The sequence below is a fragment of the Triturus cristatus genome, chromosome 3_2 (assembly GCF_964204655.1).
Source record: "Triturus cristatus chromosome 3_2, aTriCri1.1, whole genome shotgun sequence".
In the NCBI taxonomy this organism is placed as follows: Eukaryota; Metazoa; Chordata; class Amphibia; order Caudata; family Salamandridae; genus Triturus; species Triturus cristatus.
Window position 1 is genome coordinate 182,509,546 of NC_140584.1, and position 144,179 is coordinate 182,653,724.

General features: G+C 45.6%; 1 protein-coding gene across 1 annotated transcript; it reads left to right on the forward strand.

Moving 5' to 3' along the window:
- The first annotated feature begins 3,121 nt into the window (after positions 1-3,121).
- DDX18 (DEAD-box helicase 18) lies at positions 3,122-92,188 on the forward strand. Its single transcript, XM_085647460.1, has 14 exons — positions 3,122-3,282; positions 18,232-18,426; positions 22,225-22,359; positions 23,054-23,189; positions 25,260-25,360; positions 27,148-27,347; positions 27,444-27,558; positions 29,019-29,158; positions 32,032-32,193; positions 39,671-39,823; positions 40,128-40,241; positions 40,425-40,481; positions 80,470-80,647; positions 91,473-92,188. The coding sequence occupies exons 1-14, from the start codon at positions 3,180-3,182 to the stop codon at positions 91,616-91,618; spliced, it is 1,935 nt and encodes a 644-aa protein (XP_085503586.1). The 5' UTR covers positions 3,122-3,179; the 3' UTR covers positions 91,619-92,188.
- The last annotated feature ends 51,991 nt before the right edge of the window (positions 92,189-144,179 follow it).

Below are 144,179 nucleotides of genomic sequence, written 5' to 3' on the forward strand. Positions count from 1 at the left end.
GGAGGAAAGCGTCTAAACAGGACACTTTAGTCCCAGTCTTTGCAGGTTTACCTTAGATAGAGCCAGGGTGCTCCCAGTGAAATATATGAAGCGGACTCCACCACTGCTCCTGATGCACTCCCCAGTTTGTACTGTTTGAAGGACTCCAACACCATATGAGCAGGCAGGATTAAACAACACCGTATAGATGGACCAGGCACGCAACACCCATTGGCCTGAAAGGGCTTCAGCCCCCCCCCCCCCATCGTTTGTGGCAGCACGAGCTGAGACAGCTTCCAGGGCACACACACAGCCGCACCAGAGTACTTCACAGGTCTTTAAAAGATCATTTACTTGCTAACGAGGCTTTGTTGTGTTTTCACCCCTTCTTTGTGCCCCTGCATCTTCACAAAGACTATCGTTGGAAGAATTTGCACCCCCCCCCTGCTGGAGCAGGTAAAATAAAAATATTTTGGTATACCCAATCCATTTACATAAGTTTTATTAAACCGACTAAGAAACTAATTCTAATGAATAATAATGTATGGTAACTGAACTAATCAACCTTATTAACCAAGAGAATACACGTGGGAATGCATTTGCATGGCTAAAATAATAAGTGAACTAAGTTTGTACGCATATTAAAATTATATGTTTAGTTTAAGCAATGTTAATGTGTTTTGCGCTTAAATAAATCAGCATTAACGGCTTTAAATGTCGCATATGGCTAGATAAATGCATACACATAAGGGTATTAGCAAGGGAATAACATTGTTTATTCATTTCCATGTATTAATTACGTTTTGTGTTTCTTTACCTTAAATTGTCTATTTCGGCCTGCTAAAAGATGGCCGCCAACTGAATCCACACTAAAGTACATGACTTCATGCAATTGACAGCAGAGGAAGGCGTCTGCACTGACTACGTAGCAACCTCTCCTTGAACCCCTGAACCAGGTCCATGAAGACTACTCTGGGCGAGATGCCAATTTCCCTGAACACGGATGAAAATGCTGCGAAGTGGGAACCAAAAGCCACCTTTCCACAATAGACTGATACTTTCCTGACCTGGGAACGATTTTCCCATACGCCTAGTTTAATACATCATCCGTATGTGAACTATTAAATTGTTGCTTAAAATCTTGGGACGGGGCTGAATTCAGCCAATGAAAAACCTCGAAATTATGAAATGTTTCTATTATATGTAAAATTTCAGTATAAATATTAGTATTCCAGAGAGGGAAAATTAGGTTACCACCCAACGAGCTTGAGACGCACCCTGATTGATGCTATTCACTACGCTGACAGCAGAGGACGGGACGCTAGACTCTTTGATGATTTCTGTGGACCAGATACTGACTTAGAAAACGACAATTAGCCGGAATAGGTAATTATGACACAAGATTCTATTGCATTTGTTAGGATTTTAACCTGCAATTTAATTAGATAAAGAAAATGTATTGTTTGAAGAACTGTGTCGGGTGGTTATTTCTTGAAATGTTTATTTAGTTGAAGTGTTTTGTCATCAAATCTCTAGTTCAACTAAATGATCCAATTGACCTCCGGATGGAGGAATTGTTAAGGTAAATTAAATAGATGTGGTTTCCTCCATCCAAAGGAAATAAAGCTGCAGTTCGGAAGATAAATAGAAGCTCTCTCCTCTGTAGGCACGGATAGATTGATGAGAATGAATGTAGGTGTTATGGGCCCCACCAGTGTATGATGTATGTATGTGCTTGTGACTGTGGAATCATTCCGTCCGTGGAAGCAAGAGGAGATTTTGCGTTCTGAACTGCATCAGTCCCCCCCACCCCCCCCCCGAAATGTGTCTCTAGTTGCGCCTCTGATATGGACTGTAAGCCCATGGACATGTGGTTGAGCGATCCAGACTCCATCCTCATCTCATTCGTGCCCAGAGTCATCTGGTGAAACTACGTATGCTTACCAGGATGCCGGGTGCACCCAGATTTATTTGTTTGCCGATCCTGTAGAGTTCTGTGGACAGCCTAGAGACTCAGTGGTGTTTTTTTGTAATTTACTCCCACAAATCGAACTTGTTTGTTTATTTTCCAATAAAATTTGGGAGGGGTGCAGTGTCCTGCTGGACACATTCTAGAGTTCCAAAAATACAGTGTCCTTACTTCCTGAGGGCTGGCTTCTACGCTCGCCCCACACCCATCCATTACAGGCATCACAGGTCAGGTGACCCTGCAAATAAAAGGGGGCTGGTGCGCAATTGCTAAGTACCCCAACTATGTGTCCGTGTCATCTTTATGGCAGGATATGGGCCTAAGACCCTACACATATCATCCTACTATCTGCCTCCCATTCTCTTATTTTTACTACGCCTCATGGGAACTGTAGTTTTTTTCAATGTCTCTTGACTGCTAGTTTGTCGTACACGCAAAATGAGAGAAGCATAATAGGAGCCCCCGGTCTTGCCAAAAAATTAGATCACTGACCTGCTTTTCACACTGTCTGTGAGCTGACTGTGGCAGCAAGCGGTGGGTCTTCCCGGGTATACTGCACAAACATTAAAACGTATATACACGCTAGATAATCAGTGAATATAACGCTCCAAAATTCATAACATCTAACACAATGGTCGTAATCGGATGACGATACTCTCTCCATACGCCTACATCATCTAGCATTGGTACTTAAATTCTGGGCAACTATCGAAACTGACGTTTTCGGATGGACGGTAAAACTAAAACAGGGAAAAAGAACTGACCTACAATAATCTAGCACTGAACAGGGAAGGGTGCCTGCAAATCTTGAAATACTGTCACATTTTTCAATTTCTAGCGGAAACTCAACTAAAGTACACCTAAAAAATATTTATTTTTTAAATATAGACGGGTGAAGCTACTAAACATTAACATCGAAAATTTAATTTTCTTCTACCAAAATTAAAATTTAAATAATCTAGTAGTTTAAATAGTGAGTACAGAGTCTGCGCAAGTAAATATTTTTTACAAACTCATCGAGGACTTAGTAGAATAAGTTTGGCTACAGCTGTATAGACTATAGAGGAACATTTCTACATAGTTTCAAGATGGCGGACATACAGTTGCGGTTGCAGCCCACGTGATCTGTTCGATTTTCCTCTATTTTTATAGCTCAATGGTGTCAAGCCAATCAGGGCACTAAGATTCACTTCCGGTTCACCCACATGTGCACAACTCCGGTCGAGAAAGGATGGCGGACCTTCAGATGAAGTTACTCCGTAGGAGGATCACAAAGCGGAGTGAGAAGCTGAAGCAGAGAAATTTAGCTTTGCGAAGGAAGCAGGAAGTTGAGGGTAAGGAAAAGCTTTTAAGTTAAACGGCGGCGTGATTTGGGAGATAGGTGCGTATGATGAGACGTGGCCATAAGTGGGAGACTATATAGGGTGATCGGATGCATCAGAGATGGACAATAAGAAGAGTGTCATGAGCATGAACTTTTGAGAGGCAGTAAATGTGATAGGCCGAAGAAGAGTGAGGCGTATTTGTAGGTGGCTTAAATAGAGATGACAACTAGAGATGTAAGAGCCGAAGCAGGAGCAGATCAATAACAAAAATAAACTCAGAAAAGTATTTGTGTTTCTTGCTGTGTTTCTTGCTGTGACCTATCTCACTCTAATCACTTTTGGAACCACGTCGTCGCCCACCATGCTCTCTTCGATACACCCAGCAGTGCCAAGAAGCCCAGGCATTGGCTATGTGCGCTATTCAGAAAACTGTGATGTAACTCGATCTGTACAGTGTTTCGTGTAAATGCAACAGTTTCTAGTAGTCTCCGACAACAGTATAGAGTTAACACCCAGGGTATTTGTTTACAACCCATCAGGGACTCGGTCACATATTGTGATCATGGTAGCATAGTTCAAAATGTTAATGCATCTTTTGCAGAGAATTGTGTGTCCTAAATCTAAACACAGTAAAATAGATAATGCAGGCACTGTATCTCCCGCAGAAATCATTGTTGACACTGCAAGTCACTGACTTGTAGTGTGCAGCCCCAATCAGTCTGTAGTGTTTGGCCTCCGGCCCACATTACGTGAATGGTAGACACCAGGCTAGATAGTTAGATAACTGGCCACGTGCACCTGGGCCCCTTTATTAGCGGGGCCACGTCACTCGTGACACCTGTGATGGATGGGTGTGGGGGTGCATGTGTGTCCAGCCACTCAGGGGAGTGGCTGGAAGTACAGCTTCCTGCGGGGCACTAGAATGTGTCCCGCAGGACACTACATTCCTCCCCTATTTTATTGAGGAACAAACAAAACGTTAGTCCAACCTGTGGGGACAAAAACAAACAGTTAACTGAATACCACAGGGTCCATCAGTCTTCTGAGTCAGGTGTCAGGACGACGTCAGACAGGAGCTGGTGACTTTGACTTTCTCGGCGGGCACCCGTAGTTTAAACTGAGGGGTTCAGGACACGATCGCTGGCTTGGAGATGCCCGCTGCATAACGTCAGTTCACTGGTGACATAACTTGCGTGGCTCTCATCTCGCTGTCGGTGATGGTCTGTGGTGAGTGCGAACAGTTCTTTGTAGTGGGTTGCATCATGAATATGAATGGAGTCCCAGGTGGGAGTTCTTGGAAGCGTTGTCTGATCATTTGTCTCTGTGGAACCTTTTGGCTACAGCCAATGACCTGTTGGTGGGGCACAGTCTCCCTTCAATCTTCCGCCTGGGTAGGCCTGTTGTCGGGGTTGCTGCAGGACTGCAGAGGGCTGCAATGGTCGCACGCACAACCCTCTAGGGCGTATGAGTCTTGGTCGAGACTTGCTCTCGCTGCCGCGGTTCAGGTGTAGGCCAGGTTCACAGGTAGCTTCTGGTTCTTTTGTCGGCTGGTGTGGCGACGGTGCAGGACTCCAGTCCACCGATATTCTGGGAGTGGTGTTGCTTGACGCCGGTGCTGATGGCTGGCATGATGGCGGTTGCAGCCATGTGGTGACTCTGGATGACAGGTGGGAGAGTTGGATGTCAGGAGGGACTTGGCAACCATGTGCCTCCGCCTTGCTGAGGTGGAGTGTCTGTGGCGGCTTGACATGTAGGGGGTCCTCTCTTGCCTGGCTTGGGTTCACTTGAGGCGATGTGAGGATAGACACTCGGTGCAGATCTTCACCCGTGGCATCTGCGGACAGGAGCAGGGATGCCGCTTGACTTAGACTGCAGACGCTCGGGGATGGATGGTCGCCTGGGGGAGCGTTAGGATGAGGCGCGGTTGGAGCTTGCTGCGGCTTATGTTCGGTTCACCCATGAGGCTGTTTCCAGGAACGTAGGTCCGCCTTGGTGGCTGTCTGGTGTGTCAGGGTGTGCTCTTGGCTTGCTGTGAGTCCTCGGTCTTCTCCCTTTATTGGTCTATTCAGCCCACCTGTGTTCCTCCTGTTTTCAGGGTGACAGGGCTGTCACTCTCTTCTTTCTTCGAGGGCATTGCGCTTGGACCTCGAGGCGGCGCTGTTGTGGCGCCGGCTTCTGCCTTCGCTCCGGAGCGCTCCTTGCTTACTGGGCAACATAGCGTTTGGTTGCGTGTCGCTGGTTGTTCGAGCGCATGTTGCTGTGGCGGTCTGCCACGTGGAGTGTGCGACGTGTCTCTTGCCTGTCGTGGGTCACTGCCGACTCCATCTGGAGGCAGTCTGAGGGAGGACACTCTGTGTTGTCTTCTGCCTACTGCGGGGCTTCGCTGGGGCGGTGGAGACATGGGTGCTCTCCTACCTGCGTTCAGCCATGCTTCTTTTTGCAGGTGTCTCGTTCTTGGACGCTTTCTTCTGGCACTTGGGGTGTGGTTGGTGGTTGTGCCTGTTCACCAGTAGGGGCGGGTGATGCAACCTCTTCACTGGCAGTGGCGTTGGGCAGCCATGTGTGGTGCGTGCTCTACACCAGTCTTTCTTGCGCTGTTGCTGGGGGCAGCTTTCCTTGAGACGTCGCTGTCTTAGCTAATAGTCCATTCTTGCTAGTGGTGGCTGTCCGTGTGTAGCTCTGAGTTTCTTGCAGCTCCTTGCGGGGTTTTTCAGTCTCTCCCTGTATTTTGCAGAGGTGGCAGGCAGTGCTCTTGCCTGTAGGGTGCTGGTTTGCGCGAGCGCAGCTTGGGGCACCTTAGGGACTCTTGAGTGTGGCAGCTGCCTGGGGGCTTTGCTGTCTTCACAGGCGTCCTGGCTGTCCTCACCTGCGGTGTGCAGAGGGCCACTCTGTGATCATTCTTCTCTAATGGCGCATCTTGCCATGCCTGGGGCAGTCCGTCACAGCCACTGGGCGTGAGCAGGCCGTCTTCCACGTGGTGGCGGTGTGTCCTCTTGAATCTGTTGGCTGCCGTTGCTGGTTGTGCACTGCTGGTCTGTAGGGTGCCGTGCAGCTACGCTTGTCGCAGTTCTGCAGCAATCGGTCGCGGTGGGCAGTTCGTGTTGGATCGCTCTTGGGATGCGCCCATGTGGATCCTCTTGCTAGGCTCCCTTCGCAAACTCCTTTTGCTGGTCCTGCTGCTTCTGGCAGGGTGGTGGGGTGTCAGGGCCTCTCCTCTGGTCGATAGTGCTGCTTGGGCTGACGGTCGCGACTTACAGCTGGCTGCCTGCTCTGGCCAGGCAGTACGTCTTTTCTACAACGCGTTACTTCTGGGGAGCCGCCAGGTGGCGCTGTTGTCGTTTTCTGGGATTCCCATGTACAGCTGCAACGCCCAGTTCGCAGGCACCATAGAGGGTAGAGGTCTTGGTGTGCTGTGTGTGGCTACTAGATGGCACAGGTCCTGTTCACTGGGGCACTGACAGCCTTTCTCCTGTTGCACGCTGAGTTCACTCCAGGTGCTTATGGATGTGGGTGTGGCGGTAGTTCCTGTGGTGACCTGCCAGTGGCGAGGTAGGGGCTCTCTTTCTTTTCTCCAGGTAGGTGGGGGGGCAGCCTGCTGAAAGGATTCTGACAGCGCGGGACAGCCGTTTATTTTCTTTATTTTGCGTGCAGAACCTCTCACTGGCCAGCAGGTGGCACTGTAGCAATCTCCTTGTGGAAAGTTCTATGCTTGAGCTGGAGGATCTTGCAGCGCTAATTGTGATCCTCCTGGGCTTGACCTGTGCATGAGGGGGGGGCATCCCTCTAGTGGTGCTGCAGGTGCCGAGGCGGTCAGTCATGGGGTTGCCTTTGCTGGGGATTGTCTCTTCCTTGCCTCTTATGGAGCATGTCAGACTGGGCAAGGTGCGGTGGGCGAACTTGCTTGCTTCTCTGAGCCGGCATTGGGGTTTTCCCAGGAGCGGTTGACTTAGGGTGGCGGTGCGGCTCCGTTGGTCATACTGGCCGGCAGAGCAGCTTGCTGCTGTTTGTGCTTTTGCTTATGGATGAGCTCACGGTGTAGCGCAGGCAGATGGCTGCTAGATGGCGTTACCTGCAGGTTCTCCCCTTTGCAAGCTGCTGCGACCTCCTCCTTACTCACGGTCGTTGAAGCGCGGCAGAAGCATACGGCGCTGGGCCTTCCGCTACATTGATGCCTTTTCCGTCTGTGGCACCTTCACGCTGGGAAGCCGTCGGTGTGCACGGTCCAGTGCCTCCGGCTGCACCGTAGGCTAGAGCAGGGTGGAGTTTTGAGCGCTGCCCGTTTAGGGGCTCACAGGACTGCATGACTGTGGAGGAGGCCGGACTGTGGAGGCGTCTGCCTGGGTGCAGATACGGGCCTGTTTCCAGTGTTGCAGGGGGTTTGGCACTCGCTTGGGACTCAGGCGGTTGCTGGCAGCAGTCCCTGCACTGTTTACTCTCCGTGCGGACACGGCGGGCGAGACAGCCTGCGGGCGTTTCGGTGCGTACAGAGAGTTCAACTGACCTCATCTGTTGGGCAGTCCGGCACCGGGGCTGTAGCGTCAGCAGTGTGTGGGTGTCTCCGGGCGCCTCCCTTGACTTCCTCGTGATTCCGATCCAAGCATACAGTGTTTTCCTCCCTCAGCAGCGGGGCTGCTGCTGGCATGTTGGCAATGGGCACGTGTGTCTCACTATGCAGGCGACGCCGATCCTCTTGGGGCTTCCTGGGTGACATGAGGGGCACATTCCTTGCTTCAGTCAAGGGTGGCATGAAAGAGCGCGCCAGGGGTGCCGCTTGCTAGGCACCTCTCCTCCCTCCCGCACGCGAATCGATGAAGGGCAGGCCATTAGGCATGCAGGGTCAGCGACCCGCCTCGTCGCCAGTGTAGTGTTGAACATCTGGCCCACATTACGTGAATGGTAGACACAGACACCAGGCGAGATAGTTAGATAACTGGCCACGAGAACGTGAACCCGGGCCCTTTTATTAGCGGGGTCACGTCACTCGTGACACCCGTGATGGATAGGTGTGGGGGCGTATGTGTTGCCAGCCCTCAGTGGAGTGGCTGGAAGTACAGCTTCCTGTGGGGCACTAGAACGTGTCCCGCAGGACACTACACAGTCCACCCACCCCACGTGTTGTGATGTATCGGATATAGCGCTGACCCAACTCGCAGGAGCAGCAGAATTCTTTTTAGATATCATTTTATTACAGGAGGAGCATTTCAGATAGAAGAAGTTCGCTGATGTGCTAGCTTCTTGGAAGCTTGATAGTCTTTCCTACAGACAATCCACCAAATACTCTATCTTTGAGATACAGGCCCTTTCGCTCAGAACTGGAAAGTAAAGACAAACATAATGTGGAAATCTCTCCTTGGACTCAAAAAGAAAGTTCTTTCAGTGGTTCAGGGACAGTGTAGTCCTTTACTCATGGAACATACAGCAGGGAGAGGGGCACACCCTTAGACAAAGCCTCAACACTTTTCAAGAGTCCTAAACCTGAGTTGTATGTGGGCATACAGAAGGACATGGGTTAGTGCCAATCATCCTTCATGTGGAGGTCTGCAAAGACCACAGACAGGTGAACAGTCTCGTGCCTTCAGGGAAAGTTGGAAGTGTACATACTTTGGTTCAGTTCCTTGTGCTAGCACTTCCTCAAGGGTGAAGTCTGCAAGGTAACTGAAGACGAGCAGGGCTATTGCCACTCTCTCCTCGAGACTGAGACCTTGTGGGCATAATCAGGGTGATGGTCCCATGACTGAGTGTCCTCGAGTGCAATGCCTGGTGAGGTGAGAGAGGCGAGTATGCAGCCAGCGACAAGGGGCCTAGCTTCAGCGTCTCCTCTCAAAGGGGCAGTTCCAGTAATAATCCACCTACGAGCACTGTCAGTACAATGGGCATTCACAACTGTGACACAACAGCGAATGGGCCTAAGTTACGCCCATTATCTGTTGTCAGGCACAGCTGCAAATACCCATTATATCATCATTAGGTCGGCCTTCTGTAGGCTGTTAATTTACCTTTCGATAGACACCTTTCAAAACGATGGGAACCAGGATGTATGTGCCCATTACAACTGTTTTAGTGTGTGCACAGATGGTCAGTCTCTTGGAACCATCCTCTCGCCCATATAGGGGGTAATGAAAAAATGCAAACATTTATTTGCCCTGACCAGCACTTCCTTTGCTACGGAGAGTCATGGTTGGATGACTGGAGAACAATGTGAGAATTGGGGTGCCAAGCTGAGCAGATGCCACTCAAAAAGTTCAGCTCAATTTTTGCTTCAACAGTCTTGAGAACCCGATTTCAGGCCAGAGCAGTGGTACACCCACCTCCTAGGTTGGAAGTGTTTCCACGAGGGAGTATGTAAGTACAAGGAAAGGCAGAACCAGTTAAGGAAAGCTGGAGGGCACGGAGAGCATTTTAAAGTTGGAAGATGGTGTTGGGAAAATAAGGTAAGAGGTAGGAGAGAAAATGGGGATACCCTACAAGGGGAGATCTAGAGGAGTTATAATAGAGGAAATATGGTGGGCAGGTTTTAAGTGCTAAGAGTCAGGAAAATTGGTCTGACAAGGGGAGTAGAGAAATGAGGATCGAGAGGCGGGAAGGAGTGACAGGAGGATAGCATTACAAACAAGACCTGCTCACCCAAAACGTTTCTGTGACGGGCTTACCCTCCATGTCCAGGAAATATTTTGAAAAATTGGTGACATTAAAAATCATTCAAAAACGTAGATTTCACAAGCCTCTCTGAATGGTAGCATGTGAATTTTAATATTCAAGAAGCATTTTTTCTTTTGCATCAGCAAGTTATATTGTACACAGTGCACCCAGTAGAAACTGAAAATACACAGGAAATAATTGATCAACATGACTGAAGCAGTGACTTTTAACTTGGGCCACTTACTGAAAACAAATATCATTTGTAATGCATTTCACAGCAGAAGTGACAGTTTCAAGTACTGTGAAAATAGATAGAATGCGAATTGTTGTAATTGTGCTACTTAATCAACTACGTGGATCAGTGTGCCAGAAAATATATTATGATTAAAATTGCACTTTTATTATATGGTGCAGTTTGTCTGTATATTTTAGGGTGTTTCCATTATATAACAGAGAGCCGCAAAATGTTGTGCTTCTGTCGGTAATATCAGGGTGGTACTCACATGGTTCATGCTGCTGCTAACTGAAAGATACTTTATGTACAAGCTTAATATCAATCCTTAATAAATACAGTGTAGTCTGGTTTGTTAGTTTCTACATGCTAATGTTGCATTGTCACCACTAGGTACTTAATTAAATGCCAGTATCACAATGCTCCACTTTAGTAAACATTGGCATGCAAGCTTCACAATTGCAACTGTTGGACGGAATTAGCCATGGCACTATCTTTATGCCAATGCGAGTCACACTGCTTCATTCCATGGTTAAAATATCTAGATGTTCCTTGTGCCACGCACTATGCACTAGCTATGTACTCCTTTTTAAGATTGTTTGTTTTTGGCATTTAGTCAGGCTCCTTGTCAGCAGGAGATACTGGGTGCATGAGAAATGTATTGGTTATTGTGCCAAACTTTATAGTATTTTTTAGGGTCGTGATAAACCAGCTAGGGGTTAGTTACAGTAATCACATTTGCTTCTATTTTGGTTGAACGTCTTTCCTGGTGTGAAACCGAGGTGATATGGATTTTTCTTGTGATTTGCGTATGGGACCTAGCCACAGTAGGTGTGGTAAACATGAATGACTAACTGCAAGTTACGATTGAAATTTGTGGTGGGTTAGGTTTCCAGCTGAGGGGGGGATTGCAGACTTTTGGTCGGTGGGGTTGCTGGGAGGTAGAAACCAATGGTAATGGACAGTGGAGCTAGAAAAATTAACTATTTACATTTTTAGAGTTCAGCGTGAGAAAGCTGTGAGTGATCCAGTGTTAGATTGACTTTGGACAGTCAGAAATTCGTGATTGGAAGTGCTAAGCGAGAGATGAAATTGTGTACACCACCCACTTAAAAATGGTAACTAGCAGAACGAGCACAGTGTTTTTATGTGTCATTCATTGTAAAGGGGTCATAGGCAGGTTGTAACTGAAAACATAGTAGCAATGGTTACAATGATAGGGTATGTAGAGTGATAATGTGAAACGGTCATCTTCTGCAGGTGTTCTTGCCCTTTTGACTGCCTTGGACCCCCACTGAATCTTAACTGGAATCAGGGCACTCTCACGGAGTAATTTTTAAAAGCAGACCCCATAGCATAAGAAATGTCTAATTTGACTCTCAAATAATGCTCAAAAATAAAGAATACTCTAAATAAATAAATATATTTAAATATTTTGTTTAATTCACAACCAAATATCAACTTTTCAATGTTGCTTCTTTATTTGTATATACTTTATTATTTGTAATTTATTAATTTTAAATGTATTTAATTTTGGTAGTCGCAGACCCCCTGGGGTCCTCAGCCCACAGGTTAAGATTCACAGATCTACAGTATAGCAAGTGATATGAACAGTTTTGGATCGCTGGTGTCAAATGCTGCATAGAGGTAGATGAGGATGGGTGGTTATGACTTTTGACGTGACATAAGTGAGAGTGCAATTTCTGTGCATCAGTGTTCTGTGAAACCTGATTGGAAAGGGTTCATTTTTGGAGGAGAGACAGTATGTGTGCAGATTTAACACAAAGAATTAGTGTTTTTTTTAAGAAAACAAGGGATGGAAGAATCAGCTTAGTTGTACACAGCAGTTTTCTGAGGAGTAGTAAGTGGTGAGGTCAAATGGGAGAGACTGGCAAGATTGATTTATGAATGATTATGCAGATAAGGAGAAAAGGGGTTAATTGAGAACAGGAAGGTGATGAGATCCTTGATGTCTGCCAATCTTGTGGCCTCTGGAGCTGTATTTGGTGTATTAATGGTCTGTCCTCTCCAAATCAGTCCTCGCCTCCTATTTCCAGGATTAACAAATGCAGCATTTTCATACAAAAATGAATGCTGGTGATACATAATTGTACACACAATAGAAGCTACACTGTAATATTGGTCACTTTATATAATGTCACCGTATCCCTACAAAGCACTAAGATAGAGTGCTGGGCATCTCAAAAAAGTTAAGGACTGTCCTCACACACCACCAGGTGTCATTCTTCATCATAGGCAGTCCTTGCTCTCTAAAACCCAGGTTTGGTAGAGAGCGGGCTCACACCTGGAGACAGGGAGGCACTTCTAATAATCTTAAGTGGGGGCCCGTGCAATAGTTATCTAAAAACCAATATGTTACCCCAAATTACGTTTAATTGCAGGGTATCACTTGGTGTTGAAAACCAGAATGTGGGGATTAGGAGAACTATTATCCCATCACCATCCGTGTCATCAACATGTTTTCTGCCGATGGCCCAGGTGGGTCCGCGGCATTCATCAGGATGGAATTCAGGCTCCTATATTACCCATTGGTGCCAGATATTACCACTGTTAGGGTGACCTGTGCCATCCTCTAACTAAAACTGGTGTTCTTTTATACCTGTAAAATAAACATACGTTTTTCTTGTTAAAATAGATGCAGTTTTTTAGATAAGGGATAGGAAACATCATGCATATGCAAAATTGCATGTGAGTGTGAATTCACGTGACGCTGCAAATGTGGAGCATAAATATCAAAAGAATTAGTTATTCATGAGTTGTGAGACCAGCTCACAATCTTACCCCAATATAGGGTCCTAATTGCCCTATGGGAGAAGGGTAAAGGGACCCATGTAGTCGCACTCTAACGAAGCTAGATTATTAAAACTAGAGGTAATAACCTTTTTTTTTTAATGAAAAAATGTGCATTCCGTGTTAGATATGCCATTTTCTTCATCCACACTCCCACTCATACTATTACTGCGTCAAGGTGTGTCCCTCGCTGTCCACCTAAAGAGGTCTACTCCTCTTCCCTGATGATATCAGAGTGGAGGAAACCTTGCGTTTATATAGGCATGCTCCAATCGCCAATTTAACAAAACTGTGTCATCTGTGTGTCTAATTACAGCTGGCTGCAAGCAATCAAAGGCCAGATCCAGCGCCCACGCTATCTCCTGCCTGGAGAGCGAGTCATGAATTAATCGATCACCTGCGGTTAATAACTGCTGACACAGTGATTGCCGTGCTAGTTCCGGTGTCCTGCTCGCTGTGACTGGGGGCCGTCTGATGACGCAACACCCCAAGTGGATTGCGGCCGTAGCAGAGAATGACCTGGCTGGCCCAGAAAAGATTCAAACAAAAGACAATAACATAAATTCTCTGGTCTTTCACTATAACATGCACGGTCTATTTAATTCCTAGTTATAGTGAGCCTAGACATGAGACTTTCACGTAGACGCTTCTACCCTGTGGATACATGTGTGTGTAATTACATCAAATAGGGTCTTCCTCAGGACAAAAAAGCCTATTGACCACCCTAGTAGTTCAATAAGCGAGAGAGAACAACGTACTCCACCAAGCCCTGAAGAAGTGTGACCAAGGGCGAAGAGCTTACTCTTATGCATCCTCGTCAGACATAAAATTAATCAGCATGTCAACATCCAATAACTTATGCGGGCAATAATTAGGGATGCCTGAGAATTTGCACCAACCGCTTTACAAAATAACAAAGGCGTCCCCAACTGGTCTTAATAATTGACCTCTGGGGGCAGGGATGAGAAATCCAAATATGACTCCTGCCAAATCCTATTCCTATGCTTGGTCACCCATTCAACTTAAATGACAGCTGCCCGTACATCTGTGATTTCTGAAATGACGAGCCCCGGGCAGCTGTAACCCCAGATATTAAGCCTTTGCAGAGCCAATGGTTCTGGTCTTTGGGAGCTATTGGCTTAGCAATGTTTTTAGCCATGCTGTACAACCGTGGGGATGCTCTGGAATGTGGCTAAATTAATTTTAGAAAGTACTACGTTTCAGCCAGAGCTAATGCATCAGCGCTGAATGCATCATGGTCCCATTTATTTATTTTTAATTATTTTTAGCTATGCTGCAGAGCAGCCATGCTGCTATACAACTTTGCTAGATATCCCTGGCAATACATGCCAACCATTGCTTACTGTTGGCTTTGTAACTTGCTTTCTCTCTATTTGTTGGCTCTATTTGTTTTAGGCTGTCCAGCTTGTGTTCATCCTTTCCCTTGCCCAAACTCTATTTACTGTATTCTTCCACCATTCCTGGAGTTCTGTAAATAGGTTTTAAATCTTGCTATTGTCTTGTCACATTTGCGGTGCATTCAAAGACAGAGGCTCAATGCCAGGCTCTGTCTTTCTTGAAGCTTGGTGTTTACCTTTCTTCCTCTGACTTCAAGTGAGAGGATTTATTTGACATTCATGCTGGTTGCAGGGGCGGGAGGGAGGGCTTGAGGAAGGCCGTACAATGTTGTTTTCTTTTCTAGCACACAACAAAATGTAAATGTATCCATCTAAACTGTGCAAATATTTCATTCAGACTGTCCGATTTAGAAAAGTACAAATGGAGCAAATTCTTTGGTAATTCTGAAGTGTGATGGAAACAAATATTTTAATACGATCAAAACAAATCAGTACACTAGGTGATTACATTTATACACTTTGTTTGTGTGCTGTATACATTTATCAGTAAAACTGTATGGTTGTGTAAATGTAATGGTCATTTCAATTGATGTGTTGTCTGTAATGGCAGTGGGCTACCACATCATGCATATTCCATTCTACACCACTCCACACTATGCCACTGCACTCTACTATATGCCACTGCACTCTGCCCCACACTGCTCTACTACGCACCACTGCACACTACATCACTTTATTCTGTGCTACTGCATTCTACATCACTCTATTCTATGCCAATGCACTAAACGCCACTGTACTGAAAGCCATGGGACAGTAAACGCCACAACACTATGCCAACTAATCTTCTCCACAACACTACACCAACGAATCTTCTCCACAACACTACACCACTCTGTCATTCCACTCTCCTCCACTGCTGCACTCTATGCCAATCTACACCCCTTAACACAACACCTTCTATGCCACTCCACACTGCTCTTCACCACTCCACTCTTCTCTACACCACGACACACTATGCCAGTGGACTCTACTCTAAGCCTTCCACTGTACAGCACTCTGCTCATTTCATGCCACTCAAAAAAACTCCACTCCATGCCACTCTCCTTTGCCCACTAAAATTTAACCATACTGAACAGCAGCAATGCTAGTGGCTGAAACTTATTGGCATGGCCAATACCAATTCCTTAGGCAAGACCTATTGGCTTTGACAGTGGTTGTTTACTTATGCCTATGCTTGGTAGCACATTTCATGACCTGTACCAAAATGTTATCTGGTTCCATGACCAAAAGCCAATCGTGTTTACTAAGTTCTTCATGAACTAAATTGAAGGCATCATTACCCAACGCAATACCATAATTCTCAATCCTAGTTTATTTCCAACATATACCCTAACATGCAATGTTTATACTTAATCAGTCCAATAATTGTCTGCCCAAAATAAATTAAATAGAAACATTTTTAAATTTTGAAATGTTTCACGCCACACATTCATCCAAGCGCATCACTTTCATTTGTGTATTACCAATCCTTCGATGCCTGCAAAACCCTTGAAGCAAATGCAGCTCTACCTTCTTTGCTCTTTCCATTCTGCACCTTGTGAGTAAAAACTGCACAAAGCCTGCCACCACTGTTATTAACCTTGACAATAGATGCATTGAGTTATTTCCCATTTAACATTCAAAAGCCATGTTTAGATTCTGAGTCTACATATACCAGTCATTATTATAGTGTTTTTGTATTTTATTTTTATTAAATTATACTCTCCGACTTGTGTGTATAATAATCAGATACTGAGGAATGATGACAACTTCTCTATTGTTTGACGTATGTAACTTTTTGAATGGTAACTTTTTGAATGGTGTAAGGTCCAGGACCCAGATTTATAAAAAAAGGTCACAAAGACATGGTTAACGGATTTGTATACAAAAAGAACAAATTCCGTGATAAAGGACAAAAATCGTGCCCTTCGTTCTTCCATTGCTTACGTTCAGGTACCGCCAATACCAGGAGAAGGTTTTCATTATTGATCATGCATTACTAACGCGCAGCATAGATTTATTTTATTGTGCTTCTGACTGAATATGATACCATTACTCCTGGGTTACCCACAAAACACATACTGACTATCAGATCTCGCTCCCTGCCCCTGTAATAATTATGCTGCACAGACGGACTTGCACGTCTTTTTATTCTGTAAAAATTACTTTGAGGAAAGAAATATTTATACTTCCAATTTTGAGGCGCCAAAATTTTAGGCAATTCCGGGTCGCCATGTATTTCCTTAAGGCATTATCGGACCCTTTTGTTTGCTTCTGTGTTGCCTCATTTTTATGGACCTGTTCTAAGATGAGGAAAAAGGAGGGTCTACACCCGAGTAGCACTGTGTAGTTCTACTTATTAAATGTTTTTAATGATTTATTTGGTCCACAGCAAATTTGTTTAATGCTTATTTTAACTTCATATATATTTATTGGTGCGGAAATTTTATATGTACTGCTGTGCTTTTATGGTCTGTTTATAAAGATCGAATAAAGCTGTCTGAACTGATTAGTGTAAGCTAATGATATTTGAGTTTAATTTCCAACCTCTTTATATTTCTCCCTGTTATTCAATCTCCTCACAAACATTTGCACTTGCCCATTTGGAGGGTCCTAACAACATAAGACCTTAGTAAGCCCAGTAATGTTCTTCCAAGGTGTTTGCAAAACAAGTATGCCTTCTTGGAAAATGTTAACTCTTCTGTGTATAAAAGGAGTATCCATAACCCTCTGAATCTCATAGGCAGCTGCCGCCACACAAAAAGACGCGCAAATAGTTCCTTCCTGAGTAATTCGGTCAGAAGGCAACGATTTGTCAGTTTTGTCTGATACTCAGCTTGGGAATTCAGCATAGAGAATATTTTAGCATCTCCTATTACTACAAACAATTAGAATTTTTGTCAAAGGATGACAGTCAAACAAAAAAGGTTTATAAAGGCATCTCAGTTCTGCACACAACTTTAACTTGCCAGAGTTTCTTCACATAGTAATAAGAGAGAATCTTATTCGGATCATTGAACTGCCTCTGTTACGACTTTGCAGTGCGTTTTAGCTTACTAGTTACTTATTTGTGGACACTCAACAGTACATTCTCAAGTTTGTGCTTTACTTAATGGTAGACTCTTCAATTTGGGTTCATGTAAGAATCCTTTCAAAATGTGCAACTTCTTTCTGAAAACACTTTTGTATTTTTCAAGAACATGCATCCTCCGCTGTTAATACCAGGTACATCAGGAATGGGACACTTGGATCCTGCTTACAGTGTCATACCGAAGTTAAGCTAATGACCTCGCTCAAAAGAGATGTCCTTTTTGACCATACAGCTTACTGGTTTAGGTTGTGCCGATTGAGTATGGAGCGAAAACAATACATGCACATTAAATGCACATATTTTACTACCCACCTTGGCAGAGGGAGTTTTCTCCAGTAGAAGATTGTGCAACGACATTGAATGTCCAATTTTAAGTACATAATATTATTCAATTAATATTTTGGTATAATTATTTGTAAGGTAATTTGAAACAACTGAGAAAATTATGAAATTGTTTGAGTACATGCCTTGATTGGCACGTGTTCTCTCCCTGTGTCTAGGCGATGGCTATTCTGTTCCGGTTTAGTGCTCTTTTGCCCATTGTTGGCAATGAACCAACCTTATAAGTATTCCTCACTGCAATCTCAACAAGCAGAAGTAAATATTTTCTGTGTGCAGGCAAGAGGGTGGAGTCACTTTGTCTATAGTAGTAATTGTATAGATGTGGGTGCATTAATATGGAATTGCCTTGCTTTGTTTGTACCGAAGACTGCATGCTCATTTTATGTTTGGATGAACTGTTTGCGTTGAATTGATCACTGTGTTCTGCCACATCTATTGTATTTTAGAGAATACCATAACTAATGGCGCAGCAGAAGATGAAGTTAAATCTGATGAAGAAACTGAGAATACATCACAAAATGGCAAAGAAGTGGAGGCTGGTGTGCCGGTAAACAATATGGAGGACATAGATCTTTCCAAAGAAAGCCAGCCAAAGAAAAAAAAGAAAAAGAGAAAAGATTCATCTAATGTTGATGAAAATGGTATGCTCTTGAATTTTGGTCAGTTATTGTACCATTGCAATATATCAGCCCTAAATATGCTTTTTATCTTTCAGATAAATGTTGCTTAGAAGTGAGTTTTCCTTAGTTTGTGTGCTTGGGCACGACTTAGACATGTTGCTAATGGTACATGCAAGACTGCACATCCTGCTTTATGTAAAATGAAACAAAAAACTGAAGAAAAAAAAGATGCAGTTATCCCTTCATTTTGTGTGTGTGTGTGTCGTGTCGTCCCATCAGTAGTTCTAGTTAGGATCATGTCTCCATAGGATGAGCATTTTTTTTGGTTTCCTTATAATTTTGGCGTCTTTTGGGGTCTTGACAAATCTTCACTGAACTTTCCCAAAAAAAAGTCTTGTGCTGCATGGCTTCTTCCTGGAAATTTTCATGGTAATAGTCAAAGGGGGGGGGGGGGGGGGGGGTTCCTAAAACGTCTGGGCATGTTCCCCAGTCACAGATCTGAGTTGAATCCATCGTTCTTTAGCTCACCACACCACCCTAGTTTAGAACCAGCCATGTGCAAATCCGTCTTGACCCTGTTCCTCATTTTTTTTTTTTTGTCAAACCATTTTTATTGCAGGACCAAGTACAACGTACAGTAATCGGGATGCATGTGAGTAATGCAGGTTTCCCGTCCTCCCCTTAGCCGTTAATCTGTGCAGCATACACAGCCGTACTGCCCACATCCCGGAGGCCGGGCGGCGTCACATAGACATATGGCACATTGATACAACACTGTCAGGAACCAACTTCCGATGGGGAGACCCGCTGCCCGCTTTTGATCACTGTCCCCCTGCTCCCTCAGATACGCACAGACCTTACAATCTACTTCCAGAAAACCTTAAACTGGTAAACTCTCCCTCAGCCCACCCCTCCCTAGTGCCCCCCCCCCATTGCGCCTAGTCAGGAACAAATAGCTTGTGTGGTGGGTAGCAGGAAAAATCCGGTAATCCCTAATCGTGTGTGTTTGGCAGGGGAGCCAGTGGCACGACTACGTCTGCTGCGTCTTCGGAGTTCTCATCTTCCTCCTCGCTGACTAGGCTATCCCGCAGGGCCTGTACCAACACCTCCCATTCCATTGCCGCCGCCTGAGCCCGGTCGTCCGGTTTTCGGTGAGCTAGTTGGTATCTGAGTGTGCTCTCACTAGCCGCCCATTTGAGGAATTCATTCAGCCATCTCCGGTGTGTAGGACCCGCCTTGGACTTCCACCCTTTCGTCACCGCTCTCTTCGCTAGGAGAAGGCCCATGTCTATGAACTTGCTGGACATTTTATTCTTGGGCGTATGCGGGAACCAGTGGAGTATACAAACGGCCACGTCGTTTTGTAGGTCTCTATCTGCCACGTCATTCAGCGTGCCGCCGACCCCCTCCCAGTATTCCCGCAGATTTGGGCAGGCCCACAGCATGTGGACCAGGTCCGCTCCCACTCTGTTACACCTAGGGCACGCAGCCTCCGCAGCTCCAAAGTATTTCCTAATTTTGTCTGGGGTGAGGTATGCCCTGTGGAGCACATAAAAATGAATCAATTGGAACCGCGCATTTCTCGTGCTTTTTCTGGCTCTGCGCACCAGCTGCGCCCAAGTGGTGTCAGGGATGTCCGCCTGCAGGTCCAGGTCCCACTTGTTTTTTAACGCGGTCAGGGGCTGGAGGGGTCTCCTTTACCATCCGTGAGTAAAGACACGTCACTGCCTTGAAGGTGCCAGCCGACATCATCGTGTATTGGCACGCCTGCGTCGTGGCGTGCTCAACTAGGCCCTCACCCCAGTGCGCCTGTATGGCTCTCACTACCGCCGCGTGCAAGAGGTAATCCCGTCTCGGGAGGTCGTAGCGATCCTGCAGAGTCTGGAACGGGGACAGCCCGCCGTCGTCGTACAGGTCCCCCAACACCTGCAGACCCGCCTCCTCCCACAACTGCAGCCGCGACCAATCACCCCCATGAGGGAGTGCTGTCACCATGCCCAGTGGTATTTCGGGCGCATATGGGTGTCTGACTCCTGCTCGTCTCTGCGAACTGTTCCAGCATAGGCGGAACGTACGCTCCTCCTGGGTCAGATCCCCAAGTGCCAGCCTCTGCTGGAGGGCGATGTAAGCTAATACGTGGCGAGGAGTGCCAGCGTCCCTCTCTCTCTCCGGACCACGGTATACTCTCGCTATTTCCTGCGTAAAGGACTGCAGCTGTGCAGCTAAGTAATAGAGCTCGAAGTTTGGGACCGCTAGACCCCCCTTCGTCTTCCGGGCGGGTCAACGTCGTGAGCGCTATTCTGCGTCTGCCCGAGCCCCACAAGAAGGATGTTATCAAAGACTTAAGATGCTTAAAGCTCGCTCCAGGCACCCACACTGGGAGGGTCCTGAAGAAATATAATAAGCGGGGCAAGGCGATCATCTTCAGTAGGGTTGACCCTGTTCCTCATGGGAACAATACAGCCTGAACTGCCAAGCCAGGTCTTTCCTAGACTAGGACCAAGAATCCTGGGACTGGTTTTGCTCTGCCACTGGATTCAAGCTAGCCTGGCTGATTAGGGGTGTTAAAGTGAGCAGGGGACCCACGTCTGGGCATAACCTGCCAACTGAGGGCAAACAAAGAGCAAACGCCAGGAGATGATGGAAGGAGTGCAGAAACATTTCAGACACTCATTCCCCCCTCCCCCCAGATCTGGGATGAATCCATCATCGTTCTTTAGCTCACTTCGCCTCCACACATCCTTGTAATACATTGCACGAGTGCGGACAATGCATTTATTCTTTTTGATCCTCACCAATTTATTTGCGGCTTTTGATTTCTTGTGTGATGTTTCTGTCCTTTCCCCTCAGGGCAGTCTTGCAAGATAGTATTTAATCTCAGGTGTGTGATAGTATGGAAAAAATGGGTTCTTTACCTGGATAAATGGTTTTCAAAGGCCTTTAGACCATCAGGTTTGTAGACCTGTTGTTTTTGTGCACTAGATTGAATTTGACTACTGTGTGCGTGTGGTTACAGCTGCATGGGTATGAGTTTTCAAATTCCACTTTTAATAAACTTGTGCACTAACCTTATATATAGGTACAAAAGGGGGTGGTGATGGACGGAGCATCAGAACCAATCAAACACTCACACCCAGTCAAAAGATCTGGGTTTGATCCATCACCGTTCTTTAGCCCACTCTGCCACCCCAGTTCAGACACGGCCATATGCAAATCAGCCTCCACACATCCTTGTAATACATTGCACGAGTGCAGACATTGCATTTATTCTTTTTGATCCTCACCAATTTATTTGCGGCTTTTGATTTCTTGTGTGATGTTTCTGTCCTTCCCCCCTCAGGGCAGTCGTGCAAGATAGTATTTAATCTCAGGTGTGTGATAGTATGGAAAAAATGGGTTCTTTACCTGGATAAATGGTTTTCAAAGGCCTTTAGACCATCAGGTTTGTAGACCTGTTGTTTTTGTGCACTAGATTGAATTTGACTACTGTGTGCGGGTGGTTACAGCTGCATGGGTAGGAGTTTTCACATTCCACTTTTTATAAACTTGTGCACTAACCTTATATATAGCGTTGAAGTTGGATGCATAGTTTGGTATCCTCGCCCCTTCCTCACCAAGAGCAGACCTAAGCTTGACAGTGTTGAGCTTGCTTCCGGGATCGATAAGTTATAATTATTATTATTGCATACGTTTTGCATTGCCTTCATCTGGACCTATCCTGTGATGTTCCCTTTATTTGCCTTTTGCAGGTGTATATGCTTTTGCAGACAACTTGATGCTTTAACTGATCCACTGCTGCATCTTATTTGTCATTTGCAGGAGCTAAGAGAGTAAAAATTAGCAAACCAGATTCTGCAGTTGAAGAGCATAATGCTGAAGAGGAGAATGCTGATTCTCAAGATGACCATGAAGAGCAAGATGATGAAAATCCGAAGTTGCCCTTGGGGTTGACGGGTAAGGGCTATTCAATAAAATGTATTTTTTGAGTGGTTTATGATCGAAGGATTAGAACATGTTTTGGGTTCCTTGAAGCTTGGTTAGAATCTCTTTGGTCTAATAATTCAAAAGCCTCCGCTTCTTTAAGACTGCATACTACAATCTTGCCATGGGAGTAGCTCAGTGATATTGATCTCTATCTCCTGGAGGGTGTTTTTGCCCTATGGTAGTCAGCGGGCCTCTTGATTTAAATTGGTTAGCCAGAGTGAACTCAAGAGGTCACTTTCTTCATGGGAACTGTTGCCTGCAGTAGTACTGCATCGGTTTCGTAGAAATTTTCAAATTTTTGTCAATGGGATGAGTGAAGAGTTGACCTTGTTTTCCTCTTTGTGAAGCAGTTGATAAGAGTCTGTTTTTAACATAATTGTTGGGCTAGAAGCCTACCAGTTCTCCTCATGTTCTTAATGTTATAACTTTTATTAAAGCAGGACCCTCTTTGAAGATTCCAACTGTTAGATGAGGGAAGTGAGCTTTGCATTATAGTAGGCAGTCAGAACTCCAGTTCTGCCAATCTTTTCTGCAAATTTAAATACGATTTTGTTAATTGCAAGCATTGTGGGATTTCTTTTTCTTCATGAAATTGTGCATGAACAAGGATATGTTTACGTAGCTCTTAAACAACTATGCCTCTCCAATAATATTTTATGTTTAGGGGCCTTCGAAGATACTGCATTTGCTTCTCTTGCTAATCAAGTCAGCGAGAACACCCTGAAAGGTATAACTGAAATGGGTTTTGTGCACATGACAGAAATCCAACACAAAAGCATTCGGCCACTTCTGGAGGGCAGGTACGTTTTTAAAAGCATAATTAAAAAAAAAAAATGAAAATATGCACAACCTTTGTTTTCGGTATCCAGCATTTCTGTCAAACACAGCAGTACAAAAAAAGTGGATTCACCTGAGGAACTGTGAATGAGAACAGTAGGATAAGTCTTCTATTTTGTCATTGTATTAGGCTGTTTTTTTTTTTTTTTTTTTTATACAAGCGCATACCAGGAGCTGTGCATTTGGTCCCTCTGCTGTGTACAGTGCAGCTGGTTTATAAATGGCACGTAAATTAGTTATTCATTTTGGTAGTTTAACCAGTTAAAATGCCTTTAGTAAACTTGAAGTTAAGCCGCACAAACATTTTGGGCTAATCCCATGACCGTTTTGTCTAGAATATAATAAGCTTAATATAAGGATATAAAATGTTGGTATTGTGTGTTTTTCTCCTTTAAAAAAATGCAGTAAAAAGAATTGAAACCTAGAACGTAATTAGCTAGAAGTGCCTGGTACTTTTTAAATTGAATGTCAACTCTTTGTGTGCCACTCTCAATTCTTGGCTTCCCTCCTTTTCTGTTATTCTTAGTTTGATCTTTGATTCTGCCTTTATTCCTGTTCTTTTTTTCTCTTGGCCTTCTATTGTTCTTCTTCCTTCCTGTTAAAATCCTCTATACCGGTTTGCCCTTCTCATTTGTCTTCGGGTGACGTAGTCCTGGTCTGCCCCTTAATCCATACTTGACCCATACTGGACTAAGGACACCGATACCTAAAAAAACCTAGAAACAAGGTAAAGGTATGGGAATGCTAGACCAAAGCAAAGGTACTGCAGTAGCCATTAATTCTGAAAACCACATTGACTGGAAGAGCCATTGTAGGATGTCATGTGTATACCTACAAGTATAATTGCATCAGAACCATGGGGAGAGAGTGGAGTCTTGTATCTTCTAACTGGTGAGCTAGTCAGGAGATTTAGCTCAGTCATATGGCCACCGGCTTGTGAAATTAAGATGACATACTCTGTAAAGGTGATGAGAAACGAAAGGTCTTTCTCTAGGTGAAAGGCCAAGTCATTAGAGGAAATAAACCAACATTTTAGGGAAAGTAGTCATGGCGATGGAGGGGGCATTTCGCCCCCCACTGAAGAAAGTGCCCTGTGAAAAGTCTTGGTAATTGTTTAATTGCGAGAACAACCATAATTGGCTGATCAGCATGAACTGGCAAGATTGTTTGTGAAGTATAGGATGTGATTATTTGCTACGAACTGGATGAGAAGCCTTCACTTCAGTCGGAGGACTTGAATCTAAAATTGTTACCTAAGACAGATTTCTCCACCCCTCACACTCCCAAAAATGTTTTGAAAAACCAACTCCTAAACGTTTGAGGTACTTTGAACGTATACCAAACAGTTATACCTTGATCATATTCAGAATTTTGGACTGATCAAATAATTAGGAATAATTTGAACTCTAAATAGTGACCGTGCGTATTTAGGTAATGTTAAAATAAGTTTTAGACAAATACTCACTTTATTTATTTCACAGACTTCTAGTGCGCGCAGCTACCCCAAGAGGTTTCCTGGCGCAGGATGGAGGCAGATAACAGGGACACCAACAGACAGTCTTCATATTTTTACGAAAAGCAAGTAAGGATTTGCAGTTCCTTACAGTGGCTGGGAGAAATTCCACAAATTAGGACTTAGGTAGTCAAAATAGCGTCCTTCATGTCACTAGTTGAAACCTGTGCGTAGCAAACATCGAGAGGCCAGAGTAGCTCAGAAGACGAGTAGGCATATAAGGAGTCTTGAGTCCCTGGATGTATAAGGGTGCAAGGCTATATTTGGCCTTTAATCTATAGCTCAATGCCTTAAATTTGATGCTTTTCGATCTTAAACCTGTGCACTTCTCAGTGAAGACTGTTGCTTCTTAATGTATTGTTTCTCCTGAATGGAAGCTTTGTGGATGTCTCTAGTTCAACGAAGGGAGGAGTACAAATGTCATCCAATGTGTAAAGGTTGTCATGGTGCACAATATTAAAGCTTTTATTTTCTTTTTCTTCTGTTAAAAATGTAAATGTTCTCTTTCTTTAATTCGTAGGGATGTTCTAGCAGCTGCACGTACCGGAAGTGGTAAAACACTGGCTTTCTTGATACCTGCAATTGAACTTGTCTACAAGCTAAAATTCATGCCAAGAAATGGTACTTTTGAATTATAGTTCACTTCCATTTGTGTCCCCATAACTGGTAATGTTTTAAACTAGATTTAATAAGTATTTAAAAGGCCATAAATATCCCCACTCTGCTATTGTTCTAATATTTAGTAATACTTTTTTGACTTTTTCAATCCATATTTTGTCTTCTGCAGCTGGCCTAATTTCTGTATTCCAATGACCAGCTAATTCAAGTTTTCTCTGTTAATGCTAGTACCATATTGTTCTGGCTGCTATCATTCTGCATTCCAGTCCCAGTCATATTAAATCTCCGAAGTGTTCACTCGCACAGCGTCACCTGACCCCCCTACTGTAGACCAGTAACCATTGTCTTCAGTAGCTCTGCCTGTATCCATTGGTGTAGGCACTATTCTTTTTTGAATTTTCCACTTCTCATTGCCTGCAAATCTCAACCCCCGTTACAGTGAACACCCACCGATATTGGAGCACCATATTCTCGTTCTGAGCTATACACATCTACAACGCAACAGCACCTTCCTGTTAATCCCCCATCTTAAAACCTGGCTTTTCACACACTCAATGTCAGATTATCACATATTTTGAAATTTGGTTTGTAATTGGTCACTTTAAAGTCAAATTTGCAGTCATGACAAATACCAGTCATTGTCTTACTGTATATCTCTGTATGGTTCTTGATGCCATCATTATACACTATCAGACATCGTTGCTGCCCTGCTTTCAAGATTAACTTTCACAAATATAATGTTTTGCATCATTCAGTTGGTGAGTGACAATTGTCTTACAGAGTTACTGACTACATATGTAGTGCACACTACTGACTTGGTCTCTTGGTGCTGAAGTGAAAGGGACTCTTTTTCGGTTCCATACAACATTTTCAGCCACTCTTAAAGCCATTATTTACATTAATTAATATCAACATATCTTAAAATCTCACGTTTACGTTTGGGGTACATACACCTTGCTAGTTTAATAACATGAAGAATATGCCGTCTTGTTAACTGCTTGAATAGCCGCATATGATGTCACAAGAATGTTTGCCTAAGGACAAATTATACATACCTTTGTTACATACTGTTAATAAAGTTAAAGATGCTACAAGTTCAGGGGATGGAAATTCACTTAACTTGTTTTTGTGGAATTACATGAGATTACTTACACCTGTTATTCCTAATGGAGAGCCATTCCTTGGTGCTATATTGTAGTGCAAAATGGATCCTAATGTCTATTTTGAACACAGTGATGCATTATTAACTGAAAAAAGAAAACCTGCAAAAAAGTGTCCCAAGCATTACCCACTCTCATTCTGCCTTCAACGGCACATAACGACGTGGCATAATAGCCTAAAGTTTGGGAAGTTTGCGTAACAAGCATACCACAAAATTGAAAACCTTTACATGTGGTTCTGCCAGGCCTAATGCAGTCATAGCTGTAACAAGATCAAGGTTGATCCCGTCCAGACCTAGTAAGTGTGTGTGTGGATGAGAACATGCCCTTGCGGGTGAGAATCCTTTGAAACCCCTACTGGTTGCCCTTCTAGGAGAAGGGGAGATGGGTTGGTCATTGGTCTTGGGGAACACGCTATCTGCTGATCAATTGAGGTTATGAGTTTTGGAAGTGGAGGTGACTCACTTTTTAAATTCTTCTCGGTCCCTCTTTGTGATTCTGACTAATGCAGCCATTTTCAGCGTATGTCAGCAAATCCTGTTTTGTCGCAGTTGTATCTTTTTCAAGTATTGTGAAATTAGCATATTTGAATGGTTGTCTTCACCTCCTAAGTTCTTACCCTCTTCACAGGTACCGGGGTCCTCATTCTCTCTCCCACTCGAGAGCTTGCTATGCAGACCTATGGTGTTTTGAAAGAATTGATGACCCATCATGTACACACTTATGGTTTGATAATGGGCGGAAGTAACAGATCTGCGGAAGCACAAAAACTTGCAAATGGAGTAAATATAGTTGTGGCAACACCTGGCAGATTGTTGGATCACTTACAGGTACACCTTGTACAACTTAATGTCATGTAAAGTTTTTGGCAGACCAAAGAGACACATTTTCGTAAATAATATTCTCTTATTTACTCAATCTTGTAGAACACTCCAGGTTTTATGTACAAAAACCTTCAATGCTTGGTGATTGATGAAGCAGATCGAATCTTGGAGGTTGGGTTTGAAGAAGAAATGAAACAGATAATAAAACTTCTGCCAAGTAAGTGTCCATCTAACCTCCGTTTACCATTTTTTCTGGAATCTGTTTATTTTTTGTATTGTTGAATATTTGTATATTCTATCTTGCTAAATATTGTAAAATATCTTTAAATTTTTTTTATTTTATTGCCACATTTCGGGAAGTTAACAGTACTTTGGGCATTGCCAGCCTCGCACCTCGTGCCATTGTAAATCTGTTCATAAGGTTATGTGACACCTCTTTAAAGGGGTTTTATGTTTTTAACACCATTTTGCAAGAAGAAACGTTTGCTAGTAGAACCATTCTCTGCCTAATTTCTTTTTTTTCCCCATGGTGAAATGTAGTTTACAGTTTACTAAATTCAGTAGTTAATTTACACAGGTTTTTCCTGACCTTTTGATGAAAATGTCACTAAGTTGATGCTTTACACTGAATGGCGCAAGCTGTCTGTCCCAGTGAAATATAACCTATATACATAATTTGGGGAAATATTCATTTTAGAGTTCAGTACATTATTGGTCATGGCTTAATTTTTTTAAATTTTCTATCTGGCTCTTGCACTTGCTAATTAAGGTAGTTTATTTTACCATACCTCTTCATTTATCGGAAGCCATTTTTAAAGGATATGCTGAGCTGTTCAATTCCAGCTTTAAAAGTTGCTACAATCAGAACAGTTTTTGAGAGTCACAGTGTGTTTGATCGTAGTCAAATATCAGTTTTTAAATACTTTAACAGTTTAACGCTCCATGCTCACAGTTAGCTCGTTGTTGTGAGAGTTTGTGTCTTAAAAATATTATCATGAAATAAGCAGCCTTGTTGCCTAATAAGAGAAACGGATGATGTGGATAGAATGAAAGTGTAGTTTTCGGCATTGTATCTTGTACAGATTGTCAATTTATCCAATATTTTCTAGTATATTCTTTTCTTATTGGCTACAATAGTGACTGATTCCTGTATGTGATATAGGCTGTGAACGTATTCTGATGTGTGGGAAAACAGAAGAATGACCGCTCCAATTTACTCTGGAATGCGTTGAGAAGTTTTTTTGGGTTTTTTTATATCCTGCGAAGAGTTTGAAACATTTGGAATTAAACTGAGGTCCTGCCTATCTTTACTTAATTATATCCCCCCAAATCAGTTTACCTTAAGATTGCTTCATTAGTGCTATTAACTCCCTGTCCCGCAACAACCAGTGTCCTGGCCAGAAGATTCCTTGTACCACAGCCCGTGTTAACTTAGTAACAAGGGCACAAAGCCATCTGTGCCTACACAGTACATTCTGCATCAGTTCTCGCTCCACTTTTGTAATCTTATTTTTGTAACAGCTTACCTCTATAATGGGTGTGTGTACAGTGCTTGCATAGTTTTAACGATAATGGCTATGTTTAGGTGATTACAGGGCCTTGTTGAGTGATTACTGTTACGCTAGCTTGCTCGTAAACTGCTTATTTTCAATGGTTTTTTTTTTTCCATTTCTTCAGAACGAAGACAGACGATGCTCTTTTCTGCTACACAAACACGTAAGGTAGAAGACTTGGCTAAAATTTCACTTAAAAAGGAGCCTTTGTATGTTGGTGTTGATGATAACAAGGAAACTGCTACAGTGGATGGTCTTGAGCAGGTAATTTCTTGGATAGCAAAGCAATTTTTAGTGTATTGAATGCAGATTAACTTGCTATTAGTTGCACACCCTATTGCTGCTTGTTCAAGGTGTGGCGCATTGTGTAGGTGACCACATACATTTTTCCTGCCTTATAGTCTTATTCCCTTTAATGATTCTATCTATGCTACAATTTTATATCTTGTATGGTGTAGCGAGGTCTTTAATTTGCACTTCCTACTTTTTTTCTGATTAGATGATAAAATTCTACCATGGAAATCCCTCATATAATACCCATTTCCTAGAAATGGATCTGCCTCGCTATTTCTATAATTTCTTACTTGTATTTTTACATTAACAGATATGTTCCTCAATGTGATCCTTTCTACACTGTGCTCGTTCACAGTTTTTAGTGTCTTCTATTATCATGCTAATGCAAAATACTACTGAAAGGAAGTAGCAATTGTCATTTACAGACAGCACATTTTCCTTTGATATGGCCATTAAAGTTGCACAGACTTGCAGTTTTGCTGATAAAAATATTGCTCTCAACTGATGTGTGAAGATCTGGTTTCTATGCATATTTATTACTTGTGTATCAACAAGTAAAGTGTGTGTGTGTATTTTGATCCTATTATAATCTGTTTCCAGCACACTTCAAAATCACAAAACAAATGTGCTTAATTTTTGCTTTCTTTACTGATGAATACATACATTTTACAGGTATTTACATTTTGTTGTGTGTGTAAAAAAACGATACCATACGGCAAGATTTCCACATAGTTCACTTAAAAAAACACCTCTCATTCTGCAGTCAGAGAAAGAGAAGTAAGCCCCAATCATGTTAAGAGTAAGCAGCACTTAGTCAGAAAATAATGCCTGACAATTTACCTCTGTCATGGAAGTACCAGCAAAGAAACACCGAATTTAAAGTAATCTTCATTTATTGCGTGGACTTTGACGACCCACCAGCTCTCAACCCACAGTTTGGGAAACACTGGCCTAGCATCTAAATTTCTGTGCTTTGCTTGAATTTCAGGCTGCCGGTGATACTGCTGCGCATCTTGTGTGGGTACCTATAATGCTGCAGTGGATGCATCTATTAGGCATAGCTAGTAGAGATTGTGTTAGCAGTCATTCAAAAGTTTCATTTTCTTACCTTGACTGACAGTATCTAATTTTAAGTGGCCTTCCATTCTGAAAATGGCAACTGTCGATCAGTACTGCCCATGTTTATGCCAATTCCAATCTTTTATGCCCACAAGTTATGATAAACTCTTTAAAGCCACTTCCTTTATTGAAGTTCATAAGAGAAAGAATGTTTTCTTTAGCATCAGACCTTGCCTAAAATGCTCAGCCTTTAGCCATCTGATTTTTCGCAGTTCTGATTCCAAGTGTCAACTCTATACACTGTTAATCTACTAGGCACAAGTAAGTCACCAGGTATGAGACACCTAACAAAAAAGTGTGCACTCTACAGGTGCAGTCTGAGTTTTAGCCACTTCATGTACCAGAGGTGATGGCTTATTTTAACTGAACATTAACACAAATGTATCGCCCTTATTTAGACGTGGGATATGTGACTACCTCTACCCAGACCTAATTACAGCAATCCTCATGCCATGCTCTTGCCACACGCCACAATTACTCATGGGTACCACGGAGTTCAACGTCAAATACTGTCAGGTGGGTCAGATACCTGGCGAACACCTCAAATCCCTGGTTAATCTACAGGATTTCCAACTCTTACCGCTGCTGCCGCCACTGTTAGTAACCTGTGATGGGCCTTTGTGGTTGCAGGCAGCAAACAGAGCTTGCAGTGGTGTTCCAGAACATCTGTTAGTTTTCCAGAAGCCACATTGTACCCCTGTGAGTGGGATTGTGACCCGTCATTTTAGGTGCTGAAGTTGAATTAGTGGCACAAGGCGACAGCAAGCATAGACTTTTCTATTCGATGACTGCCTTCACATTGATGCACGCACCCAATATGTCTTGTGTGTATTAATAAGGAAGCCTGTGTTGGAAATATTACCTACAGCTTCTTTGTTCAGTATCCTGGTATGTCAAAATATTAATGCTTCATATAGGCGCATCCTGGGATTAACTGATCATACAAATGGGAGAGAATGTGCTCCTCTTCAGTGTCTTCCTGAAGCCCATAAATCATTCTTGGGATGTCTTGGAATGACCCTCTCACTCAAGCTGCACATGGGAGTCTCGCTCTGAGCTGGACTGATCACTTTGTCTCGCTAAGCTTAATGTGTCAGGGACAGTTTTGTATCTCTTCCCGAGATCCTGGGCAAAATGCAAGGAGTAAACAAACACTATTGCTGTACATCCGAAGGATCAGACAAAATATAATTAGGGGAGCTTGCCACCTTTCCAGTTGAGTCTGAATAATGGCCAGATCAGTGGATCAAAAGCCAGTTTATGATGGCATGTAAGTATCAAATGTGAAATTTTAGTTGTACAGATCTAGCATTCGTCAACATTCATAGTATATGTACAGTTTCATGTGAATCACATATTCTAGACCCAAACGAAAATTAGACATTTAGAACCTGCTTTTATCCAGTGGAAGTTGTTAGCGGCATTTGGACAGTGAAAAATGTATCACTTTGTTATAATTGTTTTAGCCCAATACCTCTTTTAATCAAAAGATGTAAATGGTAACTGCGGTTGTTGACTCATTGTGGGGCTTTGAAATTGTTTCTGTTGATTTGTATCTTCAGTGCGTTGTTGTGTTATACGCATAAAATACTAAAAACGGTAGTGCTAATATCTCACTGCTGCAAGTAAGTGCTTTCTGATAGCCAGCTTCATAAAATGTTTGGAAGTCGTGCAGTGTGTAACAACTGATTTAACTGGAACAATTATGTATTTTAACCTTTTAGGGATATGTTGTATGTCCATCCGAGAAAAGGTTCCTTTTGCTCTTCACATTTCTTAAGAAGAACCGCAAGAAGAAACTTATGGTGTTTTTCTCTTCCTGCATGTCTGTGAAATACCATTATGAGCTTCTCAACTATATTGACCTGCCAGTCATGGCAATCCATGTAAGTAGCTTGTATATCAGTTAACACTCTTAATAACCCATTTTAAGGGCGTTCACAAATTAGTTTGAATTGTTAGTTTGAAAGATCTTGTCTTGCAGATGCTTAGTTCAACACTCTTTGGAGTCTGTTTTGAACTATATGAAGCTAAAAGATATTGCTAGGATTTTAGCAACAGATATTGTATGCCTGGCTGAGGGCGTGTACCATAAAACGTTTATCCAGCTCATTGTTAGGGTTATTACAAATCTTGGACCTGGAGGTGAAGTTAATGTTAAGGGCATGGAAACAATTGAAATAAGAAATATTTAGTATCTCTGAAATATTCCTTCTCCACTTAATTGAATAATACTATGTAGTTCCATTATTCACTGATCAAATCAAACCATTATTAATTTTGGTCCTTAAGCATTTTCTCATCACCATAATGGGTTTGTGAGTGGAAACCTTTGTATTATTGTAGCAAGAGTCTTTTGGAGCTACTACAAGATGCAGAGCCCGATTATTCACATTGCAAGTGTAATTCTGAACATTTACTATTGCACAGATACAGTTCCGGAAAATGCCCCAGTGTGTTAAAATTAGTAGCAATTCTAGGTTTTGGGTAGAATAGTAAGTGATCCTGGGGGAAGGTGTTGAGGAGTTGTCACTTGGTAAGCAAATCGAATTAGGTGAACACCCACTAACTCTTAGGTTTGTTGGTGTTCAGGAAGAGTGTACAGGTCGTTTTTAATCTTGGAAATGCATGTAAAGCTCCCCCTGTGCTGGTCAAGAGTAAGATTTATTTTTCCAGGATGAGAAATGTGGGGAAAAAACAACTTCACATGTTCAGAGGAGATAATGGAGAAGCAGTTGCCCCATCTGAGGGTGCTAAAGGGTGTTAATGTATGTGTCTGCATCATATAATCAACCAGAATCTTCCACATGAGAATTGTGCATTTTGGAATTTACACCAGTTACAGATTTTTTTAGGGATTGCTGAATATTTGAAGTCTACAAAGTCTAAAAAAAAAGTGTCTAATGTTTTACCCTTACACTTAAAGGTTTTTTAACCCCCTTTTACCTCCCACGTCAAACTCTTGATCTTCTATTTAAGACTATGGCTTGTTTGGAATAGCTGTATTGTTACCCTCACTTTTTTTTTTCTTATCGAGCTTACCTTTCTATCTCAACCTTTGGCATGGCATAGATACTTCACAGAAGACCGGGCCATCATGTACTTTGTTATTTTTCTGGCATTCTTGTGCAGTGGAGAAGGACTCGAGGTGTACTTTTTCCACGCAATTTCGACTTCTGTAGTAGCTGCTTGTTTTAAGGTTATCAGCATGGTTCAGAGATCCTCCAATTTCTAACCACAGCTCTTCTTATCCTAGGAAATTACATGAATCTCATTCCAAATTGAGGCCTCAGTCCTTCTTGGTTACATTCACATCTTTGCTACATCTTTTCTAGGGGTGTTTGGATCTACTGTGACCAGGCAATGTCCTTGCCAAGCTGCTGTACTCTTTCTGTAGCTGCTGCTTCTACCCAAACTTCATGCATTATGCCTAGCTCGTTTTGGTTGCTAATATCTATGGTTTTTCATTGAAATAGACACCAGTTATTGAAGAATAAATATAATCTAGAGATCAAGATATATTGTGCTTTCTTGCAATAAGCATGATATATAAACCCCCCCCCCCCCACACTTTGAGATACAACCACATTTCACATTGTGAGGATTTGCTTGCAAGTTAAAAAATAAAAAATAATTCAAGATAAGGAAAATGTGACTGCTAACATTCCCTTCCTTTTAATGCCACACATTCGAATGTGGTGTTTAATTAGTAATTATTGTTTACTGTCATTTTGTATCTTTTCCTGCAAAACCATGAACCAGAGCATGCTTGCTTCTCTTTAAAATAGTTTCTAAAAACTGTTTCAGATTGACATAATTGGACTTTATATTACATTGCTAAGTCCTTCATGTCATGATGAAGTCACTTCCAGACTGGACTACGCAAACGGCCTCTACCTTGGCCTACCCAAATATCTGGTGCAACGATTGCAGATCGTGCAGAACGCGGCTGCGAGACTGCTAAAAAACATCCCTTTTAAACAGCATGTCTCTCCGCACTTGCGCGATCTGCATTGGCTCCCTGTAGCCTGCAGAATCAAGTTTAAAGCTCTAACTCTGGCGTTTAGAGCCCAAAAGGGGACCTGTCCCAACTATTTAAAGCTTAGACTCCCCAGATACTATCAGGAGAGATGCTTGCGCTCTAATTCACGACACCAGCTTTCTATCCCCCGCGCCAGGAGAGCCAGACTCGGAGGCAGATCCTTCTCTGCCTGCACGGCGACACTCTGGAACGCTCTACCGGCCAACATCCAATTGGCTCCAACGGAAGCCAGTTTTAAGAGGCAGCTAAAGACTTGGCTCTTTTCCCAGAATAACTAAACACTCCCTCCCCTTTCTCCGCCCATTCTGTCTGGAAAAATGATCACTCAGCGCCGGGACACCTCCTTGCGAGGTAGCTGTTCGCGCTATATAAATATCGGTATTATTATTATTATTATTATGATCTTGTCCTCATTGAGAGTCTGCTTTTCCTATTTCTCAAATGTCTGTCACTGCACCCATCTACTCACTTTTAACTCTACCATTACTAACACCTTTACCCTTATATTCCTCTGTTTTTCCGGTTATTAAGTAGACCAAATCACAGTCGCCCTCCTGTGTAACCAGAAATAATTTTCACAATACTGTTCAAATATTGTGCCCATGTGTTGGGGAAATAGTTACTTTCATACAACTCCAAGAGCGATACGAGATGGCATCAACAGAACGGTTTCACTACATCCAAATTAGACTTCGGAAAGCCATCCCAGCAGGAACTGTCCACCCCGAAGCCTCCCCGGTAGAGGATAGGCTCCTCACAGAATGGATAGATAAAAAGGCCATATCCCTCACTTAGCGCAAAATTATCAACAACCAACCAGATCCCACACAAGGCCTCTGTGAAAAGTGGCTAAGGGAGGTGGGGGACTTAGGCGAGACTGATTGGCAGGAATCCTTAGCATCCCCTCGAGAGGTGGCAGTATCCTCCAAACTGAGATTAGTGCAACTGAAAATACTCCAACGTATTTATTATACTAGAGTAACCCTTCACAAGATAGGGAAAAACTGACAACTGAGTCTGCCTGTGACAATGCGGGAGGGAAGGCACCTTCTATCACATACTGTGGGAATGCCCAATAATAGTATCCTACTGGGAGACAATTATGAACGTAATTATACAAGTGGGTGGAGTGGCGATCACCCCTGAGCCCAAGAGATGTATTCTAAACATATGGGATCCAACAGATCTCAACCATGCGTGTCCGGATTGGGCAACAGTAGATATGATGTTGGCAAAATACAACATAGCTAAGCATTGAGGGGCTCAATCCGCTCCGACATAACAAGAATGGCGAGGGGACATGGATTGAGCATTGGTGGCTGAGTGGGCGGCATATATGCATCCGGGATGCCCCAAAAAATGGGAAACAATATGGGGCAAGTGGAACACTTACAGAGGGAACGTCTGTGCTCTGCCCCCGAGTGGGTCATCGGTGGACTGGAGTTGAATATTAAGAGTATGGAATTGTATCAATCCAATTATGATAAAACGGAATGTAATTTTTGTGTGCTTACAACAGATGAACCAGATGTAATCAGAAGCACGAATACTGTCAAATATGTTCCTAAACCGTCACAATGTTAATATTACTTGGATGCAATAAAAAGAATTTGAAGGAAAAAAAATTGTGCCATGTGGTAGGTGCTACACAGCCCAGTACCTCTGCAAGATTACCCAGTTTGTGCCGTTGATATTCTGTGTTCCCAACCTCTCTCCAATTTCCTTTTTAGGTCTTGCATGGCGTAGGCTGCGCGCATGCGCAGTCTCGCTGGCGATATTTAATGAGATGTGGTATTTTCTGTAAATGGCATTAAGCCCCGCCCCTCTTTTCCATTGGCTGGCGTCACCGTTTATGTTAAATGGTGGCCAGCCATTGGAAAAGAGGTGTCGGTGACGTATTTGCTTGGCTTTCTTAGCCGTCCCATATGGACGGCCTCGCCTGCTTTGCGTTCGTCGCAAAATGTTTCTTATCTTTATGGGGCCAAACACATGGCCCCATAAAGACAAGAAACCTTTTGGCCGAAGCCGAGCAAATACGTCATGGCGAGCGCTTGTGCGATGTGAGCATGCGCAGAGCCTTTCGGTCCTAGCGTCGCCTCCATTTTAACCGTCTCGCGACCTCTCTTAGAGTCACGCGCGCGCCTCCACCAGTAACGACTATGCCGCGCGCGCCCTGCTCCCCCGCCTGTCTGGCCAATCAGTAGGCACCTGGTCTCGCTCCGCACACGCCGTTGTCTTAGTCCTACCCTGCTTTTCCTGGTCTGACCAATCAGTGTGCCGGTTTTCGCCGGTGTCGCATACCCACTTCCTTGAAAGTACTTGATTAAATGGAATAAAGAACACCACGCTTAGTAGACTTGCTGCGCTATTAGAAACTGCTGGAAACACAAAATCACACACGCATCTCTTGATTGCCAAACCCCCGATGCTCCGTGGCCCACGTGTCTGATGGCAAAATATAGTCCTTTCCATCAGGCCCTCCGAGCAGCCCGACTCAGGACCCAGGTTGCTCGGCGACCTGCCTTAGCTGTGGAGGAGAGGGGGGGTGGAGGGGAAGTGAGCGGTGGATTGTGGGGGATCTGATCGGGGCAGGAGGAGAAGGGCAGAGGACAGGAAAGAGGAGACTTCGTGAGCAGTGAAGCCGCTGGGATTTTAGCAGATAGGACAGCAGGTTAGGGAACAGGGAGACGGAGGTAAACTGGGACTTGAGGGAAAACCGGCTCTAGTCTGAGTGATGAGAGCACAAATAGGTGAGAGCAGTCTGTGAATAGAGTTAACCAAGATATCCAAGAGAAGGGCATACAAGACCAGTCTAAAAGATAAAGGGACAATCACATTCAAGAAAAGAAAACCGATATAAAAGGCTACAGAGAGAGAAACCAGCGTACACCGCTGCAGCGACAGTGAGATAAGAGACACAGAGAACCCAAGGCTCGCTGACGGAAGGGAGGACACTGGGTCAAGAAGTGAACGGACGTTCCCCAAACACAGTGCTAGGGATAGCGAGGCAGAAATCGAGCAAAAGGGACAGACCCAAGGAAGAACAAGACACGTGAGCAGGGCAAAAGAAACAGTGAGGAGCAGAGACACACAAGAGGCAGCAGGAAGCGATACCAGAGACAGCAACAGGTAAGAGGAGAGCGAAAATAGAGTGCAAGTGGAGAAGAGGCAGCAAGAAGATACAGACCAGAGGGCAGGGAAAGACGGCAAAAGAGGGTCTAGAAGAGCAGATCCAGTGCTGTCAGTTCAGGGCAGTTACTGCGCACACGCAATCAGGAGGAGGGCAGCAGTCAACCTACAGTGCAAGAAGATCAAGCTGGATGAAAAGGAAAAGACCGAAGAGGACGGGTAAGTTCTTTAATGGCGGCCTCAGAATGCAAATGTTGATGCATCTAGGATATGGGGGAGCGTTGGTCCGGCGGCGTGCTCCACAGACCTTGTAATCCACATATGTGAAATTTCCAGGGACGCGCCCAAAATATCTGATGTGAACCGAAACCTGATTTTCAAGTGAGAAATGCTGCGTCCTTGGCTACATTGAGGCTGTCCAGGAGTGGGACTGCTCTTTAGTGCGTGAGAGTCTAAACCAGAGGTCTTAAAACGCTTTTTGTTCTGCCCCCCTCCAAAACTTAATGCAGGTGTTACACGCAATTACACTAGTTTAAGCTATTGGCATTGTAAATGACAATACCCTTTTAGTTCTTTTTAAAACAAAAATAAAAGGCATTGTTATTTTCAACGCCAATAGCTCAAACTCCAATAAATGCGAGACCTATTGCATTGCAAATGCTTGTTTATTGACTGCCATTTAGTGAAATCAACTTTAGCAGTCCCTTTGTAATCTAGTATTGTATATTTAATCCTAGTTTAAGGTCCTGATATTCTGGCAGAGGAACATCTTAAATGTAAAATAGTGGGATCACAGGATTCTACTTTGAATATCACTCCTCTTCCTAAGAAGAATTAGTTTGCCACTCTGAAATTGGAGTAGTAGATATACAGAGTCCTTTTAGAAGCTAACAAGGGGGTAATGTGATTTACTGACAATCAGAGAATGCTACCAATCCATTCACTTGCCTAGTTATTTATCGAACTTCATTTACCCTCTGTCTGGTGGAATAGGGCATCGAAGCTCATTCCAAAATAAAACATTGTACTAGGTGTAACCGAAATCTTTGAAAGATGTGGTTTAAACTCTAATACCTCATTTATGTAATGCTTAAATGCTCTCTGCCAAAGAACCTCTTCTGCTTGATCGCTTCTGTTTTATCCGGTTTGATGAAGAAACAGTTTTGAACCACTGGTAATACTTTGAATGATGCTTCTTACCTAGGCAACTATTTTCTTTATAGCTTCTCTGCTTCATAATCCTAAATTATTGCTTTTTAAAGTTGTATTCTGCACTCAACCGTCAGTTGCTCCAGGGACCTCAAGGGTTTCCACCACCATAACCACCATTTTGCCTCTTGGTTCAGAGGCCTCCACAGAGAAGAGGAGATGCTCTGTAATCTTGAGGCCAGACAAGTCCTAAAGTTATATTTTGATAAAGAGCAGTGATGTTATGTCTTTCTCATTTGATTGTAATTTAGTGGGTGTCCATTTATTCTGTGAAGTGTGTCTTGTATTCGTTATTGGTCTATAATCCATTTGAATCCTGTTCCAGAAGGTATAAATCCAATGCAGTGTTTTTGCTTTATAAAAGCATCTCTTTCAAGGAGATCTGTTGGCGATCCCGATGGACTACTTCATTTACCTCTTGTTAGCCTAAAGCCCTAAATGCTATCTCATAGCTCAGTGGCTCACATGGTCTACATTTTCTTAGAAAATTATGTACTTGGGGCTAGTCTTGAGCCTATGGTGTGTTTGTAGTTAAAGGCATTCTGCCTCTGGTGTCTTTCAAACTCTTCTGAGAAGAGGCAACTCTGGCAAAGAGAAGCTAGCACTTTGAGACACCCTGTCAGCAGCCATGCGTTACTCTTTGGTGAATTTACAAAATCCTGATCAATCATTTTGTTTTATTAATTGTTGCCCTCCTGCATGTGCTGCTCTAGTGAGTACTGAGTTGAATAGCGCCTCGAGATGTGGTACTGCAAAATTCGCTCTATAGGTGTTCACAACAGAGCTCAACATCTAATCTGACTGGCAATTTGTTGTAGAAATTTGGGAATAAGACCTCAACATTTGGTTGAGTCCTGAAAAAGCACCTTGGTGAGGATTGCATGTGCTTGTAATGAGTGTCTAGTAAAATGTATTAATACATTAATAAATGCCTGCACGAAAATTACATTTGTATGTTGTGCTTTTTTTTTTTGTTTAAACAGGGCAAGCAAAAGCAAACCAAGCGTACCACTACGTTTTTTCAGTTTTGCAACGCAGATTCTGGAATATTGCTGTGCACAGATGTAGCTGCCAGAGGGTTGGATATTCCAGAGGTAGATTGGATTGTTCAATATGACCCTCCAGATGACCCAAAGGTAACTACAATGGTCTTTTTCACACGGTAGTCTTCATGTACTAACCATTTGTTTTGGAAAGCGTATTTAAGAAACTATTTAACAGTGTAACCATATGTAAATGTAAACTACGGATGATCATGTATTCCGGTAAATATCCCATCACATATTCTCCTATGCATTAATAGTTCACATGCTTAAACTCCTTTCGAACATTCGTTTGTGTGCGGTAACACGTAGCACAATGGTTTCTATGTTCGTCAGATTTAGCTCGCTTATTGCAATGATTTACATTTTTTGAGAACTTTTTTTCTTTTCTTTAAAGGAATACATACATCGTGTAGGTAGAACAGCAAGAGGAATAAATGGGAAGGGCCACGCTTTGCTAATTTTGCGGCCCGAAGAACTTGGCTTCCTTCGCTACCTGAAACAAGCTAAGGTTCGTGTTTGCTGAGGAGATTAATTGCAGTGCATGTTCTGCTTTTGTGTTTCAGAATACTTTGTCCTTTTGTAGATTTACTGCTAGTTTAATCTCGTGTTAAAATGTTGACTTGTATATTCCTTGTGTATGTTTTCAAACCATCCAGTAAATTAGTCTTTATCAAAATCTTTTCCATTCTAGGTTCCGTTAAGTGAATTTGAGTTCTCTTGGAGCAAGATTTCAGATATTCAGTCTCAGGTAATGAATAATTTCTTGCACACCTGTTACCCTACACATATTCAGAAAACCTCAGGGGTGTGGATCAACAAGGACTGTAAACAGATGCACTGTTAACTACGTATACCAATCTGCAATCAACCCTAACTTTTAATGTTCCAGCTATTTACTTGCAACTGTTCACCATATAAGAATTGTGCATCTGCCTGCAGGAACCATATTATGTTTGACCCATATGTCTAGCACAAACCATTTCTTATTTAATGTCGACCTCCTCCATTCTCTTTCTTGTCGCATGTCCATGCTACTTACGTGAAGGCATCACACGTGGATTCTGTAACAGTTGAATTGATTGGAAAACTGTTGTGCAACCTTCCCTGAATCCTTAACCCACCTTATGCCGTATTTGTCTTTAGCCTTCAATACCTGACCATGCAGCGTGTTGAATTTTTTTATGCAGGGCAACACACTGCTTCGGAACAGAGGGTTAGTGGTCAGTCCATTGTTATTGGGCTTAGTCTTGTGCTCTCGAGCAAACCATTTGATGCATGCACTTCAGTTTCTTTGTGGTAGATTAAAGATCATTAGTGGGTTATGGGGGGGCATGTGAGTTCATGCAGATGTTTGGTGAGGTTTATATATAAGCTAATGTAGGTAGTCTTAAGTTGCACTGGTATCACTTTCCAATAAAAGTGAGGTTATCTTTAAAGTGAATTGTAAGCAATTTGCAGAAAATCAATAATGGAGATTAAGGCAAACATAAGCGTGTGTTAGGGAAGGTTGTGCTCCGAGTAAAGATGCTAGCCCCGGAAACTCGTACACTGGTAAATAATAGACGGACCTCAGCCCTTTGGTATAATCCTAACTTAAAAAATGTAAAGAAAATCTGCAGAGCCAAAGAACGACTCTGGAGAAAGGAATATTCAGAGCCTGGAAAAGCACACTATAGAGAGGCCTTAGCAGTATATAAAGAAGCCATATTTGAGGCAAAACCTATGTACTTTGCTGAGAAAATTATGGCCTCTAAAAATATTCCCCGTGAATTATTCAAGACCGAACTGTTTTGTTGTGCTAACTGACTTACCAAAGGTAGCCAATTTAGTGACTGTGACAAACTTGCCAAATTTTTTCATGACAAAGTGATCAAAGTTCACCAGGAATTCTCTACTGCTGTAAATGTTAGACAAGATGTGCCTAAGACGGATGTACCTGACATACAAGTTTCTTTAAATGAGTTTTCTTCCCTCACACAGGACAGAGTTGAGAACTATCCTGGAAATCAAATCGGGCTCTCCTCTGGATCCATGTCCTGTTACGGTTCTTCATATGGTCTCCCATACCACAGCAAAAAATTTGACACCCCTATTGAATAACATTCTTAATTCAGGGCATTTTCCAGTACAGTGGAAAAATTCCTTGATAAAACCTATTTTTAAAAAAACAACTCTTGATCCCTTTGAAGTTGCTAACTATCGTCCTATTACATGTCTACAATTTCCATCTAAAGTACTTGAAAATGTATTAAACGAGGAATTGCGGTCCTTTATAGAATCCAATAACAAATTGGATGTAGCACAACATGACTTTAGGCCACAGCATAGTACTGAATCTGCATTAATTGCAGCTACTGAAAGTCTACGTATACAACTAGACCAGGGTGGAAAGGCCGTATTGGTAATGCTTGCTTTATCCGCCGCGTTTGATAAGGTGGACCACTGCATACTTCAGCGGTTGGCGGATATAGGGATTAAGGATAAAGCGGCAGATACTCTTCGTTCTTACTTGATTAACAGGCAACAAGCTGTGATTTTTAGATGAGCATAAATCCTCTCCTTTTGTTATGCCATGTGGGGTGCCTCAGGGATCAGCACTTTCACCTACCCTATTTAATATATATGTTTCCCCACTGGCTGAACTTATTCGTTCCTTTGGTTTCAAGGCCATCTGTTACCAGATGACACGCAAATTGTTGTCTCACTAGCCACAAATCCAGAGATGGTGGCAATTGTTTAAAATTGAACACCGGGAAGACGGAAGTGGTTATGTTCGGAGGAGACACGTCACTTTGGAACTCCAATTGGTGGCCCGCGATAGCAGGGCCATGCCCCCAGCCCGTAAAGAAGGTAAAAAATCTTAAAGTACTGATTGATGACCATCTTTCCTTATCTGACCAGGTCAACAGCGTTACCTCTTCTTGTTTCTATACACTTAAAATTCTTCCTTTTATTCCTATGTTTTTGAGAAAAATGGTCGTCACGGCACTGATACTGTCAAAAAATGATTACTGTAACTCACTCTACATTGGAGCAAAAAAAAGTGTGATTCATAAACTGCAGAATGTGGCGGCCCGGTTACTATTAGAACTACCCAAATTTAGTTGCATTAGTTTAATTACCCGAGAACAACTACATTGGTTGCCCATATCTGCTAGGATCCAGTTTAAGTCAATGTGTATGTTACACAAGAGTCTGCACGGGATGGGACCTACGCAGATGGGTCAATACTGTAAGCGATATACTCCACAGAGATGTCTCCGTTCCGCGTCAACATACTTGCGGTTCCAAGAGTAAAGACGATGAAATGGGGGCGGGGGGGCGGGCAAAAGTTTTCGATACTTGGCCCCAAAGCTCTGTAACACTATGCCGCTGCATCTTAGAACGCAAAATGATCTGCTACAGTTTAGGAAGGGACTAAAAACTTGGCTATTTGTGTGCACCCCTTCGGGGGTTTAATTTCCGGTCAACTTTAATGGTAGCAAGCGCTAAGACGCCACGGCAAACACACGCTCTATAAAAACCCATGTTCGAGGCATATGAGCTGCAGATTGTACACTTAGCATAGATCGCCATCTGGTGTTGGGCCCGGATGTTTGCAGTTTGTTTTTCTTCTTGGACAGTCTTTGGAAGTCACGAGTTTGGTGACTCCTCCTTCGGTCCGTACTGCGCATGGGCTTCGGCTCCATCCTCAGATTGTTTTTTTCCGCCATCGGGCTCGGATGTGATACTTCGTGCTCCGGCTTCGAACTTCTACGGTTCCAGCCTCGACGGAAAATCCTTGTTTCTTCGAGTTTCTTCATCATCATCTTCATCTCTCGAAGCGGCACTTTTCTCCATCCCGTACATCGGCACCGGCCTTCGGGCCCTCCTCGACTCCGGTCCCGGCCGATGGAAAGGACTCCGTTCAAAAAGTGCCCAAAATGTGGGTCTAAATTTCCCCACACCGACCTCCATCAGGTGTGTAATCTTTGCCTCTCTCCAGAACACGAGGCCAGAGACTGCCCCGCCTGTAAGTCTTTTCGATCGAAGAAAACCATCCGGGATCGAAAAGCTCGACGCACCATGGCGCACTCATCGTCTGCAGCTCCACCGGACATCTTCGGAGACGGCGCCGAAGCTTCGGGGCAAACACACACCGAGCAGGAAGAAGACGTCGTCAGCGCTTCCGAGGCCGACGACTCCGACGTGGAGGACATCACACCGGCGCAGCGGGCCGTGAGTACTGTGCCCCCTCCCACCCCCGCGCCCAAAACCAAAGAGACTCTGGTTACTCCCTCGCCTGCCGGCCTGGGCAAAACCAAGACCAAAGCTCCGATCACCCCACCTTCGGGCTCGGTGTCGAAGCCTCCAAAGTCTCACGGCAGCTCGGAATCGAGCCAGCCGACGCCCGTGCCGAAAAACAGCATCTGGCACCGAAGAAAGCAATATCCAGCTCGACTCCGAAGCCACCGGTGCCGAAGCCTGGACTCTCGGTGCCGACCAAACACAAACATAAATCTGTCGGCACCGACGCTCCGGCGCCGAAAACTCCTTCGACGCCGAAAAAACAGGAGGCCCCAAAAAAGCATGGCGCACACAAACCATCGAAGTCCTCGGTTCCGAAATCACCGGTGCCGACGGACGATTCGACGCCACTGGCTCTGTTTACACCAGACCCTCTACAAAAGACTCTGTCCAAAGATCCAAAGACTGGACTATTGACTTTAATTATCAAGAAAAGACGCCTTGATACTCCGGCTCCTCCTCCACCACCCAAACGGAAGGACTCTGCTACTTCTCCCCTCAGAGTGCCCTCCCCACTACCACCTCCCCTACCTCCTCCACCTCCTCCACCCCCTCCCCCTCCCAGGTCTCCGCCACCTTTACCTCACTACTCTCCGGCCCCGTCCCCAGATCCGGACGACGGGGACCCGGACAATTATCCGGCGGACGCCCCAATGGATCCCACTCCACCAGGGACCCCAGACCCGTGGGAGGATTACAATAACCCTGATGTACCCGATATTCCTCAGGACGACCTATACCCATCCAGGCCGTCTCCTCCAGAGGACTCCTTAGGGTTCCATCATTTAGTGCAGAGAGCAGCACACTACCATGGGGTGGACATGCACACTGAACCAGTAGAAGACGACTTCTTACTGGATACATTCGACATACAGGACAAATCCACCTCTATCTTACCCATGCTTAAGGGTGTCACCAAGCATGCCGCAGAGGTGTTCAAAGACCCTGTCAGGGCCAGGGTACTAAACCCTAGAATAGAGAAAAAGTATAAGGCGGCACCCACAGACCCTGCATACATTAAGGGCCCTGCTCCCTTAGATTCCCTAGTTGTCTCTACAGCTAGAAAGCGGGCTAACTCCCAGTCCTCAGGAGAAGCCCCACCGCCAGACAAGGAATCTAAACTCCTAGACGCGTCTGGCAAGCGCACCGCCTCTCAAGCTGCAAACATGTGGCGCATTGCAAACACACAAGCGCTACTTGCGCGCTATGACAGAGCACACTACGATGAACTTGAGGCTCTTATGCAGCACCTCCCCGAGAAACACAAGCGTAGGGCTCATGAGCTAATACAGGAGGGTAAACTCATTACAAACACCTCTATTAAGTGTGCCCTCGATGCAGCCGACACTGCTTCTAGAGCCATAAATACCAGTGTCCTGCTTCGTCGCCATGCCTGGCTCAGGATCTCAGGGTTTAAGCCTGAAGTCCAGGCGTCCATACTCAATCACCCCTTTGACCAACAAACTCTCTTTGGGCCCAAGGTAGACGAAGCGTTGGAAAAGATGAAAAAGGACACAGACACAGCAAAGTCTATGGGGGCACTCCAAACACAAGCGTCTAAACGTTCCTTTCTACGCTCCTCCTTTCGTGGCACAGGCAGAGGCTTCTCCACCGATAGCACCTCTACCTCCTACAAATCCCCTCCTCAAAATACCTTTTCAAAGGGCAACCAAAGGGGTGGTTACAGAGGCAACAACAATAAGGGCAGGGGCAAAACTAACAACACCCGTTCTGCCACCCCGCCCACACAATGACTTCCCTCCGCTCCCCCCAGACCATTCCACTCCGGTCGGGGGCAGACTACAAAACTTTATCCACGCATGGGAGTCCATAACATCGGACAAATGGGTGACCCAAATCATTCGGTCAGGGTACTGTCTCGAGCTAACATCTACCCCACCCAATATCCCACCAAGGCACCGCCCAATGTCTCAAGAACATTCCACACTGCTCAAACAGGAGGTACTCTCCCTCCTCCAAAAACACGCTATAGAGCAGGTCCCCATCAATCAGCAAAATCTAGGGGTTTACTCCCTATATTTCCTAATACCAAAGAAAGACGGGACCCTCAGGCCCATTCTGGACCTCCGGCCTCTAAATGCCTACATACATTCAGACCATTTCCATATGGTCACCCTACAACAAGTCCTCCTGCTCCTCTGTCAGGGAGATTTTCTCACAACATTGGATCTGAAAGACGCATACTTTCACATTCCAATACACCCCTCTCACAGGAAATACCTCAGGTTCGTGGTGGACGGGCAACATTACCAATTCACGGTTCTCCCCTTCGGGGTCACCACCGCACCACGAGTGTTTACCAAATGCCTAGCGGTAGTAGCAGCACACCTCAGACGTCAACACATTCACGTCTTCCCTTACTTAGACGACTGGCTGATAAAAGCCGCGTCTTACCACCAATGCGTGCAGCATACGAACAGCACCATCCAACTGCTCCACCAGCTAGGCTTCACGGTGAACTACCAAAAGTCCCACCTCATACCATCTCACACAAAGCAATATCTCGGGGCCACTATAGACACCTCCAAAGGTATTGCCTATCCAAACACAGCCAGAATCACAAGCATTCAAGCCTTACGCAAAACATTCCTTCCCCAACACTCTCTTCCAGCAAGAGTGTTCATGAAGCTCATAGGAATGATGGCGTCTTGCATCTTTATAGTGCCCCATGCAAGACTACACATGCGTCCACTTCAAGAGTGCCTAGCACAACAGTGGAACCAGGCCCAGGGTCAGCTGACGGATCTGGTGTTGGTGGACGGCCGCACACATCACTCTCTGCAGTGGTGGAACACCACAAACCTTTCCAAAGGGCGGCCGTTCCTGGACCCGGTTCCTCAGGTGATTCTAACAGCGGACGCATCGCTCTCCGGCTGGGGAGCGCACCTCCTACACCTCACAATGCAAGGTCTATGGACGCCACAGCAAAAATTGCTCCACATCAACCATCTGGAGCTCTTGGCGATCTTTCTAGCCCTAAAATCTTTTCAAAAACAGATTTCGGGCAAAGCAGTCCTCATTCGCACAGACAACATGACTGCAATGTATTATATCCGAAAACAGGGGGGGGGACACTCTCCCCAGCTCTCCCGCTTAGCCCAGAGCATATGGAGATGGGCAATTCCCCAAAACATCTTTCTCCTGGCACAACACGTTCCAGGCGTACAAAACACCATGGCAGATCTGCTCAGCAGACAAACGCAACAACTACACGAATGGGAACTGCATCCGCAAGTTCTTCAGCCATTCTTCCAACAGTGGGGGCATCCTCAGATAGACCTCTTCGCCACCCACGAAAACAAAAAATGCCCAAGCTTCGCCGCCAGATACCCACACCCATTGTCCAAGGGCAATGCGATATGGATGAACTGGTCAGGCAGATTTGCATACGCCTTTCCACCTCTCCCACTAATTCCATTAGTGGTCAGGAAGCTACAACAGCACTCCCTCACACTCATTCTGGTAGCTCCGACGTGGGCCAGGCAGCCGTGGTACACCACGCTACTACAACTATCAGTGGTACCACATCAAAAACTGCACCTATCCCCATGCCTCCTAACCCAGAACCATGGAGAAATCAGGCACCCGGACCCAGCTCAGCTCAACCTGGCGATCTGGCTCCTGAAATCCTAGAATTCGGATACCTTAACCTTCCCCCTGATTGCATGAACATCATCATGGAAGCCAGACGTCCTACCACTAGAGGATGTTATGCCGCAAAGTGGAAAAGATTTGTTATTTACTGCCGTAACAATACAATCAACCCTTTAGATGCATCCATACAGCACATCACATGCTATCTGCTCCATCTTCACAGGTGTAACCTGGCATATTCATCCATACGCCTACACCTAGCAGCGATCGCTGCTTATCTACAAAACAGACAGCATTTATCTCTCTTCAGAGTGCCCGCTATTAAAGCCTTCATGGAAGGCCTTAAACGAGTAATTCCTCCCAGGGCACCACCTTCCCCTGTATGGAATCTAAATTTAGTTCTTACACGACTAATTGGGTCCGCCCTTCGAACCAATGCATAAATGCGAGCTACAGTTTCTCACCTGGAAAACAGCTTTTCTCGTAGCTATCACTTCCCTTAGAAGGGTTGGTGAAATACAAGCGTTCACTATACAGGAACCCTTCATACAAATACATCACAGCAAGGTCATACTTCGCACAAATCCGAAGTTCCTGCCCAAGGTCATTTCCCCCTTCCATCTCAATCAATCGGTGGAATTACCTGTCTTCTTCTCGCAACCTCAATCTGTTGCAGAAAGAGCCTTACACACACTCGATGTAAAAAGGGCCTTGCTATACTACATACAAAGAACGCAACCCTTCAGGAAGACTAAACAATTGTTCGTCTCCTTCTCTCCACCACATAAAGGCAACCCCATTTCTAAATCAGGGATAGCTAGGTGGATTGTAAAATGCATACAGATTTGCTACCAAAAGGCTAAAAGAACATTATCTGTTCCGCCTAAAGCCCATTCTACAAGAAAGTTAGGGGCTTCTATGGCCTTTCTAGGGAATATACCCTTAGATGACATCTGCAAAGCAGCCACATGGTCTACACCGCACACCTTCACAAAACATTACTGTGTAGATGTGCATTCCAAGCAGCAAGCTAGAGTGGGCCAGGCTGTACTAAAGACACTTTTTCAAACCACTGCAACGGATACCGGTGGTCGCCGCTAGGGTTGGGTACTGCTATATAATCTATGCTAAGTGTACAATCTGCAGCTCATATGCCTCGAACGGAATATGCTACTTACCAGTATGCATCTGTTCTTGGCATGTAGAGCTGCAGAGTTGTACACGCCCACCCGCCTCCCCGGCTACCTGTATCCGTTCCAGTACATCTTATTTAGATACTACACACATGGGTTTCTCACTGTGATTACCAAGCTCCATCATTTCCCTGTTGGCGAAATGATGGAGGATGGATGGAGCCGAAGCCCATGCGCAGTACGGACCGAAGGAGGAGTCACCAAACTCGTGACTTCCAAAGACTGTCCAAGAAGAAAAACAAACTGCAAACATCCGGGCCCAACACCAGATGGCGATCTATGCTAAGTGTACAACTCTGCAGCTCTACATGCCAAGAACAGATGCATACTGGTAAGTAGCATATTCCTTTCATTTCAGGATGGAAAGGAAGGTGAGAGTCACTTGGGAGGGAGGTGACCATCAGACTTTTTAAGGAAATATCAGTTTGTATGCCATTTTTTTGGAATACAGAGAACACGAAATTTGAGGCTGCAAGACTAGAAAGGAACAACATAATTTGCATGAGAAGATAGTGCTATATTAGGTACATTTGCTAGGTGTTAGAATTGGGTGGACTGACTTTCCAGTGATAAGTTACCACTAGAGCAACGCTTCAGCTCGGAGGATGGAAGTGTAAAGTAAAGACTGGACACAAACACTGAAAGAAGATTTAGCAAAGGCTTTGTTAGCAAGGTGCTGCTCATTCGATATCCTGAAGCACTGCCATTTGTTAGATTGCAGGGTTGAGAGGTGGAAGTGCAGATTCTGTTGTGCAAGGTGAAGGTGGACCCTTAAGTTAAGGCCCAGCCTTTTGTCTTCCTTGATGACCCTTTCAGTTGGGCTAATAGCAGGGGATTTGCTGAAACCTCACCCCTTTTTGTGCCTCTCTTATGGGTGCTCCACAACTGATGAATCTGGAGAGCAGCCTGGCAGCCTGGCAAGGACATTTGAACCGAGAACCAGCAAATACCCTCATACATTTTGTGACACATAAAGAAGGAAATAAATATCTTATTTTTCAATTTTACATGTAGCTTTAGCAACAGGTGCATGTGTATAAGGACATGGTTTTGATGTGCCATGGTAAGAGTGAAAGCAAAATGTGCATCCCACACGGTCTTATCTGCTTCTCAAATTTTATTTATACTGCCTCATGTGTGTGGGGAAAGCACTAGGGGTGTTATATGGAGCTGACGAAAAATAAAATAAGACACATCATCCAGACACAGGCCCACAGAGTTGAAGTATAATAATGTATGACGGGAAGGGCAAGTGTGGTGTCTCCAGCCAGGAAATTGCAAGCCTAGTTAGGACAATGCCCCATACTCCATAAGCAGCTCTCGGCCCCATCTCGCAAAGGAATTTCGAAGTACGCAGTTCCACAACTCCTCCTCCTGTATTAAAATGGTTCCCAATTAGTACTAGTAAAACTATCACTCACACCCTAGTCACCAGCAGGTTGAATGACGGGAACACCCTCTACACTGGGGTCACCTTGATAGAAGTCTACAATCCGTCCAGAACTTGGCAGTCATTATCAGACCACACCTTGGGGATTTCCACTGGCTCCCATTAAACAAACACACTCATTTCATACTCCTCACTGTAGGAAAGTTCCCCTTTTTAGGTCTTGCCTCTGCAGCGGGCAAGCGCTGCGTTGGAGTGTCCTCTTGGAATCACTCCGTACTTTTTTGGAAACTCGTGCATGTACTGCACTGTTTCTAATGGGTACTCGTGCATGTACAGCGTTTACCTTGCGGGTACGAGCAGCGTCGCCATCTATTTGCAATTATCGCGCCTGCTGCTGCTCGCTCCCGCAAGGTAAACGCTGTACATGGACTTCCGGCCGCGCTCTACAGAAACCCCTTTGAGTGGTGCCCTCAGCGTCTACAGGCATCCAGTAAGTGCCCACTGCTGCTCGCTCCCGTGTCGCTTTAACTTTTGCGGCCGCAGTTATCTTTCAGCACTTGTTTTTGATCGTCTTGTCCTTCTTTGATTATGATGCGTATTGCTGCAGAAAGCAACACTTACCATCCTTGGTTTCCAGGATGGCGGTAGTTGTTTATAGTTACCGGACATAGGAGGCTGCCATTGCATGAGGGTGTTATAGCCAGTAGTGACAGATTGGACAAACTGCACACCTATGTTTTAGATGAGGATTAATCAAAAAGTGCTGACAGTAGTCATGAGTTTAATCAAAGGTGCTGCCTTTTAAAGCCAGTGCAACCCCTACACGGGCCCTAGAAAATGACAAAAAATGTTCAAACAAAAGTTTGAAAAAAGGCGCACTATCCACCTGCCCTGTAAGGTGCAACTAGGTAGATCTATACAAGTAAACTAGTGTATTTAGTACATCATTCTACTAAACAAAGGTAAAACGAAAAGCACCAATGGTGCCTATTTAGATTCAAGTTGTAAACAACATCTTAAGTGAAAGATAAAGTGAGCTGAACCATTGGTATGTTATGCAACAAATTTGACAATTGCAATTAGAAAAGAGACAATAATGGTGATAACTTAGAAACAAAACAGTAGTTTGTGAATCTTCATGAGTTTCTGAGATTCTTCTTTATTTTCTTAACGTATTCCAAAAGAACATAGGGTGTCCCAATGCATTTCGGTGTGACACACACCTCCTTCAGGGGAATACTGTAACAATATATGCGTATAAGTATATAAATCAATTCAAAATGAAAACAATACAAGTATCAAAACCAACTTATATGTATGTTCAACTGTGACATTAGTTTGCATTTTATAACCCTTGGTATCCAGTACTAACCAGCCATAGTAAGGCATGCAATTGCCATGAAACTCGTCATTTAAAAAAGCGAGAACGGGATGTGAAAAGTAAGAGTAGAAAGAAAAGAAAAGAAAAGAAGGTTTGAATAAAGTTTATTGAAGATTGACAACCAAAAAAGTAGAGCCAAGAAATACCAAAATGACACCAGTGGGTTTAGGATCGTGATGCCTAGCATGAAACGGTTAACTATCTCAAAAAGTGCCCGTCAAAGTGAAAAGTGAATTCTGGTGCATTAGGTGACCAAGTGAACCGAAGAGACCACCGTAACCAAACCGTAATAGCCTACGGAGGACTCACCTCCCAGCGTTCAAGTGAAAAACGATACACAAGAAAAAGTCCAGATCGTCACTCACACGACCTGTGTTGCAGAAATAGAGAAGGGCGTTCTGGTGTTACCAAAAAAATAGACTCATAAATTAAACGGAACAGAGTACCCAACTTAAAGTGCAGCTTACTTCACCTCATCCATAATGAGTATACATCCAACTTCAAAACGACTTAAGCGTAGCGATGAACCTTGTCCAAACACTTCTAGAATTAAAAAATAGTGCAAAAATGGTGCCGTTAGCTGAATGCGTGCCGCGACCAAGATTCTAAGCGATTAAGGTTAACTACAAAAAACCAGTAAATTGTCACCACTACGCACACCTTTTAGTACAACGTGCTGTGCGATCTAGAAGTGATCATATCGTCGAGTGGCAAGGATTCGATGTGACTAGGAGCATGCGGGTGCATATTTAAAAGCCATGAGTGTCATGTGACTAAAAGGAAACTTGTGAACATCGAAAGAGGACTATTTCGGGCGCCATATTGGAACGGGTGCCTGATCATAAACACGATCCCAGTGAAAGGTAAAAGTAAAACACTAGAGGGTAAAGAAAACGTGAAAAAACACGAAAGGGAACGTAAAAGAAAAAACCGTTTCAAAAGTGTCTAAAGAAGTAGATGGCAATAATGCCATGTAAGAAAAGTTTGCTAAAATGAGCGCACCAAATGCATGGGTGAAATCAAATTTAACAAGCATGAAACAAATATTGAACAAATATGAAAAAAAATGCAATCTTCAATATTTAATAGTGAGACAGCTGTGAAATGTTGTAATCATGCAACCATACTTCATCACAGAAAATGTATCAGTTCTATTTTGTCATTCAAACCCCCAGGGCTCATGGTCTGTAAAAAACGTATCCAGAATGTTTCTCTCTGAGCCAAGTGCCTATTGGGGTCAGCATGTAAGAGATCGGATATCTGCTCAAGAACAGTGAAACGAAGTTGGGGTATGGTATGCTTATGTGTATTCCAATGTATTGCTAAACATGATTTCTGATTAAGAGTGCGAATAGCACTTTTATGTTCAGTTACCCGTATTTTTACTTTTCGGGTTGTTCTCCCCACATAAAATTTTCAAGAAACCAACCGATAGGAATAATGCATTACATTTTCGGAGTTTTCACTCACAATCCCTGAAAAACCATTTACCTTTATCTCAGTTTATTCGGGTGCGCAGAATTAGTTCTGATGATGACCAAGGGAAAATTGACACCGATATTATGTATCAACAATACCTAGACAGAGGTTATCCAGCACCTGTTCTAGACTCGGCGAAGCTGAAGGCGTACAGTATGGGCAGAATGCAATTATTGAAAAAAACTGAAAAACCAGAATCTAAACGTGAAGTTTGTGTTCTAAAATTTTCCACATCAGCTATGGCGATTAAACGGAGTATCCTCAGGAGATGGGAGATTATAGAGCAAGAAAATGATTTCACGAATGTCTTTCATGCCAAACCCATTTTCGCCTTCTCTAGATCTCAGAACATCAGAGAGATTTTGGCCAAAAGAACCTCCAATGTACACATGCCCAAACACTCAGGGATGCGTAAATGTTACAATTGCGGTCACTGTGGGAATGTCATGGTGGGTGATACTTTTACACATCCACATACGGGAAAATCGATTAAGCTAAAACATTCTTCAGACTGCAACACAGCGATGGTAGTATATGCCATCAAATGTCCCCGTGGCCAAGTTTATGTGGGGAGAACAACCCGAAAAGTAAAAATACGGGTAACTGAACATAAAAGTGCTATTCGCACTCTTAATCAGAAATCATGTTTAGCAATACATTGGAATACACATAAGCATACCATACCCCAACTTCGTTTCACTGTTCTTGAGCAGATATCCGATCTCTTACATGCTGACCCCAATAGGCACTTGGCTCAGAGAGAAACATTCTGGATACGTTTTTTACAGACCATGAGCCCTGGGGGTTTGAATGACAAAATAGAACTGATACATTTTCTGTGATGAAGTATGGTTGCATGATTACAACATTTCACAGCTGTCTCACTGTTAAATATTGAAGATTGCATTTTTTTTCATATTTGTTCAATATTTGTTTCATGCTTGTTAAATTTGATTTCACCCATGCATTTGGTGCGCTCATTTTAGCAAACTTTTCTTACATGGCATTATTGCCATCTACTTCTTTAGACACTTTTGAAACGGTTTTTTCTTTTACGTTCCCTTTCGTGTTTTTTCACGTTTTCTTTACCCTCTAGTGTTTTACTTTTACCTTTCACTGGGATCGTGTTTATGATCAGGCACCCGTTCCAATATGGCGCCCGAAATAGTCCTCTTTCGATGTTCACAAGTTTCCTTTTAGTCACATGACACTCATGGCTTTTAAATATGCACCCGCATGCTCCTAGTCACATCGAATCCTTGCCACTCGACGATATGATCACTTCTAGATCGCACAGCACGTTGTACTAAAAGGTATGCGTAGTGGTGACAATTTACTGGTTTTTTGTAGTTAACCTTAATCGCTTAGAATCTTGGTCGCGGCACGCATTCAGCTAACGGCACCATTTTTGCACTATTTTTTAATTCTAGAAGTGTTTGGACAAGGTTCATCGCTACGCTTAAGTCGTTTTGAAGTTGGATGTATACTCATTATGGATGAGGTGAAGTAAGCTGCACTTTAAGTTGGGTACTCTGTTCCGTTTAATTTATGAGTCTATTTTTTTGGTAACACCAGAACGCCCTTCTCTATTTCTGCAACACAGGTCGTGTGAGTGACGATCTGGACTTTTTCTTGTGTATCGTTTTTCACTTGAACGCTGGGAGGTGAGTCCTCCGTAGGCTATTACGGTTTGGTTACGGTGGTCTCTTCGGTTCACTTGGTCACCTAATGCACCAGAATTCACTTTTCACTTTGACGGGCACTTTTTGAGATAGTTAACCGTTTCATGCTAGGCATCACGATCCTAAACCCACTGGTGTCATTTTGGTATTTCTTGGTTCTACTTTTTTGGTTGTCAATCTTCAATAAACTTTATTCAAACCTTCTTTTCTTTTCTTTTCTCTTCTTTTCTTTCTACTCTTACTTTTCACATCCCGTTCTCGCTTTTTTAAATGACGAGTTTCATGGCAATTGCATGCCTTACTATGGCTGGTTAGTACTGGATACCAAGGGTTATAAAATGCAAACTAATGTCACAGTTGAACATACATATAAGTTGGTTTTGATACTTGTATTGTTTTCATTTTGAATTGATTTATATACTTATACGCATATATTGTTACAGTATTCCCCTGAAGAAGGTGTGTGTCACACCGAAATGCATTGGGACACCCTATGTTCTTTTGGAATACGTTAAGAAAATAAAGAAGAATCTCAGAAACTCATGAAGATTCACAAACTACTGTTTTGTTTCTAAGTTATCACCATTATTGTCTCTTTTCTAATTGCAATTGTCAAATTTGTTGCATAACATACCAATGGTTCAGCTCACTTTATCTTTCACTTAAGATGTTGTTTACAACTTGAATCTAAATAGGCACCATTGGTGCTTTTCGTTTTACCTTTGTTTAGTAGAATGATGTACTAAATACACTAGTTTACTTGTATAGATCTACCTAGTTGCACCTTACAGGGCAGGTGGATAGTGCGCCTTTTTTCAAACTTTTGTTTGAACATTTTTTGGTGTTATAGCCAGGCCATGCTGTCCTACGTTTTTGTTGTGATATTGGCTCTGGGGAGTTTAGGCACCGCCGTACAGAGCTTCCTGGCATGGCAGGACACTGGGCCTGAAACGGCAGAGGTAGACTTGGAGTTAGAGACAGTGGAGACTGGGACTGTTGGCGTCTCACCCCCTCCTGACCCTTCGAAGTTCCCAGATGCTTCACTCCCCCCCGAGCAGCCCCTCCAGACTCCACCCAGGATGATGGAGATCTCTTACCCCCTCTGGTCTGGCCAGTCCCTGGTTCTCCTCGTGCTGCGGTGTCCGCTCTTCAAGCACCTGTAACAGACAATAGGTATCACTTCCCTCCTGCTTGGACAAATTTTGCTGTGGGAAATCACTATCGAGGGATACTGGGTAGACGACAGCCACTTGTCTGTAGTAATCCGTATTGGGCTGTACTATCCTTCCCCGCAGGGATAATAGATGTGTAATAAATTGTAACAATACTTTTTTTTTGGTACCTCCTGCACTACACCTTAAACGGTACATTTTAACAATGCTGTAGCTGTACGTGATTAGCCTTATGGGAATTTGTCAAGACAGCTGTTAATGATGCACATTATCATAATTCTTTTTAACAGGGCTGCGATGCTAATGTTGGCAAGTGTATGTATGTATATATATATATATATATATATATATATATATATATATATATATAATATAGTTCACAGGTCAGCTATTCGTTTGGGCAGTCTCAACCATTGTATTCCTGATACATTGGCCTATGTGGCAAGGGGTGATGTTCAGCAAGTCTTTAGTTTTGAGTCATTTGCACTTTGTAGCATGTAGTTTCATGTTTTTCATTAGATGCAGGGCCACAGGGATTATGCAATTCTTCTACGGTGTTTTTTTTCTGCATTACTACGGATTTGCGACATATACCAAATAAACAATCATCTGCTGCATAATTAGAGATTTTAGCAAAAAACTATTTTGTTTCTACTTTAAATGGATCAGAAGTTACTAAAATCACAACAACAAATAGGTCTTGCTTTTGGGACCTTGTAAGTATTTAGTTATGCAGCACAATATCCTTGGTGCAACAACATCAACTGTTGCATGGTTAAACACTTATAAGGTCCCAAAGGTGGAACCTATTGGCTATGCCAATGCTTGTTGACATGGCCACCCCCACTTTTTGCTTGTTAATTGATGCAATTTTGACAGAAGTGCACTGGGTTCATGCTATCCAGGTGCCTGTAGGAAGCTGACTCTTTATTTGGTATATCACTAGGTGGTTATACCTTGCACAGAGACCAGAGACCAGAGATTACCCCAGAAGTGTACTGGGCTCAATGCAAACCCAAGGTTCTCTATTTGTGGTAGCGCGGGCAAGCAGCCTTAGTCCTAACACAGAGGAGTGTAAGACATTTGTTGTACACACAGTGACCATTAAATGACACCCAACTCAAAAAGGAGTTGCACACCAATTTTATAAAAAAAAGAAGCTTTGTTGAAGCTTTATTTTAAGACTAAGATCTTCGCAAAAAGGTAAATATGTTATCTGATAGAGACTACTAGCCGCAGATTCCTTCACGTAGAATTATCCCCAGGCGTGAGACTGGATCCGGAAACTTTTTGCCACAGCATCGCTGCGCGCCGGGGGACACCACGCGACTCCGCCCAGGCGTCTTCCGCGTAGGTACGTCAGCGAGGTCACATAAGACGCGCCCACATCAGTTTTTCCCTTTTCCGCATGCAACGCAAACCCCCTTGATTTCATTATTTTTGGCTGGAACAGTGTGCGAATGCCTTCATGATTTAAAACTTTTTGTGGGCGTCTTACCCTCACCTCATTTGCATGTGGTGTTTGGGGGAGGATCACGGCACCTCAGATTGTGCGGCATGCCAGAAGTTGAAACCCAAGTCGTGGCGGGAGCTCCAGGTCGACGTCCTCCCCAAGGTCTGATTCGGCAGACGTCTTCAGGTCCGGCCGTGGTCATCGTCCTTGCCTTTCTCCGATGTCACGGGAGCGTAGCTCCCTGATGGGTAAGTGTCGCAGTTCGTCCCTGGGGGCTGGTCTCCGGCCTACCGGGGGCGTGGACTCTCCGCGGGTGATGCGGCCCTGCGTGTCGTCCTGTCCACTGTTTCCCGGTGTTGGGGCATCGAGAGTCCAGATGGAGACTTAAGCGGCGGCTTTGCAGGCCTCGCTAGTGTCTCCTCCTCCTTCCCCTCCTGGGGCATCGGCGGATCCCTCGCCCTGCGCAGGGCCCTCCGTGGTGCTGCCGGTAGCTCCGGACCCGGTGCCGACTGAGTCGGATCCAGGCTTGGAAGATGTGGTGCTGTTGGGGTGCGGCTCCTCTGGGGAACCTCCTTCAGGCCACGGCGTCTCTGCCTCGCCGCAAACTCCTACGGGGGTCCATGTGGTGTCGCGGGAGGCCGCCGGGGCTTGGGTGAATCCCCGAGCCCCTCTAGGTCCCTTGGCAGGGTGGTCCTGTCTAAGTCCGAGGTGACGGCGCAGGCAGCAGCTGGTCCGTGCGGAGCCACAGGGGTTAGTGGACTCTCCTCGTCCCGCTCCGGGTCGAGACCGAGGGCAGACCCCTCGCCCGGCCCCTCGTACCTCCTCACAGGCGGCTGTCTTGTTGGAGGGCTAGTCGGATGTTGTATCGTCCCTGGCGCCGCCACAGGGGTCGCCTCCTTCTGGGCCGCGGCCGGCGGAGGGCTTCGGACCCCTCCCCGGGCCCGTCCCGTTTCCCCACTCAGGTGGTTGCCTTGGCAGGGGTCGGGCCAGCGCCGTCCCGGTGCCGCTCCGGGGCCGGTGCGGCTCCAGCATTACTCCGGTCCCTTCTCCGGTCTCTGGTGCTGGGTGACTTGGAGGTCCCTTGTCCGGTGACGCCGGATGGCGCCGGTGTCTTGCCTCAAGCAGCGGACTCTACGGCTTCGAGCGGGGGGTCGTTCTACGGATTCGTGTTTGGACGCGCCTTCTCCGGAGGCAGGCTGCATCTTGGTATCCTCCTCCCCGGAGACTGGTCGCTGTGTGGTGTCTTTTTCACCGGCTTCGAAGTGCGGCTCCCCGCCCTTCCTGAGGCAGAGGTGTTTGTTGGAAGAGCGGCAGGTCCCTCATTCTTCGGCTCCTTCTGACTTCCGGGGCTGGCCCTTGCCCGCCCCACTTGGCCTCGGGGACGGCAGCCTTAGTATGCAGCTGTCGATCACATAGGAGCTCCACAGCGGGGCCCTACAGATGCGGGTGTGGCGTTCGCTCACGTGGTGTCCACGGCTGTGGGCATCCTACACATGGGTGACCCGGTGGCTCACTTTCCGGCAGACCATCTGTTGGAGGTCCTCCACCAGGGCTCTGGTGGGAGGGAAATCTTGCTTCCCTTTGAAGGTTTGCGCCTTTCTGCCTTGACTGGGACTTGGAGGCGTCTTGCCTCCGGGGACCCGGTGCCTCCGCATCTTCTGCATCGGCACCTTCCGACGCCGCGTGCCCGTCCCTTCACCCCTCATCCACTAGCCCCCCTTTGCGGACTGCTTTTCCCTCCGTGCTGCCCCTGTTGGTTCCGCCGTCCAGAGAGGCCCGCTGGCTAGACACTTAGGGACGCAACATTTTCGCCTCGACCAGCGTGGCCCTGCGGGCCCTTAACACCTTGTGTGTGCTGGCTTGGGCCTCCTCCTGTTTGTGGGACTCAGCTGAGTCTCTGGGGTCTGCACCGTCCCAGGAGTCTGCTCAGGTGGATTTGCCGCATCATGCCTTGGATGGCCGGGAGCTTGCGGCGTTTATTCTCCGCTCCACTCTGGACATCTCTGAGGCGCTGGGCCGGGCCATGGCTTCCTCGGTCGCTCTTCGTCGCCATGCTTGGCTTCAGGACAGCGTTTTCCCTGAAAATATTCGGGAGAGGCTCACTGATCTCCTATTTGATGGCAGTCTGTTTTTCCATGCCCCGGCCGACTCTGCCATCCAGAGGCTCTTGGCAGGGCTCCGTCTTCCTCCTCCTCCGTCCCCTCCTCAGTGACTTCTGAGTTAGGGTTGCTTTTGGGCCTTTTTAGGCCGGCTGTTATGGTTGTGGAGTATGTTTTTCTGGCCGCTTACGTCCTTCCTTGGGTCTTTGGCATTGTTGGCTGCTGGACGGCCCTTTTGTTGTGTGTGAGTTCTGCAGGAGTTGTTGCGCAGACTTGGACCTGAGATTGGGCCTTCTGCTTTGCTTGGGCTGCTGTCAAGCCTGCAGTGGGGATGCTTTTTTCCCCGTGGTTCTTCTGTTTCGTCCTCTGCTGCGGAAGTTCTTCCAAAGAGGGTTCCCATATCTTGGGACTTCACGTGCCCTATGTGGGGTTATGGTAGCTGTCATATGGCTTGCGCTCTGCTGGAGGGTTCTGGTCTCCTTCGGGTACCTGTTCTCCATGGTGTTTATGTAGGTTGCTTTTGCGTCCTGAGGTCGTGTGCGCGGCCACTCGTGGTGGTGGCCCGGACCTCTCCTCCTCGCCCTGCTCCCGTTCTGCGTTCTGGGGTGTCCCTGTGTTCTCCCTTGCCAGGCGTCGCCTACTCTGTCTTCTTGGGGCCTCGGGCTGTTCTTCTTGCTTCTGGCCTTGACTGCCGGCCTTTCTGGCTAGCAGGCTGCTCTCCATCTGGAGTGGGCTCTCCTTCTCCTTAGCTTCCTTGGGCTCTCTAGGCTGCTTGTTCTTCTTCTTCCGTCTTCCTGTCATGGCATTCGGCGGAAGCTATGTTGCATTGTGGGAGAGTGGGATGCTTCGACCTCTCAGCCCTTGCCTCCTCTGCTGTGAGTGTACGAGCCTCTTCAGCCTTCTTTCCCTCCTACATCCCCTTGTGGTCAGTGGGGTTCTGCTTGTGGGGGTTCCCTTGGCCTGGCAGGGGCGAGGTTCTATCTGGTCCCCGGTTTGTCCGTCTGTTCTGCATTGGCTGGTGGGTTTCTTTCGCAGACCCTCCTTTCCAGGGGGTATTGCTAGGGTATCTATTCTACGTGAAGGAATCCTCGGCTAGTAGTCTCTGTCTAATGTATGAGTTACTTACCTTCGGTAATGATGTATCTGGTAGAGACGATTCTAGCCGCAGATTCCTTCATGGCCTGCCCTTCCTCCCCTATTCTGCGAGGACCCTTGGGTTGGTCTTCGGTGCTCGCCTCCCGGTGGGGGGCTGTGTCTCCTGTGAGTGCCTTCCTTGTTCTTGATGGGTGGCTCCGTCTGGGGGCGGTTCATTCCTCCCTTGGTTCTTTGGGGGGATGGGGTTTCGGTGTGCCGGTGCCCTGCTGCTCTGTCTACTCCAGGTTTGGGAGGGGGGGTGATTTCTTCTATCCTTGTCCTCCCTTCCCTCCCTCCTTCCATTGCTATCCTCTGGTTTGAGGGTCCTCTGGCCATGTCTTGCCCTTGTCCTTGTGGGTGGTTGCCCTCTAGGTTGGGGTGGCTTGGAGTTTTGTTGTCCCTGTCTGTCTTGGGACTGGTCCCATTCCTTGCTCAGAATGAGGGGGGTGGGCTTCCTACGTGTGCCACGACATTTATGACTGTTCTTCCCTTCGGGGCACAGGGATGGGAGGTTGTCTATGTGCGGGCAGGGTGGCTGCGCAGGTTTCTGCTTCTTCTTTCCCTGCTCTTGGGGTCTGCGGTGTTGGTGCTACCCTGGTGGTGGTGTTAGTCACCGTTTCTTTCCGATTTTTCTGCTCTTCGCACACTGTTTCCATGCTCCCCCAGTTTATCTGGTGGTTCCGCGTTGTGGTGCGGAAAAGTTCTCAGAAGAAAACTGACGTGGGCGTGCCGGGGCGGGTCTTATGTGACCTCGCTGACGTCCTGTACGACGCCTGGGTGGAGTCGCGTGGTGTCACCCGCCGCGCAAGTGTGCTGTGGCAAAAAGTTTCCGGATCCAGTCTCACCCCTGGGGATAGTTCTACGTGAAGGAATCTGCGGCTAGAATTGCCTCTACCAGATACATCGTTACCGAAGGTAAGTAACTTGTACTTTCAGGAAATATACTTTATTTCACAAGTCGACACTTTGTGCAATTTTCAAACCGTTCACTGTTAACCTATGGAGGAAAACAGTGCAGTTTCACGGGTATGTAACCAACTTACAGTTCCAGTGTTCGGAGTTTAAGGTCCGCGGAGGGGCATGGTTTAAGTAAGTACAAAGTCTGCACCACCAGCGGAACAGGGGCAGCCGGGTGGAGAGGTCAAATTTGAAGAGGTGCCCAATGCGTTTAAAAAGAGACTGGGGTTTGCTTGGAACCACGCTCCTAGCAGGCAAGTACATCATTTGCAGGGGCACAGCTTCAGGGTTTAGAGCAAGCACGGGGCCACAAGGCAGCTCCAAACATACATTACCAGCGACACATGGGCGGCTGGGTGCAGGGTACAAAGACCGCGTCGGGCACCCAATGCTTTCCTGAGAAACTCAGTTGGATAAACCGGCTGCAGACGTCGAACCGCAGGTTGCTCGAAGGTCATCAGTGACAGCAGAGGTAAGTGGAGATGCTGTGGGTCGGAGGGACACCGTTGGTCGCGATCCCCAAGCACTTCGTGTGCAGGGGTGTCCTTTGATGTTGGTGTTTCTTACCGGTGGCCCGTTGCGGTGGGGGGGGGGGGGGGGGGAGAAGAGTGTGGGTTTAGTCTGCATGCATCATCGTGGAGTCCAGGAGGGGTCAACCAATGCTGGACTTGAGGTCAGGATTGCTGGAGAACATGTACTGGATCGGTGGGCCACCTGGACACGAGCCTGAGGTGTTGAATGTAGAGTGGGCAGGACTCGCTGTTCCGGAGGGCACCAGAGTCCTTGGTGTAGGTTTTCTTGGGGACAGATCCGCTGTCACCTGGAATTCTGGTTTTTATCAAAGGTCAGGCAGTCTTCCTCATGTTCCGTAGGTCGCTGGCTGCAGGACAGGCATAGTCTTCTCTTGCAGGGTCTTTGAAGCTGGAAACAGGCCAGTAGGGCTGGGGCCAAGTCAGTAGAAGTCTTCAGGCTTTGCTGCACTGCGTCGTCTTAGGTCGCCAGGAAATAGTTTTAGTGTCTGGAGGAACCACCTACATACTAAATTTAGGGGCGTTTTGGGGGAGTGTCAGGAACGGCCAATGGGCACCTTACTTGGGGTGACTACACCCTCAGTTATGCCACCCTTCTGGGAATGGAGGTATAGTCCTAGCCCTGATTTGGAGGAGTTCCCAATCTTCCAAATGTCGGGGACTGAAAGGTGCACTTCACCTCGCCTCCTCCACCTTAGAGGTGGAGTTGGCAGAGGTTGGCACACCTATTCTTCCTAGGTTTTCCCATCGGTCTCACCTCCCTCTCCAATGTGGGGATGTAAACCGGGGGCATCCATCTGCTGCTAGCAGCAGAGGCTAGGGGTCGCATTACAAAGTAGGCAGGCATTTGAAGCCTCCCTCTTAAGCACCATGCCCATCCTCTGGGAGGAGGTGTGACACCTCAGCCTCTGCTCTCTGGGACGAGAAAATGCACATCCTGGGCAATCAACCCAGGGGTCCAGAAACCGGTCTGGTGGTGGCAGGCTACCTAAAGCCAGTCTGTGGCTACACCAGGGTTGGTAAGTTTTCAGGCAGCACCTCTGGGGTGCCCTCTGGGCGCATGTTTCAATAAATCCCACACTGGTATCAGTGTAGTTTATTGAGAGGAGTAGTTTCCTTCCCTAAATCTAACAGAGGCAGACCTATCCATATGGCTGTCTGCTAAAAAAGAGACCAGGACCTGCCCCACTCCTAAAGACAACAGTAAGGACCACAACTTTGAAAGCTTCACCCGATCAAAGGCTGATGTGAGGTCCATAAATCTCAGAAAGAGGGAACCCTTTTTGGCTGCCGTATACTTTTGGGTTGGGAGATGTAAATTTAAACCTTGTTCAATGGTACCCAGGTCGGGCCTAAACCCGAACTGAGAATCAACAACAATGTTCTTCTCATTGGCCCAGTTTGACAGCATTGTTAAAACAACCAGACCCAAAACCTTGACTGTGATGTCAATAAGGGAAATTGGCCTGTAACATTTTGGGTCCCCCTTTTGAAAACTGGCACTATGATGGATTACGATCAAGAACTTAAATGGCCATTAAAAACAGTTCTGCTCGGAAACCAATGTAAAAGTGCGTAGTCCATTTGTGAGTGAAAAATTTAGATATAGTTCAACAGGGTAATAAGACAGTTATACGAGAATGGATTATTCTCTGCCCATTCAACGATTGTGTCAATTTTATTATAATCTGTTCATATGTTGAAGGTCGTTTTTCGACCCATAGTAGCATTCTTGATCAAAGGGACCCTAGAGGCCTAAGACGGAGGTCTTCAAACTTTTTTACTCTGAGCCCCCCCTAAGCAAAATGTTTTGAGGTCAGGCCCCCCTCCAAAACTTTATGACCAGGATTGGGGGAGCGGGAGGGACATGGCTACGTGCAGGGAGCGGGGCTTATGAGATGATTTCAGGAATACTTTTTCTATAGCTTATGAACTGCACCAAATATGAGACTTATAAAACAGCAAATGCATCAAACAAAAACAGATATCCAAAACAAACTGCTCCCCATAATTGGGGTGTTGTGAGCCTCTCACACTCTTTGACCCCAATGCAACTATACCTGCTGCACTAGTAATAACTGCAGTCCTGGGTAGCAGGCTATCTCCTTTACCTCTTTTACCTCTTCCCCTCCATGATGGATCATCACCTCTGTCCTAATGCTTGAAAGGACCATAAGCTCTGATGCCCCTTTTTTTAAAGGTAGACCGTCATAATTGTGATGCAGTGGGCCCCCAAAATCCCTGGGCCCCAGTCCTGCTGCATCTGCTCCTTTATGATAACCAGCAGTGGCCACTTACACACTTGGCAGCAGTACCAGCTTCACTAATGAATGTCCCTTTTAAAAAAACAAAAACAGTTATATTGTCCCCTTCTTTGGGGTATCTCGCTGAAGAAGCTGTCTCAGACCATTTGTAAACATAAAAATGAGTCTGCATACAGTGCTCCCTATTCTGGGCCTTCTCTTTGACAATATCTATGAATCTCGCTCCTTTCCTCTGTCTCCTAGACCAGTACTGTGAGGCCCCAGAGGTCGAGAGGATTAGGGCTCTGCATCTGATTGCAACCCTGCTGGCCTTCTACCTGCTACCCCATTGACTCAGCTTTCACACAAAAAACTGCCCCTGAATGGTTAATACTGACTTTGAGATGCCTCTGCCTGAAATTGAAGTGCGGGTGGTAGTGCAGAAAGTTAAAAAAGAAACCATGGAATTATGAGTTTCTGCAGCAGCGTTTTCAACATAATTATCAATGTATTGCATTTGCTACATAATCTGCAGATTTCAACAAAAAAAACTTGATTCTAGCTCAAACGGAACAAAAGTTACTTAAAGCGTGACAAAGTTTTCCGGAGCAGTGGAAGGCCCTTTGCAAAGATTGACTGGTAATCTTGTGGTTGCTTGCTGCTGTATTTGGGTGCTACACTGGTACTAATGAGGTGAAATATTTCACCTGACAGTGTTACCGTGAGTTACAATGATGAAGTAATGCTAACAACAAAATGTGGCGCATTGTGCCGCATAATTTACCTTTTCTTGCTGCTTAATTTAGTCAAACCTGCCGCATAATGTTGTCCTCTTCTGCTGAATAATTCCAGTGGCTCTGCTTAAAGCTTTATGGTGGCAAAGATCTGTTCTTTTTAAGATGTAATGTAAAGGAGTTATCAGCCGGGATCTTGATTAGTGGAGACACTTACAAAAATGTCTGCATTTGATACAGTTTGATTACTTATTACTAAAAAGTATGTTTTGTAAGAACTTGCTTTATCTCAATCACTGCATCATGTTGCCGCTGCCTAGCTTAGAGTATGTAAACACTGTTTTAAAGTAATGACTTGCATATTCACAGTGCTTTCTGCCACAGGCTGGGACCTCATAGCACTATATACAGGGCCATTGGAATTATGCGGCAGGAGAAGACCAAATTATGCAGCATGGTTGCCTGTGCTTGCTGCAGAATTTAGTCAAATTATGCTGCATATTTTGTGATAGCATTACTGCACTATTTTGCTATTTTTACACTTGTTAACATTGTCCTGCCCTTTATTGCCCCTCATAAGTACCACATTAACACCCACATATAGCAGTAAGCAACAGAAAGGTGACCAGTCAACATTTAGAAAGGGCCTTCCACTGTGAGGTAACATGTGTTGCTGCATTTTTCAATCTGCAAATTATACAGCAGATGATGGATTGTGTGGCAAATGCGGGAAAACCAGAACTATGCGCTGTGACTGCAGGGTGAGAATGAGGAGTGAGTTGTCTGAATGCAGGGTGAATTCCCAGACACTTTAAGTTAATCAGCATGTTATTGACGGGCGTAGGGTTTCAGATATAAGTTAAACTATTGCTACTATGGAATTAAATCAGGGAATCGAGGGTGAAGGAAATAATGTGCTGATCCTGCAACAAACTTCCAGTCTTATGATTAGGGTTGCCTGCTCATTATTTTGAAGTTGCAGACCGTACAAAAATAAACAGTCACCTAAAGCCCTATTTTCAGCACTTATCTGTGCATACTTCAAAAAGCAAATATAAAGCACTTTTAAATGTGTTCTAGGGCTGCCTGAATGTTTCATGACTGAAAATAAAAGGAACAGACAGAAAGTCAAATTACAAATGAATACATACTTTTTTATTTAAGACCCTATTTAGTGTCAAAGCAAGGTCTTTGCAGGCTCTTTAAACATACACGGCTGGCCTTTTTTCTATTGGCAACCCTTTTTTATATTAATTTTCATGAAATGCATTTTCACACTACAGCAGTATATGTAAAATACAAATGTAAGGAGGAATAGGCAGAGTCGGGGCCCAGGGGGTACTGGAAAAAGAAGAAAAAAACAGCTTCCATAACCAGTTTCCAAAGGTACACAAATGGTCTTTAAAGACCTGTGAAAAACCCGGGCCTGCTGGAGTCTTAATAAGACTCCAGACACTGCCCAGCCGAGCCCCAAGCAGCACACTCACTGACCTCTGGCCCCACGACACTCTGAGGGCTTCGGAGTAAATGAAGACAGCCTGGAAATGCAGCAAATAAACATCGCTGCACTTCCAGGCGTCTTCATTTACATGTCCTTGCAGAGGCCTTTCTCGCCCCCCTGGGAACCCATCCACGCCCCCCCCAGGGGGGCGCGCCCCACAGTTTGAAGAACTGTGGCCTAAGAGAAAAACATTTGCCAGTCCGTCATATCTGGAAGCTCCTATTAATTGCTGGAGTTCACCTGTTGTCAGAAACGAAGCTCTGCCACGTCTCCCATTACCTTTGTTTTCGACTCTTGAGATATGCTTTATCGACTGGTTTATCATACGAGTCTTATCCCCTGTAACTAGACTGACATGGACTCCCTTAGATCAGATACAGTTCATTACAGAGTTTCTTCTCCCTTTTACTTAATGTGGGCACATAGTTGCTGTGATGCATTCCCTATAGGAATGAGACATGCAATCCCTAGGGGGTGTCCGTGTGTGTGTCTGCGTGTGTGCGTACCCGTGTTTGTCCGTCCGTCCCCGTGTGTGTCCGTCCGTCCCCTCCTCCCCTCAAGTAAGTGTTCTGCTGCCCCCTTGGTCAGATCTGGAAATTAAAGGAACATGGGGTGTATTTGCCTTGCCAGCACCACAGCTTTCGTGGTCCAGCCTTACTCCATTGCATCCTCCCGCATTGAAGTGAGAGTAGTCTGACTTTGTTCCTGGTTCCTAAGATTGAATGTCTGCCCCAGATGTCACATTAGACAAACATTGGTGTTGTAGAGCTTATACCGCTGCTATAGTTTTCTCCTGGTCATTGTGCGTCTGCCTCTAGGTATGCCTTCTCACTGACCGAAGACCAGGGTTTTTTTGTTTTTGTTTTTTTGTTCCCGCTTCTGTTGTTGGACTCCTGAGGCTGCTGCTTTAAGTCAGCAGCCTTCGCTCGCTCTCTCTCAGCTCAGTGGCAGTGTTCTTTTGAATCTGTGAAAAACAGTGCTAGATCACCTTGTACTATTGGTGGTTTGTCTGGAACCGCTGAATGTATTATTCTATAGTTGGAAGGGGGGCTTTGCTTGACCTTCAGGGGGGATTTATGTTGATGTAGAACTACGATAGTTGAATGAAAACCATGTTATTCTTAACGTTAAAACATGTGGAGACCTTCTGTAATATTGAGTCTCTGTACAGTTATTCAAAAGCCTGGTCACTGCTGATCTTGGTGAGTAGTCTGGCGTTGGATCCATGATGGCTCTGTGTGTGCATGCTCTATTGAGTAGAATGTTGATGGACCTTAGAACTCTGCTGCGTTCAAATCGTCCCTAGAAGGGGTCAGTAGTGAATATACTGGTAGGCATAAATATAAGTGAGGTTTTCTATAGAACGGCCAAAAAACTAGGAAGACGCCATGCTCTGCCAGCCAAACCCCATCCATTTTTGTTCTTTGCTCCAAACTGTGAATGCGCATATAGATAAACATACGGTGTCCCTTATTGTGAGTGTGTAGGAAAGTGGCTCTATATATACTGTTCACAAATAGGTACAGTGTATATAGGGTCCACAGTCTCCAGAGGTTTGGCAGAGGCTAAAGTTAGATATAACCTTACTCTCTAAAGTGGTAGCTTGGTCGAGCAGTAAGGCAGTATCAGGACAGTGTAAAGCATTTGTTGTACATACTCAGCAAATGATCTCACATACTCAAGAACTGAACTCTAGGCCAATGGTTTGTATATAAAAATATATGGTTGTTTCATTTTCGAACCAACAAGAGGTATCAAAATATACTTTCTCAGAATGAGATGCTTTAGTTAAATACTTTGCAAAAGGACAATTGACTTGGAATGCAATAGTTACAGTTTGTTGCAATAGGCAACACAATTTCAAACACAATAATGCATTGAGCTCAATGGAAATTTTTAGTTGTATGCAATTGATTACTTTCAAGATTACTTTCAAGATTACTTTTTTAACTCCAAGACTGGATCCTAGATTCAGCCCTGGGAAAGTTCTTGGAAACATGTGAGTAAATACTTTTTAGTTACTGTTGTAATTTTTAAGCAATATTTTGCTATTTTAAAAGTTGACACTTAAAAACTTTTTCTGATCAAATTACCAACGTTATCCTATGGAAGGAAATTCACTTAGCAGGTAAGTGGGTTTATGGTTACTTATTTAGGTCAGTGTTGGATCCTGGATCCAGCACTAGTGTACCACCTGTAAGCAGTTGAGAAACTGCGTTTAAGTTATACAGGCGATTTTTAAGGAATATTTATAAGTTTCCAAAATTGACACTTAGAAGAAATTTCACAGAAAAACAGTCAATGGTTTCCTATGGAAGAAAATTCGAGTTACGGGTAAAGTATGGTTCGAGGCATGTGGGCTGCTGAATTCATATCTGTGCATAGATCGCCGCCTAGTGTTGGGTCCGGATGATTGCACATTGTTGTCCTGGAAGAGTCTTCGAAGTATCAAGAGATAGGTGGCTCCTCCCCTGGACTACAGTGCGCAAGGGCATCCTCTCCATCCTCAGATTGTTTTTTTCCGCCATTGTGCTCGGATGTGCTTATCTTAGCTCAAGTTCGGAAACTTTAGTTTAAGGCCAAAAGGCCTTTAGACCTCGTCGGTATTGTTCCCGTTCGGTGTCGACCAGTTTATTTTGTGTTTTAGCACCTTCTTCACGCTTTTCGGATCCGTTTCGGTCCGAACATCGAACTCCGATCGACGATGGAATCGAGGACTCCCTTCAAGAGATGTCCTTTATGCCATGCGAAATACCCACACGTAGATGTCCATCCGGTGTGCAACAAATGTCTCTCACCGGATCATGATGAATCGAAATGTATGGCCTGCGCACGGTTCCGCTCGAAGAAGACTCTGCGGAATCGACGGCCAGCGAGATTAGAGGCACAGCAATCGGCGCTTGCCCCGGCCAACATCTTCAGCACCGAGGACGAAGAAGCCGAGGGCGCAGAAGACATAGACTCCAGCCACGCTTCCGAACATGACTCCCGATCGGAAGACGATGATGAGGTGATCTTTGAGGACGAAGACGTCGTCGAAGAGGTAGGAGACTACAATGAGGCCCTTGGGGCCGAGGAAGATAGCTCCAGCGAAGAGCTAGGCCAACCCGTCGATACGGAGGCCGAGAGACAACGTCGTCATAAGGCTCAGGTCGAGGGATCGCCTGCGGGCCTTACCCGAGATCAGTCACACGGTTCTTTGGCCCCGCCTCGGAACATTTCACAAGAGCCATTAATATCGAAGACGACTGGATTTCCTTCAGTGAAACCGAAACCGTCCGTCGCACCGGTTCCATCGAAACCGAAAGTGAAACCAGTTGCGATCGGATCGAAGGCCTCGAAGCCCTCCACTCCTTCGACGCCGGCACAGGTCATCGGCACCGAACGCACCAAAAGAGATTTCGGTGCCGAGCTCACCGCGACGGGTCCCGGCGCCGAGCCAAAGAAGAAGGCCCTCGGTCCCCACAAGGAGCCTCGGCCTATGGCACTAAAGATTACGGCCCAGCCCACCAAGGTCAAGGTGGTCGATCCGTCTGCGTCGACATCGAAGGGTGTGGCGCCTGCCAAATCATCGGCTCCGACGAGCGTCGATACCTACCTTCGGATCGACGACCCAAAGACTGGAAATAAGTCGGATACCGCTTCGCCTGCCTCCAAGGTGCCTTTCGGTTCCAAAGCGCCATCTGCGTTCACCTTGCAACAGGTCTCAGCGTCGTTGCAACGCATCAGGGACCGGGCAACCCTCCAACCTCCGTCGGGTCCCGAAACGCACAAGGCCGCAAAATCACACTCGGCGCCGGCGCACATCACATTTGGATTGCCGCCGCCCAAGGCACCGAAAATGTTCGAAATTCGGACACATGTCCACCAAACACAGTCACTTTCCACTGGACAAATCGATATCGAGCCTTCACAGGCACACTTTATCGACGCCGACACTGGTAGGCTGATGCTCAGCAAGCGGAAAATCACACCAGAGAAGGACTTGGACTCATACAAGATTCCTTTGAAACAAAAACTGCCGGCAGGTTCTGCACCAGTGCTTCATGAAACCTTTCAACCCTTCCTTCCGGACCCACCGTCCTTTTCTCCTACGCATTCAGAGGCAGACGCCGGAGAGGACTATATAGGGGATGATACCACCTACCCTGGGGATATCGATCCTGATGATCGCATGCAAGACCCAGATCAGGCATGGGATGACCCCACCGACCAGGGTAACGCACCAGATGCTCCTGATACGCAGCTTTATAATCTAAAGACATCTCCCACAGAGGACACTGCTGCCTTTAATGCCCTCATAGAACGGGCTGCTGCCAATCATGGAGTGGAACTCCATTCTGACACTGTAGAAGAAGATTTCTTAGTGGACACATTCGCCTCCTCTGAGAAAACCGTAAAAACTCTGCCAATGTTGAAGGGAGTTCTAAAACCTGCAAAAGACATTTTTAAAGAAACAACCAGGGCACGGGTGTTAAACCCCAGAATCGAAAAAAAATACAAGCCTGCACCCGGAGACCCTATGTACATTAGGGGTCAGTTACCATTAGACTCCATGGTTGTTGCTAATGCTCGCAAACTAACCCATTCACAAACAACGGGTGATGCTCCTCCCCCCGACAAGGAGTCCAAAGTGCTGGAGACATCAGGCAAAAGGATAGCAGCGCAAGCGGCAAACATCTGGCGCATTGCCAACACCCAGGCACTCCTGGCCCGTTATGATAGGTCACACTACGACACACTAGAATCACTGCTACAACACTTGCCAGATGAATACAAAGAGGCAGCGGAGCTCCTTATCAGAGAGGGACAACTCCTTACAAATGCGTCCATCAATACGCACTGGATGCAGCCGACACTGCAGCAAGGGCGATCAACACAAGCGTCATGTTGCGGAGGCACGCATGGTTAAGAATCTCAGGCTTCAAGCCTGAAATTCAGAACAATATCTTAAATCAACCGGTCAACCCAGACTTTTTATTTGGCCCCGAGGTTGACACTACCCTCGAAAAAATTAAGAAAGGCACTGAAACTGCAAAATCAATGGGGGCTCTGCAGTCGCAGGAGTTTCGTAGTGGCTTCTTTCGTCGCCCCGGGAATAGAGGAGCAGCTAGAGGTCAGGGGTCCCAGCAGCAGTACAATAAAGGGGGTACGCAAAGTAACTATGATAAAACCCCCAGAGGTGGATATCGTGGATCCAGCACCAAAGGCAGAGGACGTGGGTACGGCAACACCAGGTCCTCCCCCAAAAACAAACAGTGACGCCTTCTCCCTGCCCCCCGACCACGTAACACCTGTCGGGGGGGAGACTCCAACAGTTCCTGTCAGTCTGGAAATCCATCACCACAGACAGGTGGGTCAGGGACATTATCCAGTACAGTTACTGTCTAGAATTAACGTCCACTCCACCCAACATACCGCCAAAGCACCGTCCTATGTCCGTAGAGCACTTGGCATTATTGCAGCAGGAGGTACTAAGTATGCTGCAAAAAGGTGCAATAGAAATCGTGCCCGTAAAACAACAAGGGACAGGGGTGTACTCTCTGTACTTCTTAATCCCAAAAAAGGACGGATCTCTCAGACCTATACTAGACCTGAGACCCCTCAACCACTACATTCTATCAGAGCATTTCCATATGCTCACCCTACAGCAGGTTCTACCGTTACTCAGTCAGGGAGACTTCCTAGCCACACTGGATTTGAAAGATGCGTATTTCCACATACCCATACACCCATCGCACAGAAAGTATCTCAGGTTCACTATTCAGGATCACCACTATCAGTTCAAAGTTCTCCCCTTCGGAGTAACAACGGCACCCAGGGTCTTTACCAAGTGCCTGGCGACAGTGGCTGCACATCTACGGAGACAGCACATTCACGTCTTCCCTTACCTGGACGACTGGCTTGTTCAGGCAAAGTCAGCCCAGCAATGTGCCAGCCACATGTCCCTCACCATTCACCTTCTTCACAGTCTAGGATTCTCACTAAGTTACCCAAAATCACATCTTTAACCCGCACACGTACGACAGTACCTGGGCGCGACCATAAACACTCTGTCAGCCACAGCTCAGCCAAATTTAGTGAGGATCAACAGCATGCAACTGCTGATCACAAAGTTCAAACCTCAACACTCCCTTCCAGCGCGAGTGTTCATGCAGTTGATAGGCATGATGGCCTCCTGCATTTTCATAGTCCCGCACGCGAGACTACATATGCGCCCGCTTCAGGAGTGCTTGGCACGTCAATGGAATCAGGCTCAAGGGCAATTAACAGACCTAGTGTTGGTGAGCGGTCGGGCATACAACTCTCTGCATTGGTGGAATCCACAAAACCTTTGCAAGGGCCGACCGTTCCAAGAGCCTGTTCCGCAAATAATACTGACGGCGGACGCCTCTCTCCAGGGATGGGGAGCTCATGTACTCAATTACACAGTGCAGGGACTATGGACGACACAGCAAAAGAAGATGCACATCAACATTCTGGAACTGATGGCAATCTTCCTAGCCATGAAGGCATTCAAAGTACACTTATGCAACAAAGTCGTGTTGATCCGGACGGACAACATGACTGCCATGTACTACATACAGAAGCAGGGAGGAACACACTCTCCACAGTTGTCTCATCTGGCTCAGAGCATGTGGAAGTGGGCCATTCAGAGGAACATATTCCTCATGGCGGAACACCTCCCGGGCAAGGACAACCAGATGGCAGATCTGCTCAGCAGACACAGCCACCAGATGCACGAGTGGGAGCTACATCCGTCAGTACTCCAGCCGTACTTCCAACAGTGGGGTCATCCAGAGATAGACCTATTCGCCACAAACAAACGCAAAATGCCAAAGCTTTGCCGCCAGGTTCCCACATCCGCAGTCACAGGGCAATGCGATATGGATGAACTGGTCCGGCAGATTTGCGTACGCTTTTCCCCCAGCGCCATTAATACCGCTAGTGGCACGCAAACTGCGACAACACTGACACTCATCCTAGTTGCTCCCACATGGGCACGCCAACCATGGTACACCACCTTTCTAGAACTTTCCGTGGTGCCGCATCAAAGGCTGCGGATCACACCCGCACTTTTAACGCAGAACCATGGCGAAATTCAGCACCCAGATCCGCAACAGCTGAACCTGGCAATCTGGCTCCTGAAGTCTTAGAGTTTGGCTATCTAAACCTGCCACCTGAATGTATGGATATCATCAAGGAGGCCAGAAGACCCACAACCAGAGCTTGCTATGCGGCTAAATGGAAAAGGTTTGTCATTTACTGCAACAACAATGACATTAACCCGCTGGACACATCCATTCAAAACATCATCTGTTACCTCTTACACTTATACCGATGCAATCTGGCATACAGCTCCATATGTATACATTTAACCGCGATAGCAGCCGATCTTCAAAACAGGCAGCACTTCTCTTTATTCAGAGTGCCTGCCATCAAAGCCTTCTTAGAGGGACTCAAACGAGTGATTCCCCCGAGACACCCACCGGCACCAGTGTGGAACCTCAATGTGGTCCTCACCAGATTAATAGGTCCACCTTTTGAACCTCTCCATTCATGTGAGATTCAATTCCTCACCTGGAAAGTAGCTTTCTTACTGGCAGTCACTTTGTTAAAAAGAGTTAGTGAACTCCAGGCACTAACCGTTCAAGAGCCATTCATACAGGTTCACGCAAACAGAGTTGTACTACGTACCAACCCCAAATTCATGCCTAAAGTGATATCGCAGTTCCACATAAATCAGACTATTGAACTGCCTGTTTTCTTTCCAAATCCACAAAATGTCGCAGAGAGAATGCTCCATACACTAGATGTAAAGAGGGCCCTCATGTACTATATAGACAGAACAAAGGATTTTAGGAAAACAAAATAACTTTTCGTTGCCTTTTCTCCACAACACAAGGGCAACGCCATTTCCAAAGCAGGGATAGCCAGATGGATCGTTAAATGTATTCAAATTTGCTATCAAAAAGCTAAACGCACATTAACGATTCCCCCACGAGCCCACTCAACACGAAAGTTAGGGGCGTCCATGGCTTTCCTAGGAAACATTCCTTTGCAGGAAATATGTAGAGCAGCCACATGGTCCACTATACATACATTTACCAAACACTACTGTGTAGATGTACACTCAAAACAGCAGGCAGCTGTAGGACAGGCTGTTCTCAAAACTCTTTTTCAGACTGCTGCAGCTGGCACGGGCAGCCGCCGCTAATGGAGGGACTGCTATATAATCTATGCACAGATATAAATTCAGCAGCCCACATGCCTCGAACTGAATATGCTACTTACCAGTATGCATCTGTTCTTGGCATGTAGGGCTGCTGACATTCATATCGCCCACCCTCCTCCCCGGCGCCTGTAGCGGCTGCAGCACTCAAAATTACTGTATAGCATGGTCATCACTTACTGTATCTACTCCATCACTGCCACAATGGCAAAAAACAATCTAAGGATGGAGAGGATGCCCATGCGCACTGTAGTCCAGGGGAGGAGCAACCTATCTCGTGATTCTTCGAAGACTCTTCCAGGACAACAATGTGCAATCATCCGGACCCAACACTAGGCGGCGATCTATGCACAGATATGAATGTCAGCAGCCCTACATGCCAAGAACAGATGCATACTGGTAAGTAGCATATTCATTCTCGTTACTTTTGTAATCCAGTGCTGGGCTCCTAGGCTCGGTACTGGGACATCTGTCTAAAACAGATAAGTAATTAAGTTTTCACAGTTGGTACAATTTTTAAAGAATGTTTGTAGTTTGCAAAAATCGACAGATGAAATTTCACAGAAAAAAAAGCAGTCAATGGTTTCCTATGTGAGAAAATTGAGTTAGTGAGAAGTACGGTTGGGAGTACTTTTCAGGTCCAGCACTGGGATCTCTCCTAATAGCAGGTGAGTATTTCTGTTTTCGTTACTCGGTTGATTTTAGGGGAATATTTTAAAGTTTAGATACTCCACACTTAGAAGAAATTTCAGAAGAAGACAGTCAATGTTACCCTACTCGACTGACAGAGCTAAGGTTCTGGGCACAGACTCGGGGGTCTCCCAGGGTCAGGTAAGTACAGTTGTTACACCCTCAGCGGCAAAGGGGCAGCTGGGTGCAGAGTGAGTTAGGCCCAATGTTACCCTATGGGAGGCAGGGGGGGGCCTTGGTTGGTGGCTGCTGACTAGCAGGCCACGCGGCTGTGGGAGCTGGGATCCTGGTCACTTGCTCAGGGTAAATGGGGATGTAGGTAGGAGTAGAAGTTGCACTGCCAGGGCCACTCGGGCGGCTGGGTGCAGGGTGCTTTTGAGCCTTCGGGCGCTCAATGGATTGCAATGGGAAAGCTCAAGGACGAACAAAAGCTGCAAGCTCTGGGGCGAAGATTCTTCAGGTGTGCCCATCACTTTGAGAGGAAAGTTGGGTAGTTGGAGGATAGGTAGGTACCCAGTAGTCGGGCACAGGGGGCCGCAGGTGTCGGGAAATCTTACCCTCTGTTGATCGCGGTGGGGGGGGGGGGGGGGTTCCCTGGGTCTGAGGCTGCAGGCGTCGTCTGGAGCATTGAGGTGGGTCATTGGGTGCCGGATTCGGGGTCACAGTCGCCGGGAGGACGTCCTTGGGGTCTTTGTCCACTCTAGCACAGGCCAGGCTTGGCGTGTGCAGGGATCGCGGTTCCTGGTTGATGCCAGGGGTTAGGTACTTGCTTTGAGCATCTGGGACTCCCACGAGCAGTGGCTCTGCTCAGAGTCCCAAGGTAGCCAGGTCCTCCGGGGTTTGTGAGGTTGCTGGCCACAGGAGGTGCCGGAATTTGCAGCAGCAGCTTCGGGGGTCGACAGACCGGTAGGGCTGGGGCCAAAGCAGTTGGTGTCTTCCTCTTCTTAGCAGCTGCACGGCAGGTCTTCTTTCTTCTTGATCTTCTTCGCTGTTTCGGAATCTGGAATCTAAGGAAGGCAGGTTCAGGGTGCCCCTAAATACTAACTTTAGGGGCGTTACAGATAAGTAAAAGGAAGGGACCACTGGGTCCCTCTCCTGGGGTGGGTACACCCCCTATCCTGCCACTCTCCTGTGGGAGGGGGGCAGTGGCCTAGTCCTGATTGGGTAGGGCTCCCCATCTTCAAGATGGCGAGGGCCCGGAGATGTGCTTCACCTCGCCTCCCCCACCTGAGGGGTGGGGTTAGCAGGGCTAGCACATCCCCCTGTCCTTACTTGGAGTTTCCGGCCAGTCTTCCTGCCACAGTGGGGGTCAGAACCTGTGGGGGCCAGTTGCTGAGTACAGCAAGTGCCCTGGAGAAGCTCACAAAGGTGGCATGCCTTTGAAGCTTCCCCCTACCCGTCCTGGGGGAGGAGACCTAGCACCTTGCCCAGGATGTACCTTGTTACAGTCCCAGGAGAGCGGGGGGCTCTCCACCCAGTGGTCCAGCAACATGTCTGCTGTGTGGCAGCCTAGGCAGCCTCTCAGACAAGATGTGGATTGTAGGCTAGGTTTCAGGGGACATCTCGAAGATGCCCTCTGTAGTGCATTGTACATTAAATCCCACACTGGCATCAGTGCGGGTTTATTGTGCTGAGAAGTTTGATACCAAACTTCTCAGTCTTCAGTGTTGCCATCATGGTGCTGTGGAGTTCGTGTTTGACAAGCTCCCAACACCATATACTCTTGAATGGCCAGGAATGGGCCGGAGTACTGTAGGGGCACATGGCTCATGCTCCTGTGCCCACACCACTGGCATAGGGCACCCAGCTAGAGGGGTGGCTGATGTATGCCAGGGCAGTGTAAGTTGTTGCATGGCACACAGGGATGTGTGCCATGTCGACTCTGTTTTGTCTTGTACCCAGACACTCAGCCTGCAAGGGCAGTGTTTGTGTTAGGGTACAGGGCCTCTAAGGGTGGCACAATAAGCGCTGCAGTCCTTAGAGGCCTTCCCTGGTCACAAGGCCCTGGGTACCTAGGGTACAATTTACCAGGGGCTGGCAGGTGGCCAGGGTTTGCCAATTTGGGTTTTACGGAAGGAACATAGTGGGCACCTGATTAGCAGAAGTCCAGGGCACTCTCTGTCAAAGTACATTCAGCAATTCAGCAAAAAGTGGGGGCATATCATGCAAGAAAGATGGCACTTTCTCACAGAGTGCAACTGACATACAATTATAAATGAAAAAAAAATCATCAATTTGTAAAAAGATGGGTATATCTTATTTGTCAGGCACCTGAGAAATGAAATGGACTATGGATCAATAACCTGTACTACTTATACAGGTTTTGGTTAGAAAAATCCTACTCCTGCTATCGAGATCATAAGCACATGCTAATCGTACAGAATGAATTCCTGCTGTCTGCTATTCTGTTAAATGCAGACAGAAATCTAAATGCGGTGCTGCTAAGAGATGCGGTTTTGAAAACACACTTGTTTAACAAACTCCCAAAAACTCTTTTGGTTCAAAATGCTCACAGGACTTATTTTCAGCCCATGCCATTAGACTTGGATCGAATTAAATGCATCATATCATCCATTTTTTTTTATTTTTTTTTTTAATCTTTATTTTTATTTAAAGTTCATCTTAAATATCTAAGCACTTCAAAGTTCAGTATTTTACAGTGTGGTGAAGCGTTTGTTAGGATTTTGTAAAATATGGAACTTTAAAATGCTCGGATGTTTGTAATGCAAATGTTTTATAAATAAAAAGATATAATTTATTTAGATTGATTCAGGTATGATATGGGCTGCAGATAATTGCTGTGAGTTTTGAACCAAAGGAGATGCTAGTGTTTGTTAAACCTATTGATCTTAATTCAAAGTACCTCACCAGGACAAATATTGGTGTAATGGATAAAGCGAAAATTTACAGAGTGCAGAAAGCCATTTTTAAATCGAATTACATTGTTTCAAACGATTTGTAACATAAGAAGTACATATACATTTTCTCGATATATATATATTTTTTTTGTGTGGTATTTTTTCTGTTGTACTCTGCGATGCAGATGGTTGATCCATGAAATAAATGCCTTGGATTTCCCGATGGGTCGACAGGTAAGTAAAAAGTCTCCATGATTAAAAGAAACGCATGCTTAGATGTTGCCCAACATATGATGGTGTTTAAGAGGAAATGTTTTATTCATCGTTGGAAGTTAGGCTCTCTAGCTTCAAAGTACGGTGAAATCCTTGCATGCATCTGGGACACTGGTATTCTACAGTTCCGATATTCTGCATTGGAAGATTTGGGATCTCAACCAAACGTCTCACAAGGGCACCTTAATATATTCCCAGCCAAAATCCACTCTTTGCGAAGTTTAGGAACTTTCTTTACATCCTTAAACCCTAAAATATAATCTGCATAAACGAAAGTAGTAATGTTCTTATTCTTCTTTATACGTCACTGTGTCCCTAACTAACAGTTCACACACTGTGCTTGTCTACTCTAGCTTTGTGTGCCTTACAATGGGCGTATAGCAGGCAAGGGAAGTTTTCAGTTTCCCAACACAACTTTTTACTTTGGAAATACTTTGAGGAATACAGTGCTTATTTTTGTGTGGTTTAAGCATTATTTTCTGTATTGCAAAAAAAACCCTTTATTTTAAGTTAGTCTGTCTAATGGTTAATTATTTTCTTTCTGCGCTGGAGTTCAACTTTAAAATCGGGAAAGCTGTTTTTTTGTGTTTTCTTTTACAAAGGCGGTCTCGTGTTCTGCTTTTCAGTAACCTTATATTTTAGCTGCTGTTCGGAATGCATTAATACATGATTATATTCCGCCTTCAGCACCCAATAAGTATTTGCATTCTTTTAATATCAGTTATTGAGATAGGATTATTTCTGCTCTATAACCACAGTCTGTAAATGGGAGTGATAGTCCATGTACAATCTAATGAGGATTAATAACGTACAAGTCAAACTAAATTGGAACGAAGGGCACAGCAACTTGTAATTAAACTTTTGTGAATCTGTGGTAAGTTTCCTAAGACTCATGCATGGAAATTCATGGTTGGTTCTTGGGGTAATATTCCAAAAATAACAACTCTGCATGTCCCACAAGTTTTCTTAATTAAAACATTGTTTTATCTTTTTGCATACAAACTGTTTTTGTTTAATGATTTTCATTGCAGTTTTTGTTCTTTAAGAACTGCACAGCGGCCATATTACTGACTCCATTGAGCTGCAAAGCCTTTGTTGAATAAAACAATTGTTCTCAAACAGTTATAATTAAGTGTTCGCACCGTGATTAATGCACACTTTTCCTTGAATTGATTTTTTTCTTTGCCAGATAGTTTGCAAGATATGCAGTGTCCTCATTGCTAATGTTGTGCAGGTTTAGTATACTTATTTGTACTATCTTTTCTTTCCGGACTGCTTTAAGATTGAGGTGAAACTAAGCCATCATACCGGACAATCCACAAACCTGCCAAAATATCAACCTATTGATTATTCTTGTTTTTTTTTTTTTTTTTTTGTTTTTTTTTTTTTTTTGCTGCTTTGTTCCTACACCACTGATACTCTTAAGGATTCATTGAAATGTTTCGGCTTAGGAATCTTGAAATTAAGAAATACTTCTATCTTTATCAGGTTAGGAATATGTCCTTAGTTTATGTGGGTTGACAAACGGACAAATGAGATGTGGGAAAGGGGCAAGTATTCTGACCTAACAGGTTATTTATGCAGTCAATTGAGTCATTTCTGATTGCAGTATGGTTCCATGCATTTCATCAACCCGTTATATTTGTAAATGTTTTTCTAGGAAAAGGGGAATTTAAAACTGTACAACTATGGTCTGAGTTCTGTGAGGCTGTTTACTGGACCGCTACAATGCGATCTATAAAGAACTCTTGGGTTCCTTGGAAAATGGCTGCACCTTCAGTAAGTGAATTTCCCCAAACTAAATGTACATCTTTTTTTAAATTTTTTTTCAGCTGGAAAAATTGATAGAGAAGAATTACTACCTACATAAGTCTGCCCAGGAAGCTTACAAGGCGTATATCCGAGCTTATGACTCCCATTCTTTGAAACAGATCTACAGTGTTAACACTCTGGATCTACCAAAGGTTTCTCTCTCGTTTGGCTTCAAAGTGCCTCCGTTTGTTGATCTCAGTATCCTTTTCCTTGTGATTCTTAAGCAAATGCTGTTTCTGAATTGTTTGCTTGGTTTTCTGATGATCAAATATTGGTTATGTAGAGATGCATTTGTGAGTGCACTTGGACTTTCTGCACTTGTCTCTTTACCCTTCTTACCATAACGCATATTGTGAGTTGCTACTTCATTTTTAGAGGAAGGACATTGCAGAGCACCAGGAGTAGGTGATCTAATCTAAGTCATGCAGCAATCTTAAAGATTCATTTATCATGTACTAGTTTATCAATAGGTATGAGCTTCGTTTTGGTGTGAAACAATAAGAGTTCATAATCGTACAATCATCTGATTAAACATTGCGATACATCCTAATATGCAATACGCATAATTCTAAAACCGATAGAAAAACAGATACAAAATGGAAGACAATGTACAAGGCTATTGTTTCCTCCCTGGCAAACACCCACCCCGCAGCTAATCACAATAACGTTCAGTGGCTCATGGAAAAAAGTGATAAATCTCCCAGCTTCTTATGTATTCGGTGTGCCAAATAGGCGTTACCTGCAACACACACATCAGCTGATAGAATGTTGATGAAATGATAATAAAAGTTGGTTTTTTTTTTTAAACGTAGAGCTGCCGTAGTAATTTTTTACAAAGTGTTTATAATACGTTAATACGCAGGTACATTATTTTGGCAGCCCTACATTTTCTAAATTCATACTGCTGAGATATTGGCCTAATAAAAATGGATCCAGGAGCATAATTTAACCTGTAGAGAAAGAAAAAAAAAACCACTAAATCCAGTCTACATTGTTTAGAGGTACCATCGCAAGGGCAGCTAGCTAATGGTCTTAAAGAATCCTGCTGTTTTGGGAAGGTCACTAAGCGATGTGCCATGTTACATCTCAGCCTAGTTATACAAACCTATGCTGAGGATTTAAAATGTGCTTCTGGTAAGGTTGTTTAACCCATGGTTCCTCATGCATAGAGACACTGATTTTGTATGCTCTTTAAAGCTATTTGAAGACAAAAGACACCAGACACCGTGCTTCTAATACACCCTTACAAATCAAGCTGAAAGACTTTTGGACATTAAATAAGTTGGGTCTATCCAGTTTCGAGCAAATATTCTTAATTTCTCTTGCTTGAGGTATATGCAAAGCTAACCCAAGAGTGAGATATTCCTGAATTATTTGAGTCCTGTCCCTACACATCTCAGCAAACACTGTCTCCAAGTTCTTAATATAAAGTTTAAAGAGGAAAGGTGCAAGGGCACACCACTGCCTGGCCCCTGTCAATATGCAAATCCTCAGTACATTTACTGTTAAGTTCATGTCTTTCTCTGGCTATTGAGCCAGCAAAGATGTCCCACAGAAGATTAATAATAGGGGTCTCCACCCCCAACTTCTCCCTCAAGTGCCACAATTTAGTATGGGATACACAGTAAGGCACTGGACAGATTCATGAAGGCTAGATAAATTACACCCTTTTTAGCTACTATATATTTTGTGAATTCAGAGTTTAAGCGCTATTCAACAGTCTAATACCTATAAGAAACCTATATTGTATGTCAGATGAAATTGAGAACTTTTCTGCCCACTGTTCCAACCTAGCTAGTAATGTTCTGCCCAGTATTTTGACACGGTCATCTAGCTGGCATATGCTACGATAGCAGCTGGGGCTGGCCCGATTTAACCTTTTTGTAGGTGGGAACAATTGGGACCTCCGACCAGGAGTTCAGATTACCCATGTTAGACACAGCCCTCAGGACAGGGGACCAGAGGGGTGCCCAAAACTCTTTTACTCTTGAAACGATCAGACTGGATGCCGTTGGGGCCTGGAGCTTTAGCATTTCTGCTTTTAGCAATAGCAGACAAAACTTCCTGTAATGTAGGCTGCAAGGGTTCAGACTCATCGAACAGAATTAATAGTACTAATGCCCAAATTATTCAAGCAGTGACGTATTTCAGGCCTTGGATCGGTACATATTCAGCTAAACTGGGCAAGCCGATCTTCCGCTGGGATTGCGGCACAACGTTGGAGCACCCGAATGCCTAAAATACGGTTTATTAACTACCTGCCAAAAGGCTTTGCTAGCTTTTTTTTTTTAGGTCTCGCCTGCCCAGCGCTTGCGCTGGTCTGGCGAGACTTTTAAGTAAGGGCTTCAAAAAATGCTACAGCCGGCCACAGCTTGCAGTGCATGTGCGCGGGCGCGCGCTTGAGCAGAGGCGTCATATGGCATGATTACTGCTGCTCGCGCACATGCACTGCAAGCTGTGGCCGGCGGTAGCATTTTCCCCCCGCGATCACTTTCACTTTGGCCCTGCGGATAACTTCCTTGTTATTTCAACTCTTGGGCTTGTTATTTTAGCCCGTTGATGCGCCTTCCACACAAACGCAGAACTTGCCTGTTTGCAGCGAGGCCTCGATACATGCTGCGTGGCTTTGGCATCCTGCTCTATTTTTAATAACCGCTTCCACTACGTGCTCAGGGAATTCTGGCTTTACAAATACGGTAACGTTGACTGCTGTCTTGTAGCATACATGACGCGTAAATAGAAATGTGTGTTTTGCAACATGCTAACGATTTGAAGGTTCTTATCAGCATCGCCAGAGACTGGCATCGACGTTTAAAGGAAAGTGTTTCTCTCTGTGTGCGCTGGCTTGAGATAAACCATGCCCACCACAGCATGAAAGTTTTTGAATGGTGCACACTTCTTTAAAAATGTCAGCCGCATACCTCTGTCTAGTCTCCCACTCTCTTTTGTGTGCAAAATGTCTTTCCCGTTAATTTAAACTTTTGATCTGTGGCCCCTTGTCTCTGCGTAAGAGATTTTTACGCTCCTTGATTGTAATAGAACAGTTGCAATATTTTAGAGCTTTAATTTAAAAGTAAGGTTGAATTATTATGTGCTTCTCGTAATTTGTTACTTAGATCTCATTATTTAATTCCACAACTGCAAATGGCACAGATCTAAACGGTCACGCTAAGGATAGATAAAGCAGAACGCACCATAGAACCCATCTTACGGTTTTCCGTTTTCTAAGCTGCATAACTCAAGACTCTTTCAGTGTTATTAGTGATGAGTCATAATAAAGCTGTGCAATTATTTACAGTGCTTGCGTTCGTCTTTAGCTCCTAATGACTTAATGCATGGTAGGTGTTCGTTCAAACATTCGAGGAGGAAATTAACAAAGTCCCTTTTAGTGTAGCCATGTAAATTACCTGTCCTCGATCTTTCCTGTCATCGATCTTGGAGGGACAAGTGGCAGGAAACTGGGCACATGTGGATATATATTGTACGCCGAAACTAAGAAACATAGTTGAACAATTTTACACCATACGCATATTGCATTGTGACCCTGTTTTGCTATCAAGCAATGCTGCATCTGTTTGTTTAGCATTTTACATAATCCATATTTGAAATCAACTTTTTCTGATCCATGCTGGTGACGTCGGGTGACAGTTTCACCAGTGCATACATATGTTTCAGTTTGCACCAGTTCTGCATGTCACATTATAATTCTAAAAGTGTTGCATCTTTATGTCCTTCTCTCTACATATGCTCAAGTTCGTTAGGTGTGGAGTCAAGGCAATCTGTTTAAAATTTCCTGACAGGAGGTATGTACACATTTTGGCATTGTGAACCGTACACCAACACTCCGTACATTAGGATTCTAACAAACATTTCCATTCTAGTGTCGGTAAAGCTTTAAAAGCAGTATACTGAAACTGTCAGTATTCCTGCAATGGATCACATGGTACACAGTGGAACATTAAAAGGCACAGGCAATTAGATCTGACATCCGTGGTCTGGTATTTCCCCAAATATTTTGCCTTCATACCACCTGCTTTGATGAATTCGTTTTTTGTTGGCTTTAGGACTGTGCACACTTTAACAATGGTAACCACTACTAAAGTGCTTATGCTCTCTCCTTCAAATATGGTAAAATTGCCTTACCCCAAATTAACAGGTTTAATTACTTTTAAGTCCCTAGAAAATTTGTACTACCTTTACCCATGCCCTGCAGTACTCATTGTGCCACCCACTAAAGTAGTTATCACTCAGGCCTGCTACTGCAGCATTTAGTGCAGTTTTAAACTGTCATTTCAACCTGGCACAATAGACCCTTTGCCAGCCCTAAACCTATCTATTTTAATGCATATTAGTTACCCTTAAGTATGCCCTGTAGGCACATTGGGCAGGGTGCATAGTATTTAACAAGCATTTGCAATGCAATAGGTCTCACATTTGGGAGAGTTTGAACTATTGCCATTGTAAACGACAATGCCTTTTATTTGTATTTTCAAAACCTGCAAGTGTTGCGTAAACATGCACTTTGTACTTATAGTGGTCGCTTATGAGAAGCAAAGTTGCCCTTTTTGACTGCCAGCCTTGCTTCTTGTAAGCAAGGACCATGAGTAAAAAGTGTGTTTACACACCGCTTGTAACTTTTCGAAACATATCAATAAAAGGCATTATCGTTTACAATGCCAAAGGCTCAAACTCTCGCAAATGCGAGACCAATTGCATTGCAAATGCTTGTTTTAAATTATATACACTCCCCTCAACTAGATCTGCCCATGCTGCGTCATTACATATTTGTTCTTTTCGGTTTTAACACTTGTATGTATGGCTTTCTACATGCTGCTATCTCCCTTTTTAGGTCTCGCCTGACCCAGCGCATGCGCTGGTCTGGCGAGACTTATTGAGAGGGCTCCAAAAAGTGCTACCAGGCCAGCCTAGAGCTACAGTGCGCGTGCGCCGCGTTTTACCGCAATCACTTTCACGGCCGCTTTGATGTTTGATCGCGATCACTTTCGCGGCTGCACGGCCGCTTTGCATAGCCAATAGGTCTCGCTTTTGGGACCTTATAAGTATTTAGTTATGCAACTGTTGCATGGCTAAACACTTATAAGGTCTCAAAGGCGAGACCTATTGGCTATGCCAATGCTTGTTGAAGATTGGGTTGTTTACAATACAACCTTTAGATGGGTGTCACCACTTAGGTGTTCTAACTGAACTATTCAAATGCAGTTTATTTGATAATTTCATGTCCCAGTGCTGTGTTGTACATCTGTTACCCTGAACGTTTACCCATTATGGCATGCCTCTCTTACTTTTCTCTCAACTTTCGGAGGCATTCCCTTGTCCTTGGGTAGTAACCAACAAATAGACGTTTCCAGTGGGGAGTTTGCAAGGATCCGACTAGAACTAGAATGGGCTAAATTAATTAGGTCTTAAATAAGTGATTGATGCAGAGCCTGAGGTGCAGTTTCCCTGACTTATGAAGTCTGAAGAACTTCTTGAAACCTAATAACTCTGTGAATTGAGTCTGTCAATCTAGATTTTCCACAAACATCTCTCCAATGAAAATATTGACTAGTGTTAAATCCAAATTCACTTTCACATGTTGAATGACGATGTTGAATTAGCATTTAAAGTCCAGTCCGACCATGTTTTGTACAGATCCTTATTAGCATGTTTACGTGTGTGCCAATTCTTTTGTTGGGTAAATATATTAGTAAGGTCGAGATTATGGCAGTCTGTTTTTAGGTAAATGTTTTGCAGTCTATTTTTTTTTTCTTTTCTATTTTCAGAGACCACCACTGAATCCGCGCAAGGGGTAAATTGTAGTGTCCTGAAGCCAATGGGTGATCTCCATATTAACATTTTATGCTCATTCTCACCAGTTTCATCTTGGTTTTGAATCTGCCTTCTCCCAACATATTATACATGCATAGTCTTTATCTTCAATAAAAAAAACTCTCACCCTTCAATTTACTGTGCCCAGGAACTCTTTATGTTTAACAGTTAGAATCTAAAAATGTCGAATCCTATTTCATTGTTCCTCAGATGCTTAATAAATGAGTTATCATTCTGGGATTACCGGACTACATGGCAACCTAATCCGTTGTGAGGCAAGATCGAAAACCTAGTAATTAAAACTGGTACAAAACGTTTCTTGAAATGTTCGATCTTTTAAAGGCCACCACTCCACATGTAAAATCCTTTTATCAGCACCCCCTCCTCTCTAAAATGACAGACCAACGTTGAAAATTATTTTATAAAATGTTTAATACAACTAGCAAGTTAAACAGTTTTCTGGGGATTGAAGACAGGCACTCTCTCTCCCCCCAGACTGAGGTAATTTGCATTCGTCCTTTTTAGTTTTTCACTCTGGATGTATACAAAGTAGAACATAGCAACTAAGCAACGTTTTCTTTGAGATCATGGGGGTATCTTGACACAAATTGGTGTTCATTCTTACCGTGCATGTTTTCACCCGCCGCACGCAACTAGCCTCATGTCATCTGACACCTCCAGCCAAATCTGGCTTTTTAGCCAAAAGTACTTTACGTGTGTGAATTTTTGAGCCCATCCTTGATGTTAAATACAAAGCTTCAATCCCCCAAATGCTCCCTTTTCTTTCACTGTTTTCAGGACGTTTAGCTGTGCTCTCCAGGAGCTTGTTAAAAGCTGCTTTTGCCCGGTGTATGGCATCTCCCCCAATACCAGTTACCTCCAGACACCCCGTTTGAAGACCTTTGACCTATTGGGTTTATTAAATCCTGCATTTGCAGTTATCAGAAAAGATTATCCATTAAGGTTATACAACAGAGAGTACTGTATCTGTCGCTCTTTCAATACCCTTGTGAGACCTAAAGCACTTCATTGATTGTTGATTAAGCACCTACTCCTTTGGTATAATTTATATAGTTATCCTCGGCCCTGAGCCAGGTCTCTGTTTTCCGATTTTCACCAGCTTCCCAGGTGTCTTTTGGCTGTACGATTGAAAGGTTTGTGGATCGGTCTATGTAGAGGCAAACAATTGGGTGCAGTGAGAAGACTGGAGGCAGAGTCGAAATCTGTGTAGACCTTCCATGGTGCGTAACTTGTACCTTGCAGAGAGTGTAAGCGCTAGACAATGCCGCGCATTAAGGCTTTTACCATATTTGTTATAGATAGAGGTGAGGTTGCACTTTTGATGGTGTTGGTTGATCTACAAGTAAGATCGCCATAGTGAACTACCTCTGTTGCGAGAGAATCTTGAACCTCCCGGCAGTTTTGTAGTCTTGCCACCCAGCGCTGTGTGCTTCAAAGGATATGGCAAGGCCTTTACTGCAGGGCTGACCGCGTCACATCTGCTGAGGCTTTGAGCTTGCCTGGCAGCGACATTCTGAATCTGACATCTGTTGGTGGTGGGCTTTGTAAGCCTCATGTAGAGTCCACCATCATAGTTCAGACATGACTTTACTAGGGTTGTTGAGGCTAGCACCCCATGGCCGTACCCAAGGTACGGAAAAATCTGCCCTAATGTTCTCATGGGGTTGAAGGCACTTCTTATCACCTTTGCCGACCTGATTAGTCCTCGTTTCTTTAGGATTGGCTGGCTGTAAGGTTAGTTGGGGGATTTCTTGGACGATAGTGTTTCCTTAGTTATTGCTTTGGAGTATGGACCCTTATGGAGCTTTGTGAATGTTCTTAAATGTGTGGAGCGCACGGGTTAGCAGGGGATCTAGTGATGCTGATTGGTTTTTTTTTTTTTTTTGTTTTTTTGTTTTCTTTTGAAAAACCTTTATTAGCATTTCAACCAATAACAAGTATGGGCCTACAACCCCCCGGGGCCGGCCGCTAAGCAGTCAAAGCAACAAAGATCCAATGTTAACACAGGCAGAACCTCGGGGAGCAGAATCTCCATGCTAATATATTCTCGGCCAGTGAACGGCGCAAGTAGGACGCCAGGATTAAGAAGGCTTTCATTTTATAATAGGGAAAGACGAAAGGATCAGGTGCCAAACAATTTCCCAGCAGCGAAAAATGGCAGGCAGAATAACAAACGTAAACAATAAACGGCAATCTATCGAGTCAATGGCGCTAAAACAGGAAGTGCAGGATGTAGAGGAGTATCATGACCAGTTGCGCCTGCAGTCCCATGCCCTAAGACCCAGAGAACACCCCGGAAATTGTGGCACACATGAAAAAGCAGTGATTCACAACAAAGGAGTTGTACCACGCTGATCCCAGAAAAGAAAAACAAAGAAGAATCAGAGAAGAAAAAGGAGGCCATGGAAAAAAAGGGTAAAGACTAAAGAATCCCCTTCCCCAACCCCCCACCCTGCACCTCTGCAGATGAGTACGGCCCCCCCCCCCCCCCCCAGCAGTGTGCCTGTTGCCCTGGAACTAGACCCGAAATATAGAAGAACAGAGAAAAGGGAGTAAGAAAAGAACCCCACCAGACGGGGGGGTAGAGAGAGTATTAATAAACTGGAGGAGGGCCTTCAAAACATGCCCCCGGCTTCTCCCTCCCGCACGGTAAGTTTTCCCCAGAGCAAACAGTAAACAGCACAAAATCGACCATGTCAAAGAAAGATGGGGAGCATTATGCACCAATTATATTAATAGCTATGCCATGAGAGCACGCAACCCCTGAGCCCGCCCGTGTACTAGATGACCTCCCCTGAAGGATCAGCCTTATCCTTGACCACTCTTTGCAAATCTGCCCATGCACACCCCTCGACTCAGCGCCATGTCCAATGTTACAAGGTAAAGGAGTGTCCAAAGACGACCGGGAAGCGACGCACACAGGTGGGGTGGAAGTCTCTGAGTACCAACACAGTCCGCATCATGGAGGGACGTCTTTCCCAGTGTTGCCCCAGGATCTGCACTGCACACAAGGTCCAGGAAGGCGGAATCAGCCAAAGTAGACAACCGTTGCTTGAATTTTCCCTGGGTCGCCGGAGGCCGTGCACGGGACGAGGCCACCACCTCCCACTCAGGTCCAATACCTCCGGAACAGATCAGACCCACAGCCAGCCGATCACACGGAAGCATACTGTCCGGAGTTTCCAGCTGTTCACTAATCTCAGGGGTGGCCGCGACATTGTTCTCCTGTGTGCAGTGTGGGAAGTCCCTGTGTACCTGAGGACAGGCAGGCCGCAACCGTCCCGACGCTGATGCCACACCATCGAGCTTACTCCCCAAGGCCCCGATGCCATGAACCAAGGTGGAATGAAGGGCACCGAAAGCCTCGAGGAGGTCGCCGTACCCCAGCACAACTCTCTGCGATCGCTCTGCCACACTCCCAAAAGTCACACACTCCCAATCCTGCTGTGACCCGGTGGACAGGATGGTAGGCCTCATCATAGCAAGATGGCCGCCGGGTAGGCCCGACCCGTATTGGGACCGGGACCCAGGGACAAGCGCCTCAAGGTCCACGTCGCTGGAAACAGGGTTCCGGGGGCAGGCAAAAATGTATCCGTTGTGTGGTCACGGGCAACAGTCGTCCCCACCACGGACCAGCGCCCGCGAAAATCCGGGAGCAGCCCGCAAGAATCAGGGCGAGTTACGGGCGGCGTCCGGGCAGCTCACCGTCAAAGGCAGGTGCAATCACCGGAGAATCTCAGAATTGCCACCCCGGGCATGCACTCGGTCCGCTACGCTTAGCGGTAGGAACGACCACGGCGACAGGTAGGCCGAGGTGTGCACCGCTCCGGTGGTCCGACTCCACCCAGTCACCATCGGCCGCTGTTGTTGAACTGCCACCCGGCCAAGGCGTCCACTCTAGGTCCCGGCTCCAGGGCTGCACGGGCCGCAAATTTCAAAGGCACATTTCTCCGGCGGTACCGCCGCCAGAAACTTCGGAGTCACACGGTCGGTTGCCACTCTCATTCACAAATACGAGCGCGTAGCGCAGGCTGAGGATCTCATGCAGGATATCCGTGCGGGATGCGGAGGTTCACGGAGCCGGGAGTCTACGCTGCCGTCCCGGTCGCCATCTTGGCTCCTCCACCGTGATGCTGATTGTTAGTAGTTTAATGTTCTAGGGTAATGGGGTGCTGTTTTGCATGTTTGCCATTTGACAGTGGTCTGGGGGTGAAGTGGTTCACTAAGTTGTGTTTAAAAAAAATAATAATAATAATCTGTGTTCATACGCATAATTGCACGCTTTTTGGGTGTGAATAACCTGTTCCTGGGTTCAGTATGGTTCTTTGAACTGATCAGAATAGATTCTCTTTCCCCTAAACCAAGTAATAATTTGAAATGACACATTTACTGAAATTACAGTGATTTCCCCCCACCCCCTTACCATTTCATAATATTATTGCAGAAACGCACATTGTTCTACATTGCCAGACACCATATTATCACCAGTCCACTTTTAAGCATTTACTCACTCCATCAGTAGTTAACCCGCCCTGCCTCATTCTCCGTATCCCCACCCCTTTTAACTCCCTGGTACTTCATTGTCAGTCTCCTTTCTCTCCAACCAATGTTTTTCTGTGGGCAGCTACTGAACTCCAGCCTGGGTTTGCACCGTGTTCGTTTGTAAAGGCAGGTATTTCAGCCCGCCTTAAAGGTGGACAGGCGGGAGGCTGCATGTTAATGTACTTTTCTGCACTGACCTGGTACTACCTTCCATGCAACAAAATGTGCCATTCCACAGTTTAAATGCTGCGCCCAGCAACATTGCTGCCTACCCCCTTGACTCCGTGCTACATACAATAAGTTGAAACAATGGGGAAATTTGGAGATGGAAAGGCTTTGCTGTGGCTGTATCCTCGCATTAACTGGAAATTTGCCAACCGTTTACAGGCAATTGGCGTGAAAGACTTGATATTTTCAAGTAAGTAATTCTAAAGTCTTCGAGAATTTAATAAACGGCACACACCAGGATTGTTTTGTAAAAATAAAAACACAGTTTCGTTCAGTATTTTACATGTATGAAATTGCTATAGAAGCACACCTGGTATGCAGAGAATAAATGATGCACACGAATGTGAGAAGTCTGTTACATCAGTTTCTTCATCCACTCCGCTTTCCTTAATGAACTTTCCAGACGTAAATAGCAGCAAAGGGAAGAAAATGCAGAAGCGAGGCGGTGGTGGAGGATTTGGCTACCAGAAATCTAAGAGTGTTCACAAATCCAAGATCTTCAAACACATCAATAAGAGCACATCAGACCGACGACAGTTTACCCGTTGATGAACCATTCTCGGATCGTATTGTAAAATTAAGGGGGAAAAAACTCGGCTGAAGTATTGTGTACACATTCTTGCTGGCTTCTTTAAATTTTAACTAATATGTGAAATAAACTGTATATACTCTTTTTGCAAAAGTAAAGTCAAAATTCTGTTTTGATGAAGTGCTAGTTTAGTGTACGCAGCAACTATTGCTTTGGAGTTCTGATGAAAGACAACTATGGGTCCAGAAGGAGAAGGGTGAATTGATCCAGCTGTAACATATGCAACATTTGCTTCGACCTCTTGTCTGCGCCTCAGTCCCGGCTTTCAAACTGTTCCTTTGCACTTGTTTTCTGCACGCACAAGCAATCGAACTTGCTGTTCTGGTGCAGACTTAAGCTGTAGAACGACACGTACCTCTTGTATATTTCTTCGCTTGGGCTATTTCGGAATAATTGTATTGCCAGCCTTGTGTTTTCCAGAGTTGTAAATACCGCAAAATGCAGCTTTTCCGAGTCGTTAGTGTAGACTGAAAATATTTATATTATCTTGCCTTTGAAAGATTTTTCTAAAGTGTTAATCACAACATAAAGTCCGGTCTCGCGTATTTTTTTTTTTGTAAACGTACTTGGTGTCTCTAAATATCTTGTGAGTGTTTGAATGGAACTGTGAGGAAAAAAAGTAAACGTTGATTTAAAATCAATAATTGTTGCGCGCTCTTGTACTCTTAATGGCAAGTGTATGGCTGGCAGCCGGTAGTTGGAATTGAACGGTATAAGTAAAATCTGTACACTTACGCTGGACAGGAAAATATCGTCCCTTTCCTGTAGATTTGATGTAACTCTCCAATCGCGATACTTACCCCAGTGCTGTGTTCCTCAAGGGATATGGAAACAGGAAATGCTAATTCGTGAATTTCACACACAGGCAAATCGTTCTGAATAGTACTCCTGCTGCGAGCATAGGCAGACCGCAACAAACTGATATTTGTCTGTAATGCGAATGCAGCTAAGGGCCTCTGGAGGGAGCTGTTGCTTGAGATTACTTTTTAATGCGATCCGTTGTAAAACCCAACACGTTAATTTTTACTGAATTTACACAAAGGAGTTTAATGTGGATAAACCCAAAGTATCACGGCCAGCAAACTTTTAGTTTAATGTCATGCATTTGTATTCATCCCAAAACTTTTTTTTAAATGTACATAACGTTATTTGAAGTGTAAATGTATCAGATGTAGACACGAAATGTAGTTGTGAAAGCAACATAATCAAAAGAGCACGTTCATCAAGGTTAAAAGTGCAATGTGTGTGGCAAGAAAAGGCAAATGATGCAGTACTGTATAATGCGGCATATTGTCTGCAAGTATTTATTCATTTTGTTACTTTTGTCGTTTGGTAGTACTGTTTGGGCAGATATTTCACCTTATTAGTATCAATTTAATAGCCAAAAACAGAAATAAACTACTAAAAGTTGACCAGTTACCCTTTGCGAAGGGCTTCCGCTGCGCACAACCACCTCAACACGTTTCTAGTAACTTTTGATCTGTTTGAGCTAGAAACACATTTTTTCTTCTTATATTGTGCATATTACACTGCAGGTGGTGGATTATGCGGCAAACGTGGCGAATCCATAATTATGTGAAAAGTGTTCCGGCTGTAGAATTACTTGATGCCAGTGGCCCTGTATAAATTGAAACCATTGCTTTCAAAGAATACTCATTGTAATAGCTAACCAGACTGTACTTAGTGCAGTCATTTTTTTTATTATTAAATGTCCATTAAAAGGACACTTTCCAAAACTCAGCATCCTTGCATTACTTCTAAAAAAGAATTGTCATAAGGATGTTTCAAATGACTCCATAAGTTGAATAACTCTAGACCCCCTTCTTTAACGCTCATGCAGAGGTACCTCCAGGTTCCATTAACAAATCTGGGATGGTTGTTTATAACAAAGTATGGGAACAGTTTTGGGAAAGTTAAAAACACATGGGCACCTTAGTCCTTCTACACCATGCCACATCAGTTTACATGCAGATTTCTTTTCAGGTCAGTTGAGAGGGTAGAATGGAGGAGGCCAAAAGGGTCCTATTCAGAGGCCTGATCGTCCGGACCCCTGGGGTATCACTAATAGCCCAGGAGAAAGAGTAAAGGAGTGAAATCCATGCATGGCGTCAAAGATGGCCCGGAGGAGGTGGCGCTATGCTGTACTTAATTTTTTCATTTATAAATAAGACTGCCCCCCCTTTCCCAGATGCCCGGAAGGAAGTGTTGAGAAATGGGTAATTAAAAAAATGGAATATATAAAAAGCCATCACTACTATTACTGCAGCAGGTGCATTGGCACTGGGACAATGGTGTTGGGGGGCCACTGCACTCTAGTAATGGGTGTTGTACTAGCACAAAGGGGTGGGATGCTATTTTCCTTGTTAGCATTGGGGTACAGATAAGTAACAGGGAGGTGCGGGGTGTATGTGGACATCTTCCCCCCCCCCCCCCCCCACCCCTGAAAAAAAAGGGGGCAGACAGACTGCTTTGGACCATGGACCTAAAAATAATGGCTAGTGGAATGGGCTGGTGAGTAGCCAAAGTAAATAACAAGGATCCCCTGCTAATATTCTAGATTCCCAGGGCAGGGCAAATACATAATTGGCAAGAAATTCCCTAGGCAACTATAGGTCTCTAACGATCAACAGACCATACAAACTAAACTCATATTATAAGAACTCAGTGTACACTACAGATACATTTTTTAAAAGTTCATTACTTTAATGCAAAATGTTTAAAAACATTGAAGGATATGGTGTCATACATTTTATTGCATGCATAATGATATATTGATATGATTTGCAGACATACGTGGTGTAGTAGACAAACATGAATATAAACAGACAAAAACAAATTCATAGAAGAAGTAACAAAGTATACTGTGATTAGGGAAAAAAAGGGACAAATCACTAAAGTGGCTGATTGATGGATCAATCAATCAGCCACTTTAGGCTGATTTCAGCTAGCACTTGTCTGATGTATGGAGGGAGCAAAATCCTGATATTCCGAATTAAATGTTTTTCTCTCGACCGCATAGGCAATACTCACATATTGATTTATTTTTGTTTGGTCGGTGCCTCAATATATCCGAATTATAAGGCTGAGATAGTGTATCTGCTTAATCCGGACCATTCTATGATCCAACTAAAATGGGCAGGCAAAGTCTGTTCTAATTTCAACTCACGCCGCTATTTCTTCCCTAAGTATATGCTAGATCGATCTGATTATTTCGAGCACTTACGCCTCTGTGCAGGAATTTCTCCAGTTAAATCAAGGAACAGCTCATCTCTTTGTATTTTGGGATACAGTGAAGGCCTATATTATATGACCCCTGCAAAATATGGGCCTGTGAGGCCATATCGCTGCTCATTCTGGCTCGTAGAAATAAAAAGACTTTGAAGTTCAAGCTAGGATTTGTGACATGGGATAAAAAAAAATCATGAACCTTGCTGGCCTGCTTGTGTCTGACACGCCTAGAACTGTGATTAAGCAAATTCAAACTCTTACAGGTAAGGTCTGCACCCATCCCTAAGAGATCGCCTCTGTCTTTACTGCATATTTTTCTAAGCTGTATCAGTAGGAGCTGGGCAGCAATATTTCTTATATTAAGGACTACCTCACTCCTCTAAATGTACCCAAACTAGAGACTAGTGATAAAGATATGCTGGCTAAGGAATTTTTAGTGAATGAGCCTAGACAGATGATTGAAAGCCTACCCTCAGGGAAAAGCTCCAAGGCCGGGCTGCAATCCCTCTGAAATATATACATTCTTACTGCCTGTAATCCTATCGTTTCTTTTGGAAGTGCTAAAGGGAATTTGAATCTCACAATTTCCTTTCTAGAATGATGTGATTACAATATTCCTAATGAGGGTAAAGACGCTGCAGATTGTAGTTCGTATTGTCTGATTTCACTTGACACTGATTCTAAAATATTCACCAATCTTCTAGCTAATAGGGTTAGTTAGATTATACTCCAGCTTGTATCCCCTGAACAGCACCACTTCATCCCAGTGAAGGATTCGACTTCTCACACTAACTTAGTTAGTGCTGTAATCAAAAGTACTGAGACTTTCCAGGAACCCTCCTGAACCTTGTATTATTTGATGCTGGGAAAGCATTTGATCAGGTTTCTTGGAAGTTTCTCTGAGAATTGCTAGTTCGATTTAGTTCCAGATTTATTAATATGATCAAGGCTATTTACAGGACTCCCAAAGCCCGGATTAGTATAAATCACGATTTAACATCTTTTATTTCTATCTTGCGTGGCTCTCTGCAAGGTTGCCCACTCTCTCTTGCTCCTAATGCATTATATATGGAGCTGTATGCTTTTGTGTCGAAGTATTCCTAGCAGTCTACCTAATGCTTGCTTCCACCTTGAGTCTATGCAGACAATATTTAATTTTTTTCGCATCCTCTGACCCTGCAATTCAATGTGTGGAACGCTTAGCGTCAGAATTTGTCCAAGTGTCAGGGTACAGACTAAATATCCATAAAAAACAACATATTCTTGCAGGTGGCGCAAGTAGTCCTGATCGGAGGGTGACCTCTCAAGCCAGGTACTTGGGTATTATTTTGGTACTTACCATCAAACAGTTCTATGAACTTAATTATACTAGCAGCTACACCGGATTAAGCTCCTGCTGGAGAAATAGATGCATTTACCTTTCTCCCTAATAGGCAGAATTAACCTAATTAAAATGAATATTCTGCCCAAAATTCTTTAATTTTTTCATGCATGACCTCTTTGTTCAATATAGGTATTTTGAAATGCTAGATTCTGCAGTCTCCAAATTTATATGGAAGGGGAAGAAAGAGTGAAGATCTTTGAAAAGCTTAAAACTCCCAATAAGCAAAGATGATGGGGCACTTCCTGACTGGCAATTCTATTACTATGACAGTATGACCAGTCGCGTTTGTTTGATGTATGAATCATACCCAGAGAATTGGCTCCATACTCCTTCATTTATGAAGGACCCTAGTTCTAGCTGTTTTAAATTTCAAAGGAGAGTATTCTTCAAAAAAGTGTGACTGAAGGCCACTTCTGCAGTTGATAAAAGCTGGAGCAATAGAAGTAGGTTTTTGAAAATCCCCATCCCTCCAATCCTTTACTCCTCTGCTGGATAATCCGGGCCTACCCAAGTGCTTAACTTCTGCCTATTTTGATACATGGAGAAACTCTGGTATTCAGTGGTTGGGGGATCTGATGTTTGAGTTTGGGATAAAGAATTTTCTGGACTTACAGGCTAAATTTTCTATATAGTCTGGTGACTTCCAAGTACTTACAGATCCAAACATTTCTACTGAGCATGAACACTGCCATCACGTTTCCTTTGCCAAACATCATTTGTGCAAAATATCATGTTGGGCCAAACACTTATCCAGCATTAAGAATAAAAATTGTTGTCTTATGCAGTCTGTTAGTAATAGGGGTCTCTAGTTGGCAATGGCTGGCCACTGTCCAAGTAGGGGCCCTTCTTCCTAAGTCAGAGTAAGAGGGCTACACCCTTTGATAACCCCTGCTCAACCCTGTGGTAACGTAGCACGTGCAGCTAGGCTTATCTCAGAGGCAGTGTGCGAAGCATTTATGACCATACACAGTAAAACAGTGAAGAACACTACAAAGGGACACCACACAAGTAGTTATAAAAAATAAGTATCTTTATATATAGACTTAACACAAGACCAATAACGGTAAAAAGCCACAATACTGTAAAATAGGATTACTCTTGAAATGCTGCAAAAATAGTTCAAAGTGTGCAAAGAGGAATTCAGTTCAAAGTTGTGGTGTCTGCTACCCTTTTTACTTACAAAGTACCTGGATTTTGTAGCAAAACCAACAAAATGTCCCAAAAAAGATGTAGCGATGATTTTCTGCACACGAGGCCGGCGATGCGATGAATCCTTGCCGCGAGGGAGGAGACTATGCGCCGATCTGCTGATGCGTGCAAGGAAGAGGTGACAAACTTCTGCACGCTAGGCCGTTGATGCGATGACTCCTTGCTGCGAGGGAGGAGACAAGGAGACGATCCTGTTGCGTGTGCGATCGGGTGCGATGCGAAGAAATGGCGCTCCGCGAGGGAGCGACGATCCTGATGCGATGAAAATGGCGGATGCCTGGCGTCCGCGCTGCGATGATCTTTGGATTTAGCGAGCATTCGGCAACCTGCAAACGTGGGATGATCTTTGGTTGCGAGCACTCAGCGGTAGCAGCGCAGTGATTTTCCGGTGCGCTTTCAGCTGCTGCGGCTCGCAAACGTGCGTTAGCGACAATTTCAGCACTCTTCTCTGTGGTAGAACTAGAGGCCCTGGAACTCACAGGAGCCTCACCTGCAGATAGAAATCCTTGCTGGGAGGAATCAGGAGGCTGGTGGTGAAGTCTGATGTGCCTGAGACTGCAGCAGGAGGCTAGCTTTCTCCTAGCCCTTGGGTGATTGCTTTAGCAAGATTAATAAAAGTTCTCTCAAAGTCCTTTTCCCAAGTCCAATGGTAACCACTGCAGGCCAATCCAAGAAACCGCACACAAGGATAGTCACCTCCTGCAGATTTCTTCAGTTACACGGACAGAGGTTCGTCTTGATGTCCAGGAGCAATACAAATTGTAGGGGTTTCAGCACAGATATTAATACCCCAAAAGTCTTTGTTCTCAAAAGCTACAAGTCACTGAACCCAGCCAGAACCAGTTCTGCTCAGTCCTGGAGCACTTTGTTTACCAGGCTGCATCCTTCCTTTCAGAAAGAGGGGGTCTGCTATCGGATGCACAGTATGAGTTGGAGCCAGCATTCACCTTGCCAGGCACAGCCCTATTCAGGTCAAGGAGCTACCCCTCCCCATACTCCAAATGCAGATCTCTCTATTCAACCCAGGTCTGACTCAGCCTGCCCTGTCCCTCCAAAACCAGACAGCCAATACACATAATAGCAGAGCATACTGGAAGGCTTAGGCAAGAAATTACCTACTTTCTAAAAGTGGTATTTTCAAACACAGAATATAAAAAATAAACCACTAAAAGATATATTTTAATATTCTGAGCTCAGGCATACTAAATTCGTTTTTCTACCACGTTCCTTGGGTCAATTAGGATTATAGAATGTAATAATCAAAACTGCCCATTCTGGCCTATGGGGAACAGGTAGCCTTGCAGTAGTGAAAAACGAAATTGGGTGTAATTCACTACCAGGACATGCTACACACACACACACACCAAGGCATGTCCTACCTTACACATACAGTGCACCCTACCATAGGGGTGACTTACATGATGCCAAGGGAAGGTTCAGGGGCTGGGAAGTGGGTGCACTTCACAGCCAAGAGGGCAGTTCTGGACTGCACACAGACTCTGCGGTGGCAGGTCTGAGACACACTTTACAAGCTGCTTCTGTGGGTGGCGCAAACCAGCGCTGCAGGCCCACCAGCAGCATTTGGTTTACCAGCCCTGGGCACACACAGGCCATGCTACCAGGGACTAACTGGTAAACCAAATAAGCCAATCATGGATATACCAATTCACATGGTCATATTTACAAAGGGAGATAATATGCACTTTAGCACTGATCAGCAGTGGTAAAGTGCCCAGAATTACAAAACCAACACAAACAGGTCAGAAAAAATACAGGAGGAAGGCAAAAAGTTTAGGTATGACCATGCAAAAAGGGCCATTTCCAACACACTCTATATCAAATGATCTTGGAACATGGGCTGATAGGTTGGCTCAGCCTAGGAGAGGAGTTTAAAAGACTAGAGCGTGCCTCCATTTTAGGTTATTTCCGTAAGGTCATCACTCCAACTATGCTGAGAAGCCAGAGGTATCGCACATTGTTTTATTTTTATCAGTCCCGCCAAATCGAGTAAATGGTATAACAGTTCTTGTAGGTGCCCCTGCTGCTCAGTGGATGCGGCAAATACTGTTCATGTGTTTCCCACCTGATCTAAACTGGCATCTTTTTAGTACCTGGCAGAGCAGCAAATATTGCAGGTTTAAACTTCTTGAGTGACAAACTCTGAAGACAAGGCTGCTGGGCACAGATACTACTGATTGAGTCCTTTATGTTCTTTCACTGGCTAGGCTAATTATTGCAAGAAATTGGAAATCTGCTCCCCTGCCAAAATTTGGTGAGTGATGGAAGGAGGTCATGACAGCATACGAATTAGACCGTCAGATAGCTGAGGTCAGAGGATCTATGGTGAGATGCCATTGCGTCTGGGGGATTTAAGAGACTATATTGGGCATCTGTGGAGACTTGTATTCTCTGCTTATGTGAACAGCTGGCTTTCTAAAAATGATTTAATGAATTTTCTACGTGCAATTTGTTGATATAGATAATGAATGAGGTTAATGATCTATTCGAATGCTTTTAATATGCTTTTGTTATGGTCTCCGGGCTTATGTAATATTTAATACTGTATTTAATATTTCTAAGACTGATAATGTACATGCTGTAAATGTATTGTTTACACTCCCAATAAAAGAAAGAAGTTATGTGAGTGGCAATCACTTGAACTCCAATGCAAGGGCCCCTCATTGCTGGCTTCATTCCCACAGGGTCTAGGCTCAAACCTTGCAAGGAAAGCTGCAGACGACCTTGAGAAGGATGAATTTCCTGCTTCGGAAACTGGACAGCTGGACTATTTCACCCAGTGAAGATCAAGCCTTGTGGAATCATCAGGCTACTGCCTGGTGACTAGTGAGCTGTGCAAGCCTCTTGGTTTCTACACCTGCTGGAGAAACTGCATTTGCCTTTAGTTAAAATGTTAACTTTGCTGTGGAAAAGGATGCTGGAGAAGTACCCTGCTGGAGGACACATCAAAAAAGGGGAGGATATAGGAAGGACAAATAATTAGGATCCACCAAGTCTGGCAACCGAGAGTCCCCAAGAAGGTGGTGCTGGTGCCTTAAGCCTTCCACCATCAAGAGAAAACTAGTGTGCAGGACCAGGAGGGCACCTGTTCAGAGCTAACTGTAGGGTTCTAATGTTTGTTAAAGCCCTTGGTTGAGTGACCCTGGCAGAGGTTACTGGGTCTTTAGGGTTGCGAGACAACCAATACACAAAATGCAGGAGTCATTGCGGACCTGTGTCACCGTTATTGAAAATTTGAGTCTGACTGGGGTTTTGGTTAGCTCTGGGTGAGAACCCATTGTTAATGATGAGTTACATTTTCTCAGGTCTGGTCAAATGTATTGTCTATTTAAAGAAACAACAATTGTTAATGTATTAATGCAGGAAGTCTACCTTAAGGTTGTTTTTGCTTCTCTCTAGACAGAGGGCATAGGCTAATGCTCTATTACTTACCGGTAATCTTCATTACTCTGGGTCCCGTTGTCCTCATCCCATTCATTTACAAAGTGGAGATAACCATCTCCCGACAGAAAAAAAGACAAGAGGAATGCTGGGACCCTAATACTGCCCCTTCCACCGGGAGTACATAAGCAGTACTTACCCAGCATCCTGCCTGTACAACCAAGCCCAAACAGGAAGGCTGGCCGCCTGGGCGGGAGGGAGGGGCACATGAATGAGTTGAGGACAACGGGACCCGGAGTAAAGATGATTACCGGTAAGTAATAGAGCATTACCCCCAGGCCCATTCATTTACAAAGTGGAGCATACCAAAGCAGAAAACCGGCCTTTCGAACCCACAACCACACCCAGGAAACCACCACAAACGCAGCAACCCAAGGGAGCACCGAGAAGGAGTGAAGGGGGGACCGCAGGAAGCAACCGGACCGCAACCCAGAACAGGACAGCAGGGACCAAACAAGGACCGGCGACAACCAAGAAAAAAAACAGAAGGCCAGGGCCACAACAAGGAAGCCCCAAACCAGAGACAGGGCAACCAGGGCAGAGACCCAAAGGACACGGCCAAGGGAACCACCAGACAAGGCAGCCCAGCCCGGAACCACCAGGAAGGCACACAGGACCCGGCAGCTGCACTGACACTGAGCAGCAACGACAGCCCCGAAGAAGGCCAAAGAAAGAAGCTTTGACTGGTCAACAGGGTGCAGGCACAAACACCCAGACCAACAAGGAACGAGGGAAGCCCAGGCCAGAAACTGGCCCAAACCAAACAACCCGGCCCCCAGAGAGGACAGAGGAGGAAGCCAACCCAACCCCGCAGAGAAGGCCAGAACCCAGGAAAGAAACGCCAGCACCACCAGGGCCACCAAACTACAGCCACCATGCACCCAACCCAGAGGGAGGAGCTGCAGTAAGAGGCCAGGAGCAGAACAGGAGCCAAAAGCCAACCAAACCGAAAAGGACAGGGAAGGAGACAGAGACCAGAAACCCCAGGAGGCCAAAAGCCCCACAGGGAAGGGGCTGCCAGCCGCACTAGGAGGGCCACCAAACTCAGACCAGCAGAGGCAGAGGAAGCCAACCCAAAAGACCACAGGCCAGCGAAACCCCCAGAAAGAACCAGCAGCAGACCAAACAGAGAGGCCAACAAAGACCGGAAACCAACAAGCCGGAACCAAACGGTCCCAGCAAGGGAGGGGACAGGGCCACCGGCCACAACCTCAAAAACCCCCAACCCCAAAGGGAGGGAAAACAAGGCAGGGCGCAAGCCCAGGGCAACGGGAACCCCTGGCAGCCCCCAAACCAGGCAAGAACCCGCCGAATCACAGAGGGCAGAAAAAGAACACATGCCAACACAGCGGAGGACTGCACAGGCACCCAACATCTCGGCCAAGCCTGCAGCAAGGGCAGGAGCAGCGGAAAAGGCCCCAAGGTGCACAGCCCCCAGACCAGAAACCACCATGCCCGACCCCAGCCAACGCTGGAGAGGAGCCAAGAAAACAGCCAAAAACATGGCAACAAACACAACGGAACCAGGAAGCCAGGACCGGAGCCAAGCAACCCGCCCATGCAGGAGAACCGGCAGGCCCAACCAGCCCCCGGAAGGAGCTCAGGCAGCACAAAGGCTGAAGCAAGGGCAGGAAGGCCAACAGAGACCCCCAGCACACCACCACCGGACCACACAGAAGGCTGGAAGAAACAAACAGAGAAACCACTGAGTGGAAACCGGAGGAAGCAGAGAAGTCAGAGGGCCGACCAGCAGCAGACCCCAGACAACCCGCAGCCAGGAGGGCGGACCCCACAGAGGCCATGACGGACACCACAGAACCGCACCCCAACAAGAGAAGGTGGGGGGGCAACCAAAACACACCTGGAGCAGATCCTGCGGAAGCAAGGGAAGACAGGAGCGAGCCAGGACACCGGAACCAGGAAAGAACCGGGAACGCCCAGTAAACGCACCCCACAGAGTGGCAGAGAAGCGACCGCAAAGCCAGCAAACCAAAGAGGCACTGTCAGAGGCCACGTCACACCAGCAGGAAGCCGGCAGGCCAGGAGCAACAGGAGGCAACCCCGGACACGCCAACCCAGAAGCACCAAACACCAGGACCCCACACAGGCTCGAACAAGGCAGCAGAAAGAGGACCAACGAAGAAGGAGCACCGGGGCAATCCCAACAGCCCACAACAGAGACACCAGGTCAGGTAGACACATGGACACCCAACCACAGGCAAAGCAAGCCCGGGAAGAGAACCGCCAGCAGGAGCAGGCCCAGAAGGACACACCAGGACAGGGCCCGACACCACCGGAGCGACTCGCCAGGCCAGCCAGAGAGGGCACAGGCAAGGACGCAGGGCCGAAGAAAGCGACCAACAGGTGCCAGAAAACCCGCAGGTGCCCGAAAGCCCCAGCGGACCCCAGCCAGGCACCCATAAAGGGGACCAGACAAGACCAGAACCACCCCAGGGAGCAACCGCCACCGCAGCCCAGACGGAACCCCAACCATAGTACAGAAGAGGGGAAAACAGGTGCCAGCGCCCAGGACATGACAACAGCGAAAGACAGACAGACCCAAACAGCAGTGGCACGAACCCCAGGGACCAAACAGGCGAACCGCGACAGGGAACACACCCCGGGCCTTGGGGGGGGGGGGGATGCAACGGAAAGGAAGTGCAGGAGCCCAAACCAGACCGAGCAGCACCAACGGCCAAACCAGGAGGGGCGGCCAGGACCCACCAAAGTAAGCCAAAGACCCTGAAAATAGAGCAGGGGTGCAGCAAAAGCAGGGAACACGAGGACAAAGCCAAGGACACCCCAGAAGCCAGCAACAACGCAAAGGGAGAGCCAGGAGCAACCAAGAGAGCAGCGCCCAGCAAGGAAGAGGCAAGCAGACGGAGACCGCACCACTCAGCCAGCCCCCACAAAGCAACCCCAGAACACAGAAGGCCCTGGTACAAACACCGGCCGCCGGAAAAGGAGGCAGCAACAGGTGCAAACCCCGGAAACCAGGAGGAAGCAGATACCGCATCACACCGCGGACCTAGCCACCCGAGGCCAGACCACAGTACCAGCACCAGGAACACACCGAGGAGCAGGACCGTGCAGGCACGACAGAAAGAGCGGGCAGACCCCGGCAGGACCAAAAGCCCTGGAGAGGGCAAGCACCAGTGACGGGGGCAGCCGAAGAACAACCGCCCATACCAGAACAAGGGCGAGGAGCACGGCGGCCACGCAGGCCCAGGAGGACCATGGCCCCAACCGCAACACCCAGGGAAGCCATCAACCTGCAAGTTCAGGTAACCCCAGGTGGACACGAGCGCCGTGGCCACCGTGCCAAAAGGCAGGCAGAAACAGCACCATCCAGGACGACAGCCGAACACCTCTGAACACCCTCAAGGGCCGGCAAAACAAGAAAGAACTGCCAGAGAGGCAGGAGCGGCAGGGTCGGCACCAGGATGCACCACACAGCAAAGGGGAGACATGCAGCCAGGAACCAGGACCGGACAAAACACACCACCAGGCACCGACCAAGAGAACCAGGCTGGGAAACAAGCGAGATCGACTCGGGGGACCACGAGGAACCCGATCCACACCCCTGCACGGCATCGCCCTCACCAGCCTCGATCCAGCAAGGGCACAACCACCCAGGGACAGAGCGCCACCGGGCAGGAAACAGCCAGCGCACAGCAAGCGCAGGGAGGCGGCGCAAGCCAGACCCCTTAAGGAAAACAGAGCCACAGCAGCTATGCCCGCAAGACCCACGCAACAAAAAAGGGGACAGGCGCCAGAATAGCCCAATATTACGGCAGGCATGACAGAGACAGTCAAGGCTTAAACGACGAGCGAGAGCCATGCAAGAGGCAGCCGCCCGCAGGAGGAAAGACAATGCATGGCGAAGGGTCGTGCTAGAACCAGCGACCCCAGACAGCAAAATTCCTAAACTGCAGGGATTCCACGAATGATCCCCCTCCTCCGGCAGAACGTGGCTTGATCCCTGAGTAAGAACCCGGGATCTCCACCCCAACTGCCGCTATTATGAGCGGGCACCCCAGGAGTTCCTGAAGGAGCAGACAGCTGCTCCAAGCGCGGCACCCGCAGGCCCGCCAGGACGCAATCCCTGCCGCAACGAAAAACACGCAGTGACAACATCCAGAATGAACACACCGCAACTGCTTATGACAGACCCAAATACAAAATACCGGCCGACTCAATATAGCGGCAGGCAGAGTATGAGCCACAAAGGTTCGCAGAGTCTGAACCCGTGAACAGCCGAACAGGCATAGGTAGCGGCAGCACATAACCGCTTAGACCCAGTACCTCGAATTTCCAGGTACACATCCGAGTTGTCAGTGCAATAGAAAGTCAAAGGGAAACCTGCAATCCCTCGCCAGTTACCAGAAACAGGCCATCTGGAGGGTAACGGCATATCCTTGAAGAGAGAAACAGAAATAAGAAAAAAGCCGCCAAGCGGGACTCACCTGGGGCGGGGGCCAACACCAGCGCCAAGGCCCCTCCCCCCTCAACTGCCAACAGGAACCCAGGAGAAACGAAGAACATCGCAAGCGAGGCACATTCCACCCGGCCAGGCTCGGGAAGATACACCCGCGAACCGGAAGGAAACAGGAGCCACATGCCCCAGCCGCAAAGTGTGGGGCGGCCAAGCAGGATTCTGGAAGGAACAGAGACTGACTCCCAGCAAGCCCGGCAGGCCGAGAGACAGTCCAGGAAACCCTGCGCCCGCACAGCCAGGCAGCCGAGCGAGGGGGGGGGGGGAGAGAAAACCGCCACTCCAGCCCAGCAGGAGCAGCACCTGCACGCCACGTCCAGTCTGTCGACAGACTGAAAAAAAGAACAGGTGGGATGCTGGGTAAGTACCGCTTATGTACTCCCGGTGGGAGGGACAGTATTAGGGTCCCAGCATTCCTCTTGTCTTTTTTTCTGTCGGGAGATGGTTATCTCCTCTTTGTAAATGAATGGGACGAGGCCATAAGGGACCTGGGGGTAATGCTTCCGTTTTGTCTAAGAATTCTGAATGCTTTGTCAAAGCAAGAAGCGTTTTTTTTTTATAGATTTGTGATTTCCTTGACAAAGTCTATATCCCTAATTGTGAAGACTGTGAAATGTTAATGTAATTGCAGCAAGTTGTGTTAGGGCTGTTGTTAATTGTACAGGATAGTTCTTGCAGAAATGGAAATTATCACATGGTACCTTGAAGATAATGGAAACAGGCAGGATTGAGGAGATTTGTTTACTGCTCTGATGTTTGTTTATGGTATGTGATTTACACCACCTTTATCTGCTAGGCCCCTCTTTTAGAATTTTTTCCCACCGACTTGTGTACTATTGGTAATCTCTTTTGCCAACTGTATATTTAGTACATGTTTGTATGTTTACACTTAGGATTTAGTTCTGTGTTAAAGTACCTTTCCTTTTTTAAAAGTAAAAGCACTGACATGAGCAATGATATATTGAAGGTTATTATATGTGGTGCTGAGTTCTAGGTTTCCAACCCACATCATCTCCCAAGCAGGTCCCCCCCCCGCCCCCTTCCCGGTGGTTATACAACCTCTTCATTATTTTTGGCTCCCTCAGCACCATTCACACCTTCATCATTAATGCGTAGATAACTAGGGATGGGTGGAACTCGCAGAGTTGTATTCTGTGGAATTACATTAAAATTCTGCAGAGTTCTGCCCACCCCTATCATTACTGGGTTTTATGCTACGCTGTTTTGTGCGGGTGATGCTTTGAAGGATTTGAGTTGGTGCGGTGTCTCAACACCCTTGGTAGCCGCCTCCACCAGTCTGCTTCAGATCAGTAAAATGATCACAAGCCCCTGACTCTAATAGTAATGAGGCCATACTTAAATGTGATATAAACGAATGGCTGAAAGGTGCTTTGGAAATGGCTAATAACATGCTTGGGACTTTGCCTAACTGGAGCCTGTTTTTACATCCCACAGTACAATATCACAGGCAATACTGAACCCTCAGTATTGGTTTTGTAATGACAATGTAGTTTTACTCCATGTAGCGATTTTTGCAAAATAAAGAGATGTCGAATGGGAAGGACTTGGGACCAATGTTGATTCAGAAATGGCACTTAGGCATGTTGACTTGTTTTGGACAAATGTGTTGATCGCACCAGCATATTGCCCTTTCTTTTACCCATCAGAGCCAGAGCAAAGGAGCTGTTCTCTTTACAGGAAGCAAACGGTATCCAAACGGCTTACTAAATAACCAACTATGCTAGATTGGAAATTAATGCGGCTTACATCTGGTTTGACTGAATTGGATATGCAGGGCTGTTCATTCATGCGTAATCCAGCATTAATCATGGTGTAATCATAGAACTAATACATATTTGAGATCAGAATCACAACACCCTTTCCTCTATTCACGAAGCAATAGCCAGTCCGATCCTTGTCTTTTTTGTACATGAAGTATTAGTTGTCCAGTCTACAGCAGTTACATCTCTTACCCAATCCACTAACTGAGGTGCATTCCATAATGTCTATATGTTGTATATTTCATGTCTAGCTAGCAACATCAGATAAAATAAATTATTTTGCTTTACTTCCATATGTCAAAATATAAGGGTTGAACTTACCTTGATTTACTTTTTGTGCAACGATATTTGATATTATTCTACTTACATCTTAACAGTTGTTAAAGCCAGGTAACTGTCAATCATTTGCTGCTCCACTTAGCTCCTCTTGAGCTGCACCGTGGCATTCAACATCGTACAGTATAGTGCTGAGACGAGCAGTGCTTTACAGTACCATGCCAAGCTACCTGCAGCAAGCCAGGCCGGCTACGACGTTATCAGAAAGGTTGGCATAACGAGGCTGCCTGAAACGTTTAAAGGAACAGAGTGATAGTATATGGGCTAGTTCAAATCAGGGGCTTGATGGTTGTTCCTCCCTAATGAAGGCTCTCGATTTATCAAAAAAATAGACTGCACTTTAAAAGAAGGTTCAGACTCCCCGAGGAAACTGCCTCTCATGGGTCCTTGCTTTGCCACCCCAGAAGAGAGAGCATACACTCGCAGAATTGGGGCAAAGTTCCTACAACAAATTGCTTCTGGCTCTCAGGCATTTGTCTCATTTCATGCACATGCATCTCACGTAAGAAGCGTTGCTTCTCCAGATAAAGAAGCACGCTAGGAAAACCAGGTCTACTCTGGACTCTGAAGGACTGGTAAATTAATTTGCTGACAGGAGTGATAGGTGTGCTGTGTCTTTCACATGTGTTTTTTTTTGTGCAACATATTCTCTGGCTGCTGGCAAATTGAGGAATAGTATGTCAGCTACCATTTTGAACTAGGGGTGGGCGGTAAAATTTGCCACTTGGCAGTTGGCAGAGTCTTTGTCAAACTCCGTCCTCCAAGTGGAATGCGGAGTGGCAAAACTCCACGAACTCCACCGGAGAAGTGGAGTTTACCCCCCAACCCTATAAATAACTTTCCAATGTGCACATAACATTCTATAATGCAGATGCCCCTTGTTAGAAATTTAGTCTCTAGTTGACAAGTATGCACCCTGTCCAAGTATGGAATACTCTAGTCACGGCTAGTCAGATACACAACCTAAATGAAACTGTGCTCACTCTCGCTTAGCACAGAGCAGTCATGCTTAACTTAAGAGGCAATGTGTAAAGTATGTGTGCACACTTTATTTGCAGTAACATACTGAAAACACCACAAAAATACTTCACACCGGTTTAGAAAGATAGATACACTTCTGAGTAAAACAAGACTAGAACAACAAAAATCCAATCACTAGAAGTCGGGATATGAATTTTTAAAGATTACATCCCAAATCAGTGCTTGGAAGTCAAAAGCGCTAAAAGCTTACTTGAGGTTGCGCTAGACCAGGGTAAACCCAAAGTTTAGACCTTTGATGGAGAGGAGGCCGGATACACAATTCATGCAGGGCCACTGAAAAAGTCCCCTGTACAGAGCAAGTGTCGGCGTCCAGGGTTTCTTGCGCCGGTTCCGATTCATGCAGTCGGGTCGATGTGTCAAGCCTTGCAGCCAGTGTCTTCGGATCGGTGCTGTGTCATCATTGAACCTCACAGTCGGGACCCACATCATCTTTGAATCGGCACTGCGTCGGCGGGCATTGTGTCAGTTCTGATCAGCGCAAAGGGGTCACTTTGTTGATTTTGCAAAAAAACAGTTGCAGCACCTACTTCTGAGGCCCAGGACTGGAGGGTGCACCATAGGCAATGGTAGGACTCACATATGGCAGAGTTGCAAGGAGTATTTTATGACCCTGAGACTTTAGAGAACAGGAGGCAAGCCAACAAGCCCTTGGAGAAACTTGGGTTGAAGAACGTAGGGAGCAGGTTCAGTCTTTCACTCCCAGGAAAGGAGCAGCAGGCCAGCATAGCAGGTACCAAAGTGGCAGCCACTTCTACAGCAAAGCAATCATCAGGCAGCAGGCCAACACAGCAATGCCGGTAGCAAAGTGTCAGTCCCTCCTGCAGCACAGCAGCTCTTCTTCCAGGCAAAATGTCCTTGGTTCCAGCAAAGTTCTGATTTGGTGGTGTCAGAGGTCCAGTACGTATACCCAAATTTGCCTTTGAAGTGGGGGGGGGGGGGGCATCAAAGAGGCCTTTGAAGATCACAAGGTCCCTGCCCTGGCTCTAGACTCAATACAGGGGGGTATGCAGCTCTTTGTGTGCGGACAGCCACAGCCCTATTCAGATGCAAGTGTGAGCTCCACCCTCCCAATCTACCTCAGGAAAGCCCATCAGCCTGGTGATGGGCCATCAGGATGCAAATGTCACATCTTTTCTCCCTTTGTGTGACTGTCTAGAGGGAATGCTCAAAGCCCAGCTGTCACTCAACCCAGACATGTATTCAGAGACAGGTAGAGGCAATGCACAGAATTGTTAAAATAGGAAAATAGCTACTTTCTAAAATTTGCATTTTCAGACATACAATTTAAAATCCGACTTCAGCATAAGTTGTGACTTTAAATTGTGAGTCTGTAGACACCAAGCTCCAAATCTCTATATTTCCCCAATTGCAAATTACACTTAAAAGATGTTCTAAGGCAATCCCAATGTTAACCTATGGGATAGGTAAGCCTTGTAGTAGTGAAAAACAAATGTGGCAGTTTTCCACTACCAGGATATGTAAAACTCAAAAGTACATGTCCTTCTTTTTAAATTTGCTGCACGCTGCCCCTAAGGTAGGCCCTAGGTGACATATGTAATAAAAGGAAGGATTTGGGCCTGGCACGTAGGTCAACCTGTCACATCAAAATGGCAGTTTAAACTGTATACAGGCTCTGCAGTCCTGCAGGCCTGAGCCACATTTAAAGGGCTACTGAGTGGGTGGCACAATCCGTACTGCAGGCTCACTAGTAGTATTTAATTTACAGGTCCTGGGCATATATAGTCCACTTTACTAGAGACTTGTAAGTAAATTAAATGTACCAATTGTGGATAAGCCAATGTTACCACATTTCAGGGAGAGAGCACATGGTCTTATACACATGGTTAGCACTGGCAATTTGCTTAGAGTCCTCAAGCAAACAAAAATTAATTCAGCAAAAAGGGGAGGAGGAAGGCAAAATGTTTGGGGTAACCCTGCAAAAAGGGTCTTTTACATCTTCCCTAAAATGGCAGGGACCAGGATGTCTAGGATTTAAATGGAAACCTTCTAATAAGCTCAAATCCACACCCTGAATTTATGCATTATTAGATTAGATTAGATTAGATTAGAATACTTGTAAAGTGCATGGCCGCCTCGGCAAAGAGGCGTCCCAGCGCTGAAGCGAGATGGGAGGGTTACAGCCTATGGATTAGAGTTGAGAGAAGAGCTATGTCTTCACAAGCTGTCTGAATACTAGGTGGTCAGAGATACTACGAATGTGTATGTGAAGGGAGTTCCATAAAGATGGGGCCAATCACCTAAAAGAACGGCCACCAGATCTGGCTTTTCGAATGCGTGGAATATGAGCGAGCATAAGATTAGCTGAGAGAAGTGCACGTGGTGGAGAGTAGAGGGAGCACAAGTCACTCAGAATCTCTGGGCCAATACAAGTCAGAATCTTATGCATGAAGCAGAGTGTCTTGAAATGTACTCGATGTGCACGGGGCAGCCAATGCAGACGAGAAAGAAGATTTAAAGCATGACTGTACTTAGGGAGAGAAAAGATGTCCCGTGCTGCAGCGTTCTGAACCCGCTGCAATCAGTTCACAACAGGCTTATTAGAGCCAAGAAGAAGCACGTTACAGTAATCTAATCTAGCCAAGATGGAAGCTTGGATGATCATCTGCCGATATTGGGCATTAAAAAGGCCGAGTATTGGTTTAAGGCCGCGTAGCAGCCCAAAACATTTCCCTGCCACTGATTTGGCGTGTGTCTCAAAGGAAAGATCTTTGTTGAGCAAGATGCCCAAATTTCTCACTGCAGGTTTAGGGGCCGAAGGGAATCCAAGAGCTGGAGGCCACCATTCATTATTCCAAAGATGGGTGTCTTTACCAATCAGAAGGATCTCAGATTTCGCAGAGTTCAGCTGCAAAAAATTGGCTGTCATCCCTTCTGCAATGGCCAGAATGTCTTCTTTAAACTTCATTCTGTTCTGGCTGGGATTGTTAGATAAGGTGATCACCAGTTGGGTGTCGTCAGCGTATTTATTTATTTATTTATTATGCAACTTATAACGCGCAGACTAAACCCGAAGGTATCAAGGCGCCTATCAAAATCAATAAACAATAAACAGAATATACAAAGCACCACTACGGGAATGCACGTGTAAAAAGGTGAGTCTTAAGCGCGGATCTAAAAGTTTGCAGAGAGGGACTGGATCTTACTTCCAAAGGGAGGGCATTCCACCACTTAGGTGCCAGGAAGGAAAAGGCCTTACCTCCCCATCTTGCTTTTCTGACACGGGGTACCGAGAGGAGAAGTTTGTGACTGGAGCGAATATTTCTACTGGGGTTATGCCGAGAAAGAATGGATCCCATGCTTGTAGGGCTGTATGGCGTATGACACCAAGGAGATTCCCCTTGCTTTGGCCATACGCGCCAGTGGATTCATGTAAATGTTAAAGAGCGTAGGGCTCAGCGCCGAGCCCTGAGGGACCCCACAGCACAGTGGATGAGTACGGGAGGCAAATGGAGGGGCTATCACCTGAAAGGTTCGATCGACCAGGAACGAGGAGAACCACAACAAGGCTGTATTACTAATCCCTATCTCCTTCAGACGGTGAAGCAGGATTTTGTAGGAGACTGTATCAAATGCCGCACTCAGATCCAGCAGGACCAAAACTGAGGTCCTGCCAGTATCTGCTACGGATTTCAGTTGTTCCACCACCGTCAGCAATGTAGACTCGGTGCTGTAACGTGGTCGGAACCCATTTTGAGAGTTGTCAAGTATATGATTAGCTTCCAAAAAGTGTGTTAGTTTACATGGGCTTCCAGAATTTTAGATAAAAATGGGAGCAGTGATATTGGACGATAATTTTCTAGCTTGGAGGAGTCCAATGCAGGTTTTTTTAAGGAGCAGGACCACTTTTGCATGTTTCCAGGATTTTGGGATCACCGCCGAAGTGTGGGATAAATTCAGTAGATCAAGGCACTTTGGCAGGAGACCCTGTTGAGCATTCCTGAAGGCGTCAGGTCTAAGGGGGTCGTCTGGAGATCCTGATTTAATTTTAATCACTAGTCCTTCTAGGTCTTTGAGGAGGATAGTGGGTAGAGATGTGAGCGAGACGTTCTCAGGGCGGATATGCATATTCCTTTCATTGATGTCATGATTTCCTGCGTGCTCAAAGTTATGCTAAATGCCCTCTACTTTATCAAGGAAGAAATTAGCCAGATCCTTGCATTGTTGACTAGAGCAGATGGCACTGCCCAGAGCCGAAGGAGGAGTGACCAGATCCTTTAGAAGAGAGAAAATGGTTTTACTGCAATTGGTGCTGGTGGTAATCAGGCTAGAGTAGCGGGCTGCTCTAGTTTTATGCACTAGTTTGTGGTAGCATTTGGTAGCTGCTCTATACTGAGATTTAGCCTGAGGGTCATATGTGCGTCTCCATGCTCTTTCTAAAACTTTGCATTTCTTCCTAGCTAAGGTCAGTTCCTCATTATACCAGGTGTTAGCCCGCGTTCCTTTAGAATGGGTAAGTTTGAGAGGAAGGCAGGTATCTAGGGCTTGGGTTACCCACCTATGAAAGAGTGCGTCAGCCTCTTCCATATTAAAGGATCTATTTGGAGGATTTGTCCTCAAGGCTGTGAGAAAAGCCTCCTGGTCAAATTTATGCCACAGCCATTTCAGTGAGGGGGGCTGATTAGACTGGGACTTAAAGTCAACCAGTGTTAGTCGCATTTGGATGAGAGAGTGATCTGTCCAGATCATGGGAAGAGGAGTTAGAACTTCCAGTGACTCCAGGTTAGAGAAAACAGGATCAAGGAGGTGCCCGGCGTTATGCGTACCGCCGGGAACCAATTGGGTCAATTGGAAGGCTGCTAAGTCTCCTAGGAGGCTAAGAATATCCTGGGATTCTAGCATTTCCAGGTGGAGATTCAAATCACCTATAATATTGAAATTGGCAGTCTGGAGAGCTAGGATTGAAGTGGTATTCGCCAGAGCTTCTCTAAAAGTTTTAGATGGGCCAGGTGGGCGATAGATTAGGAGGCCAGAGAAAGTAAAAAAAGCTACATGAATAGACGGTTTTATATATGATGGCAATACCGCCCCCTCTCCCCCCTGTTCTATTGAGACTACAGATGGCATAGCCTGAGGGGAGGGCAAGTGCAGGTATAGCCACGGAGGCCTCGGAGAGCCAAGTCTCTGTTAAAAAGAGAGCCTCAGGAGAATAGTCCTGGAGGAGGTCAAAAACCTTGGCAGGGAGTTTAGACAGTGAACGGCAGTTAATGCTTAGGATGGAGTGTATTGAAGTCCTAGGACCTAGAGGTAGAGGGTGTCCTGGAGGTTTCATCCTGTAAGTGCATTGTCCACAGAAAGTAGGGCAGTTGTCTGGAGCCCAACTGTGGGCCCTGCAGTCACCGACATTTTGTAAGGCTAGTAGTGAATTGCGGGAGTAAACTAATCTAGGTGCTTTGGGAGAGGCAGAAATCCTGGCTCCTGGCGATGACCAGGCGCGGACGGGCGCAGACGGGCTTACCCCAGGCGCGCCTTCGGCGCGCCAGCAGCACGCCTGCTGCACGTCCTCGCAGCGGCACCCATTAAATGCCACGGGAGCTTAAACAAACTCCACCCGGGCTGCGCACTGATTGGCTAAGAGCCAACCAATCAGCGCGCTCGCTCTGCAAAGCAGGAAGTGAGAGCGGCGATTCCGATGCAAATAAGCTGAGTTAGGCTTTTTTTTTTAAAAAGGAGCAGATAGTAAATTATTGAAGTATACCGTGACCACAATGTAATGTGAACCTTTGGGGCTTATTTTGATGTTGTGTGGAATTGCTTCCACCTGACAGCAACTCGGTCCTGGGACCGACCGATAACCGGTCGGTGCTCCTGACGACTCATTTTGATGCCACTGAACACTTCGTTCACTTTCCTTTCCTCAATGGAAGCTCGTATTACGGACTTAAACCGGCTGTAACACAAGCTCCCATTGAGGAAAGGGAGGTGCAGTTCATCCCTGCAACCCCGTGGCAGGCGCCACAAGGTGCCTGCCACAAGGTGCAGGGATCAACAGGGGCGCACCATAGGTGCCTCCTCGGCATCCAACCAGAGGCCGTGCACCAAAAGGGGCCCTCCTCGGGGCCCCCAAATGCGCTTTCCGACATGGTTTCTATGTCGGACAGGCCGGCATGGAAACCATGTTGGAAACCGTGCAACGTAATCTCAAGGGCAGAAAGGCCCACCCTTGAGATTACTAGCCGACTTTCGACTGGTGGACAGGCTCTTTGAGCCTGTCGGAAGCAAGCCAGAAGAGCGGCCGGTTTACTTTCCGACTGCGTCCATCATAATGAGGTGGTCAAAAAGTAAACCGAGCAGCTCATCACGATGCGGCCCTGAAGGTACTGACCATTGGTTGGAGCCTTTACAGGCCGCATCGTAATCGGTCCCTTAGTGTCAATGTGTCAGTTTTTACGCTTTTCCACACATTGACCTCATTTCGTATCCTGCAGGAGCCTTGTTGAGCTGTTGGTTGTATACTGTGTAGCAACAGTGAGTGGCATGATATAGATAATCAGTACGACAACACAACCCCAATATACCCATTTACAATGGACAGTAAGTCTATTATGTGATGTGTGTTGGTTCCCTTTAAGGATATCCTGGAGCTGGCAAATCCCTAATAAGCTGAGAAAGGAGTAAGTTAATGAACAAGGATAGGAGGAGATACCACTTAATCTATTCCCAAAAATAAATGGTTGGAAATGTGCCTAATATCTGAAGGAAAGAGAATAAGTTGGTTGCCAAGACAGAGAGAATGACCATCAGCATTTTGGCTCTTGTTCCTCTGTGCCATAAGTGATAGTGGATTTGAGCACCCCTGACTTTGGGAAGAATTACATATCCTAAACCTGTGAGCCAGAAATCCAATGGCAAGCCCCTAAAAGGCTCTGTAAAACTCCAGGACAGCCTGTACAGGCCACCCGAAGCATCCCTGAACTATCTTGTATAAAATAGAGTTAGCCCATCTGTTAGTTGGGGGCAGTCAAACCTCCATTAGCCATCACAAACTCATTCATGCGATGGAGTACAGAAGCTGGAAATGGATTGTGGCCAGAAACTCCATTAGCGATCACCAACTCATTCATTTGTTGGAGTACAGGAGCTGTAAATGGATTGTGACCAGAAGAGTCCCACCTTATTTCAATTGGCTTAATGGAGTCTGTTAGGATGGAAAAGTCCCCTGCATGGTAAAAGATGTGTACTTGTGCTCTGAGTGCCCAACTGTATGGTTGTCTGGTTCCCTAATGCTTAATTTGTTGTCATAGGCAAGCACTGATCATGCATGTATGCAATGTCATAGGCCTGTCTTGCGGATTGCGGTCTTGTTGGACTGGGAGGGGCACCCAAAGCGCTACCCTCTTGGTAGTGGAATGCCTTCACCAAAGGTTAAACAGCATGAGCATGGTGGTGGCAGTAGGAATGAACAGGTTCATTTTACCCTGTATCACTAGAGTGAGGCCTACATGCTTACTCACACTTTTAAAGTTCTGCTGCTGCATGCTTAACTCACCTTTGGCCTACATCAAGTAGATACAAAGTCCTGCCTAGAAGTAGTTACTCTGCAGGAGTAGAGCAGTACTGTGTAGTACATGAATTGTTAGAGCATGTATTAAGTGTATGTATGCCTGCAAGGAATGCATTACATGAGAGGTGTAGTGCTGCGCAGTGATATCGCAATGTAAAGCATGTTCTGAGTGTATCTGTGCTTGAAAGAAGTATAATACACAAAGGGTGAAGTGTTGTGCAGCACGCTCATGACTAGTGTTTGTGTTGGCAGTGTGTGTTTGAAAACAGCACACCCATGTACAGTACAGAAAGGCTACAGTACTGAACGGTTCATGCAGGCTGTGTGGGCTGAATGTACGTGTTTAGTGGCACAATGCATGTCGCAAACACTGCTGGGCAGTATGTGTGATGTGAATGTACACTGAGTTCAAGTGTGCCTGCAATAGTACATTACTGGTAGGACTCTGGGTTCCATTGTGGGAAGCCCAGGCCTGTGGTGGAGGAATCCCCCCACAGGCTAGTGTGTTGCTGCATTCCATAGGATGGAAATGGGGCTGATAAGGTAATCATTAATATTAGAGCTGACACCTTTTGATGCTCTTATCATTATGGCTGACATCCAGGTGTGAACTCAAGTCACTCCCAAGGCCTGTGTTGTGAGACAATCAGCTTTTGGAGTCTTTTCTACTGTGAAAGGCAGCCTTTTAAGAGGAAAGAAGAGAAATAAAAGTTTTCACTTTAAAAGAAGCAGACTCCCAATATAAAACTTCAAAGACTCAGGCCCTAACTCACATTTGGTGTCCGAAAATGGACTGTAAGAAGGGAAGGATGAGACTCCAAATTTCTCATCTGCCAAGCAGCCAGATGGGCTGTGTGAGGAGGGGAAACTCTGTAAGACTTCTGCCTGTGATGAGAACTGGAGTTCAAGGCCTGCTAGTCTCATTGCTGGGTGAGGGGACATCAACCAGTGAAACCAATACCACCTGCCATGGAGCATGGAGCACAAGCTCCTGCCTGCTTGCCAAGACTATTGTACCCTGTGAGGAAGAGGAGAGTGTTTGAGGGAGAGAGGTCTAGTGGGCAACGCTACTTAGAAGCCTCCCTGGGTGAAGTGTGAGGAAACAGCTGTGCACTGATTGGTTTATTGTCCGTGTACAGTTTTGGATTCAGTGACCCCATATGCCAGGAGAGGGCTGCTGTGGGCTGAGCAGTGCATTGAGCCCCATGTGAAAAGTTCCAAGCCCGTACTGTCTTGTTGGGGTGATCCCCTATGTCAGAGGGTGCCACACTTGAAGTTATTGTTACAAGCATGCTGAGACTCGTGACTGTATCAGCGGTGACCTGTATGCCAGAAGGGGCCGCTGTTGTATGAGTGATTGCACCAGAGGAGTTTGCGCTTGAATCTTAAATTACCTTGGCAGCACTGTTTGCCAGGAGGTGCTGCTGGTACCAACGTTGAAAAGAAGTTTGGGCCGTTGGCCAAAAAAAGACTGAGGTTGTGTTCAGCAAATCGTGCCCGCACAGTGAGAACTACCCTTGACCGACTCCTGAGGACTGTTGAAGACACTGAGGAAGACACCACACACTTGCTGAGCTCTGGAGTATCAAATCACCGTGGAAGATTGACCTACCATGTCTTCCCAGGCTGGGAGCATCTCCGATCACTGGGAAAAGCCAGCAGCAAAGCTCATGAGAGAGCCTGCACATGCAAGGTGCTGCCACCTGTACCTGAGTAGCCTGACTTTTCTGAACATGATCAGAAATCACGAGTGCCCGTGGTCGGGGCACTCACTGCCATGCTGAATACTTTCATGCTATAGCAGTGGGTAAGACTGGAATTGTGCCTGCTGAGGCCTGGGACTCGATGCTGATGATGCTGCGGCACCATAAAAATATTGACTAATGTCTAAAGAGTCAAAGGGCAACTCTTGAGTACGGCCTAGTAGTTAGTTTTGCCTGGATGCCGCAGCCAGTGAAGGGGTAATAGCCCCAGACCTGCCAACCTAAAAAGCAATTTCACTGTGTGAGGTGGGGGTGTGGCCTTGGAGGAGGTGGGATCTCGTGCCAAGAACTACCTAAGAGGCACTTCTACCCCTACTAAACAACCTCCTCAAAAACAGAGAAAAAAGGCTGCTGAGACTGGTGTCGATGTCCTGGGATATTTTAACACCGCTTAATTGACATCAGCTTTTAAAATCCTCAAAAGACAATGCGGAAATCGACTACCTGCAGTTGTTTCCAGCTCGTTTTTCCTGCCACCATGTGTAGAAAGCCACTATTGTGTGGCACACAGCGGCATCGTGCGAGTTGGCAGGTCTGTAACCCCAACCACTTTACAATAAAGAGGATGGGTCTGGGATTTGCTTGACAAGCTCTAGAGCCCCGACCTCAAGGGGACTGTGTTGTTGCTTATGAATGTTGTTATTCCTTTGAATGTGTAGAGTTAGAAATAAAATACTTATTTTTCTTATAAAATCAAGTATTTGGATATGAATTTAATGACATTACGGAGTGCACTTTGAGTTATGAGTCTTGTTCACTAACCTGTATCTACACTTCCCCCGAACGAGCCTTTAACTGCTTTTCCACAGTTACCACAGAGAGTCAAGTGCAGAAGGGGTACTTGACCCCGTTGCTCAAGATCCATAGTAGGTCAGGCCCCAGGGCATCAGGAATGAAAGGCCTCACCAATCACGTTTGGGCCCAGTAGCCCCTGCGTGGCCCGTGGCCCTCTGAAAGGGGTTCTGACAGAGTCATAACCAATATGGCCACCCATTATTAGCAATTCTCTTTGAGATTTCATTCCTTCAAGGATCTGTGATGCAATAATGGAAATGGAATTCCAAGCCCTTTACACCTGATACTGCACCCAGGTCCATGCATCCTGTAGCATAAGGATGAAATTCAGTTGTTTGTTTAAATAAGCACTCGTCAGAAATTATGTTGTTGATTATTCATTGCCAAATCCTAACCTGATTGAAAGCTATCTATGTCCACCATCATGATCCTGTCTTCTTTGTCTCTCAAGAACTCGCAGCATGTGACCTCAAGCTGTGTTTACTATCCACTCCCCCTTTTCTATTTTAACATACATAATGGAGCAGCAGCTGTGCCCTAGGTCTTCTGACAGTGTACCCTGCACAGTAATGGATATACGTGTGTCGCAACATGTCTCATTTATATGTGTGAGTTTAAAGATTTCTTTCTCCACTCCTGCTCCAACTGTAGTACTACTTGAAAAAAGGGGAAACCCAATCTACCCTTGAGGCCCTGGGCAAAATCAAATGAACGGGTAAAGGTGCCTTCAAGGGATTTGTTTACAATACGTAGTTATATAATTTCAATCTGTCATTCTATACAAGCTTTTTCAATTACTTGTTGATTAATTTCTGTTCATGTAAAAATTTATAGATTTTGTTTGATAAATAATATTCAGTTACAAATGAAATAAGAACTTCGATTAAATCATAATAAATTTGACCAAAAGATATACAAACACGGGTGTATATAAAAAAGAATTTTATCTTTCAAAACGTTCATAGAGGGTACTGGATGTTTACACATACAATGTAACAAGAGGCTATCATAAACAATTCAATGGTCCTACAATGTCACAATTGTATGCACTTTGACTTATATAAATTAACTTCAGAAAAAAGTGTTTAAGTCGACGTTTCGGTCTCTCATGCAATCGTCCATGAGACCATCTTCAGGACTATTGTGTACAATATGGATGACCCCTGAAATCGATTTTGACTGATCCTCGCAACTGCACGGTTGTAATGGTCAGTATCCGTGTATATAGATGTAAACAGTCTTTATTGGGTACCTGTTATTTTAGATGTATGAAAAATCGCCACAGTATAAGTGTAACTCTCGCATCGATGGAGATCCGATGAGAGATTGCCAAATTCTTCCTGCGAGATACTAATTATCAGATCAATTCACAATCAAAGTCTAACTTTGAAGAATTAAATCAAGGGACTCCAGATAAAGATATGAGTCTCACGAGAGTTACACTTATACTGTGGCGATTTTTCGTACATCTAAAACAACAGGTACCCAATAAAGACTGATTCCATCTATATACACTGATACTGACCATTACAACCGTGCAGTTGAGAGGATCAGTCAAAATCGATTTCAGGGGTCATCCATATTGTACACAATAGTCCTGAAGATGGTCACATGGACGATTGCATGAGAGACCGAAACATCGACTTAAACTCTTTTTTCTGAAGTTAACTTATATAAGGAAAAGTGTATACAATTGTGACATTGTAGGACCATTGAATTGTTTATGATAGCCTCTTGTTACATTGTATGTGTAAACCTCCAGTACCCTCTATGAACTTTTTGAAAGATAAAATTCCTTTTTATATACACCCGTGTTTGTATATCCTTTGGTCATATTTATTATGATTTAATCGAATTTCTTATTTCATTCATAACCAACTGTAGTTCAGCCTTATAGGCTGCATGCACTCGTCTCCTTCTGGGTGCCTCAGCATGCCAGTAGCCTACTAATTGTTTTTCTAGAATCAACATAGATCCACTCAGTGCCTCAAAAAGCTTCTAGCAGAATGGTTGAAACAGTAAAAGGAGTGGATTGGTCTGTTCCATTAAAATGTTGACAAACTTTGCCAAGTTTTGTAGACTGGAGTTTCCAATTTCTGTAAACATCCAAGGCTTGCTGGATGGAACAGAAACCAAAACCATGTCAGTATTCTAACCAATTGTTCTTTTGTCCACCACGCCACCTCAGTTTGGACCCAGTGTAGGAGAGTAGGATCTGCTTCACATGTTTACCCCCACTTTTTTGCTGGTGTTTCACTGTTTTTCGACTTTAATCTGGCTGGGACCCTGGTAATCAGGGCCCCAGCCTAGCTGCTTCCTCTCCAAATTGATTGCATGTATTTTAGGTACACCACAGATTAGATCCTGAGGTACCCTTGTGAGTCCCTAGTATATGGTATACTATGTACACAGAGCATAGGTATCCCAGAGGCCTACCAAGGGCTGAAGCATGTATTATGCCACCCTTGGAAAGCCACCCAAAATGACACCACAGGTCAAGCTACTGCAGCCTGGGTAAGGTGGTGCATGCACCCCTTACTGAGGTATAGGTTCACTATACCTCACCTATCACTGCACATACAAACCTTTAAGTCACTCCTATGGCAGGCCATAACAATCCTGAAGGCAGAGTGCTTGGTTATATGTGAGAGGGTGCCCAGGCATGAGCTGAGCCCCTCTGCAGCCTTTGGAATCTCTTCTCCTGGGTTGTCAGTGATGCAGCCTGCCCATATACTCTTAAGTGCATTATGACCAAACGGTAAATTCCAACTTTTGGACTGGCTGCACGGAAACATGTCGTGTTTGGTGTCAAACACCTTGGAATCATACAGCGTATGATCCCACCCTTCTAGAGGGAGAGACATGGCAGCACTGGTATACCCGGTAGAAACTTAATAGAGCCCTGGCATCACAAAATGGATGCTGCAGCCACAGACACAAGTCTGGCTTCCTACTGCTGACCGAAACTCCGGCAGGGGAGGCCTGGACAATGGGTATCCTGTCACAGGGATGTGTAACCACCTCCCAGACAGGCTGATGTGTATTGGGGCTGGGTGGGAGCATTCTCTGAGTGCTTTGAAGTCCAGCACTGGGGGCACATTTGGTGTCCCTGTGCATAGTCCAGTTCAAACCGGTTCAGGGGCTTCCAGCCCCTGCTTGGCACAAAATGGGTGTAGCCACCCCTCTTTCCAAACCCTCCCATAGGTCGGTCCCCAGAGTTAGTCCAACCCCTTCCTTAGGTATAAGTAAGGAAACCCTGTAACCAGAACTTTAGATATCCCTGGACGAAACTCTGAAGCTGAATCCTGGAACTTCGATGCTCTACTCAAGACTAGAGGACTGAAGAAATCTCCTTTGGGGTCAAGGAGTGACTCCCCTGCTTGGCAGGCACCAACGAAACAATTTGCCGGTATGCATTTCCGAAGTTCTCGCCGGACTCCAAAGTATTTGCAGCCCAGGAAGACGATTTCCAGACATCTCACAGGCCGACCCGAGTCCTCAGCAAAGCTGAGACCCGTAGCCCTCGTGAGTAGCGTGGAACCAGAGCTCCTGGTCACTGTGCACTTTTGCAAGTGCATTGACTTCTCGACGTCTCTTGAAGTCGTGCTTGGGCTGACTTATAGCCCCTACCTCGAGCACTGAATCCACCGAAGGTTGTCGGCTTAGTCACTCCGAGTGACCTGTGGCTCACCATTTTGTGTTTCATCTCGAGGTCCCTTCGCGATCCCTGGTCTGTCGACTGGTGGGTCCCTGAGGGGGTAACTTTGAATTTCCTTGGGCTTCCCTGGTTGCTCCAGACATGCCCTGACTCCCTACCAAGTGGTGAGTCCCACAGACCTTGTTGGTCTGCACCGAAGCATCTTTCTCTTTTCTGCGTGGGTGGCTGTTGCCAAGGCTTGTTGTGTCCAATTCAGGCACCGATGCTGCAGCACTCGACATCCTTTATGGGACAGCTTGAATCCAGCTCTTGGTTGTCCTCGATGCCTTCTGGTCTTTGTGGCTGAAGAGTCAAGCTTCACCTTCTTCACCTGAAATCACCTGACATCGGTGGGCATCTGCCTATCGCCTTCCTGGTCACTGGCTAGTGACCCAGACTCTGACCCCTCTGCTTTCAGGTTCTTCTCATCTTCGATCCAGGCTTGGATCTCTTCGGACACTTCGCATCTTCCCGGCAGCAGCACTTCTTCGCCAGCTCCCATTGAAATCTACGACGCGACCCGACATCATTTGACACCTATGCACCCGGCTTCCCTGGGTGAGGTAACACGAGTACTCTGGTGCTCCCGTGGGTTTTGCCCCTAGAACTTCCTAAGTCCCAAAGGGTTTGGTCCTGACTCAATTCTAAGTGTCCCTAATCTTTAAAAATCTAACTCCGACTTTCCCCATAGAAGCTAACGGGAGCTCGCGGCTGTGTTCACACACTGCACACTGCCCCCCTGGGTCCCCTGTGTCACTACCTTGGGTGGTTCCTTGGGGTCCCAGCAATTCTACAGGCTCTAGGCCTTGTGTCTAGTTAAGTCGTGGTTCTTATACTGCTATTTTAGTATATGGTTTGGCTCGCCTCTAGGGCCTGATGTGTGTTTGTGCTATTTTACTGTAATTTTTGAAGTGTAACTTATGTTTTTTTACCTCTAGCTTCATCAAGAGACTAAGAGGGTGTGTTTAGTAATAAATACATATATTTTATATATATACCTGGTGTGGTTGTCTTTCATTTAGGCACTCAAGAGATTATAGACTGGTAAAACAAGCTGCTTTACATTCCTTCAAGACTTAGCATGAAGGCTGTTCTCCATAGCTACCACTAGGATAGCTTTCAAAAAGGTTGTCTTTAACCTATAACCAATAAGGGGTTATTTGCACTGGTACAGGGGGCCCACTATATCTAGTAGACAGCATATACCAGGCCAACTTCTCACACCCAGCCATATGCAAATCAAGTTGACCGTGCTCCAACAGGAACAGTTTGGCCTAAACTGCCAGGCCAAGTCCTCCCTGAACTGGAACAGAAGCAACCCAAGGCTGGTTTTGTCCTCATTGGGGCGCTTTAGTTGGGTGAGGCTTGGCTCCAGTGGCATAGTGAGCACAGGACCCATGTCTTGGTATCCTTTGGCCATTTAAGAAGTTACATCAAACACGCAAAAGATGATGGTAGGAATGCTCAAGGGCACAGTGAGCATGGGAGGGATGGGTCCCGTGCTCACTGTGCCACTGGAACCAAGCTACACCTGACTGGTACCTAGTGAAGAGCTTCACCTCACTGCTTTTTACAGTGTAAATAAAGGAAAAATTAAAGGATAATAACTCAAAGTTATTATCTTTTTATTATTTCCTGCTGCAGCAGCTTTGCGGGGCGGGGCAGGGCTGGGCTGCTCTGCTCACAGAGCAGAGTGAGGAGTGGTGGGCACTCTGTAAGTGCGCATGAATGTTTGGCCGGCTTGGCCGGCCAAGCAGTCATGCGCACTTTCCGGATTCTGGTGGAGGACATGCCCAGGCTCCCAGTCCCTATCTGATCGCCGAACCAAGGTGGTCAGCCCAATCACAATGCTGCATTGCAACCTTGTGATTGGCTTAGGGAAGTCTGAGTGTTTCCTGTTCCAGCCTAACGCAGAGTGACGACAGAGGAGAGATGCAGCGAGGAGGTACGTTTCTTTTTCTTTACCTCCTTCAGCCGCCCTCCCACCCCTGATCCGTGCCAGCCGCCACTGCTGGTACCATGTGAAATATAATTCCATGGCGTGGAAAATTGCCTTAAGAAAACACTGTTGATTAAATGCTGGAGGAAATGTACTACTATGTTAATTTAATAAATGGGTGACGTTTAAGCAAGGTGTGTACTAGGTAAGAGGGAATAACTGCTCAGTGAACTAGGTGCCGTTCATAGTCGACTGAATGTATTTTAATACCAGTCTTCAGCACATTATCTAGATGACCTTTTCGTATTTCTCTAAACACAAGCAGCTAAAGTAATTTTCGCTCTCAAAATTGCAACCTTTCACTGAAGAAAAGTGAATGACACATTCAATAGATTGTAAATTGGAAAATGAAACAGTGCTTGATGGGCAGGAGCGTGAACGAAAGTCCATTCACTTGTCTCTCTTCCAATCTCCAGCTCAAACCTGATTTTATAACTCAAAGCTGAATACACAACCCTTACTGTTTGCAGTTTTGTATTTAATTAACTGACAGACATTTTCCTGGAAATATAACGTTGCGCTTGTAATTCGCAGGCATGTGAAACTCGCCTACTCTTTTGTTTAAATGTCATCTATGCACCCGCGTAGAATTCTTTATAGGACTAGTACATGGCCGGATTCCCAGTGTCAGAATTTTACCTGGTCTTGATCTCTTGAGAGTGGGGATCCATTGTGGGGTAGATTAAGTAGGTGGCAGCCATATTGCGGCATAAGGAACTTCTGGCTGAAACACACTAGTATTTTTTTTTCTCTAAGCTCCTGGAGCATGGTAGGCACAGTATGACAGCTGCTGGCTGGGTCCAGCAAGTTAGGCCTTTCTACAATGGCGATGGACTGGACAATCCAAGATGACAACCACCTTTAACAACTTTTTGACATGTTTTCTTCTTGATCAGTAGGAGCTCTGTCTTCATAATGGTCACTCTGGTAAATTTTCTCCCTGCCTCTGTTAGCATTTTCAGGTTGTTGGCTTGTTCACTCTGGTGCACTGACTCCACCCAACTTCCCCTCTCTCTCTACCCCTGTTCTCGCTTCCATTTCGCATTGTTGACTGGCCAGCATCCCAAATTTCTAAAGCCCTTGTGAAATTCTCCTGGTTTCCTGATGTGCTCTGCATCAATCCTTGGTACAGATGTCATTGGTAAAGCCAAATATATCAGTAGTAAAGTAGAACTAGGGTGACTACCACAGTTAAATTAACTAGGATAACAACAATCTGATCCCTGAACAATAACTGTACTAACACACAGAGACGGCTTGCCTAATACTGTAAAAAAAATACATATGGAGAAGCAAAGCAGCTGAGCAAAGTGGGTTACATATATTAGTGACTAGGCCAAAGGTGATGTGGTAGAATGGGGGTACAGTGTTCAGTCTCAGATATCATTTCCCAGACCTACAATAAGGTATTGAGACAACTATTAGACATTTGCCGAAAACCATATGTGTTGATCACCTCTGGGATTTGAACCACGGAAGAAACAAACACAGTGGTGATGTATGGTTGTGAAAGGAACTCATCGCTCCGTCAACCACAACAGCATGGAAGTGTAAAGGGTGATTGGGAATAGCTCAACCACGATTAAGAAATTGGGAAATAACATGACCAGCTCGATTGTCAGCATATTACAGTGGAGTCTCATGAACCAGGTAAGAGAACAAGCAAGGATCTCCCAGCAGACTGATGGCTACTACACGATCACTCATTGGTCAGTGCAAAAGGGGCTGGAGAAAAGAAACGACCCCTTATTTGTGAAAACATTGCCTTTTGGTGTTGGACTCTAAAAGCCACCGTCATCAACTCAGTAAACCATTTCACCTGAGCAGGGATGGTAGCTTTCCTCTAATATCTCAGAATGCATGCTTTGATATCCGACAAGGCCGTCACCAGCCATTTGCAACTTTGATTTGCTAAGCATTTTGTAAAATGCATTTAATAACTGACCTTACTCAGGTGAACTGCAGTTTGTACTTGGAAGCTGGGAGCTGCGTCGCGAGCCTCGATGAGACGTGCTGCGTGGAACTCCGGCCGAGGGCGCTGATCTAAACCAGCTGAGGAGCGAGTTACTAGCTACATGAGACTGTAGCAGTGGCGAAGGCTGGGGGGGGAGGGGGGTGCAAATTAATAGAGCAGCGACGCGTTTGTGGAGCGCCTGCACCTAAATTGTTCCAGAGTGCTGGCGGAGGCCCTGCATAGCTTCGGCCCTTGGCATCGGGAGAGGCCGGCTGTGGGCATTTAGGAGTGCGCCTGCGGCCCGCATCGCGTCAGCCCTTCTGGTCAGGCAGGGCTGGCTGAGTGTGCTGAGGAGTACACAGGAGGCCGTGCCCTTGGCCTCTTTGATCCGTTTGGCCTGCGGCGGTGGTGGAGCCATTGAACTGTGCCGGCGGCGGAATCCACCTGTGGCACTCCGCGGAGCCTTGTGTGACCTGATAGCCTTCCTGATTGCAACGCTGACAGCATCGGGAACGGCGATGGGGATCCCCTGAGTCTCCTGTATACGGTATTGTGCTTGGATGCATGGGGCTGTATGCTCCTCCACCGTACTTTGTCTGCCTGGAGGGGTGCTCTGTGAGTGCTTCCACTCTGCTGGAGCAGTTGAGTCGGCTGAGGGGATTTGAGGGAGCTACTGCATAGCATATCTTCCCCCTGCTCTAGGAGTTAAAATTTTGGTATACAGGACCTGCAGATGTGACGCGGTTTTACGTTATTATCAGCTGGGATCTTGCTTTTGTGATGTTGCCTGGGGCCAGTGTATTCCCCATTGAGTCTGGAAGACAATTGATAGAAAGGTGCTCTGCCAAAACTGTTGTGGGGACATTTGCAGGACATTTCTCTACCCCTACCTTGGGCCAGGCATAGCCACTGGTTTCTCCCCTGCCGCCGCAGCCTGCTACGATCCCAGCGCGGTCGCAGTGTGGGGAGGACCACAAGTCCCGGGAGCCCTAGCGACAGGAAGCCGCCAACGCCTATTTTCGCCCCAGGAGGCGCTCATATTGTAGGAGAGCCCCCGGGCAAAGGGCGGCCCGTCTGTGGCCCTGAGGGGCCGATTGAGGTCGGGCCGGGCCACTTCTCTTGGCCAGGTCTTAGGACTTATTGGTGACTCTAAGCTGTACAGGCTAGACCATGGGACACTTACAGATTGTCTTGTAGTCCCTGCAAAGGAAAAGCCCCCATAGAAGGGAAGAATAATAATTAAAGTACATTCCTCGCTTTTTGCCTAAATGCGACAATTCCCCTACATTTAGTTCCCGCTGATTGTGATTATAACCGTTAAGCCCTCATAGCTTTGTGGCGTTCATAGCAGGGGTAGCTATCGTTGTGCAGTTTTCAGTATTGTTGACCGAATAGGGTGGGGGGAGGGATAAAGGGCACCTTGGACGCTTTCATTACAAGAGCGAAGTCCTTGCTTACGCATGAGATACAGCTGACTGAGGAGAGATTGTCACTAGAGTCCCTTATAGCACGAAAACGCTCATCTCTGGGCAAAATAGCATCGTGCCCCACGCCTCGAGGAAATACTCTATTAGCCCAGGGCAACCCAGTACACACTATACAGCCCTGCCCCACTGACATGCAAGCACTTGTTAACACAATACCACATGGGGACCTTGAGACAGCTAACACACTCAGGCTGGTCACCACCAATTTAACCCCAGAAGAGCAATTTTCAAGTAGAGAAGAAGGTCCGGAGGTCATCACGTATGGAACAGTAGTAATGGGCGGTTTGGGTGTGTGGTCTAGTGCCCAAACAACAGAGACTGAATTAGACCCCTCACGGAGAACGGCTAGGGAAGTATTTACACGCTCCAAAAAGTCCTTACTGGCGTTAGTTACCCCCCCCCCCCCCCCCCCACAGCCGTTCCACTTGAAGCCAATTGCGCCAGAGACAGGGGGCTTCCAGCTATTAGCGGGCCGCATACAACAAGTCCTGCCACTAAATCCAAATGTAGAGGGCTCTCTAAATCTAACAAAGCAGCAGGGAAGAGAGCTGAGAGCATAGTATGTCAAAACTGCCAAAAAGGGAGCGGGGTGGACTGGTTCCAGGGAATCATCAAGGCGCTAGAGACAAAAATGGAACAGTTCCTATTCCAACACTTGGGGCCGGTAATGGAAGAAATTAACAGATTGGAAGGGAGAATAAGTAGGTTGCTAGAACAAGACAGGGGGCAGTTACCTGTGACCATATGACAGGGGATGGAGGAGGGGATAGAGCTCCCCCAAGGCCTGGACTCAGCATGAGCCAAAAATGGGTCCGAGGTAGGAACCACTAGAGGCCCTAGGCCTATGGATACGACGGGGATAGCTACAGAGGGATTAAGGGGCAGCAATAGGAGTCCGTGTTGCAAGGGCCCTAGTACAACTTTGGCCCCCACCAATCTCCCAGCCCACCGTGTGGGAAGTAAGGAGTCGGTAAAGGCCCGTATTAGTAACAGCGATGATTGTGCTCAGAGCACTCCGGGCCTTCAGATATTGGACTTACCGCCTGCATCCTGTCTTTACACGGTAGTGCTAGTAGGTGTTCCTGCACTTAGTCATGATAGGGAAGAAACAACTAGAACCCTGATCAATAAGGCCTCACATTGGATACACAATAACACGAAAGTGAGGAGTTTCCAGCACAGACACATCCTTATGGCCAGGAGGGTGGCTTGGATTGGTGAAAGCAAGAAAAAGTTTGCTGGAGACTGTGTCATTGTAAACCTCAGGCATCCAGAGTTGGTAAGAGACCTGCTTGACACCCGTCATGGGGACATAGTAAGTGGGTCTTGCATAAGAATGCTGCCTCTGTACTTTTTTTACAGGGATAAAGCTAATGAGACAGGCCTCGTTCCCCAGCGGCGTCGGGCAATTGTAATAGGCTGGGAGGATAGGCCCGGCCCAGCAACAAACAGATTTGCCCAACTCTCCAGACCATCCGCTTTGGACGAATTGGACTGACTGGGCAGGGCAGGGAGAGGGGAGAATGAGAGAAAACAGGAGAGTCATTCTAAACCTGACGCCACAAGCTCGCTAGGAGAATCTGACCCCTGTACTGCCCCCTGCATGACAGTGCAGCAAGAGAGGGGTGGGAAAGGTATGATTACAGTAGTAAGTAGATCAGAAACGTTACCCCCCCCTAGGGAAGGTTAGTGGAGGAAAAAGTGCGGCCGACCTAGCTTCCAAGGAGATTAGAGTGGTCTCCTGGAATATTGCAGGGATTGCAGCCAAAATACAAAATAAGGAATGGCTAAATTTCATCAGACAATACCACATCATTTGTCTCCAGGAAACCTGGGAAACCAACATTAGTGCCCCACATTTAGAGGGCTATAAAATGTTCTTCGTCCCGGCCTGTAAAACCAATATGGGCCGTGCCAAGGGATGCTTAATAATTTACGTGGCCCTGACAACTCAAGGGATCTGGGAGGACTTGGGGTGGGGTTTGGACTGTCTTCAGGGAATTAGATATTGCAAGAAGGGTTTAAAACTCATCTTTATTAATTTCTATAATGCGGGACAATCTATGTACAGATTGGGCGAGCTAGAGGAGAGATTGGCTCGACTACAAGATGCAGGGGATATAAGCACCCAGTTGGTTTTAATGGGGGATTTTAACTGTCGTCAGTGCCCTTACTTGAAATGGGGTAGGGGAAAATGGGAATCATGCCCTTCCACTAAGGATTGGCATCTAGAGCACTCTAGAAAGGGCAGGGAACTAAGTAAGATTCTGGGCACTTACGACTTAACTCATACGATGGATCTGATTCATAGTGGGATGTTTAACATAATCAACCCTTCCTTTAAGGGTAGGGGCAGGGACACGACCATTGATTTTATTTTTGTAACAAATATGCTTAAATACAGGGTCACAAATTTTAGTATAACCGTCAGTGCCTTCAGTGATCACAATCCCCTGGTACTGTCCATGAGGGATGATAATCTATCCGCAAAGTCAGGTAATAGGACTACCAATGGCCTATTTAAAGCCACTGATCAGGGTAGGAGAATTAGATGGAGTAACATAGATGGGGAAGCATTTTATAGAGCGCTTCTCGCCAACTCTGAAAGTCAGACATGGAGGTGCCTAGATCCAACAGTGGAGGAGAGAGATCTGATTAGGGCTTTTGAGGGCACCGCACAGCATATAGACAGTCTATTGAGGAGCAAAAAGAAGACGCAGGTCTACCCACATCCCAGATGGTTTGATCAAGAATGCTCAAGGACACAAAGGGATCTGAAGCTGGCACTTACATCGGTCCCTAAGGATAGGGGTAAGGCCGCTGCCTGTAGGGCTCGTTATAAAAGGGCCATTAAACAGAGAAAAACTTCCCTACAAATTCAGGCATGGGAGACATTGAGAGAGGCTGCCGAGCGCAGGGATATGAACAGTTTTTGGAGGGTAATCAATGATCCCTGCTTTCAGACAACGAATAAACCGAAAGTGGCGTGCCATATCCTGCCTGAAGCCTGGGTGTCCCATTTTAAAAGCTTGTACAACTATGGCAGCTTGGAGGATCCACTAACCCCAGTGACAGGATTCCCAGCTAGTTCGTGGATGTGTTTTATGGTAGATGAGATCAAGCTAGGAATAGATGGCCTGGCAATAAAAAAGGCTCCAGGCCCGGATGGGATTCCACCTGACCTATTTAAAAATCAGGTAGACCTATGGGCTCCTATACTCACTAGAGTTTTTAACACAGCCGTAGAAGTAGGTATGCCCAGGTCATGGTCCACGGCCGCTATCATACCTGTGTTTAAAAAGGGAAATAGGAGTGACCCGCAATGCTATCGTCCGATATCACTTATTGATGTATCGGCGAAAGTCTTGGGTAGGGTCATCCTCAACCGTCTAATGGTCTGGGCAGACGAAAATGAGATCATTACAGATATACAGTATGGGTTTAGAAATGGTCGTTCCACGACAGACCAGTGCCTCAACCTCTACCTTTTGGTGGACAAGTATACCCAGGCTCGGGAGGGCACGGTGTACTTGGTATTTATGGACCTCTCAGCAGCATTTGATCGAGTAAATAGAAGGAAATTGTGGGAAATTCTAGGGCTCATGGGCGTTGACCCAGGGCTGATATATATTTTAAGAATGCTTCACCAGAATTCAACGGCACAGGTTAGGTTTAGCGATGAGGGGGATCTATCTGAAGACTTCCCGTGCTCTGGGGGGGGTGAGGCAAGGTTGCATCCTGGCGCCCTTTCTATTCACGCTATACATAAATGGCTTAGATAAGGCGCTCGGAGCTTTGGGGGTAGACTGTCCACGCATTGGGAGGAGAAGTATACCCGTCCTCCTATATGCTGATGACACGGTCCTCCTGGCTTGCACAGGAAGGGGTCTACAGTCTCTCATAAATGGATTTGTTAGTTTTATGGCGGACTTAGACCTATTACCCAACCTCTACAAATCATATGTCATGGAAGCAGGGAAAAGTCCTACAAAGAAATTCATTTTTACAATTGGGGCCCATAAATTAGAAAAAGTAAAAGTTTTTAACTACCTAGGGATTTTATTTGATAAGCATCTTAATTTTAAAACACTGATTTTGGACAAATGTAGCCAATAAATTAGCACAGTGGGTTCAATCATGAACTATGCTACAAGATTAGGTCGTTGGTCACCAAATGAAATTCTGCACCTGTACTGTTCGGTTTGCTGTGCCAAGACTATGTATGGGAGTGAGGTTTGGGGCTTTTATAGACACATCACAAATTCAAACAGAGGAAAACAAGTTCCTCGGAAGGCTTCTGCAAGTGCCCCAAAGCACACCTTCCCATATAGTTCATGAGGGGCTTGGCATCACCTATATTAGCGAGAGGTTAAGTCTTAAACCCATCACCTGTTGGATAAAAATATGGACAAATCCAGAGGCAAGTTTAAGCAGACACATACTTGAGGACTGTATTGCGGGGGATAAAGGTCATCGGATACCCTGGCTTAAATGTGTAAGGGACACCCTGAGCCGGTTGGGTTACGCTAATTATTTCGATGAGCCTTCCACACTCTCCTCCAGAGACAAGGGCGTCATAGAGTCTGAACTTTTACGGCGTATAGCTCGGGAAAGAGAGGACGGAGAAGGGCTGAAAGTCACAGTAAGAGCCCACCTGTTAACAAAATCACTCCCGGGAATGGAATTTTATCTTTCTAACATATATAATAGACACGATACATTTTTAATGACTAGATTTAGACTAAATCTTCTGCACCATATTTTATCTGTCCCGGCTGGGTTTGTAACAGACAAATACAAAGGGACGATGCGGCTGCGATCAGAGATCTCCGCAAGACACTCTTCATTTTGTCCTATTTTGTCCCTTTTATGCTCTCCCTAGGTCTTTGTTTTTAAAAACTATTTTAAGACGTTCCAAAATTAACCAGGCAAAGGTGGCACTCTTATTTTTTTTAAACTCTCCCCCGACCCTTTTACGCTGTTTAGCACTGTACATTTTCTAAGATTGGCTGTAAAACTAAGGAATACCAGAGGAGAGGACTAGCCCCCCGGTTCCTATGGGGCACAGAAGTGTATAAGGACACCACATAGTCTAGGCTCGCAGTTTCTTTTTTTAGCTAAGCGTATGATGAATGTTTTTAATTTTTTAGTTCCGCCAGCAGTTTTAGAGCTCTTGTTTACGATTGCTTAATGGCGAAATCTTACGCTGTTAGATTTGCCCAGGTCAGCATATATTGTCCTGTTTTTAATCTGTTAATATTTTGTATCTTCTCCTGCTTCTCGTAGCAATTGGGTATATTTTACCATTTGTAATAATGTGTATTTTGATTCTAATCTGTCATGGAATTTCGATTGTCTGTCATGCTCTTTTATGGATATTTTTATACCCAAATAAAGAATAATTGAATTGAATTGAACTTACCTTACGCTAGCATAAGCTTTGTTTACACTGTCCTCCATCTTGAAAAACCATTGTAATGTCCCACGCGATTACCTGCTCTGCTGTTTCTTATTCTAAATAAAGCATTGCAAGCTTCCTCTAACAAACGGAGAACGAGAACTACACTACAATGTTACCTATCAAGGACACCCCAACCTTCTCACGCTATTGCTTACACAATGTATCGATTAACACCAGGACCACTGGAATTATGCAGTAGGAAAGGGCCAAATTATGCGGCAGGTTGAGTAGATTATGTGGCAAGAAAAGGCAAATTATGTGGCGGGATGCAGCACACATTTTGTGATATGTATAACTTAATTATTTCGTCATTATTACACTTGTTAACACTGTCTGGGCGTTGGTTGCACCTCATTTTAACATCCATTTAGCAAAAAGTGACCAGTGAACCTTTTCAAACTGCCTTCCATTGCGCAGCTACACGTATTGCTGGGTTTTTAGTAACTTTTGAACCTGTTTGAGCTAGTAACACATTTTTTTGTTGTTAAAATCTGCAGATTATGCAGAAGATGATGGATTATGTGGTAAATGCTGCTAATCTATGACTATGGGAAAATCGCAGGTGTCGCACAATCGCATAATTCCACTGGCCCTAATTATCAGGCTTGAATAAACTGCGAGAATTGCTAAAATTAATGTGATACTACTATGAGAAAATCCTCAAATGTATTCTGTAGTACAGTTTTTCTTCTTGCTTGTTCCTCATTGGTGCATATCCTGAGAATCATGTATTTCTGCATTACTGTATGAAAACCATTGCCAAAAGTCCTATAAAAGGGCATTTTCTCTGTACCCCAGAGCTCCCATTTCCTACTCTTAGAAGGCGTATCTATGACCGACTGCCCATAGAGATTTACTAAGCTCTTTGTATGTATAATTTGTATGCCTTACTTTTAATGGCACATTCTATGTATTTTGCCTATTAATTACTTATATACATCTTCAAAACTATAACCAGTGCCTGTTATTCTTATTAGAATGTTTCAGCACTGATTATTAAACTTGATCTCAAATGTATTTTTGAGGGGTTTAATCTTGGAGCACCAAAGTTCATAGCGGGACTACACCGCTCTCGTTCATAGCCATTTGCATGCATGATATGTTTAAAGGGCAGATTTGCGAAGTGACAACTGAAACATCAGACATGTCATGTACCTGTGCCAACTGTGCAGACGTGTTAGTCAGAAGCCTGCAGGCAGCTTGTTCCAACTTGCGTTGCAATCGTTGTGCACATTAGGGCAAGACATTAGTATGTGGTATACATTGCAGTGAGGGTGGAGTAGACTGTTCTTGTGTAGCCTAACAGTAACAGGCATCCAATACTAGTTATTCAGCATCTTCAATTAAGAGTAGGAAAACCTCAGACAAGCTATACTGATATATTCTTGGTGTGAAAAAGTAGAGGCCCATTCCATCTCAGAGAAGTACCTTACAGCACAAGCTGCTAGAATTGTCTAGAGACTGTGATGGCCTGTGTAGAGGAAAGGTCATCAATGGACAGTCCATGTAGAGCTGAGACTACCATCTTGAAAGAACCACACATTCTGAAAAGCTTCAGTATAAGGAATTATTGTAAAGTAACAGGAGAGTATTCTGACCTGTGATCCAGAAAATTGGTTAATTGGGGATCTTGCCAAAACTGACCATTAACCCAGCCAAAGCCAGCAATAACGTAGGAAAGGACTTGAAAGTACCATGGGTAAAGATCTGTTCCAGCCTCAAGATCTTCATTGAAATTCAATGCACTCTAAGAATCGTCGCACTTCCAAACAGAATGCAACACCGGCAGTGTGCCTTAGGGATGCTTTGAACTGGTGGCAGCAGGGAGTCAAGCATATTCTGAGCAGACTACCATGCATGAAACACAACCCATAAAACAGGGTTATGCAGGTTAGGGGAATGAAGTTGCAACAATACAAAATACCAAACAATAACCAATTGAACATGACCAGTAAACAGCAAATCTGTTTCAAATTTGTCCTAGACTGGAGGGAAAGTTTCACATTGTGTAAGAAATGGGGGTCTCTAGGAGGCAGTGGTATGCACCTTGTCCACGTAGGGACCCTTCCTTCTAGTCAGGATAAGGGAGTTACACACCCAGAAAACCCCTGCTCACTCCCTTTGTAGCTTAACATGAGAAGTCAGGCTTATCTCAGCAGCAAAGTGTAAAGTATTTGTACATTAGACACAGTAACACAGTGAAAACACTACAAATGGGCACCACACCAGTAAAGAAATATAAAGTATGTTTACCTAAACCGAACAAGACCAAAACAACAGCAGATCATCCATCGGGGAAACCCATTGCACATGCACGATGCATGGAAATCCGTATGTGCTGTAGATCGATGTAGTGGCAGCAAACAGGCGCTGCATCAGTTTCTTCAGCTGTGGTCCCAGGATGCATCGATCTTGTCAGCTGCACATCAGGGCCTTCATCGGAGTCAGTGCAGTGGTCTCGGACTTCAGAGACATGATGCACTGAAATTGGGCTGTGGTGGTTTCTTTGGCCACTGGCTGGTGCTGAGTCGATTTCTTCAGCCGTACAGTGGCAGTGTGTGGAAATGTCTCCTGCACAGTGGTGCTGTGTGGGAAAAACAGGCACTGGAAGGGCAATGCATCATATGTGATTGTTTCAAGCAGATCTTTGCAACAGGAACAACCTCCAAGGGACCAGAACTGGAATTGGCAGGTCAGAACTTCCAGCGATAGAGTTCAGAGATGCTGCAGGTGAAGTCTTTGCTGGCCCTGAGGCCTCCTAATAGTAAGCAAGCACAGACAGGCCCTTGAGAAGCTCCACAAGCAGGGAACAAAGCAAAGTCCAGCCCTTTTCCTCTCCAAAGAAGAAGCAGAAACTGCAGGCCAACCCAGTAAAGCAACACACAGCAAAGGGGTAGTACTCCTCCTCACAGCTCTTCTCCTTGGCAGATTTTCCTCTTGATCTAGAAGTGTTCTAAAAGTTCGGGGTTTTAGGTCCAATACTTATATCCTTTTTGGCTTTTGGAGTTGGCATTCTTCAAAGGATTGTCTTTGTAGTGCACAAGTTCTTGTCCTGCCTGTTCTTGTCTCCAGGCACATCCCATGGAGGTGGAGAAAGCATTGTAAGAAGCCAGGCACAGCCCTATTCAGGCATACATGACAACTCCTCCCACCACTCCAGGTCAGGAAGGTCTATCAGCCTTGTGATGGCCAACTAGGATATGCGGGTCACAACTCAACTCTCTTTGTGTGACTATCTTGAAAGAACAAAACTAAAAATGAAGGGTACCTACAGAAAAAGATTTTTCTCAAAAATAACTTTGTGTTATTGAAAGAACTTATTATAAAACGTAACAATTATTACAAAAGATACAAACATATAACATGGTGATTTACAAGGTTACACATAATGAACATACAAGAGACACAAATTACAGTGTATACAACCAAACCCAATGGCAGAGTAATAATATACAAATGTGTCTGATATATCACAGGATCAGCAACACAATGATTACATCCTCTTTAGTTGCCAAAGGGAACGTCAACGGCGTTAAGACCTAATTGCTTAAAAGATCATCATCAGAACACAAAACATTTTGAAAGCAACCATCAAAACAAAATCAATGGCAAAAGAATTAATCGCGTCAGAGGTGTCAAGAATTCAATCGCAAAAAGAGCCCATAAATTAAATCAGCACTTCAATTCTTAGTATAGTATGATAATTTTATTGGACTGCATCCAAAAGAACACGTCCGAAGTGAGCACAGTGATTCAAAATGTAGATTCACTGAAAATAGAGCAGTGAGACCTGGCTTGGCAGTTTGGGATGGACTGTTCCCACGAGGCGCAGGGTCAAGGCTGATTTGCAATTGGCTGGGTCCAAACTGGGGTAGCGTAGTGGGCAAAAGAACAATGGCTTTAACTCGGATCTCTTGACTGGCGGTGAATGTTTGATTCATTCAGCATTCTGTCCATCATTTGCTGCTGCAGCACTTTCTAAAAGTGGCATTTTAAAACACACAATTTAAAAACCAGCTTTCCTAAACAAAGTGTTTTTAAATTCTGAGCTCAGAGAGCCCAAACTCCAAATTTCTAGATGTTCCCCATTGAAAGTTACACTTGTAAAATGTTACAAGGCAGATCCAATGATAGCCTTTGGGAGAGCTAGTCCTTACAATTGTGAAAAACGGAATTGGCAGAATTTCACTACCAGGACATGTAAAACACAACAGTACATGTCCAAACTTTCACATACACTGCACCCTACCCATGGGGAAACCTTTGGCCTACCTTAGAGGTGTCGTACATGTAGTAAAAGGGAAGGTTAGGACCTGGCAAGTGGGTGCACTTGCCTGGTCGACATGGCAGTTAAAAACTGCACTTGCAGACCCTGCAAGGGCAGGTCTGAGACAAGCCTACAGGGCTACTCATGTGGGTGGCACAACCAGTGCTGCAGGTCCACTAGTAGCATTCGATTTACGGACCCTGGGCACACATAGTGCACTTTACTAGGGACCTACCAGTAAATCAAACATGCTAATCATGGAGAAACCAATCACCAATACAATTTACACAGAGAGTATATGCGCTTTAGCACTGATCAGCATTGATAAAGTGTCCAGAGTCCTAAAGCCAACAAAAACAGTTCAGAAAAATAGGAGGCAAAAGGCAAAAAGTCAGAGGGTAGACCTGCAAAAAGGGCCAGGTCCAACACAATCACCCGCTAGCCTAAAGCCAGGGGAAACTATTCAATACCTTGGTGGACTTCCCTGATAGATGTGATAGAACATGGGCCCTGGCCAGCAACAACATGGACATGTTCCAATTCTCTGCCTTTCTGAACCCAGTTGGATCCCTCTGTCCATACTCTCAGGGCCCAATAAGCTACCCTATGTAGAACCCTTCTCCTCACTTGGGGGTTCCATTTGTGAAGCACCTATTCATGCTTTGCTAACAGATGTCTCCCAGTAGGCAGACAGTGCCATCATGGCCAATATAGTGGTGTGGCCCAGTCCACCCCTGGGTGTGACTTCTGTCCCTCCGGCAGGGGCAACTCTGTCCACCAAGACAGCAAGTCACAGTGGCCACTAACAGCTGTCCATGACGAGAGCCAGGCCTCAGTCTTCTCAGGGCTCTCTAACCTCTGTGACATTGGAGAGTGGGGGGAGTAGCCCCAGGTGCTTGGCAACCTGTGTCCACTCTCCCTCCCGCCAGGTCAAGGATGGCATCCTGACACTGGTCCACCAGCCCAGTGTCTGTACCCTGAGGCTGGACAGGAGACTGGTATGGGCTCTCCCACACCCTGTTTGCCCCTCTGGTGTCCAGTACCCTCCACTGTGGAGAGGTACCCCCTGACTCCAGAAATGTCAGGGCAACTGTGGCAAGTGTCCCGCACAGATCTCTCACTAGTTCAGGGGGGGTTCCTGAAACTGGTCTACCAGCCTAGGGTCTGTACCCTTAGGCTGGACAGGAGTCAGGGCAGAGGCTTCCCTCCCCTGTCCCACCCCTTCCTGGGGCTCTGTACCCTCCACACTGAGTGGTACCACTTGAAGACAAAATGGCAGGGACACTGCTAGCAGTCACCTCTCCTTCCAGGTCAGGGGGGACACCCTGATCCCGACTCTCCAACCCAGGGTCTATACCCTTTGGCTGGACCTGTGCCTGGCAACCCAGGACTTCTGGGAGAGTAACCCTACCCCCCCCAAGAGAAACACCTTCGTCAGGTGTTGTGTTAGGGTCTGCCTGGCGCAGGCCTCCAGCCCCCTGTCCATCTGACAGTACATGAAGACCACCCCAAGGCCAGAAGTGGCCTCACCAGGGTCAGTCCTGGGGTGCTCTGACCTCAGAGCTGGCAACCCCTGACCCACAGCCCCCCCCCCACTTGTGATTGCCTCCCCCCTCACCCCTTTCTCTGGACTTCTGTACCCTCTCAGTTGGAGTGCTACTACCAGACACAAAACATGGTGGGATGCTTCTGCAAGGCATCCCCCACCTCTCCTGAGACATGTGGGTCCCCCTCAGGGGATGGCCTCCCAGTGCAGATTAGGTCCCCCTCCTAGTGCTCCATCTGGGAACCATCCAGGCCCTGGGACTGGGTGTGATACAACCGGTGCCTCTGCCCACTTCCACCTCTCCCCTACACTGAGAAGGGACATGGGACCCTCTATCCATCCCACTACACTGGGACCTATCTGGGCTAGTGTAAATCTCCCCCACCTACCTTGGTTGGGGAAAACCTGAGCCAGCCCCTCAAGGATCACTACCAAAAGCCTCATCAAACCCTCTGGAATCAACCAAAATGTCTGCCTCCGGTTGAAGCTCCCTGGGATCAGAGAACTGACACTCATCGGGAGTTGGCATAACTCTGGAAAACTGTGACGTAACATATTCTCTGCAGCAATCCAATTGTCAAGCCCCACACATGGGTAAACCATCTTACACTCCCCCTCACCATCCAGTGCCTTGAAAAGAACCGCACATCACCCTCCTGAGACTGGTAAGATAGTGTCTCCCTACTTCCTTACTAGGGCTTCAACCATTGGGGAACCCCTCTCCCTGTCTCTAACACCTAGAGCCAGGAGAGCGTCTCTCCCACCACTATGAATAGGACTCTGTGCCGGTTCCCTAATCCACCACAGGGAACCTTGAGCTACCTCATAAACCTGAACCCCCTTGTGTATGTCATCCCCCTCGTTCAAGTCGGGCACCAAGTCTCTGAGTGTGTGCCTTGTTTCCTCAGCACTAGACATAACACATTTTTTCTGCCACCCTACTTGCTGGACTCAGCTCTCCTGAGTTCCCAGTCCAGCTCTCTCCATCTCCGGTCACTTGCGAGAATCCTTCTCTTCTACTCGAGAACCAGTTTTTCCTTCCATTTTCTCCTCTCAAGGTCACTGCACTCTTGGGATTCTGGCTGGGGATCCTCCCCCTCAGATTCATCCTCAGAGTCATATGATGATGTTGCTACCCAATGCGTTTCCTCAGCACACAACAGGGCTGCCTCAAGATCCTGCTATGTGGATCTCTTCACAGCCAGCCCCTCTCCTTGCAAACACTTCTAGCTCCTTCATAATATAGATGTACAGGTGTCAGAAGTTGATTTCCATTTTGTCAAGGCCTCACAGGTACAACAACAAACCAGAGTTCCAAGTATCAACAAAGATTCTGAAGGTGAGCAAAGAAAATAAGAGTATCCATAATGGTCTGCACTATGCAGTAGTGTACACCAGTCACTGTATGTTAAAGTACAAATACAAGTCCTATCCTCACCGCTGACTACCAGTGTTAGAAATGGGTGTCTCTAGTTGGCAGTGGTATGCACCCTGTCCAAGTATGGACCCTTCCTTCTAGTCAGGATAAGGGAGTACCACACCCAGATAACCTCTGCTCGCCCCCTTGGTAGCATGGCACACGCAGTCAGTTTATCGCAGAGGCAATGTACATAACACGCAGTAACACAGTGAAAAAACTACAAATGGACACCACACCAGTTTAGAGAAATAAGGTATCTTTATCTAAACCAAATAAGACCAAAACAATAAAAATTCAACATACACAAATCAAAATCTGACTTTTAAAAGGTTTCAAGCAATTCTGTCCATAGAACTCTATGGATGTGGTGATTTGACACAGAGTACCTCAAATGCATCAAAATCTACAAGGCACAACAGCCGCAGAGGAGGGAAGCATTGGACAACACAGTGATGCATCGGTTCCTGAGTCCTTGGGGAGGCGATGCATCAGTTCTGCTGCACGCAGAGGCATTACGTCGAATCCAGACTGTAGGGGGAAGCGATGCCTCAAAATCCAAGATGTTTCTGGTCTCCGGGTGATGCCTTGAGAAACCTGTTACACAGGTGTGATGTGTGGAAATCTGGGCATGCTAGAGATCAATGTGGCGGTGGCAAATAGGCGCTGCTTCAGTTTCATCAGCTGCAGTCTCACAATGTATTGATCTTGTTAACCACACAGCAGGGCCTGCGCCAGAGTCAGTGCAATGGCCTTGGACTTCGGAGACATGGTGCGCTAACCCTGGTTGTGGCGGTTTCTTTGGCAGGAGTTGGCCGATTTCTTCACCTGCATAGCAGCAGTGCATAAAAATTTCTCCCGCGTGGTGGTGGTGTGTTGGAAAAACAGGCACTGGAAGGGCGATGCGTCGAATTTGGTGGTTTTAAGCAGATCTTTGAAGTAGATTAGACCTCCAAGGGCCCAGACCTGGATTTTGGCACCACTTGGCAGGTCAGAACTCCCAGCAATGGAGTTCAGGGATGCTGCAGGTGATGGCTGTGCTTGCCCTGAGACTTCTTAACAGGGGGCAAGCACACATATGCCCTTGGAGAAACTTCAGAAGCAGGATACAAAGTAAAGTCCAGTCCTTTTCCTCTCCAAAGCAAACTCTGCAGGACAACCCACACTCGACTGATGACATATGTGTCTTTATGAAAAATAAATATTTGTAATATATGTATAGCTAAAGATTAATGGAAGAAGACATGGGTAAATAAGTGTCTAAATACAGTGATGTAATATCTGACGTCTTCAGCAGAGGATTGCGGTCGCGTGAGACATTCAGGACAACCCAGCAAAGCAACACACAACAAAGGGGCAGTACAGTTCCTCACAGCTCTTTAGCTTTTCTCTTTGGCAGAGGTTCCTCTTGATCAAGAAGTGTTATAAATGTCCGAGGTTTTCGGTCCAATACTTATATCCCTTTTAGCCTTTGAAGTAGGTATTCTTTAAAGGATTACCATTGTGTTGGCACAAGTTTTTTTCATGCCTGGTCTTGTCTCAATATGCAATTCAGGGTGGTGGAGACAGCATTGTAAGAGGCCTGACACAGCCCTTTTCAGGTGTATGTGACAACTCCTCCCACCACTCAAGCTCAGCAAGGCCTATCAGCCTGGGGATGGGCAATCAGGATATGCAGGGAATACATCAACTCCCTTTGTATGAGTGTCTAGAGTGAATGCACAAACAGGCCCTTGTCAGTCTAAACCAAATATTGATTCCACAGGCAGGCAGAGGCATAGGATGGTTAAACAAGAAAATGCCCACTTTCTAAAAGTGGCATTTTCAAACACACAATTTAAAAACCACCTTTCCTAAAATATGTTTTTTTTAATTCTGAGCTCAGAGAGCCCAATCTCCAAATCTCTAGTTGATCCCAATTGAAAGTTGCATTTGTACAATGTTACAAGGCAGCTCCAATGATAGCCTATGGGAGAGCTAGTCCTTACAATAGTGGAAAAATAAATGTGCAGTAGTTCACTATCAGGACATGTAAAACACAGCAGTACATGTCCTACCTTTCACATACACTGCACTCTGCCCATGGGGGTTCCTTGGGCCTACCTAAGGGGTGTCTTACATGTAGTAAAAGGGAATGTTAGGGCCTGGCAAGTGGAAGCACTTGCCAGGTCAACATGGCAGTTAAAAACTGCACTTGCAAACACTGCAAGGTCAGGTTCTGAGACAAGCTTACAGGGCTACTCATGTGGGTGGCCCAACCAGTGCTGCAGGCCCACCTGTAGCATCTGACTTACACGCCCTTGGCACACATAGTGCACTTTACTAGGAAATTACCAGTAAATCAAATATGTCAATCCTGGATAAACCAATCACCAATACAATTTGCACAGAGACCATATGCACTTTAGCACTGACCAGCAGTGGTAAAGTGCCCAGAGTCCCAAAGCCAACAAAAACAAGTCAAAAATAATAGGAGGCAAAAAGCCATGGGATAAACCCGCAAAAAAGGGCCAGGTCCAACACATGACAATTAAAGAGTTGATGCACTAAGGATTATGAATTCAAAGTGACATTCACAGGAGTGGCTGTAGTCTGAGCCTGCAAATTATAGGCATTCAGTCCCTCCTCAGTGTTGATAATTGATAGAAAAGATCTGGGGATCATCAGAAAGAGCATTCTATATATGTAAATATAAATCTGGGATACTTCTATGTTTACCTCTTGTATTCTGCTACAATGGGACCCTCTCGCAAAGAACATTTGATTTTTATTATCGGGGATGAGATTATCTCCCACCATGACTTCAAAGTCTCTGTTAATAAGCACACTTAGATGTCGTAAGCCATTGGACATCCACTTCATGGAGGACCCACCTAGATTGGATTTGGTGATGGTAAATCACATGGAAATGCTTCACATTTTCTCCGATTATTTTATACCTGGAAAATTCAGAGAAACAATGTATCAAATACATTAAAGATAGCCAAGAGGTGGTGAGTGATGTATTGGTAAGCAATATATCATATGAATATAGAAATGCTTTGAGTGGGTCTATACAGGGGTGTAACAGAGATCCCTGCAGCCCCTGCGACGCGGGGGCAACTTTTCAGGGTCCTCCAACCCTTCAGGGGATCCTTAGTCTCCCCAAGCCCAATGAATATCTGTGAGATACGGGAGGTTCAGGGGCCCTTTTTCACAATCTGCAGAGGAGCCCATTCATTTTACGTTACGCCACTAGGCCTCTAGGTGTGAGAACACCGCAAAATATTCCGGATAACCTAATCATAATCAACAAAGGCATGCGAGCAAAGATTAATAGAAAAGGAGATAAGGTGCAACACTGATGAGTCTTTCTCAGTACTAAGGGGCATATTTACAAGCCCCTTGTGCCGCTGGTGCGTCACTTTTAGTGATGCACCGGCAGCGCATTTTGCTGCCCCATATTTACAAGGACACATAAAGCCACCCTGCGTGGCTCTTCATGTCCTTGTAAATGGGGCCCCTTTTCAAGCAGCACTTTGTGTGAAAGGGGCATTCCATGCGTGTTGCTGTGAGTGTTCCCGCGCAACACCAATGGATTCTGACACATTTCCAGGTTTACAACCTTTCGTAAAAGTGGGAATGCGTCAGAAACCCTAGGGAGGCGTAATGAGGAGAAATTTTTAATTTCTCCTTGTTTT

Coding starts and splice junctions, on each gene's coding strand:
- DDX18 (XM_085647460.1), top strand. CDS start 3,180: ATGGCGGACCTTCAGATGAAGTTACTCCGTAGGAGGATCACAAAGCGG. Junction 27,559..29,018: donor GATAATAAAACTTCTGCCAA/GTAAGTGTCCAT, acceptor CCATTTCTTCAG/AACGAAGACAGACGATGCTC. Junction 80,648..91,472: donor GCCTCCGTTTGTTGATCTCA/GTATCCTTTTCC, acceptor TGAACTTTCCAG/ACGTAAATAGCAGCAAAGGG.